General features: G+C 40.0%; 13 protein-coding genes across 16 annotated transcripts; 8 read left to right on the top strand and 5 right to left on the bottom strand.

Moving 5' to 3' along the window:
* Positions 1-356: 356 nt before the first annotated feature.
* LOC138610985 (monocarboxylate transporter 13) lies at positions 357-3,655 on the top strand. The gene is made up of 4 exons (XM_069683881.1): positions 357-558; positions 644-787; positions 1,410-2,189; positions 3,474-3,655. Exons 1-4 carry the CDS (start codon positions 357-359, stop codon positions 3,653-3,655), a joined length of 1,308 nt encoding a protein of 435 aa, XP_069539982.1.
* A 5,412-nt stretch (positions 3,656-9,067) lies between these two features.
* gldc (glycine dehydrogenase (decarboxylating)) lies at positions 9,068-25,428 on the bottom strand. The gene is made up of 25 exons (XM_069682875.1): positions 25,091-25,428; positions 24,842-24,920; positions 21,700-21,835; positions 21,145-21,309; positions 20,909-20,986; positions 20,581-20,728; positions 19,567-19,763; positions 19,376-19,472; positions 19,058-19,163; positions 18,699-18,838; positions 18,375-18,455; positions 18,141-18,238; positions 17,239-17,323; positions 17,104-17,145; positions 16,840-16,982; positions 16,044-16,119; positions 14,036-14,161; positions 13,649-13,798; positions 12,662-12,774; positions 12,297-12,438; positions 11,707-11,818; positions 11,499-11,594; positions 11,163-11,335; positions 10,986-11,066; positions 9,068-10,018 (listed from the first exon to the last, which is right to left on the bottom strand). The coding sequence occupies exons 1-25, from the start codon at positions 25,376-25,378 to the stop codon at positions 9,878-9,880; spliced, it is 3,093 nt and encodes a 1,030-aa protein (XP_069538976.1). The 5' UTR covers positions 25,379-25,428; the 3' UTR covers positions 9,068-9,877.
* Positions 25,429-26,034: 606 nt separating this feature from the next.
* Positions 26,035-31,446, bottom strand: coq2 (coenzyme Q2 4-hydroxybenzoate polyprenyltransferase). The gene is made up of 8 exons (XM_069683202.1): positions 31,384-31,446; positions 30,601-30,968; positions 29,894-30,060; positions 29,581-29,702; positions 29,243-29,328; positions 29,000-29,133; positions 28,664-28,852; positions 26,035-28,467 (listed from the first exon to the last, which is right to left on the bottom strand). The coding sequence occupies exons 2-8, from the start codon at positions 30,923-30,925 to the stop codon at positions 28,312-28,314; spliced, it is 1,179 nt and encodes a 392-aa protein (XP_069539303.1). The 5' UTR covers positions 30,926-30,968; positions 31,384-31,446; the 3' UTR covers positions 26,035-28,311.
* A 994-nt stretch (positions 31,447-32,440) lies between these two features.
* On the top strand, positions 32,441-45,165 carry LOC138610906 (zinc finger protein 462-like). 2 transcript variants are annotated; one of them, XM_069683777.1, is made up of 12 exons: positions 32,441-32,528; positions 32,832-32,892; positions 32,996-38,160; positions 38,238-38,554; positions 38,823-38,941; positions 39,284-39,412; positions 39,496-39,733; positions 40,860-41,002; positions 41,090-41,313; positions 42,950-43,072; positions 43,169-44,150; positions 44,314-45,165. In XM_069683777.1, the coding sequence occupies exons 2-12, from the start codon at positions 32,883-32,885 to the stop codon at positions 44,454-44,456; spliced, it is 7,593 nt and encodes a 2,530-aa protein (XP_069539878.1). In that variant the 5' UTR covers positions 32,441-32,528; positions 32,832-32,882; the 3' UTR covers positions 44,457-45,165. The 2 variants fall into 2 exon arrangements, with proteins under 2 accessions (XP_069539878.1, XP_069539877.1); XM_069683776.1 differs by having other exon boundaries at positions 42,950-44,150.
* Positions 45,166-45,550: 385 nt separating this feature from the next.
* Positions 45,551-51,887, top strand: mfsd10 (major facilitator superfamily domain containing 10). The gene is made up of 13 exons (XM_069683093.1): positions 45,551-45,627; positions 46,445-46,629; positions 47,193-47,289; positions 47,400-47,503; positions 47,636-47,794; positions 48,023-48,214; positions 49,697-49,799; positions 49,913-50,024; positions 50,122-50,230; positions 50,325-50,415; positions 51,049-51,096; positions 51,205-51,294; positions 51,442-51,887. The coding sequence occupies exons 2-13, from the start codon at positions 46,477-46,479 to the stop codon at positions 51,543-51,545; spliced, it is 1,362 nt and encodes a 453-aa protein (XP_069539194.1). The 5' UTR covers positions 45,551-45,627; positions 46,445-46,476; the 3' UTR covers positions 51,546-51,887.
* A 511-nt stretch (positions 51,888-52,398) lies between these two features.
* On the top strand, positions 52,399-60,979 carry secisbp2 (SECIS binding protein 2). Its single transcript, XM_069682548.1, has 18 exons — positions 52,399-52,538; positions 53,016-53,158; positions 53,583-53,757; positions 53,845-53,920; positions 54,020-54,213; positions 54,311-54,395; positions 54,503-54,597; positions 54,842-54,988; positions 55,104-55,193; positions 55,319-55,420; positions 55,516-55,651; positions 55,825-55,991; positions 56,095-56,224; positions 56,320-56,500; positions 56,622-56,842; positions 57,778-57,932; positions 58,215-58,410; positions 58,561-60,979. Exons 1-18 carry the CDS (start codon positions 52,530-52,532, stop codon positions 58,686-58,688), a joined length of 2,430 nt encoding a protein of 809 aa, XP_069538649.1. The 5' UTR covers positions 52,399-52,529; the 3' UTR covers positions 58,689-60,979.
* Positions 60,980-61,984: 1,005 nt separating this feature from the next.
* prlrb (prolactin receptor b) lies at positions 61,985-68,932 on the bottom strand. The gene is made up of 9 exons (XM_069682549.1): positions 68,813-68,932; positions 67,558-67,628; positions 67,225-67,357; positions 66,440-66,609; positions 64,976-65,142; positions 63,793-63,934; positions 63,621-63,717; positions 63,453-63,522; positions 61,985-63,355 (listed from the first exon to the last, which is right to left on the bottom strand). Exons 2-9 carry the CDS (start codon positions 67,616-67,618, stop codon positions 62,585-62,587), a joined length of 1,611 nt encoding a protein of 536 aa, XP_069538650.1. The 5' UTR covers positions 67,619-67,628; positions 68,813-68,932; the 3' UTR covers positions 61,985-62,584.
* A 1,295-nt stretch (positions 68,933-70,227) lies between these two features.
* malt1 (MALT paracaspase 1) lies at positions 70,228-82,181 on the top strand. Of its 2 annotated transcripts, XM_069682546.1 has the most exons (17): positions 70,228-70,448; positions 70,816-70,982; positions 71,283-71,404; positions 72,235-72,382; positions 72,576-72,754; positions 72,974-73,070; positions 73,168-73,215; positions 74,455-74,478; positions 74,569-74,613; positions 77,263-77,466; positions 77,552-77,729; positions 79,047-79,118; positions 79,204-79,331; positions 79,732-79,881; positions 80,623-80,780; positions 80,950-81,075; positions 81,577-82,181. In XM_069682546.1, exons 1-17 carry the CDS (start codon positions 70,300-70,302, stop codon positions 82,045-82,047), a joined length of 2,466 nt encoding a protein of 821 aa, XP_069538647.1. In that variant the 5' UTR covers positions 70,228-70,299; the 3' UTR covers positions 82,048-82,181. The 2 variants fall into 2 exon arrangements, with proteins under 2 accessions (XP_069538647.1, XP_069538648.1); XM_069682547.1 differs by lacking the exon at positions 73,168-73,215.
* A 3,324-nt stretch (positions 82,182-85,505) lies between these two features.
* On the top strand, positions 85,506-93,107 carry emb (embigin). The gene is made up of 9 exons (XM_069683412.1): positions 85,506-85,648; positions 88,964-89,035; positions 89,156-89,339; positions 89,555-89,637; positions 89,837-89,973; positions 90,186-90,347; positions 92,024-92,144; positions 92,230-92,260; positions 92,366-93,107. Exons 1-9 carry the CDS (start codon positions 85,576-85,578, stop codon positions 92,424-92,426), a joined length of 924 nt encoding a protein of 307 aa, XP_069539513.1. The 5' UTR covers positions 85,506-85,575; the 3' UTR covers positions 92,427-93,107.
* A 1,238-nt stretch (positions 93,108-94,345) lies between these two features.
* On the bottom strand, positions 94,346-98,441 carry mrps30 (mitochondrial ribosomal protein S30). The gene is made up of 5 exons (XM_069683422.1): positions 97,835-98,441; positions 97,410-97,555; positions 96,430-96,535; positions 95,036-95,212; positions 94,346-94,748 (listed from the first exon to the last, which is right to left on the bottom strand). The coding sequence occupies exons 1-5, from the start codon at positions 98,439-98,441 to the stop codon at positions 94,489-94,491; spliced, it is 1,296 nt and encodes a 431-aa protein (XP_069539523.1). The 3' UTR covers positions 94,346-94,488.
* Positions 98,442-99,157: 716 nt separating this feature from the next.
* Positions 99,158-102,057, top strand: hint2 (histidine triad nucleotide binding protein 2). Its single transcript, XM_069683423.1, has 5 exons — positions 99,158-99,350; positions 99,600-99,737; positions 99,871-99,975; positions 101,102-101,174; positions 101,295-102,057. Exons 1-5 carry the CDS (start codon positions 99,264-99,266, stop codon positions 101,384-101,386), a joined length of 495 nt encoding a protein of 164 aa, XP_069539524.1. The 5' UTR covers positions 99,158-99,263; the 3' UTR covers positions 101,387-102,057.
* A 1,582-nt stretch (positions 102,058-103,639) lies between these two features.
* LOC138610864 (long-chain-fatty-acid--CoA ligase ACSBG2-like) lies at positions 103,640-117,645 on the top strand. Of its 2 annotated transcripts, XM_069683710.1 has the most exons (15): positions 103,640-103,701; positions 105,023-105,097; positions 105,207-105,359; positions 107,278-107,521; positions 108,476-108,564; positions 109,594-109,714; positions 109,807-109,887; positions 110,088-110,237; positions 111,114-111,281; positions 111,364-111,545; positions 113,045-113,278; positions 113,571-113,788; positions 115,004-115,143; positions 115,232-115,475; positions 116,709-117,645. In XM_069683710.1, the coding sequence occupies exons 1-15, from the start codon at positions 103,673-103,675 to the stop codon at positions 116,792-116,794; spliced, it is 2,214 nt and encodes a 737-aa protein (XP_069539811.1). In that variant the 5' UTR covers positions 103,640-103,672; the 3' UTR covers positions 116,795-117,645. The 2 variants fall into 2 exon arrangements, with proteins under 2 accessions (XP_069539811.1, XP_069539810.1); XM_069683709.1 differs by lacking the exons at positions 103,640-103,701; positions 105,023-105,097; positions 105,207-105,359 and having other exon boundaries at positions 107,061-107,521.
* Positions 117,646-120,665: 3,020 nt separating this feature from the next.
* LOC138610326 (flavin reductase (NADPH)-like) lies at positions 120,666-127,700 on the bottom strand. The gene is made up of 5 exons (XM_069683064.1): positions 127,676-127,700; positions 124,452-124,595; positions 123,205-123,406; positions 122,373-122,537; positions 120,666-122,112 (listed from the first exon to the last, which is right to left on the bottom strand). Exons 1-5 carry the CDS (start codon positions 127,682-127,684, stop codon positions 121,955-121,957), a joined length of 678 nt encoding a protein of 225 aa, XP_069539165.1. The 5' UTR covers positions 127,685-127,700; the 3' UTR covers positions 120,666-121,954.
* Positions 127,701-128,298: the final 598 nt, after the last annotated feature.

Below are 128,298 nucleotides of genomic sequence, written 5' to 3'. Positions count from 1 at the left end.
GTTGGTGTCGTTTCTGGAGTAGTTTCTAAGCTTTAATTACCTGTACGAAGAGGCAAAAACCTTTGTAAATTCCACTAGGGGTTATACAGTATAATTGAGCTGGTGTGTTTGGTTTCATGTTGGTTAATCCCTGAAAAACCGTAGACATTTCATTTCTTTAGATATACTGCAAGACTTTTTTCCCTCCCTAGATTGGACCTATATGTTTAATTGTACTGACACAGTTTCCTACAGTTGCCAGTCCATGTATCTTTGTTCATTTTGCATGACAATTTCCATTTTGACGTTGAAGTGTATCTGTTAATTGCCTACATGATAACCTTTCAGCAGCACAGGCAGCAGAGCAGCTGCTGGAGATGAAGTCCAGGAGAGCCGGGCCTCCTGATGGAGGTTACGGCTGGGTGGTGGTCATGTCAGCCTTTTTCATCATGGGCCTCACTGCCGCCGTCCTCAAGAACTTCGGCCTCTTCTTCCTGGACATCCAGAGTCACTTTGGGGTCCCAACAAGCACCACCTCGTGGGTCACCTCCACCACGATTGCCACTTTTCACCTGGGAGGTAAAGATTCAGCTTCCTCTGTTTCAGTCCTCTGTTTTTCATGTAAAACGTTTTTTCATTGTGTTGTGTTTAATTTTCTTCTCAGCTCCATTGGCCAGTGTGTTGACCTTACAGTTTTCTCAGAGGGTGGTCATCATTGTTGGAGGCCTGCTGGCTGCCTCAGGGATGTTGCTGGCATCTCTGGACCTCAGTCTGCCCTGGCTCTACCTCACTATGGGCATCCTGCAAGGTATCACACTCAGGACATATTTTACTTTTTGTTTGGTCTGTTGTAATCTAAGGAATTCCAAATGAAATCTGCCACCAAATGAGAACTTTTTTGGTTACCATTTTTTAACCCTCAACTGCTGGGGAACAGAGCCTTGGGGTTTAGATCCCCAAAAGTCTGCCTTTTATCTTGCTTGCCTTTTTCCTCGTCCTCAAACTGTTATCCAATTGTAAATGTCTGAGAGCTTTAGTGGAGATTTCAAGCCTAATTTTAAGGGATCACAAAGGATTTGGAACCAAAGCTCTACCCCATGTCAAAATCCAAAGAAACGGCAAGTTTGTTGTGGGTTGTTTTTGGGTTTTTTTCAATGACTGATTGTCAAAAATTATGAATATTGAGGCTCTGATGTAGGTTTTTATCAGCTGACACGCAAAATGTACACATTCCCTGTCCTCATACTGATAATTCACCATTTCTTAAACAAAGAATGATCCATATTTGCCACTTATGTTGTGGAGTGTTTTGCAAAGAGTTGCCATACAAATAAGCTGAGTGCAGAAAATGTGACAGTCCAATTATACATTGTGTGTCTTTTTTTGTGGAAAAGATAAAACATTTAAAGTCTTCAACCTTCTGTTTCCAGGACTGGGCATTTCCTTCGCGTGGATCCCCGCCAACAGCATGGTGAGCCACTACTTTGTAAGATGGCGTCCCATCGTCTACGCCATCGCCAGCTCGGGGGAGTGCGTCTTCGCCGTCATGTTCAGCCCCTTCTTCCAGTGGCTGATTGAGATGTACACCTGGCAGGGCTCCTTGCTCATCATCGGAGGCCTTCAGCTCAACCTGTGTGTCTGCGGCGCTCTCATGAGACCCCTAGAGGTTCAGAGTTCGCTACAGGAAACCAAAGATGGACTAGAAAGCAATGCTGTGGCACCCCCACCAAAGAAGAAGGTTTTATTCCAGTGCTCGCTGATGAGGAAACCTGAACTTTTGCTCTACATTCTGTTTGCCATCTTTGCGGCGGCATGTTTTTTCATCCCTCCTCTGTTTTTAGTGCCCTTCGCCCACAGTTTAGGGATGGATGAGTACTGGCCGGCTTTGATCCTCTCCGCTCTGGCTTCAGCAGACCTGGCGGGGAGGTTGATCTGCGGGTGGATCGCCAACATGAAGCTGTGGAGGAACCTGCAGCTGCTCACCATGGTGGTCACTCTGCTGGGCGTGGTGCTCCTGCTGCTGCCCATCAGCCACAACTACTGGGCCCTCGTGGTGTTTGCTTTGCTCTACGGCTTCTTGTTCGGCTGCGTGGTGGCCATTCACGTCACCACCATTGTGGACATCGTATCGCTTGAGGGATTCGACAACGCACTCGGGCTCTTCATGCTTTTCAGAAGCATCGGCGGCTTCATAGGTCCACCTGCTGCAGGTGAGCAGTCTGTGATTAGATCTTGTTTTCTAGAACTTGTTTTGGGACTGTAAAGATGGAATATCGATGGAGAACAGAAGACACCCTACATAGATGAAGGGTGTCATTTAAAGAGAGAATTTTTTTTTCTCTGATTCCAAAACAATATTTTATTATTTGCCATAGTTTTGGGGTTATAAATATGATTGAACCCTTTATTTTTAAAGAAGATCACACTCTTGCAACATTCATCATACAAAGGAGAATAACGTATCTCAAGCACAAAACAAATTGACAACAACATGAATACATAGGACTATGCTAAAGTGCTAAATACGGCAGTACTCTTTGCGTCACTGACATGAATTTTATTACATTTCTTAATTAATGATTAAATGGATCTATCAGTTCCTCAGAGTGACAGTCAATATCTGTCAAAAAGAAGGTTTGGAGAGGAAAAGATTTAGGTTGTGCTGCATGAAGGGACAAAATAACCTCACTGGCCTCGACTTAACCTTTACATTTTTAACATAGTCATACAAGGCAGGTCTGTCAGTGTGCATAGCTTTGCTGCTCTAATGTGCAATTAGACAGACATTAGTGTTCATGAAGTGGCCCTGTGAGAGACGAACAACATGCTGAAGAAAGCTGAAATATCTCATCAGTGCTTGGATGGACTTTTTACTGAAATTTTGTACAGACATGTATGGCAGCCAGACACAAACTCATGATTCCCTAATCTCCAAAATAAAGTAGGCATTTCTGGTTTTGGGTGAAATGTTTCAACTGTTGGATGGGCTGTCGTCATATTTTGATGCAGAAAGTGATTAATTTTTTTCTTACGGTCAATAGACGAAAACAGATGTGCATTTATCTAACTCTAGAAACAGCCTATTGGCGCTCATCAAAAGGACTACTGTTGTAAAATAAGTTTGCTTCACCATACTTGAATTGCTTCTCTCCAGGCCGTAACAACTTCTTGGAGAGCCGTTCAGCTGATCGCGTGTGTAATCAATCCCCTCACTCCTCTCCGTGCTGCTCTCCGTTACAAAGAGTGTAGATAGCAGCAGAATAACGGCAAGAAAAGTTCCAAAATCGAAAGTAGCCATTACCACTTACTAGAGTGAATGAAAACTTGAAAAACACACACTAACAAAAATAATAAAGTTACAAAATTTAAGAAAAATAACACACACGTGCCACCTAGCATGGCGTCAGAAACAACGCTGTGATGAATGGATACATCTGTTAATTTATTCATCAGCTCTGCCTCACTGTGATCTTCTGTTTCTCCGTCTCGTGCAGGCTGGCTGGTGGACGAGACCAACGACTACAGCTCTGCCTTCTACCTCTCAGGCCTCTGCCTCATCTCCTCAGCAGTGTTCCTCGTCCTGGCCGACCGCCTGGTGGAGAGGAGGAAAGTTTTGGAGGTTGAAGTCCTTCAGACAATCAACGAGGAGGAGCGGGAGGCCGGAAATGTCAAGTGAGACTCTGTTACATAACGAATGAGGAGCCATAAATCCTCTCTGTTGGCTTGTTCAGTGTTTGACTCAGGCCAGCTGCTGGGGCTTTGACAGGGTTAATGGCTTTAACCTTTAAGTCAGTCTCATCCACTGTTAAAATGTCGCACGCAAACTGATCGGCGCAGGGCGAAACTGTCCAACACATCAAAGGTGCTTTTTCTTATAAGCTAAATGAGTTATGGTGCTCATCGACTCAGAGCTCCTCTTCTTAGTCAAAAGTGCAATAGGGTTTAAATTAATAGTCGTGTCTTTTATTTATTGTTTATGATGCTTTTGTGATTTATTCACATGTTTGTGGTGTACCCTAAATATTTTTTTGGGATACTAGTCAGCTTCAGACAGGAGTCACAGCTTTCTCAGCAGATGTTAAAAACTCTGTTTAAATATTTTCTAAATGGTAAATAACACTGTGTTTGACTGAGTTTTTAAGTGTTTTAAAAGGTACATGTTGTGGTTTCTTTATCTATATTTTATTGTCAAATAATCCCATAAAGACTGAAGCCAACAATGTGTTAGTCCATATCTATAATGCCTAACTTCCTCACTGTGTCTTTGCCTCTCTGTTTTGTCTTGGCTCATTGTCAAACTTCAAGCTCTCCAAAACAGAAGAATAAGCTATATCAAGTACAGTTTACATGGACGAACACTCTGTCAAACCCTTTGTTGGAGCAACTTGTGACCTTACTTTAAACAAGACTAGGTCAAAACCTAGTATGTGGCTGACCGCATCAGGTCAATGTGCACTTTTGTGGGCTATGTGTTACAAGGACTGTCCTTATGAGGCCGGTGACATGTTTGAAAGCAGGTGCGCGCTGCGGACGTAGGTGAGGGCAGCGGACGAGCAGTGGAGGAGCAGCCCCGCCTACTCCCCGAACAAAGTATCCAGAGCCATATAGACAGAGAGTCGCGACAACACAATGGCAATCATGGAGCATATTGGACCTCCACTGACGCAACTCTCTCTCTCTACGGCTCTGAAAGTACAGCCACTCAGTCACTCAGTCACATACAGACCCATCAAAAATGTACAGAAGTTGATGGCAAAAGACAAGTGATTTTTTTTATCCCGTTTTGAATTGTGTCTTAAATTCTACATGTGACGTTTGACAATTCAAAAAGATAATTATACAAGTCAAGAAAGAAGCTGCTTGTTGTAAATGTGCAGAAGTATAAGACTGTAAAAATGCATAAATTAGACTATAAACCAAAAAGTTGTTTCAGTGGCCTTAACACCACTGAGACCTTGTAAAGATTATCCAGCCTTACAAAACTGGACAGCTCTCCTTTTGCTGAGCTGCAGCTCTGATTATGGCCAAACATGATGTTTGTCAGTTATGACCACAGAAAGTCCCCTACATGTTATTAATGGAACAATTCAAAGAGGATCACAACATTATTTGTCTCTCATTACTGACTACTGAACATACTTCTTGTTAAAATCAAGTCACATGAGGTCCATCGGAAGAGGAGAGACCTGGTCTCTCTATAATTGTTAGTTTGGTCTTTTTGTTGGAATTGTTCACAGTAAAAAAAAAAAAAAACGTCACCAGACAAATCCTTTTATGCGTGTTGCTGCGTATGTAGTGTCACAACAGATCAAGTTTTGCAGAAGTCATTCAAGTGTACTACTCTCTTATCGGATTCTCTTGACTTTTCTGAAGGTTGTGAGCCGGACAAGAGGCTCCTTTTAGATTCTCCTGAACCAAATAAGAATATTTCTGATTTCATTTCAGTATTTAGAAAAAATCATTAATATTATAAATCTGTTCACTTTTCTGAAACTGTAAATCATCAGGGCTGTACACCACATGTGGGTCAGGCCGCAGTCGGGGGTCCCTGCTTTAACCTCCAAATAACTCAGGTGTCTGTAAAGTGTCTTCTTTCTGTTTTTACTGCTGTGTCATGCACTGTCTGACTTCTTAAAGTGTTGTTGTCCGTCATGCTGTAGCCTTGTGCAGTCATGCTGTAGCCTTGTACAATCAACTTGGTTCTTACTGTGCAATGCAGGCTAAAGATCGAGTCATAGAAGGAAAACAAGGTTTAACTTTGAATCACTCTGAATTTTGTAAATTGTTTTTTACTTCAGTACTGTAATATCAGTTCTCATAAGTTCCTTTTTACTACATTTACGTTTCCACGGATTCTGTCCAAGAAGCGTTAATAGCTTCTGGTTAATCTGGTGCCTTTTTAATGTTTTAACTTAAGTTTTGTCTCGAGTCTCAACATGAGGCTCAAAATGAATTGTTTATCAGATCACCTGTGTTTGAAGCAGTTAAAATTAAATTTTACCAATAAATCTCTGCATTCATCATTTTAAAAGCTTGACTCTCGTGTCTCTTGTCCTGTCATCTCTATTGTTTTGTCTAATCTGCCTTTGAACTTCTCCAGAGCTAAAGTGAGATCTCACACAGCCTGCTCAGGCTCTCAGGAGCTGCACACTGCCACAGGAAACTGATCCCAGGATGAGGACATTTGTAGTTTCTTCTAGGCATCTGCGGTATGTGCTCTACAAATTGCTCAGGAGTTAAAGTGCAATTATGTAACCAAATTTTCAGTTGCAGCCCTCACAAGCAGCATTTAGCCATGGGGAACAAGTGTTGTACATGTATCTCTGTTCTACCATGTTCATTACATAGACTGTATAAATAATGGACGTAGTCTCAGTGACGTCACTCATTGGTTTCTGAAGAAGCGTTTGGAAGCCCGAATTGCGCCGCCGCTGGGGGTCGCCATATTGGAAATGCCAGAGACGGCTAATCCAGAGGCAGGCAAAGAGGCGGAGCGCGACCGAGCTACAGCCTATGGCTGAGCTCTATGGGCGGGCCGCATGAATCAGCCAGCTACGGCTATGAAGCTAGGATATATGCTCCTCAGTGTAGCTAGCGGTTATTATCCATAGACTGTATAAATCATGAATGAGCTGGGTTGACTTTCCCAGGAGGAGATTCTGTCGCTGACTGACTGCAGGTGTTTAGTTATCAGACTAAATAAGTAGCGGACTCGCTGCTCGCTTGCCCGGTGAGAGAGCGGCGAGCCGACACGTAACGGGAAACTTAAAAGAACCGGTCTCTTCATCACTACGGTCCGCTGTAATCTCTCCGGGGAAACGCCAACAACTCCTGACTCCTATTTACTGACCGACGATTAAATAAATAAACACTGCACAGGCTAACAAGCAGCTAAAGGGAGCACAGTATACCTGCTAATTAGTGCTAAAAATATTTCAATACAATAACACTAGCATTTAACTCACCGAAAAGCTGGAGCTCAGACTTCTTGCACAGCCATAAAGTTCCATAAATCCCACAGAGAGATTATTTGTCCAAACTTTGAATGAAAAAATCCGCAAAAGTCTCCAACAACACAAACAGGTGAAGTTAAACTCAGTGTCTGTGTCTGTGTTGACGTCTAGCAGACAGCCAGCAGGATCCACCTGTCAATCAAGTGATCCGGCCCCTATGATTTAAGGCTTAATATAATTAAAATGGGTGTGTTATAAAAAAAATTCATCCCCCGTACAGTTATCCTGAACAATAAAATTAGCTATTTAAAACAAAACCGTTTTTTGTACCAGGCTGTAAACATGTTTATTTCTGCTGTAAAAATGGGCATTTTCCCACCTGCTGTAATGTTATTTCTTGTTTTGTGGAGCCAGCCTCAAGTGGCCACTCGAGGAACTGCAGTTTTTTGCACTTCCGCATTGGCTTCATTTTTCAACACCGGAGGTTGCCGCTTGGTTCATTACGGAAAATATGTTTTGGAGGTGATCCGGGGGGTGACGCATGCGCAGTTGGCAGTGCGGTGGGACTGGGAAAGGTAACGCTGTGTGTGAACCGTGAAATAAAAGTCTTTGAATTTTTAATCAAAAATGTTTCAGTTTTAGTCTCTCAAATGTGAATGTTGAATATGTCTGAGTTTCAGACCGGGGGTCCGTTTCAGAAAGCGGGTTTAGTGAAAACCCCGGGTTTGTTAAACCTGAAATGAGGGAAACCTCGGGTTTGCCGTTTCAGAAAGAGAGGTAACTTTAACTCTGAGTTGGTTACTATGGTAACTGTGTCTGTGAACCTAACCTAGTCGCGAGCAGGTTTTCTTCAGGAAACTCAGAGTTTCGCTCTGTCTCCTCCCTCTAGAATATAAAACCCTTATTCGACTTCCTCATTCATTTAGCCCGTCTCTCGCGTGTTTGAGCGGTTACCGAATTAAAAGAAGAAACGTTGCGTCTCTGTGCTGCTCTGACCCCTTTGCAAAAGTCTTTTATATTTATGATAAAATAAAATCGATTTTTTTTTTTAACTAACACAATTCAGTTTAATCAACACGAATTATAATGTATGTGAAGTCAGCATCATGTTAGGGATAAAGCTAATGCACGTTCAGCCATGAGCCTATTCTGCCTGAGCCGCACCTTTGAATGATGTTCTGGTATTTTATTTTTAACTGCTTCCATGTACGTTTGTCTCCCGCTGGATTGCTCCTAAATTAATATAAATTTTAGCTTAAATAGACCAGTTCAAACTTGCGCATTTACTCGAGCAGCCCCCCACGCCGCTTCTCTCTCTTTTGCAGCTGCAGCCGTGTTACTTTATGTTTCTAAAAACATGCTCGTATTCGCTGAACGTCCGCATGAGGATTTTGAGCTCCACTGGTATGACGTAGGAGGACCTCTTTTTGTGTACCGTTGCCATGGTGAATCATGGTATCGGGGCTCCATTAATGCTGGCCTTTTAACTCCGGCTGAACCTACTCAGAGTTGATTGAACTAACTCTGATCAGCTGTCCTGAAACCAAAAAGCCAGCGAATTTTAACTCTGAGCAAGTCAAACCACAGTCCGGGGTTAGACTGAGGGTTTGTTGAACCTCTTTTCTGAAAGGGACCCCGGATATTTTAATGAGCTAACGAGGGATTTAAGAAACGTTAAGTAGAATTATTTTAATAAAGGCATTTTTGGAGCGACTGATTAATCAAAAAGATACTTGGCTATAAAAAAAAGGAGTTGATTAGTTAAGCTGAAAGTGACAACTATTTTCATTAACAAATGATCTGTTTTCTTAATTTTTCTTAATGTTTGGTCTACAAAATGTCAGAAAATAAATAAAAATACTTGTCACAATTTACTACAAATAACTTGTTTTGTTAATGGTCCTAATTGAAATATATTTGTTTCATTATTATATTCAACAAGAAGCTGCAAATCTTCCAAATTGAGAAAGTATTTTGCGTTTTTGCTTAAAAATGACTTCACTTGTTAATAAAATCATACATTATGTTTCTGTAAATTTAACAAATCATTGAGCTCAAGCCACGACAAGAAAAAAATCTCATATTTGAGCAAAGGAGAACAAACAAAAAAGGCCGATTGAATTTGACCTGATGAGACCAGTTTATCAATGAGATTGTGTAATATTGAAGAGTCACCACCAGGTGGCAGCGTTGCCACCTTGTCTTCATAAAACATGAACACATTTAACAACAAATGTTTAATACAGACACATTTCTAAAGACAGTTTAGATTAGAAAATAATTAATTTAAAATTAACATTAAGACTATTCTTATCCACTGTCAACAAATGTCACAAATAACATTACACATTTTCGTACAACAGATATTAAAAAAGTAAACTACAGTAAACTACGTCCTATGTTTGTCAGGTTGCTGAAAAAAGAGGGAAAGTCAAAGCATCTATTTTACAAAACAGAGACTGAGGCACAGAGGGCTTTTTTTATAGATGCAGGAAGTCAAAGAATGAACCGTGCTCTGCTTGAAGCACAGTGTGTCAGAGGTGTTTTACGGAGCGGCCTCATGTCGGAGGGTGCACTTGTTTTGAATCTGGAAAAGTTGCACCTTTTGGTCCATTGAAAAAGTTCGAGCAGGGAGAAAACCCCACGACAACGCCCGGTCCCAAGGTCCACCTCACAGACTTGAACACCCTTTTGTGTCTATCAGCTGCAGAGGAATCAATCTCAATTCAGACGCTGCTAATATGAAAAACCATGAAATATCCATATCAGCATATAATTTCATGTTTTTGTGCTGTGGCGAGCCTGGGAATATTTGATTTTACAGTATTATTGAAAAAGTGAGCGAATGTGTCTCACTTCTACAAAGCTGTTGCATTTTCACTGAGCAAACAGGTGTCAGGTTTCAGAGCTAAGGTCGGACATTGGGACTGGAGCACGGGGAGCGTCTATGAGGAGGCTCTCTTCTCCTCGTACGGAGACTCGTAGGACTCCATGGGCGGGCAGGTGCACACGAGGTGCTGGTCACCGTAGATGTCGTCAATCCTGGAGATGCTCGGCCAGAATTTGGTCTCGGGCCTGATGAAGGGCTGGAAGAGAAAGAAAGGGAGGAGAAGTGTGAAAATAAATAAGGTAATGGCAAAAAAACTACGGAAGCCCTTAGCGGACATGCATCCATACACTTTATTTACTCTGTTTCCCGTGATAGTTATTTCTAGTCGTTTTCTCGAGATAATTTTCTGGTTATCTAGAAAACAGAACAACAGGCTGGTCACTGTGATATACAGACCATGACATACCATGCTGCCATTGCCCACACTAATAAGCATGTTTCTATGTTTGTTTTGTGCTTTTACAACTCTGGGGATACGAGTTTGATCATCTGACGTTACGGTGGTGCCGTGTCGTTATCTCATCATAACGTGTTAAAAGAGTCGAGATCTCAAGAAAACGTCCAGAATTAACTCGTTGGCACGGGAAAGACGGAGTTCATATAATGTATGGATGCATGTCCGCTCAGGGCTTCTGTAGCAAACACTATGGACACTTATACAAGTCATTTCACAAACAACTAACTAACTAACTTAAAAACTGTGAAATGACTTCATTTAAACATTTATAATTCTGATCATCCTTTTAGTGTCTTGGTTGCCCAACCTATATTTAAAAATGTAATGGTTTAATGTAAGACTAAAAATCATTGATTAGTCAAATATTTTCAACAGAAATTATTTTGTCTATAAAATGTTTGGTTGTAATAATCATTAAACTACCCAATATTTGTGAGGCTATAGAGGCTATTGTACAAAGACTGAATAAAATAAATCATTGATCAGAAAACTGGACACGGAGAGTGAGTCTTCAAATGTTTTTTATGCTGATCTCTGTTCAGGTTTCCCATAAACAATAAAACGAAGTGCAATTTTGTTGCAGGTCTAACTTCTCAACACTAGAGGGCGACACAGACAATGAATTCCTGACCTCAAGCCCCTTCAGTGATGCAGAAAAGTTAAAGCAGGGAGTTTGTGTTGGTATCAGAGAGTTGAGGACACTCACCAGGGGGAAAGCAGCGTGCTCCCTGGAGTAAGGTCTGTCCCAGGTGGAGGAGGAGATGCAGGCCAGAGAGTGAGGAGCCATCTGCCAACAAACACACACATGAACACCTCAGATATCAGCGACTGTAATTAATCTTTTCAACCTACACAAAAAGACAAAATCGAGTCAGTATCATACCTTTAGCGGGTTGATGCGAGAGTCCATCCTTCCCTCCTCGATGTCTGCGATCTCCTGCCGGATACCGAGCAGAGCGTCACAGAACCGGTCCATCTCTGCTTTGTCTTCAGACTCTGTGGGCTCGATCATGAGGGTGCCGGCTACGGGCCACGACATGGTGGGTGCATGGAAACCTGGACACAAGCACAACAACAACAAAGACATAAGAATCAACTTTTATTTGGCCAATGAGCACAGGCACAATCGTTCATACCAAATGTTCAGAACAAGGCATTTTCACTAGATACAGCATGTTTTGTATGAGATGAAAAGAGGAATGTATATTATTAAGCCGACCATAATCCTGCAGCCTCTTGGCCACATCGACAGCCTCAATGTTTGCCGTCTTCTTGAAAGGCCTCACATCCAGAATGAACTCGTGGGCTACAAAACCTGTTAAGATCAACAACGGAACATTTTACAACTTTAACATTAGCTGATTTTATTTGTCAGAAGCTTCCAGTCTTTGAAAATCCCTGGGAAGTAAATGCTTTCACAGCCGTACCTTTCCTGCCTCTGAAGAGCACCTTGTAGTGACCTTCCAGCCTCTTGGCCATGTAGTTTGCGTTGAGGATGGCCACTTCGGTAGCGTGAACGAGTCCTTTCGATCCCATCATCTAAACACAGAACAGAGAAGTGATGTTATTAGTGATTTTCACCCATAAAATGAGTTTTCCTAACAAAAAAGTGAGATTAAAGAGTCTCTTTAGGAGCCAGTAGATCTTTTCCCTTTCAGTGCTCTTTTCTGTGTTGCACCACAGGATGTTCAGCTAATCGATTATAAATATAAAATGTTATTCTTTTGCACTTTGTTTGCCAGGTGACTTATACTGCTCCCTCCTCCTCTCATGCATTGTCACTGTCTCACTTTCCCTCCTTCACAAATGTTGACAATTATTGGTGCTGGTCTAGTAGGCTGAGTGGATTAAATGAGATGCAGTTTATTGTTTGTTTCCTGTGAAAATCTGCAGTTAAAAGATCTAAAATCCTCCATCACTTCAGATTTAATACTTCTAGGTCCTTCACGCTCATATTTTGATAAGACACATTACATGGCGTTCTGTTGATATAAACAAGATGAAAATCTGCGCAGACCTTAATGTAAGCCCAGGAGATCGGCAGGATGGCGCTGGAGCCCCAGGGGGCGGCGCTGATGGTGCCCAGCGAGCTGCCGGTGTTGACTGACTGCATGGGGACCACCGGGTGGCACGGCAGGAAGGGCGCGAGGTGGGCCTTCCTGTGGAAGAGGACACGAATATCATGAGAAGATACAGTCAAGTCTCAAAGACAAAATAAGATAAAAAGTGGGGTGCTAAATAATTGTGTTGATCAGCATATATGGAATAAACATGCAACTGGATTAGATTAGTCACTGTTAGGATTACAGGACATTTAGCACCCAAGCAGAATGGCAAAATGTTCAGGTGCACCAGTTTAAGTGTGTCTTTATTCAGACTTACACTCCAATCGGCCCCATGCCGGGTCCTCCTCCACCGTGAGGGATGCAGAAGGTTTTGTGCAGGTTGAGATGAGACACGTCAGAGCCGTAATCTCCAGGACGACACAGACCCACCTGGAAAAAAACAGGTTATTTTAAACCAGATTACTGAATCTGTTACAAGAAAATGGAAATTATTTGATGGTTTAAACAAAGTAGTACTGTAGCCAACATTTGGCTAGTAGCAATTTCAAACCTTATAAACTGCTGGTAATTGGAGTAAAGAATATCTAATGTTGACATTACAGATGGAAGACGAATTGTATTAAAAGGTAATTCATGTGTTTTTAAACGTGTGCACTATTCTGACATATTTTTAGAGTCCAAATGACAAGATGGAACGAAAAAAAATTGGAATTGCTCCAGTAGATTTCTTTTAGTGTGTCTGTAAAATAATGGCTGCAACATAATCCTGTCGTCAGGAGAGTAAGATCCTTTATCCTCGCTTTAGGAGAAGTCTGGCTCTGACATCTTGCAGGATGTGAGATGTTGCAGGAAGACAGAGGCAATGTGAGTCAGGCTGGAGAGAGGAGTCAGACCGTACGTAAAATAATTAAATACACTGATATAACCCTTTTAGTTATTTAAGTTAAATCATTTTAAAAATAGATGTAATCTCAGATTCTGCCTTAATTTGATCTGCCAAATTATTATAGCGTCATGTGACTGGATACAACCAGTGAAAGAGGACTGAGTCTGCATCTTCAAAGTCAGCGGGGGCAGGACATGTAAGCCTGTCAGTGATTGGTGGAGGAAGTCGTGTTGTAAAAAACATCATCTGCATATTACAGGGACCAAAGGTTTCTATTTACAGCATGATAACAATCATCCATAAACCTCTATCCTATTAGCCTTCAGCTCTCACAGGTAATACTTTACACTTGACACAAGCAGGATTTAAACTAATGAAAAAGCACTATGTCGTTATGTTGAGGTGTTCTTGTCTCACCTGGGCGTTCATGTTGGCTCCATCCAGGTACACCTGGCCACCGTTCTCGTGGATCAGAGCACAAATATCTCCGATGTGCTCCTCGAACACACCAAAGGTGGAAGGGTAGGTGATCATCATGGCTGCCAGACTCGCCTTGTGTTTGTCCACCTAAAAGAGAGGGCAGAGTTTAGGATATAAAAACATCATTATTACTACATGGGATTATAGAGCGTTGTTGACTCCTTACTTCTATGATGAATAAAAGAAAACAAACCAGCTGTAGATGTCAAATTCCACCTTTAAATACATTCATATCAAAGACTTTCTGTAAAAGATTTTAAATCTCAAAGCAAACACCAGATAAACACCATGACATAGTAAATAGAACAATAGTCCTGCTCTTACCAGGGCCTTCAGGTGTGCCAGGTCGATGTTGCCGTCCTTGTCCACCTCCACCACCTGAACCTTCATGCCGGCCATCTGAGCGCTCGCTGGGTTGGTGCCGTGGGCTGATTTGGGGATCAGACAGACCTGGTAGTGAAAGAAAAACATCAATGAAGCAGCACAGAGAGTGGACAATAAATACCTTGATTAGCATAAAATGATAATATAAAGTATGAAGAAGATATATTTAAAGCCTTTTATGCAAATGTCCTCCTCCCTATTCCATATACATGGTGTCATATTGAGATAGGAAGGTGATATATTAAAGCCAAGGAATTTGTAGTAGTGAATATAATTACAGTTTAACTCATTGGGTAAGTTTGAATCTAAACTTCTGCTCCGGACAAACACTTTAAAGCAAAACTATATTATGATCAAAATCAAAACAGACAAGAGTCCAGGCTTGGCCTCTTTACTGTTAATGAATACCAGGTATACAGGTAGTGATACTGTAGAAATAAGAATAAGAATGAAACAAACATGTAGGTATAAATAGAGCAGGTTTATAGTAGAGTGCTCTTGGTTGATTTTTGATCAGCCAACACCCAACTCTGACACTAATATGTAACCTGCCTCCAGGTCATTAATTGATTTTATCCCTTATTAGGGCGACACTTCTGACATTTTGCAACTTAGTCACACATGAAATCTGGGCATTGCGTCCTGTGGGTTGGGCAACATTGACAAATGACTGACTGGGAAAACACAGAGAACTGCAAGTCACCGATGTGACGGGCTCAGCAAAGTCTTAAAAGCTCCAAATATGGAATCTTGAAAGCAGCGAGCCTATAGTGGGATCACAGCGTTTTCAGCCCCTCTGTTTGCACTAACGGCTGTTAGTTTGGACCTTGACTGTTTCAAGAGATCAGGCCACTATCTAAGATGTACCGACGAGAGAGCCATTAAAAACAAAGGCCACATTACAGTGAAGGAAAAAATACTTTAGTCAGCCAGTCTGTAATCTGCCTTATCTCACCGTGTGCTCAGGCTACTGCCAATCAGCATGTCAGGATACTGAAGGAATTTCTAACAAGAATACCTCAAACATGTTAATCTGTGATGTCAGGTTTATTGTTCCCAGGATACAACAGGTCACTCTTATTGTGAGGACCCCAGGCTGATAGGAAGCATGTACTTGTGCTCTTTATTAACCTCTGTCAGCACGCTGGCAGTCAGCATAATCAAACACACAACCGGTGATAAATCATTCTTGGATATCAGCCCTGTAACTGGGTTCATATCAATATACATGCATGTAAGAACAGCAGTTAAATAATTGCTTTATTGCCTTTAGAAGAACTTTAATCTTTTCTGAAGGTTCAATCAGGTTTTTGCAGCAGCTAAGCTTCGGATATTTAAACTTCAGTTGAGTTTGAGGATTATTTCGGCTTTGGGTCCTTTAATCCTTAATCCTTCCTTAAGGAAATTTCGATTCAAATTATGAGGAAAATCATTTGCTTTCTTTCCAAAAGTTAGGTTCACGTGATAGCACTCTCATGTCTATGCATCGGATGTGGAGCTGCACCCAGAGGAAGGTTAGCATTATGCTAAGCTTAGCATAAAGACTGGCTCTGCCCAAAAGAAACAATCTTCTTACCCGCCCCTTTAAAGCTCATTCATTCACAAGTTATTTCTAATTTGTTTAATCCATATAAGAAGAAAGAATAAGGGCGACAGGTTGTGGATTTACAGTGTGTTATGTGAGGGACTATTTTTTCATATGGAAACAGCGACTTCCTGGAGTTATGTCATCATAACTGTGAGGTTATCAAGCAAAAAGCAGAGACCCCAGGAGACCACATTCCTTTGTGTTGTTTTAGTGTAGATAATCTGGAGAAAATCAATTAATCCAATTTGTGTTGGGTAACAGTTTTTAGGTGTTCCTGATATCCTGATAACTTCCAAATAACATAAAGAACTGTGATTTTTTTGGTATAATTGGGGCCCAACTGGGTTCCAGTTCACTTACACTTCTTGCACTCTCTCCCTTTGAGTTCAGGTAGGCTTTTATGGCAGCCAGGCCGGCGTATTCTCCCTGAGCACCACTGCAACACAAGGCGAACACACACACACAGGTCATGTACTACACACGTACAAACATCCTTACCTCAGCACAGTTCAAAGAGCAGCCCGCACACATTACCAAAAGGGGACTGGTTACAGGTGGGATGGAAAGCTGGCAGCATGATAACTACTGGCCTATGTGCTATTCGTCTCTGCTGCTGATAAGTGGTGATAGACGGCAGAGGTGGGTGTGTGCGCTATCGGCTGCAACCTGAAATATGAAGCATGGAGTTCTTACCTACTACTGAGTACTTAATACTGACTGCAATGTGAAACAAACTACAGAGTCCAGGACACAAAGGGAAAATCAAAGAACGCATCCTGTTTTTTTAAGCAAATATCCCATATATAATGGCCAAAAAAGTTAACTATCTTCAGACAAAAGCAATTTCAAAAACATTGGTTTAATGGAGTTTTCTCTCCATCAGACATCTGGGGTTAAAAAGGAAAAAATTTACACCTTAAACCCAAAGTGAATGGCTTCTTCAGAGGTGACAGAGAGGAAAAGTTTAAAGAAACATTCATCATATTTTTTAGGGAATAAAAGTAAAAATGTTTCAAAGCCGCTAAAGACATCGGGGGTTTCTCAATGCTTTGTGATTCGGTACAGTAAGCACCCCTGCCTAAATGTGTCGCAGCATTCAGGTGCAGGTCTGGACTCAGAGAATGCAAATTTGTGGTGCAATAAAGGTGGTTCTTACCTGTTTGGCTGGAAGGAGATGTTGTCATAGCCCGTCACCTCACAGAGGTCCTTCTCCAGCTGTCTGAACAGCTTCTGGTAGCCATCGGCCTGATCCAGAGGCACGAAGGGGTGGATGTTGGCAAACTCCTTCCAGGTGATTGGCTGAAGAATGAGAGAATGGCTGTGAAAGCAACCTTTAAAACTGGCTTCAAAAAACTTTCCCAGCTGTCTCACACACATCTTGAAAGGTGTGTGTGTTAATCTGATCTACTGGATTACTCACCATGAGCTCTGAAGAACTGTTCAGCTTCATTGTGCAGGAGCCCTAAAGAAGAAAAATAACGTTTTACTACCACAAAACTCTCAAATATGTCATGATGTAAATATCAGTTGTTTGCAAATCATGTTTAGTACTGACCAGTGGGATCATGCTGTGCACTAGGGAGATGTCCTTGTTCTCAAGACGCTTCATGTATCGCACAATGTTGGTCTCTGAATGGTAACTGGAATCAAGGATTCATCAGAAAGACAGAAGTAGGATTAATTATAGCCGTTTATTCCCTGATTCCAGTATTTAATATGTCACTACATGAATGCAAAGTTAATACCAGTTGCCTCATTACTGAATTCATTAGTTGGACGTTGGATGAAGCCAAAAAAGTATGTTGCAATAATTATAGTCAGATAGTAGAGGACTTAAGACATGAGGAGCCCTGATACCAGACTGTCTTTATGGCACCAATAAAAGATAATATGTTCCACTATTAGGAGCCAAGAGAGATGCCTGGGTTTCTAAGTTAAAACACAACTATTGTTAATATATCCAGCAGGAAAAAAATCATTAGAATGCTTTAAAAAAAGTCTATTTTTCTTCCTCTGAAACAGCACAACTTTATTTATATATAATAACTTGACCCAGATCTTGTGGGATCATCAGTTAGCATAAATACTTATGCTTACCATGCTTATCAAGAGCAGTAGAGGTTTGTGGCACAAATATTGTGTGAAAATGTTTTAAGACTGAGTATTTGAAATGCTCTAAAGCCAACTAACATGTTTGTTTTGCCACAAACAAAACCAGTTTAACACCAGGAGGAAAATCAGCATGTTAGACGCTCAGTAGTGAACGACACATTGTGTCTGTTATGTAACGTGCTGATTACATAGTACAACGATATTAATATGGAACCTCATAATCTAATATTTGTAGCCAAACATGTCATAAAGTCATAAAAGTGGTATCATGTCTGAGTCCAGTTTATCATTGGAATAATGCTACGCTGCAAAAGTGTTGTGAGAGTTTTAACTGAAAATTCCCACCTGTTGAAGACCTGATGCGTGAGGTACTTGCTCGTCCTCTTGAAAGGACTTCCCACAATCCCCTTCACCCGCTCACCCATCTTCTCAGCGATCAGCTCCTGCAAGTGTAGCATTTAAGATTAATGACAGTTTTACTTAAAAGCTTCTTCTATAAATAATAATCCATTTGTCATCCTGAAGCAAAGACAAGTTTGAAGCTTATTACAAAGTCTAAATGACAACAGTGAAACTTACAGCTGAAGATTCACAACCAAAGACCCAGAGCAGGTCATCCAGGTCCCTCTCAGTCACCGTCTCATCCAGAGAGACACCCAACTGTGGACAGAGAGATTACAACCTTTTTAACAGCATGCTTCTGAAGCTCCTCAAGCCTTTCATCAAGCATTGTACATCATTTCAGAATGACTGACGTGGGTAAAGTACGGTAAAATATAGTTTTAACATTAGCTTGTTTTTAGTAAAAGCAATACATTGCTTGCAAATAAAAACTGATCCATCCCCAGTGTTTCATATCATTTTAAAATGTTGCTTTTTAAGGAACATGATTTTAGTTCTCACCACTCCCTCATTGTAGACTCTCAGGTTGATCTCTCTCTGCTTGGCTCTCTCAAAGATGTCTTTGGCTGCGACGCTACAGTTGATCTTCAGCGTGTCGAAGAACATTTCACTGTGAAGCCGGTGTCCTGCTCTCTTCAGACCTTCAGACACAAAGAGGGAACAGTTACATACAGTAGCAGGGCATTCTTTAAGTGGAGAAATAACTGAATGAGAGTCTGTTTGTATTGGTCTCTGTACAGTATGTTGACTAATCCTTCGTCCACAATGTGTCAGATGTAGTCATGGAAGGATATCAACAAAAAAAACGACACTTATGGTGCTACTTAAATAAAGTTTGATTGAATTTGAGTCAGATTTACCTTCAGCAAGGATGAGAGCAGCATTGTGTGTCCTCTCAGCGATGTGTTTGAGTCCTTGAGGACCGTGATACAGAGCAAACATAGCAGCCATGTTGGCCAGCAGAGCCTGAGAGTCAGATGTTAAAAAATAGAGATTAAAAAATTTGGCAATTTGGTCAAAAAACATACAATAACACAAAATCGACAATCACTTATTACTGAATTTAAAAAATCCAGGCCAGTTCATTGATTGACAACAACTACAAATTAAAACACATTTTCTCCAATAATTAATGATGCCACTTTACTTGTTGTATTTGTTTGTGAAAACTATCATACCTGTGCAGTGCAAATGTTGCTGGTAGCTTTGTCTCTACGAATGTGCTGCTCTCTGGTCTGCAAAGCGAGCCGATACACCTCCTTACCAGCTGCGTCTCTGAAACATAAAGACATAACTTTTTAGACTGCGCCTGGACAAAGCTTTTTGTTAATTGGTTTATATATGATGGCGACTTATTTCTGTGTCTCACCTGGTGACTCCGACCATTCTCCCAGGCATCATCCGGACCAGGTTGTCTTTTACAGCGAAGAAGGCAGCGTGGGGGCCACCGTAGCAGAGAGGAACCCCAAACCTCTGTGAGCTGCCCAGTGCGATGTCAACGCCAAACTCTCCGGGAGGACGCAGCACGCAGAGCGCCAACAGATCTGTGGCACAGCAAGCCAGCGCCTGGACAGGGACAGAACCATGGTTTATCATAAAAAGACAACTATTCTGACACATAAAGCACTTCCTTTGTCAAGTTCAACCTCAAAACAATCTTGAAACTTATTCATGTACATTCCAACCCCGATTTCAAGCAGCATATGGTCGATTCTTCCATGTAGATATACTACAGTGTCTTCGGCATAATGCTTTATGTGGAGGTGATGGGAATCGCGTCCCAACCGACAAGTTTAGTACAATGTTTGTAATCTATAAAATTTTTCTCATTCAAGTTTAATCATTTAAAGACGGGGTATTAAACTGTTTCACATTTTAAGACATGTATATAATGTTACAATATTGGATGTCCATAGTAAAAGTGGGTGAAGTTTCAAATCTGTAGGTTAAAGTATGTTGCAGTAATCCCCAGGCTTCTCAGCTCAGTCTGCAGGCTGCTGTGAACAACAGGTTTCACATCGTTTTTTCTACACGTTGCACTTTGTGACGTCACATAGCAGGCTTCGGAGAGCTGGCCAATCAGAAGAAAGTGGGCTTGTATGGCCAGGGTTTCTTAAAGGGACAGAGCTGACTGAGTCGTTCAGATAGAGACTGTATGAGGGCCTGCACAGAGCAGCAGCGTGAGAAAAATTAGGAGTTTTTTTTAACTGTAAATTATGCTAAGCTACCCCACAGGTATCACAGAGTGAAATATGAAGCTGGAAATTAGCATAATACCCCCCTTTAAATTCTGCTTTCCGGTCTCAACCACCTATTTGCACAGTATCCTGAAAGCATGTTTGTTATGCTTCTTCTTTTGTTTTTGCGGTTGTAGCGGTCTTACCCCTCCTTTGTGTGCTCGGTCCACAAGAGCTGTGAAGTCCTCCACCTTGCCGTCAGTGTCTGGATACTGGAAGAGCACGCCAGTCACATCCTTCCCACTGAAGTCCATCTCATGAGGCAGCTTCAGCACAGTTTTCACTCCAATGTAGCTGCAAAATCAGAGTTAATATAGTGTTTGTTTCTCTATAATACATGGTAGTGAGGCTGTATGAAGACACTTCTGTGTCCTGCTCAGTGGTAATTAATGCAATAAACCATATTTCCTGTGTGGCCCATTGATATTTTTAGGAAAGCTCATACATTGATTGTGTGCGAGTATACAAACATACTTGGCTCTGGTCTGCACCACAGCAATGGTCTGTGGATGGCAGCGAGGGTCAATGTAGAAGGTCCTTCTTTTGTTCTGTCTGTGAGGGTTAAACATGAAAACAGAGTTACCACTAGTTTCATCTTGTGGATACTTAATCACAAAGTTGCACTAGTTTCTTTTTGACCTGAGTAGCAAAGATTATTCCCCTCTTCATTGATTAAGTGTGTGATCTATAGTAGGTTAGCTTGTTAGCACCTGTGGCAGAGCTGCATAGCCTCAGCAGCGGCCGTCCCCTCATCCAGCAGGGAGGCGTTGGCCACAGGCAAGCCCGTGATGTCACAGATCATGGTCTGATAGTTGAGGAGCGACTCCAGGCGACCCTGAGAGACCTCTGGTTGGTAGGGTGTGTACTGAGTCACCCTGAGGACAAGACAGACACAATGAGTCAACAGAGCGAGTCTGGGCACGAAGACAATAGCACAAGTTGGTGGTATTCAAGGAACCGAGTCGGGGCAGTGGAATGCATTGTGCTACTCCCCCGACCTGGGATTTTGGAGAAATGGGGGGAATGGTGGGTGATTTGGATTCGGGGGAAGGAAAGTCTACTTCAGCAGAGAGCAGGAGAGAAGCACATCATCTGCTCTCATTTTAGTGAAGTCACAAGACTTCCTATGAGAGGCACGTTACTCTGTAGCACAGCAATTTATCTTTAAATAAGCAGCCACACTGATCATTAGAGGAGACAAGCTCACAGCACTTCCAATTTCAATAAGGTCCTCTCTATGGGGAGGGTCACCTGAGGGCACTCACCAGCCTGAATTCTCCAGGAGATTACGCTGGATGGGTGGAGGTACTGAGCAGTTGTAGTAGCCCATCCCGATGTAGGACCTCCATACTTTGTTCTGTGCTGCAATCTTCTGCAGGGACTCCAGGATCTCATTCTCACCTGGAAAAGAAAGTTTTTTTCTGATTATAATTTGGTCTTTTTCTAGTCTCCGCTTTATGACACGACTTGGTGGGGTAGGATGACTTTACTGGCAGACTTTCAATTTTTGGAATGATTTGTAGAGATATTTCTACCTCATTTTTACATGATCATTTGCTCTTTTAAAAGGAAGTAACTTGATTTTTTATTCCAAGTATTTCACACTTGTTTCCCTAAAGTCACTGGATTAAACCAAAAATAAACATTTCTGTTCTGTTATTTAATCCTTATTTACAAAATATATTGCAAAATCAGAAACATATATCCAGTGATACAATCACACTATTGATGCTCTGATCTGAGCCACCTCATATGGACAAAAACTGACCTAATCAAACAGAGTGGGTGTCACCTAGATATGATCAAACCCCGATTAAATAGTTTCTTTGTTGATTCAATTATAAACTTTAGATTTGACTGTTATCAGTTGTATTTATTAAGTCACACTGGGTTGATAATCATTCTTCCCAGACCTCATGTAATCATACAAAAAATTATAACAAGTGTAGCAAGATATAGAGAATTTGATGTGCGGAATAATATTGCTAATATCGGATCAGGAATCAACGTTTGGGGGATAGCCTGAGTTGAGGAATCAGAAAGAATAAAGCTAAAGTAGCATCACTAAACCCCTGACTATAATGCAGAATTAGTTTGCATTTCTGTCCGACCCAGAAAAATAAAACTGACATGTCAAACAAGACGCCAAAAAGTCCAATGAGCAGCATCTCGTCTCTCATGTGAGGAGCTGACTGGATAATTAACAAGATAACAAAGATCAGAGTGGCGTGCCTTCAGTTACAGTAAACATAAAGAAACCTCTCAGGACTCACAACAAACACTTCAGTCTCCAAAAGTAAAACTGAATTAATCAAATTATAACTATTTCCAGACTCTAAAGACTACCTCAATGGTTTCTTCTGCTATAGCCAGTTATTTAGCCTCATTCCCCACTGCTGTAAGGAAGCTCTGCCAGTACACAACCACTGTGAGATTCCTCTGGCCTTCCTGGCTGCCTAGCAACTCCAAGGAATGGACAATACGGCCCGTCTGAACCGAAAGCTCTGACTACTCCTGTTTTTGGAAAAGAAAGACACCTCCGAGTCCCCGGTGGTGAGAGAGACTGCAGCCAGTATACAAGAGGATATTTACAGCTTCTTCATCAGGCTTAACTTTGCAGAAGCGGGTGAATCAGCCAAACTCAGTCCGGGAAATGAAAACGCAGTGACTTGGGATTATCAGCAGGTTCAGGGTGAGCTGTTAGTGTGTATTTCTGTGTGTGTGTGTGTGAGAGTTTGTTTCAGTAGGGAGGACTGCTTTCCCATGGTCCCAGAGTTCTACAGGGCAGCTAAAAAAGCCTGATTCAGAAGCATCCAGGAGGTCTATTGTTGAAGAGAGAATCCCTCGCTGGCTTTGCAAACTGAAGCCCTCCAAAGCTGAACAAGCAGAAAACCAGCTCGGCCTCCAGTTTGTTCCTTCAGCATGGCTTGTCGCATTATGAAACCTGACAGAGTCAGAGAGATGGGGCTGACACGAGGGCGGAGCAGAGAAGAAAAAGTACCTGAGGATCTTCTTTCCTTAATGTTGGATTTTCCAGCAGATCTCTCTGGGGTTAAAGCTGAATGACTGTTTCTACTGTCAAATCAGTGACTAGAGTTTATGGCAGCAAAGTCATGCAAAAGTGCCATGTCAGCATTTACTTATCGTGCACAATTAGCACATGGTGTCTGAAGTCACCTTATATTAAATCGAATGTGAATGAAAGTCTATGCAAGTCTTTGTTTATCATCTTTCAGTGAACTGAAGACCTTTGGCTGTTTGGATATTAGTCAGTATTTAATCCCACTTGATTGATGAACTCCCAGCAATGACAACGATATTTCCAGATTAACTGATGATAGAAATAATGGTCAGATTCATTTTGATTATTTCAAGCACACTGTGATTAAAGTGAACTAACTTAAGTTACTGCTGGTTTTATCTCATGTTTCCTGTTACCAGTAAAAAATTCTAATGAACTTTGATTGTTGTTGTTGGATATGATATTGTATATATCTGACATTTCATGTGATGTTTTGTTACTAGAAAAGATATCAGTAGTTGTTACTAATATGTTGATTTCAACCATGCTGCACTCAAATAATGACAGCATTAACAGCCCCTGTACAACAAATTAGCATAAGCCTCACTCTAATTTGCATTTCAAAACGTATTATTTCAGTGGGCAGTCATAATTTATTCATATTTCACCATGGTTTACAGCTGACAGACATGAAACTGATTTTATATCTACTACTGTAGCTAATTGGCTAAATTCCCTGTCTTATCTCCGTCATTGTTTCACTGTAATCTCCTCATAAAACCGCCTCGAGCTTGTTTTTTCAAAGCAAAATAAACTCGTTTGACGGGAACACCGTGTTAATTCTGCTGATATGTACACACATTGCATAGGATTGAAAAAAACATCCATGCAAAAGACACTGAAGTCACCTTATTAGGAACCCCCTCGGCTGTGATGTAATGTGAACGCTGTAACCAGATTGAACTGGACTTGGGACCGGAGCTCAGGGCTAAACTTTACACTCCAGTTGCCATCCTATGAGCATCGGCTTCCCAACAGGAGATTGGTGCCGCTCGCCGAGTTTCGCAAAAACAACTCCTAATATGTTCAAAGGAAGACTTAACAGAGGCAGAGCGCTCCGCGGCACACAATAGAGGTGCAACCTACATTTCAGCCACTCACTTGTCTCCATTCAGCGCCCGATTCATGTGGGAAGAGCTCCAGAGCAGAATAGATGGAGCCGAGGTGCATGAATATCTTGTATTTTGATGATATTCTGCATTTTAAATTGGCACTATTTCATCGAGTTTGATCATGCAGCTTTTTATCATTAGGATGTAAATGTCCTATAATGAGGTTGTTATATTTAGGCTTGAATATATATATTTAGATATGAATAAACTTACAGACTGGATCATCCATTTTCATACTCCGCTGAATGCGAATGGATGACGGAACTGTGTTTTCGATCAACTGGTCGATCGTCTGTGTGAAGAAAAATAATTTTAATAGATAAAAGCAAACAAAGCATGGCAATAAATAACAAGTTATTGTACATTTAAGCTAAAAGCATGTTTTCTTCCTTAAAGGTAGTTTAATGACAAAGGAAAGCATGTTTAGCGCCTAATTTCAGCGGAATGATAAATAAATCTTACCTCGACTCCCAAAGCATCCAGCATTTCTCTCTTCTCCCTCTCACCTGGACCGATGTGCCTCTCTGCAAAATCATCATGTCTGGGTAAAATCCTCTCTATCTGCCTGGAGGACACGGCCGCAGACGTCCTCAGACCCCGGGCTGCTGTTGTGAGGGATGCCCCGCTGTTTCGGATCCTGCACTGAAGTTTCCAAACCACGCGGCTCTTGTCACTCAGATGCCTGCACGGTGCGCTGGGATTCACCGACTTGGCCAAGAAGATCCCCCAGGACTTGGCGCAGCTCTGCATCTCTAAATCACTTTGCAAGACAAGTCTGCAAAAACTAGTGACGCCTTGTCCTCCCCTCGCTCAGCAGAGTTTCCCCCCACTGAGACTGATGCGATCCCTGCAAGAGACTCTGCCAACTCCTTCAAACTGCAGAGTTTATACAACTGCACAGTTGCACAAGAGCGGACCAATCAGAGAGGAGATGGTGCGTGACGCGGCGAGGAGCCACGGTCAAACAGCTGCTGAACTTTCTCACGTGCCCACCCTCCACTTACCAGGAGGATGAAAGAAAAGAGAAGAGAAAGAACAAGTTTCACTCCTCAGGTTTATTACAGGAGCAAGGCTCAACTTCAAAGTCCACCTTGATCACTGAGTCAGACTCTAATCAACGTCAAGGTGTGCTCAGTGATAATGTGTGAGTCCAAGTGTGTGAAATGCTGCAGGAGGAACGGAAAAGCACATTGTAACTCCCAAACCCTCTGAGCTTTCAATGAACAGCTCATGTGTATAGTTTAATTATTTATAGTGCTTGTTGTGGCTACATGTTCAGCAAGACACAAAAGTCCCCTCTCATAAGCCCCCAATGGCAAATACAACTTAAATAATAATAATAATAATAACTTTATTTATATAGCACCTTTAAAAACAAGAGTTTACAAAGTGCTTTGACAGCCAAGCAAACAAAGAAAAGCAGAGAAGCAGATCATAAAACCAGCAACTCACTCAGGACCAGCAAATCACACAACAAGCAAAGCACAAAACCCAATACCCAATAGGCAACAGGAGATTAAGTGCCACCTATGTTTGCCCAATCTGCCGGTTTTTGTGAACTAAGGTGTCCTTCCAGTGGTGATGAAGGGCCATCTAGGATGTCTTCCAAGTGGAGAAAACATGATGAAAGTGCCATTAGTGTTCCCTTCCAGTGGAGAAAACATAGTTGTGCGTCTCCTAGGGTGCACTTCCAGTGAAAAGACATGATAAAGGGCCCTGTAAGGAGCCCGCCCAGCGGAGATGAAATATTATAAGTACCATCCAGAGTGCTCTTTCAGTGGAGACAATTCAGCAGAGTTCCCTTTAGATGCCATACATCCTTAATAATGTTCCCTTTATGATAGAAATATGTGCAAAGCATGATTAAGTGCCCTGTAGTGTGCCCTTAACATATCAGCTGCCCAATATTTCCATGCTCGGAAATAAGTTGGCCTCTAAATAGTTAAATGATTAATAGTTTGTGTGTTTCTATTTCAGAGATGTGGAAGTTACCCTTCAATATGAGCAAAATAAAACAATTTGTATCATAACCTTAATTCAATCATGAATTACACAATTACTGGGACATCATAATGCAAACTGTGATACTTGCTAATGAGTCATGCAACATTGTTTTGACATGTTCTCTCCCTCTCTTATCTCCATCTTATCTGTCCTAAATAAAAAAAGAGTGGTGAAAGTTTTCTGTTTTGTAATCTGGAGGGAAACTTACTCACTTTGGCAAACCTTATTTTATTTATGCTGTAGTTGTTCTACTTGTGACATCACTGATCTGATTTAAGGGCAGATTTCTTTCTTTCTTTCTTTCGTTTGTTTTTCATTGTTAGGGGACAGAATGTCACAGATCAGGGGGCTGTCACAATCTGTTTATCTTTGACCTTCGTAACTCTTGCTTTGTGCTGTTTTACCTTCTGTTGATTTATTACTATTGGCTGTGTGATGTTTGTCATTTAAGAACCAATGCCTTTTATTTTCTTCTTCAGTCAGGATTCAAATATAAGCATTGGATATGTAAAGCTAAAGATAGAGTAGCTGATAGAAATTGCAAACAGCGCTGCTCAATAAAAGTTTGTTTGTGAGAAAATGTGTTAAAGTTTTACCAAAGTGAACACAGAGTTCCTTGGTTGCTGTCTGCTAAAAAATAGACTTATTTTGGTGCTACAGTTGCTCAAATATAAACAAACAAACAAAAGGCTTCTGTTCTTACAGTGCTGATTTTAATTTGAGTTTATATTTTGGCAGGTTTATCAAATGTGCAAATATGCCCTTGTTTAAAAAAAAAAATACTTTAACAGCAGATTTTTGTCTTTAATAAGAGGAATCAGCCTTAGCCTCCACCTAATCCACTGTGTGTGGTCTTCCTGAAGATGATGCAGGTGTTACTGCTGAAGTGGGAAAGGTATTCTCTTGCCTATTCTTCGAAACAAAACACCTACGATCCCCCCAACTCTATTGCTGTCTATGGTGTCTGTGGGTCTGGGGTCTTTTGGTGGTTGTGGGGATCCTGTATTATTCTCAGTGGTGGATGAGGGAAGGCCTTTACAACACAGCTGGGTTTGTCTTATTGGAGAATTCATCAGGAGACTCCTGAGATTGGAGTGGACTATCCGATGGAGATTTCTCGACCATGGAGGGGCTGTGCTGTGTGTCAGAGATTGTGCCTAAACAGTTTCGTTAAGGCAAAGAATGATTTATAGGAGGTGAAAACATTTCCCATTTTTAAATACTTTTTTTTACTGTTGTTGCATGGTTTCAATTCCATAAATATAACCATAACACCATAAATGCCTCTTTTGATGGGTGCTGAGTTAGGGTATTTCTGCCCCCTGGTGGAGAAATTTGCTTGATGCAGCTTTGAGATGTTTTAACAACATTATAAATAATCTCATGATACAATTTCTTCCATTTGCAACATAATGTTGCTGATTTTTACGCGTAGGAGTGCAGCAATGAACGGTCAACTTAGCAGAACTTGAACAAGTAAATCACCAGATAGGAGGAATTTTATAATGTTATACAACAAAAATCAACAACTGTTAAAATTACAGTAACTTTTTAGGGGGTTAAAATCTGACTTTTTCTTGGCTCTCTTGTGGCATTTATTTTTAGAGAAAAACTCATTACAGTGCAGAATGTGGTGCACTGTGAATGTGATAAAATAACATTTGCACTGATTATCTCACTTATCTGGGTGCGTCCTCATTTTGCAGTAAAGTCTCCTGTCTTTCTTTCCACAAATTGCCAGCAACAATTCCTAAAAATAACAACAGTCCAAGGTTTCTGTTGGAGACAAACTTCTTCCAGCAGTCCTCTGGTTTGTTAACGTCCAGTGTGTAAATCTAAAAGAGAGGAAAAACATGAGGATGAATATGAAATTTTAAGGGGAAAAAGTTTGAGACCTGCTGCATGCTTCGTTAGGAAAATAGCTTGGAGTTGTTGATCATTTCACCATGACACTATAAAACTCTGTGCAATAATAATTAACCCTACAGCAGTGCGCCATCAGACTGCACAACACAACACAATGTTCCTCACCTGATGCGTTAGATGAATGGCCACAGCTGACAGAACAGCATAGTAAGGAAGAGTCTGTTCAGCGTTGACCCCAGCAGCAACGAGTCCTGACATCATAGCCACCGTGAAGCCGCTGAGCCAAGGTTTGGTTTGCTCCCGGAACCTCAGTGCAGTCGATTTGACTCCTACCTTAACATCATCCTCCTTATCCTGGTTTGCAAAGAAAGAACAGGCGAAGACCAGTGTCAATTAGTTTTCTTGAAAATGTGTGTGTGTGTTCATGTGAGTCTCAACAATGTTAAATAACTACTTTATAGGTAACAGAAATAAGGAGATCCATGGAGCCGCGTAATTCACCTGATGTGCATATATTGTGTCATATATCAGCGTCCACATCACTCCTGAGAAATACAGTGGGAGGCAAACGGACCAATCACAGGAGCCTTTGACAGCGGACCAGCCGAGCAACGCTCCCCAATTAAAAGTGAGGCCTAAACAGCAGCCATGGAAGGAACATGAAACCAACTTTAGCTTTATTGATGAAAAGAGATATTGGCTTTAGATGTAGCACAGCACATGAGTGTGTTATACACTACGTACCCAACACAAACTGTGGCCAGTAAGTGATCCTCTTCATCAGCGGGTAGGTGATGACAAGAGATAAAGAAGCAGCACCCAAAGCTATGCTGTGAGGAGCATTATGAAACTGTGAGTGTAGTCAGTATATTACAGTGTTTGTTAAAACTAAAGGTTAACATCATGAAAGCTGTCTTAACACAATAGTCAGGCTCACATACCAACAATGAACATGTTTTTTCTTGCTTTAATCATTCAAAGTAATTTAAGACAGACTCAAATACAACCTAAACTTTAGGTACTACAGTTGTTTCATCTTCTCTGTTTAAAACAAACACTATACCAATGTATTAAAATCATACCTGTAATAGTTGAGACACAAGAGAACCCCCAGAGCCAGAGAGAGCTGTCCTCCGAGGAAGACTAGAGCCTGCATCTGAGAAATCTCCCCTGATGCAATGGGTCGAGTGGCTGTCCTGGCGACCTGTACAAAAATATCATATGAGGAACGTATACTTCCTGCTGTAATATAGTAGCAGTGTGGGTGTTATTGACTGATTTTGTGTGACAGTACTGCTGTTAAGTTGTAGGCAAAGCTACAGATAATAACAGCATCCTATTAGGGATTATGAGTTTTTATCCCTAAAGTTATCAGAATGAATGAATTTCAGAGACCTTTTTGTCAAAGTCTTTGTCCCACATGTCATTGATGGTGCAGCCCGCTCCTCTCATCAGCAGGGCACCTGTACCAAACAGGGTGAGGATTCCCAGATGTGGGAGGCAGCCGGGGTCAGCAGCCAGAGCGATGCTCCATGTACACGGCAGGTACAGCAGCCATGTCCCTACAGACACACCATAACCATAAAAAACTCACAGTGTTAGTTTATGATTAAAAACAATGACTGACCTTACTGCAACACCCCAGTCTTTACAAATCACACTCTTATTCTTCAATATTCAAGCTTCAGACATTCAGACTTTTTTAGAAAGTTAGCAGTAGTGAGTGATAAAAGTACGGTTGATTTGATGTGGTCTTTTGAATCTGAGACAAAAATATTTGATAACAAAAACAACTTTTAACAATCACTTTTGGAAAACTCCTTTTGGAAATAGCTGCTGAAAATCAAATTGATATTCTGACTTTCTATCTTTAGGTCATTAAGTGTATTGAATATCTTAACGGAGTTTGATATTTAGGCTGGTTAATAGATAAATGTTAGATCCATAACTAAACAATAAATCCGAACATCTGCAGTAAAAATAATGCTTGACCAGTTCCCATAAAAAAAATGTTTATACAGTATAAGGCTTGCTATATAATCACTTTATAAACAGACAGAAAATGATTTGATTTGCAATACAAATGAAATGAGTCTACATACCAATAGGTTTGTCCAGCCTCATCAATCGGAGGTATGGCTGGACAGGCGCTGGTGCTGAATTCACAACTGAAGCAGCTGATAGACTGAATGATCTTCTCCCATAGTGCTGTGTTTCACAAAGTCTGAGCGATGCGCAGATTGCACTCTGTTTTTGAAACACTCTTCTTGACACACTGGAATCTGAGTGGAGATAATCTCTATTCCTTCCTCCTTCGGTGTAAATGAAGCAGTTGGACAGGGAGTGAAGACAGGGGTTATAAGTTCCATGTTGAATCCTCCTCAGGGCATTCAGAGTTAACCGGCTGGTCAGCTTGGAAGGGAGCATCGTGATGGTTGAGGTCAGATTAACATGATCTTTTTTTTCACTCCTGAACACGCAAATAAAAGACAAGCACAATGCAGACAAACACACACAATGGTTTGTCAGTAGCTTTTTTCACAAAGCAGTGATTTGCTGCAACAGGCATTTCTTTTGTCTATTAGTGAACCAGCAGCATATAGCCTGAGATGTCCATGTGTCAGAAAGCTGTTTGTGTGCGTGTGGCTGCAGCATTATTATTAGCTGTTGCTAGTAAACGTAGCATTTCTGTAGATAAAGTCATACTGAAAACGTCACCTACTAAAGTAATTGCCACACACTTAACACTTAATGGATCATTATTCTAACCCAGAAATGAACTTTGTATCTAACAATAGCTTAAGTTAGCTATTTCGAAGGATTTGTATCGAAGTTAACTTCTCTTTAACAGAAAACAGTTTGATTTAAATGTCAAACTAACTTACACTGTATCTTGCAGAAGAGAAAATATAACGTGTGAAGGTGCAAAGCCACTACTACTACATGGGTTGCTCTTAGGACAACTACTACGTTGTGATTTCCTGTTTTGGTACGCTCGATATGAGGCTCCGGGTGGCAAATGCCAGTACGCGGAACCAATTATAGCCGCGTGTTGAAACACAGCACGCTTGGACTTTAACTTTGAAAATATTGTTTATCATTCGATTTTTGTGAAACGTCATCAAGTATTTTGCCCACCAGATGAGCGCAAACCACTAATTTAGCCCCACTTTAAACCTTTGCACCCAATTCCTAATGTATGATTTTTAACGACCATAAATCAGGACAGGGTGTCGGTATTGTCTTACAAAACTAATACGTAGATATTTAATTAGCTCTCATTTATATCTTGGCAAATTGTCTGCTATCAAAGTTTTGCTGGCAAAGGTGCCCATGCTTTCCCCTTAGGAAGCTATAATCCTTTGCAGATTAGCGATTAAAAAAAAGGGGGGAGATGTTATTTGATAGCCCCGATTAAGGATACACGACTTGTTAATAAGTACTTTATGTCACTTGCAAAAATGTCATAATATCACAAATGATTGGAATTTAGTAAAGCTATTCAAAGGGGGTGTTTCAACTAGTAAATAGCTAATAAAGGGACTGCTTCCTGTCACAACTGTGTCTTATTTCACAATAAAAGCTCGGTGTTCGGTGTGTGTGTTTTTACCCCAAATACTCACTGACTATAGTGTGATACGCATTATTAATGAAATAGTAAAACCTAGCCTTATCTTATGGAACATTTTCTGGATTTTCTACAATGCGCGCATATATATTACGGGAGCATATGGTTAAAGCGGGATCGAGTGACTGCAAATTAATTAAATGTTTTATTAGTAACATTTCTGTGCGTGAAGCAACATTGATTCACGTTATTTAAGCCTTTTTATTTTGAAGGTAAAACGAGTTTCGACGGAAGTCAGAGTGTAGCTAAACAACGTTGATTTCGCTGTTGAAGCGGAAGCACAAGCCAGAGAGAGTTGTACTCGCGGGAAAAATGGCGGAAATGTGAGGGGCTCTTCACGCTATCAACAACAGCGATTCAAAACATTGCTTCTCAAGCCATATTCTGTATTCGTCGACATGCGTAAGTACATAATTGGTTTGCACTGAGTATTTTTGGAAGTTTCATTTAACCACTTTTGGTTTCCATTGTGTTTTTAAAAGAGTTCTTGGCAGTTTTGTCAGCCAAGGGACCGTTCGCGTTTTACGTCTCCCTGTTGAACTTAGCACACTGAGAGTTAAATACCGAGGTTATAATTTATTTCTTTTACGTTTAGTGCTGTTGAAGATCTCTTGCTGTCAGTACTAACAGTGTTAAGACATGCAACAAAATATGTGTCGCTTATGTTGTTCGTTGAGCAATTATATGATGTTTTCATTTCTCTAGGTTTGGCATACCTGTGTTCTGTAAGACTCTGGATTTAAAGAGAAATGCAAGATGCAAAAAGGTATTTAATTTTGTCAACTTTCTGTCCATATAGTATTGTTTTAATGTAGTTTATCAAGTTGGGTATTTTACATTTATCTTAATATGGTTATTTATCCCCTCAGATTCAGTGCACTTTTCCACCTCAGACCACATGACTCAAAGTCAAGCTGCCACCCAAGAGCCCCAGACCAAGTCTTTACAGTGTAATCACTGTTCTCTCATCTTCAAGTCGAAGGTTTACCTTTTTGAACACCTCAACAACGTGCATGGCTTTGATGTAGATGCTGCTCTCACAGATGCTGGTTTAAAGCAGCATGGGACTAACCAAACCAAAACTGACGACAACAGCAGCAGTTCAGAAGATCATCTTGCATGCCAGCACTGTGATTTTAAAGCTTTTAGTCAGGATCTTTTAAATGAGCATGAAAAACAATGTCAAAGAAAATCAGTGAATCAGAACGGGATAGGAAATCGACTTATTATTGAAAATCCGAAGACTCAAATAGTGGTTGTTCTGAAAAATCACAAGGAAGCTGAAGGAGCAAAAGAGATTTCCTCAGTTAATCCAGTAAAGTCTACCTCAAAATCTAAATGCACACTGAACTCATCAAAGGATCTGAAAACATACAAGAGGCCGTTGCAAGCCATCACCAAGTACTTGGTGTCATCATCTGGATTTAAACGGAAACCCCCAGTGGATTCAGAGGATAGCTTAATGTTTGTAGATGGCACCAAAGAAACCCTACTTTTGCAAGAATCTCCCTCAAACTCTAGCCCAAACAGTAGTGGTGTGTTTAAACTCACTGCAAAGCCCACAATTGATATCCTCAAAAATGATTCTACTCGTTTTCTGCTAAGTGACCATCTTCATGTTGCTAACCTGAAGTCCCCAAAACCTAAAGGACCATTCAATGTAACAATCCCCAAAAATGTGGACAAGAGACCCAATAATGAAAGCTCAGAAGGCCCTCCTGTCAAAAAAGCAAAATCAGACAAAGACAAGACAAAGCCTCCAGAGAAAGCTAATGATAGTAAACAGCAACCATCAAGCAACATGGAACTTTCATTTGAATTCAGCGAAGGAGAAGAAGAAAATAATCTTGAAGACGTTGATGTGGTAAACTCAAAAGTTTACATTTGTAAGCATTGTGACTTCAGTGCTGTGGGCATCAGACCTTTGTCCACTCATTATCAAAAAAATCATCCTCACATAAGATATAACGCTGACTACCTTCAGGATCCGACTGATTGGAGTGCAACCTTCCGTTGCCTTGAATGTCCGACTGAGTTTTCAGATGTAGCTGAACTCAAGAGACATTATACAGAAAATCATCGAGAGGCCCCGCATGTTTTCATGATGCAATCACATGACCTCAGTTTGGTTTTTAAATGTTTCCTGTGTCCATTTGACACAGATGCATTGAAGGCCTTGAAAGACCATCACAAGGAAAAGCACCCAACCCATAAAGTGGACAACTCCTTAATGTACTGCAGATATTCAGCTACTAAATGCCATGAGGGGTCATCACAGCTGAATGTATGTGGAAAATTGCCCATTCCAGAAAAAACAGAGATGTCTCCTGAGAGTGCCCATATGCCATGTAAGGAAGTCAAAAAAACACCATCGGCCCAACATCCCACCTCCATGGGAGCAGGCTTGGCCTTGTATCATTGCAAGAAGTGCAAGTTTAGTCATAAATCAGTTGTTGTCGTGCATGTCCACTACCAGAAAAGCCACCCTGATGAAGCTGTCACAATAGACAAAATCAAACAGTCAGCTTGTGACACGTCACATCAAAAATCGATGATGCCAGAAAGGTCTCCAAACCAAAGTCTACAAAGTCAAACAAATTCCACAACCATAAAGAACCACTCTGATGCTCAGAAACCCAGAAACAAAGAGAAGCTGTCAAAGAAAAGGATAAAATTGATTTTGAGAAAACCTAGCACCCCGGATGCTTCCAAAACTCATTCTGAGACTCCAAAAACCAAGAAAATGGAATCTGCAGAGGACGGAAGTAAAGGAAAAAAGTCATCTACCAAATGTAACCAGAAAATGTCACCTGATATGGACAGTTTATCCAGCAGTTCACCAAATACAATGTTTTACTGCCAGCTTTGCAGCTATTCAAGTACCAATATCAAAAGTGTTGTTGGACATCAAAACGCAAAACATTCTGGACATAAACCAACAGATATAGAAGCGATTGCATTGTATAGTGCTGAGATGCAGACAAAGAAACTTCAAAGCCAAGTTACTCCAAGGACTCAACCTTCGGATTCTAAAACCTACAATCAAGTTGAGATATGTAGTGGAAAACAACTTCAACATGAAAAGGATAAAGAAACAGGTGCTTCAGTGATGGAGGGCAATGCTTATGCATGTCCAGAAAACTTGTATTACTGCCACAAGTGCAACATGGGAGCTCTAACCATTAAAGGAGTATTGAACCATCAAAACAGAATTCATAAAGGCATAAATGCTAACAAAGAAGTCATTATTAAACACACCGCTTTGATTCGGGATGAAATTGAAAAATCAAAATCCCAAGAAAAGGACTTTGCTTCTCGTCTACCTCTTCCTTTCATAAAAAAGGAGGATAAGGATCTGCTTTTCTGCCACTATTGCCATTATAGACACAGTACTTTGCATGAGGTACTGCGGCATTACGTCAACAGACATCCTGGATTTGTGGTGCAGGGCGAACAAATTTGTCTGTATTCTTCTATGGTTTATGAAAAGATAAAGAAATCACATCCAAAAACCACTGCAAACCAAAAAGCTAAGCATGCATCTCTTGGGAAAGAGGAGGAAAAAAAGAAATTAACAAAGAAGTTTGGCAAAGTTTCAGAACCTCCATCAATAGGAACCTCACAAACTCAGAGGACCCTGAAGTGCCAGAGATGCCCATACAAAACTCAACATGTGTATCTTTTGAGGAGGCATATATGGCAAATCCACAAGGCAAACCGCACCGTCACCGAAGTTTTAAGAATGTGTTATAAACAAGGAATTATACAGACGGGGTATCACTGTGACATGTGTGTATTCTCTCACGAAATGGGCGAAGCAATGTATGATCACTACAGGGAAAGACACCCAAAACGTTCACTAAGCCTTGAGTACATAATTACTCGGTTACATGTCGGCCCAAAAACAACCAAATCTAAAAGGAAGAATCAAACTGAGGGTGTAAGTGATGGAGATGTCACTGATGACTGCTTACCATCTCAAATAGCTGGACAAAATGAAGCCAAGACGTATTCCTGCAAAGCATGTTCATTTAAGAGTGACTCAATGTCAAATATCACACAGCACTGCCGTGCTGTCCATCCTTGGTCAGTGAAAGAGGATGGCTCAGTCCTAGATGTCATCAACAGCAGGAAGTCCGGTGCAAACAGGCAGTTGGAAGACAATGAAGACATACCTGTGTCATTTGACACGTACCAAGTGCCTCTTGACATTGAGAACTCACCTAGTTCATCTAAAAAGGCGGCAACCTCTTCCAAAAACATCAAGTGCAATTACTGCCCTGCAAAATTTCTTACACAGCGCCGTCTCAACATTCATGTTGGACTCAAACACCAAGACGCTGTAAATGAAAGTTTTGATGAACATAGAGACAAGCAAGTGCAAATCCAGACACGGTTGCATGTCTTCAAGTGTCCATATTGTACCTACCTGAACACCAATTATCAAGGAGTTCTCACTCACTGCCAGATGAGACATGCTGGCCTTGAACCCAGGGCAGAGAGTCTTCACGTCGATAAAGAACATTTAAACAACGTGGAGGACTGTTTAAAAAGAAAAGGTCATGGTTTTAGACTAAGTGGCTACATCTGCAAATCCTGTCCACGAATCTTTGCAACCGTGAAGAAGCTGGCAAAGCATTGCGAGAAGAACCATAATGAGACTGTGGCAAACACAGTGCCAACCAAGCCCAAAGCACCTCCTAAACCATCAGGTGTTGTGAAAAATACTCAAGTTAAGATCCGCAGCAATCAGGGATCATTATCGAAAGCTTCCTTTTTAATGAAACAAAGATATGCAGTGATACAGTGCCAGCACTGTGCTTACAAGTGCACCACAAAAATTGGGCTTGGTCGACACTTGCTTGTGTACCACAATAATGCATCTGCAGCAAAGGCTCAGTATCCTCTATACAGGTGTGCCCTTTGTTCCAAGACCTATTTTTTAAAAAAGCGCCTTGGAAGTCATTATGCCAAGAAACACGGAAAAGAAAGCTTCCAAAAATACTTTATACCTCTACACAAAAAGGTGAATCCAACATCTCAGGACTGCCTTTTAGCTCAGCAACGAAAAACAAACTTGGAGGCTAGTAAATCAAGCACAGTGACGAAGGGGGGCAAAATTTTAGTCTTTAAGTGTCCAAATTGTCCCTATGTGAATACTAACCACCAAGGCACTCTCACTCACTGCCAAATGAGCCACCCAGGCTTCATAGCCAGGGCAGATGAACTTGAGACAGAAGAAATTCTTGTTACCGACATGATCAGTTGTACAAGGGGAGCAAATTCTAATCGGAGAGGGTTCAGGTGCAAAAAGTGTCCACAAATTCATGCATCAATGAAAAAACTGAGAACCCACTGCGCAGCTGACCATGGTCAGACCGAGGAAATGAATTCGGAACATTCAGTCGAAATGAAAACTGAAAAACACGAAACATTCAGCTTCCAGCAGTCAGTATTGGAGGCTTTCGCTTTAAAAAATGAAATATCAGATGTAAGTACCACAGACGGGGGCCTCAGTGGCCACTTGGACACACCTCAGAATCAATTAAACAAATCAAAGGAAGCGCCGTACAAGTGCACCATGTGTCCCTATACAGGGGTTTATCGAAGATACCTGCAGAGTCACTATAAGAAATTTCATAAATTGGATGCATTGGCAACATGCAAGCTGCTGGAGAAGTATAACAAAATTAGACCCAGCAAGCCCAGCAACCTGCTGGAAGCTCAATCTGAGGAAACTTCAACTGTCAGTTGTAAGTTTTGTCCAAACCTGATGTTCGACTCACCTGAGCTGCTGATTGCCCACTTTAGCACTGTTCATAATTCAGATCGCATACTGGACTTCATTGTATTATCAAGAGGATCAAAGAACACCACAGGGCTTTACACATGCGCCCACTGCAAAAAACAATTAAATGGAATTAGAAAGATGTGTTATCATCTGGACAAACACCGGGAGGCAGAGAATAAGAAGGCCAAGGCTGCAGAGACATTGGATGTCAACATGACCACAACAGAGGAGAAATCTGTCAAAGTAAGTTAAATCTTTCTCTATGGTTATTTACACTCTTGATCCTTTGCTTTATTCATAAGTTGTTTTTTTTGTGTCAGCCCTTTGAGCAAGGTGAACTGCCCGTGCTGGGAACTGTGGAGGAACTGGCCAAGGAGAGAGTGACAGAGGTAAAGACCATGACTTTAACACAAAGCCCAGTGTTGTCACCTTCAAAACCAACGGCTCTAGAGCAACCAGAGGAGGATTCAAGAGAGGCTCCAGAACAACCACGAGATTCAAGAGAGGACATACCCACTTGCAAACAGTGTGGGCGGACGTTCATGTCACTGAAAGGCTTGCGTTCGCATGAGCGCAGCCATGCAGCACTCGCAGCCATCAAGAAACACAATCTGCCTGCCTCAGTCCCAAAGCACAAGTAAGAAGAAAACTTGATTTGGTAGCATTTTCTCTAAATCACCAGGGTCGACAGGTATTTTGCTTACAGCTGTCCAGTTAGCTTTCATTGCAAACATTCAAATAGTTTCAAAACTTTTTTATTAAAGCATCATTAATACTCTATTCTAAAGTGTATTATGTTAAGGTAATAAAATAAAATGCATAGAAATTAGATGTCCTTTTACCCTCAATGTATAGGAATGTCCTTATATCTAACTTGATGTATTTTTGTCTCATTATTTTAACAGAATTAACAAATACATTATTTACAAATCTGGGACCACAAAGCCTTTCTTATGTAGTTTCTGTTCCTATCGGACCAACGTCATGGGCTTGTGGAGAAGACATTTTATGAAAAATCATAAAGGTGAGTAACCTTTTCTGTCACCCTTAAGAAAAAGCTAAAGACCCAGCTCTTTGTGAATACCTTCGCACTTAATGATATTGATGCTATTGATGATGATGACATTGAGGATGTTGTTGATGTTGATTAGGATATCCATGATGATGATGATGACTATATTGACCTTGTTGATGCTGCTGATGATTATTATACTCGAAGCTGTTTGTTGGCACTAACTGACTTTGTTCCCTCCTGTCTTGATCGTTGCTTGTGTTGTATTAACTCTCAGATGTACTTCGCTTTGGACAAAAGCGTCTGCTCAATGAAACTGTAACATTGTAACACATGTCTGTGCTCAATGCCCAGATGTCCTTACGGATCCTACTGAGAATGAAGACCAAGATGAGGAGAGCGCTCAGAGTGACATTGAGGCCCCTAATTCAGAAGAATGGAGCAACTTTCCTGAATGTGATGAAAAACCTGAGATAAATAAAAGCAAGTCATACCTGTTATGTTTCGTAAATCACAGAGTATTTAACTGTTGGAACAAAAACAAACTTTGTATTGTACTTTGACAGGATCGCTGTACTCGGAGCCCCAAGATGTGCAGCGGCAGTTGAACCTGTATAACTTAATGGCTGGAGCTTCTTCTAAGGGGACCGTTAAAGAAGCCAAGTTACCTGAGAACAGTCTGCTACACTGTGAGGTGTGCGACTTCAACACTGGACACCTGTCTAGCATGCGACGACACTACCTACATCGCCATGGAAAGAAGATCCTCAGGTGTAAGGACTGCACCTTTTTTACCTGTTCAAGGTAAGTTACAACCACCCTGAGTATTTTTCTCTATGATAAAAGTGTTGATGAATGTTGTTGTAGTGTACCATATATTTTATTCCTTTTTTTTTTTTTTTATAATAATTACATTATGATTATTGTTCAAATAAGAGGTGAAACATCTACAAGAACAACAGCCAAGTCCAATTGCCTTTTGGATTAAGCTTTAAATTACCATCACCTGGATGACTGACAATCTTCAGACACTATTATTACGATTACACACATAGTGTGTTACTGAAAATCTGTAATTTTTGTAGTGAATAACCTCAACATAAGGTACAAACTTTTACATATGCTCAGCATAAAATTAGGTTTAGCAGATATGGCCGGTCAAAAAATTCACCACAACAAAAAGGAACAATTGGCAAAATTGAGAACTATTTTTCCTACTCCAATTTTGGCCTATGCAATATTTAAGTACTTTGATTCTTATTGATTCTTTTATGGGTTTAAATACTGTAAAATGTTCTTCAACAAGTGAATGTAAAAAGCCAGGATTTTGGACACTTACAAATCATAATTTTGGTGTCATTACTGACAGGCGTACTGTCATTAAACTGACATTTTGCAAGGCAAATGTGACACATTTCATTTTTGGATTGTTTGCTAATTTCTTGAGTCATTTTATGGGCTTTAAAGGGCGCTATTTGGGGTATAATTTCTACTCAGCTGTTACAAGGTAATTGTGGTACACCATATTGACAACGGAGTGATTTTGGACACAGCCTGTGTGTTTTCCTTCAGTCCTTATATTTAATATCTAAGGTAAATGTTGAGGTGGCAATCTCAGAAAATCAATTTATAATTCAATTCTACTTTTATGTAGAGATAGTCATGTATTAGATACTCATAGCCATGTGTTGAGAACGTGGAGCTCACCTGTTACTAGTTCGATTAATTGCCAACAGTTGAATCTGAACTCAGTCTCATTCAGAGCTAACAGTAATTTCATTTCTGTGATGATGTCAGGGAAGAATTTACTGAGTGGGATATCTTTGTCATTCGTCACTAACCTTTCATTTGGGATATTTTGTCTCCTAACATTCATCACATTTTTAACTGACACATGTTGTCATCACTTGTTTCTCCTGTCTTTTATTAGGAAAACCCTGGACATGCACATAGAGATGGTTCACTCTACCTGCCAGTCAGAGCATAGTCATCTGAGAGACTTCAGCTGCCCTTTCTGCCTCTACCAAACCAAAAACAAGAACAGCATGATCGATCACATCATCTTGCATCGGGGTAGGTTAGACGCTCGGCAGGAATCAGCGTTCTCACCCACTCGTCCCCGCATAATATGTTCACTTATTTTGTTTCTTTGGTTCTCAGAGGAACGCTTAGTGCCAATAGAGGTGCGTCGCCCAAAGCTGTCACGTTACCTGCGAGGCATCGTCTTCCGCTGTCACAACTGCACTTTCACCAGCGGGAACGCTGAAAACCTGCGTATGCACATGATGAAGCACGATGACATCAAACCCTACAAGTGTCGGCTGTGCTTCTTCGACTGCACTCGGCTGAGCGACTTGGAGGCACACCTGAGTGATAAGCATCAGGTGAGGATTTGTAGCTAAACCCTTCAAGGCTTTGCTGGAATCCCTTTGTGTCTGAAGGAAAGTTAATAATCCACTTTGAGTGTACTGGAATTTGAGAAGTAAAGGGAACCATAGACAGGTTCTTTATTTAATATGTTCAGTAGCTGATAGAAATGCATTTCAGAAAATAAAGGTTATTCACCGAACCCACAGGGGCTTACAGGGTGCTGCTATGACACTGTAACCCCTTTCCACTAAAGACTTCCTGAAACTATAGCACTTTTTACACTGCGGTTCTGCCTCAGCGCCGTAAAGAAGCTCCGCCGTCATGCAGCCTTTGCCATTTTACACTGGACCAAACAACGCCGTTGTAAAGCCGCTCCAGTGCGTGTTTTTACAATGTGTTCTTGGGTTGCAGAGGCAAAACGTGTGCGAGGTGAACAAACACCTTCTTCGAACCAGTGTCTGCTCATAACCGTTGGTACTGGAAAAAGTAGTACTATAGATGGTCTGGGAGAGGGAGGAATCAAACCAGCAATCTTAGGTGCAAGGGACAGGTGCTCTGTCAATTGAGCTAAGTGGATACCCTTTCTGAAAGATAAAATCTCAAATATTTCAGTTTCGTTACCCACTGGCAATAATCTGTAATTATGGGAGCACACTTCTCAATTTAACCAGACGTCTACGGCTGGCTCATGATTTTCCTCGCTGACGGTCACTTTCCCTTTTAGACTGTTTGCCTTCATCTGAGCGTTTCTTTGTCTTTGGAATTTCACTTATTTTTGAAGTTGTATCTGTAGTCTTTTTTTTGTTTGTTCAGCCATAGTAGATTACCATTTCCTTGCAATTCTTACAGAAACCGGAAGTGCAGCCGCTTAGCTCCGCCTACCCTCTCTGGCAGACCAACCACTGCTGCGTGATGGAAAACATGTCACTAACTGGGCGCCACTTGTGATTTTTTCCGCGAATGTCGCCTCCGACACCCAGTCCATGAAAATATACTGCAAATGCAAAGGCTTTTATCAGTGGGCCATAGGCTCAATCACCATTGTGTTTCCTCTTTTGGCTTGATTTGAGAACAATAGGTCACATGACATGAAAGCTATTTAAAAATGAAACACATACACACACAAGGCACTCTTCCGCCCTGCCGGCTCCGCTGTTTACACAGACGCCGTTTTGCCTCTGTTACGCCTCTGTTACTACCTCCAGTGCCGGCTCAGAGGCTGAAAGACTTCACCCCACCATTCCGCAGTGTATAATGGGCTTATGCAGCCACAGGAACCAAACTCTTGACTTGTGTATAACTTAGGGGTCCATTGGGTTGGAAGTTGTAGTGTTGAACGTAGCTCATTGATACAAAACGTGTGGCTATAACTTTCTTCACATTTTTTTTACAATGTGAAGAAAATTGTACACAAGTTGTTACAGCCACAAGGTTTGTATTCATGAGCGATGTCCCTCACTGCACATTCCAACTCAATAGATCCTTCATCATTGAGGTATAACCTTCATAGCAGCGTGCTGTGTACTACATTTAGTCACTAAATTCATACCTTGTTTCCTCTGGTCGAAACAGTGTTTCTGAAAATAAAGTGTCCTGTGGTGGAAATGGTTCATATAAACTTTATTACTTTATTCTTCACCTTTTGTGCAGGTCTTGAGGAATCATGAGCTTGTGGGTCAGGTCAGCCTTGATCAACAGGCAAGAGTTGGGAGGATTCCAGAAGATGAAGAGGAGCCTTTGTCTGACTCTGAGCGTCACAACAGCCACAGCAAGGTCGTAAAAACAGAGCATTTTGTCAAGGACTGTGATGAAGTTCCACAAGAGACACATCATGCAGAAAGTGACACAAGTGATAAAATGACCCTACAGGTTGGGGGAGAATATCAGAAGCAAGGAAAGGACGTCAAGAACACGGATGAAGGAAGACCTCAGAGTTGGATATTGGACCATCAGTATGAAACCACGAAACCAAACGCTGCTGTCCAAGAGAGGCATGAGCAGGACGCACAACAAGAAAGGATTAGGTTTTTGCAAGACTCTGCGAGAGAACAGGGGGTAGAAAATACAGGTGAACGAAATGTTAGTGGAGTGAACAATGCAGATACAGAGATTGGGGATTGCAATGATCCAGAGACAGAGAAGCAGACAAAAGAGAACCAAGGCCAGATCAAACACGGAGATGATAAGGGCAGCAGTGTAACCTTCACTCAAGAGAAAGAGGAGGCAGAGTATAGGAGCTCATGTGATAAAATAGCACAAACACAGGATGAAACATTGAACATGGAGGCAAGGGTAGAAAAAGATATACTTGATAATGATGAAGGCACCATTCCCAAGATCCACAAACAGGCAGATCAGGATCGAGACATTAAGATCGAGGAGAACTTGGATGAAGAGGGTCGCTTTACGTTGACCCACAACCAAAACAATCCAGTAAATATGGAAGCAAAAACAAATAGACAAGAAAATGACATCAGCGCTGAAGACAGTTTTACATTTAAAAAGCATCTGCAAACTCTTGCAGCCAACAGTGCACAACTCAGGATAAACCATGTTGAGAGCTTAGATGTCTCAGTGACAAACAGCAAAGAGGAACAAATACATGCACAGAAAAACAGCAAGGAAGGAAGAGACCCTTATGGGGAAATGCCAGTGCTTGAGAATGAATATCTCAAAGAAGAAATTAACCCTTTAGGTTGTGGTGAGGAGGAAGATCAGAATGATCATCACGAGCGAGAGCAGGACAAAAAAGACAGGATGATAAGTGAAGATGACAAGGATGGATGCACAGATCAGACACATGAGGAAGGTGACGGGATAAAGGATGCAGATAAACCCCATGTGCCTAAAGGTAACACTTTTTTTTATTTGTTGAGTTTGGGGGAAAAGTACTATAAGTTGTACGATAATATTTGTAGATATTCAAAACAAGCAGTTTGAAGATGCCATCTTGGCTACCTGGAAATATTCACCATTTTCTGACATTTTACTTCCTTATTTTTCTTGTTGTTCAGGTCCTCTCACAGTCATGGATGAAGCTGCTAAAGACCTGTGCCCTGCCTCAACAGAGGAGAAACAGTTTAGCTGTGAGCTTTGTGGACGAAACCTCATGAACAGCTCTGAACTGAAGCGTCACGTCATGCGACATGGGTTATGAGATTTTTCTTTATGTTATGGACAACAGAAAGGGCTTCCACTTGATGATTTTTGTGTGGAAAGCTCTTATAATAAACCGTCCGCTACATTTTTACTGTACTGTGTATTTTTGAGCAACTTGATTTCAAATTATTTTTTGCTTTGTTTTTTTTATTTTAAACCTTTTCTATTGAAATATTTTAATGTACCGCTGTTGTGCGTAGGACTTAATTTTGGTGATTCAAGTACTGAAACTTACCAATACATGGAGACTGTTTAATGTGTGACACATTGTCATTAAAATCTTATTTAGATTCATTTTATTTCAAGACACTAATGTATGTCCATGTATAATCTTGATGCAAAGATTGTCATTTTTACGCCTTTAGTTTAATTAAAAAGAGATATTAATCAGTGTTACTGCTGTTGAACATGCAAAAATCTTTACACTGTGAATTACTGTTACATAGAAAGTGTTCAATACCAAGAACTGAAGCAACCTCAGTACCACAGATTGTGGAAGTCCTTGTGTTGCCTTCAGGGGCTGTTGTGTATTTGAATATTAGATGTTTTGTACCTTGCCAGTGATGGTAATTGTTTTGGCTAGTACAACAATAACAGTATTTAGTATGATACTCATTGTAAATAATGTACTTTTGTTAACTTTTTAACCTTTTTCATCGTTTGATATAATTTACTTTTCTTGCAAGTAAACTTAAAGTGTTACTGTTGCCAATGTGTCGTCATTCAGCTGCTAATGAGCTCCCGGTTTGCTATTAAACTCAAGGAAAAATAATCAGTCAGTTCTGGACAGACACAAGACATCTGTTGGACCACAAAGGTACAAGTGAAAATACAACCACCTGCTGGATAGTAATACCATATAATTTAGCATTTCTTAGCACAAGGTTTAGGCTGGGAAAGCTATCTGACCAAACCACTGGAACAGTAACGGGCAGAGAGAGCTGAGAGGTCAGCGAAGGGTCCAAGAAATGATGCAGGAGTGTGGAACGCGGAAATACGAGCTTACGCGAATCACCCGAAAGCAGCATTTTCGCCTGTGCGCGTTGGTTTTACAGTCTATGGTTGGTTACGACACATTCTTGTCATCCAAATGTAAGAGGACACCGCTTCCTGGTATGGACTAATAATGGGCTGATGAGAGAGACAGAAGGTAGAACTGCTCGAGTCGGGTAAGTCCGCGGTGTGTTCGCATGTTAATTTTACATTCAATAGAGAGTTCGTGCAGACTTGAATCAAGATGTTTGTTGTGATTATTTTTTACATCTGTTATTTCCTCCTTCCTGTAGTTACAACTTTTTATATCTTTCCTGATGACTTACTGTAAGAAGTACTTTACTGTAGTTGATTTAACGTTACTGGCATACAAATGCCTTTATTTGGCATGTGGTGGATTCTTTCATCCACCGTTTTATTTCATTAAGCTGCAGATAACTAACTTAACATCTGTAATAGTGCTTTATTTTATTTTTTTACAGGTCCCAGAGATTCCTTTAATGCTCTTGAGAGCAACTCCCATGAGTCACAGGAATGTCTTGTAAAGAACCATGCAATGTCATACTAATCATAGAGAAAATGAAGCATAACCTATAGTGCACAGCAGATTAGTTGAACATGCTAAAGTGTATGGATATTTCCATCACTAAATAAATAAGGAATATAACATTTACCAGAGAAAAACAGAGCTGCTTTAAATTAAGAGGAAATTAAAGAATAATGGCTTAAGTCTACGATTTTGTCCTTAAATTAACCATAATCAGTTCCATATAACACATTTCTTGCTTTCCAGGAAATACTTTCAGGGACAAGAACTGTTTGTCATAAGTGTGGTGCTTTCCTTAGGGCTTACTTGTTCCTATTCCTTGAGATTAAAAGTCCCGTTTATTGGCACATTTATTGCACTGTAAATGTAATGTAGTCAGATATTTTACTTTCTAATTTCAATGCAGCTCTTCTAACCTGCACTGTGTGTGTTTTACTGATGTGCAGAAACCAAAGAGGCACCGTATTCATTTGGAGGAATGTCAGCCGTAAACAAATCTGCAAAGGATGACGGCTCCTTCTCCTCGAAGGTCATCAACATTGTATTTATCATTCTGCTGCTGGACCTGCTGGGATTCACTCTGATTTTACCGCTGCTGCCCTCCATTTTGGACCATTATGCACAAACAGGGGTTAGTGGTATTTTTTTAGATTATTAGATCTGTACGGTGCACGTAGTGAGAGCACAATCAGACATAGATGTCAGATATCAATCTTTGTATAGTGCATTTTGAAATCAAAAAAAGAGAGAAAGAGCTTTACTTCCTCATTTGAGTTGCATTTTATTGCCTTTAAAGAGAGATATTACCATTATCATTTGTGTTTTTATTTCATCATTTTGAATCTCCAAACTTGGCTGGAAAATGTTGGTGCCAGACATTAAACTCTCATAGCAAAACAGTCGTACATCAGTGTCACAAGTGGAACTATTGTTTATTGTTTCTGACAGTAGAAACTAATTTTATTTTGGGGTTAGGAAATGTTTTAATTGGGATGTATTGGGCTGATGATGTACAGAATTTGATGCTCTGTTGAACAAAGGAGACTTTGTGTGACGACTGTTCCATAAAAACCAAACTCATGCATGATTAGATTAGACTGTGACTGAGTGTAGGTTTGCATGCTGACTCATGCTGAATTGACCTTGTTACTCCTGTTTGATGTTGTATTTTCTGTGTGTTTCTTTGTGGGACAGGATGCCGTGTATGAGTCTCTGCAGGGTGTTGTGGACTGGTTCAGGGAGGCTGTGGGGATTCCTATGGAAAAGAAATACAACACAGTCCTGTTTGGAGGTAAAGTTGATTGATTGCTTGTGTGGAGCTTTATTTTTCGTGAGCATTTAAACATTTTAATATTGCAAAGAAACTGCACTCATTTGCATGCTCCTGTATTTGTCTTATAGGTCTGATCGGGTCACTGTTTTCACTGCTGCAGTTCTTGTCGTCGCCTTTAACCGGGGCTCTATCAGACCACCACGGCAGACGTCCCCTGCTCCTTCTCACCACAGTCAGTAAAATGTCATAGGACAAGGCAACAGTGTTATATCATTGTAGAGTCATTCACTCGGCACTGTTCATACTCATGCTGCTGCCATTTGCACTGATTTTTTGGGGTCTAATTGGGTGCCTTATTTTGCAGTTAGGGCTGTTGTCCTCCTACGCGGTCTGGGCAGTTTCCCGGAGCTTCAGCATGTTCCTTTTGTTTCGAGTAATTGGGGGCATTTGTAAGGGCAACGTCAGCCTCTGCACTGCCATCATGGCTGACTTGCCTTGCCCGAAAGCACGGAACAGAGGAATGGTAGGCACAAACCTTTTCGGGCCATAACAGTTACTGTGTTCTTTAAATATGACATCTGAGACACCATAATGTGATTGGATACATGCAGATATTACTCTAAGGTCACACTGACATTATTTATAATCTTTTGTCAGGCCTCTCACTTGACCCTCAAATTGTTTAAGTTCCACATAATGGTACTGATAAGCCTCAATGTAAATAAATCTAACTTAACTTTAACATCTCCAGGCTATGATCGGCATTGCCTTCTCCCTGGGCTTCACCGTAGGACCTCTGATGGGGGCCTATTTTGCCATCAGCTCCAGAACAACAGGAAGCGTCTTCTACCAAACTCCCGCTCTGCTCGCCTTGGCCTTCAGTGCTGCTGATCTGCTCTTCATTTGGCTCATGCTGCCAGAGACACTCACAAATGATGTCAAGGTTGATATGGAAACATTCAAACTGCCAGTTGATATGTGTTTGTGCAGCATGTGCTCTTGAAAACATATAGTGTCTTGCTAAATAACAGATAATCCATTTTTTTTAGCAGTTACCAGGACAAGGTGACTGGTCTCTAAGGAATATTTTGACATTATGGAATATGCGTTTTTCCCACTTCTCCCCTAGAGTCAGATGAGAAGATTGATACCCCTCTGTACATATGTATAGTAAACATGAGGCTAATGCTAGCAGCCAGTTAGCTTAGCATATAGACTTAATACAGGGGGACACAGTTACATAAGACTGTGTTAATATTAAACGGTTTTAACTCCAACTTTGGAGATTTTTACTTTTTAATCTACAAATATTTCATCCTGTCTTTTACAGTAACCTTATTTTGCTTGGCTTGACTCACTCATGAAGCACAATTTCAAACATTGCCTATTGTTTCAACACAGACTTTTACACACACAGGTGCTTTTAATTAATCTGGCTAATTAGACCTCTTGTTGGGCTGAAGTTGGGTTGGGCTTTTCTGGGCGTTACCATGAGCCGATAACAATGATGATGGTGTAAATAGTGCTGCCCTAACCAGTAGTACGAAGTTAAGAGAAGCATAAAGGAGCTGTCAATCAAGTCAGGTCTGTACACACCCACTCAGAAGAGGTGTTATCAGGAAACTTGATGACAATGGTATGGGTGGATTGTGGGGTTGTTAAGGCTTAAGAACGTTTGAGACATGCTCACATGAAACAGGATACAGATCAGGTGACTCTTTAGCTAGGTATCGGTACTCAATACTACTTATTATCCCAGTACCGAGTAGTAGCAAAACTACTCCAGATAAAAGACACCTGCATTCAATCCTTTTTTTAATCCAGAATCCAGATCTTCAAAATAAGGACATTTGGGATTTTCACAATAAGGGATTTGTATGGTTTTGGTAACAGCCAATGTCTGCAAGTGTTAGGCGTTGATTTGGAGCAGTGTGAGTGACTGAATTTCTCACTTACACAAAATGGAATCAAATGAAGTAAATTTAAAAAAGGTACTACATTAAGGACTCAATTGGTATTGGTATTACTTAGGTAGGTAGGTAGGTCGGTCGGTCGGTCGGTAGGTGGATGTATGTTATTGATCCCAAACTGGAAAATTGTGGCGTTACAGCAGCAGGTTATCAAAGCGAATACAGCACAGGAGAAATAAATATAAACTATATAACGCTTACACAAGAAGAAACAAAGGAATATATAGTACATCCAGGAATTCTATCAGCAATAACAGATAAAACCTCAACTATATTAATCTAAAATAAAGGGTACTGGTTTAATGTACATTAATGTAAATATCATAAGTCCCTAACTGTTAAGTGTAAAGCTGGTTTGGATTTGTTTGTTTCCTTGAGTTGCTGAATGCTTTTATTTCTGAAAGCACCATTACTCTGTTTGACAGATACAGATTATTATTTTTGTTTCTTCATAGGCCTCATCTTCAGGGTTTGGGGACTCCAGGGACCTTCTGAGTCCTTTATCTCTGTTCCATTTTTCAGCTGTAACCAGGACAAAAGAGCCGCCTTCAAAAGAAAGTGAGTACATAACACACACAGAGATTCCTGGCAGGAGCCTACACCCATTTGACCCATTTATAAGGTGTGATTGAACTTTGGCACGATGATAGAAGGTGGCAATGTCTTTACAGGAATGCAGAAACTTCAAGTGTTGGGACTGGTTTATTTCTGCTACCTCTTCCTGTTCTCTGGTTTGGAGTTCACGCTGAGTTTTCTGACTCACCAACGCTTCCAATTTACAAGGTGTGAACTCAGACATAGAGCTGTGCACTCTATCATAAAAAGTGAACCAGCTGAACAGCAACCATGTCATTCTTACAAGCATTTTTCCTCTCACTAGTATGCAGCAGGGAAAGATGTTCTTCTTCATTGGTGTCATCATGGCTTTGATCCAGGGGGGTTACGCTCGCAGAATCAAGCCTGGGCAACATATCAAGGCTGTTCGTATGGTAGGAGTTCATTCTGTTTACATGATACTTAGCCGTAAAGCCATAAAAAAACACTCTTTATACTACTTTTCATTCATTCGTTTCTTATTTTTAGGCAATCATAACACTAATCCCAGCATTCATTCTCATTGGACTCTCATGGAATATGACGATGCTTTACAGCGGCTTGGCTCTTTACGCATTTGGTGAGCACACTCCTCTCTGAATGTCATGTTAACATAAGTTTAACCCTTTTCTTTACACAGGAATGCAAAATTTGTTCTACAATCCATAAAAGTAGAGTCACACCAGGGAATAAGACTTTGAATACTGCAAGTGAAGAAGAGGCCTTGACGATAGAAGTGTTTTAAATAATCCACCTCTTTCTCTCTGTCATGCCCATTGTTACCATGCTTTATGTAAAGTCAGTTTTATTTAGATATCCCAATATCACAACAACGTATTAGCATCAATCTGTAGGAATACAGTTCTCAATTTCTGCTCAGCTTGGATAAGAATAAACTCTTTTTATTTTAACTAGCAACAGAGGAGGGATCCCTCTTCCAAGAAGTTTACAGGTTGTTTGTACAAAGACAATGATTGCAAAAGACAGAAATAGCAAATAATGATTTAATCTACTCGTTATATAAACATTATGCCGTCATTTTGTCAGCCATAACTTATAAACAGGCATTTTCTGGTTGAATACATGTCAACTAAAAATAAAATATAAAACTCTAATATCATCGACAGGCAATGCATGGTATGACAATTCTGTTTATAGATGTATTTTTTTATTTATGGTTAATAAAGTGTTTCTGTGTTTACATTGTTTACAGCTGCTGCAATAGTAGTTCCATGCCTGTCGACACTAGTTTCTGACCACGGTGAGCTCCTTGATGATTCTTATTTGTGAAAACTCACAAACTACTGTATTTTGAATACAATATAATGTGCACAATGTTGCTGATTATCCACTGTGGAAACTCCTTTAGGCTCTGCCAGTCAGAAGGGCACAGTGATGGGGATCCTGCGTAGTTTGGGAGCTCTGGCCAGAGCACTGGGACCAGTGGTGTCCTCCTCTGGTAAGGCAAAAGATGGCAGTAAAGGCTCCAAATGGTGCCAAAAATCTCAAATTTGTACATGTTTTACAGACTGATGTTTTGTGTATTATTACATTTTCTTGGTAAAAAACTGCCCTTTAGAGTGTAACTCTTGTGTTTTCTTCACAGTTTACTGGATAGCTGGAGCTCAGATCTGTTTCCTCCTCACATCAGCGTCTTTCATTATCCCCCTGGCTCTCTTGAGAACAGCTGGGAGGCTAAAGGACGAGTGAGAGGCACAAAGACTGGAATGGGACATTTTAGTGTTTTATAGTTTCAATGAATGTTATGATGTTTACATCTGCCGGAAAAGAAAAGCACTGACTTATTACTTTGACACATGCATAAAAAATATGAAGAGATATACTGTTAGCGCTGTTTTTGCCAACACATCAAAACATGAAACTAAATTTTGCAAGAAGACGATGCCAAAAATAATAATAATAATGTATGTAAAACATGTATGTTTGTGGAGCAAATATATCATTTTATAATGCAGTATTTTATCAATCACTCAGATTTTCTATTTTACAAAGTAGCGTTTTATTTAAAGCTTACTTTAAACAATGTAAATACTCTATTTTCTAAATAGAATAAACAAGAATTTGAATACCTGTCTCTGGAAATGTGTTATTATCTTAAACATTGTATAAAAATATGTTCAGTAAACCTTATTGCAGTGGTGGAAAATAAATAAGTACATTTACTAATTTACTAAAGTACTTGTATTTAAATTTGGTAGCCTGTTTCTATTTGAAATTACAAAATACTTTATTACAATATGCACATTTTGATTCAATTGTACTTTAAAAATTAAAGACCTTCTACACTAAAGCTGCACAAAATTAACTGAAATACAGGCCTACTTGTCATTTGAGTTTTCTTTTCTAAGGTAGATAAATTGTGACCTGTTTAAAATGAAAAGAAAAGCAATCACCGTACATTTAGTATTGTTGATTTGTAAAGTAGGTTTATTCCGCTGTGCGCAGAAAGATGTCGCTGTTGGCTCCTCTCAGCAGTAAACATCAGCTGTTTCAATCACGTTCGGCTAGCTAGCTGCTAACTGCTGCTATGCTATCAAACAGGTTGCTCAGCATTGGTAGCCAACACACTGTTGCGGCTAATAAATGTAGCATTGTTGGAACTAGGACGTTGACAACTGCTGAAATATCGAGGGAACATGCGGATACGAGACTGCATATAGGAAAACCCTGAAAATGGACAAGGTAGTCGACGAAAAGTAACATAACGGTTGTTTTGAGCTAGCTAACACGCTAGCCAGTGACGCTAACGTAAGCTGGTGCATGTAGCTGAACGTAAGCTAACTTTGAGCAAACTTAAGCTGTTGCAACCGTGCAGTAAACACCTGTTTTGACCTCACTAACAAGCTGATAGTTATGAGGTTTTACAAAATTAAAATATGGAGTATTGACGGGTTAAAGGAGAGTTACAACTATGCAAAGTTAGGAAGATAGATGTAGGTTTGAGTTCTATATCTATCTTTAACACAACACAAATCATAAGTTGAGCTCAAAACACTTTGTATAACTTAAACAAGAGTCTAAAACTAGCTTAAAGTGATTAGACATTATTGAACTGTCTGTAGAAATACACGACTTTACTTGAAATGCAGCCAGCAACGTGACTGTCAAAGGTCGTATTCCAGCAGACTGCTGATGATAGACCATCTTTACTTTGCACAGGAGAGCAAACTGTCATCTGCTGTCCAGTCTGCTGACTACAAACATCAGAGGAGACAGAGGAAGGAGCCTGCTGAGCCACACACAGCCTCATCGCCACCTCTGGTTTTACCAAATCCTCATGTGTTCGACCAGAGTTTGAGAGGGTAGGAGGAAAATCGCAGTTCATAGGAGTTTTTTGTCCTGATCTAAGTAAACTAGTTTGCTTTAATGGCGTGTTCCCAAGGTCCCGTTTTTTAATTATCCCGTGTAGATTAGCTTGGAGTATTGTTCAAAGGCATTTTTACAAATGTAAATGGTAAAAACCTTTGTGGAGATATCGATGTCTAAATACAGCAGTTTGTCTGCAAATGTGATCTGTACTTCTCTATTAGTATATCAGTAGCTTATAAGCTAAAGGTTTGTGGAAAATCTTGTGTCTAATGTCTAATTTATGTGATATATTAAGATAATTTTGATCTGGGAAACCTAGAACCCTGGGAGTAAACATGGGACAAAGATATGTTCTCTTCTTATACACCCATGTAAAGCCTCTTAATTGTGGAGGTTTATGAATATATCTTTGTTAAGGAGCCGGCACGGAGTGAGCGCAAAGCAGAGTCCATCAAATACAAACGGAGGGCCAGCAGAAAAACAGGGAGATGTGTCGAGGAGCCATGGGTACAGCAGCAACCGTCGTGCTGCAAGAGAGACCAGTGATGGTTACCTGCAGAGAGACAGGCCTTTACGGGATCCACAAGCAAAGGTTGGTTTTGATTTGAGTAGCAGAAAATAAAGAAATTGACCTTTTATTTATGAAATGAATGTCTAATTTCCATTCATCACATCACAGACATCAAAAAGCAACAATGACTTTGTTGCTCAAGGCAGAGCTATGGGCAAGAGCTCACTGGATGCACATAGGAAAGGTACATGTTACATATTAATTTGATGATTTTTGACTTACCTGCATACACCTGATTTCCCTCACTTTAACTTTTGCACTTTTACTGGGCTTTGGACCACAGGTTTTAGAAGTGCCAGATCTGCCCCGAACTCTGCAGAGAAGTCAAAACCAGCACAGGCAGCCTCTGCCCCATTTGAGGTGAAGATGACTGATTTCCCTGAGTTAGCTGGTGTTTTGCCGGGTAAAGCTGGACCTCCTCTTGTCCAGAAGGAGTGTTGGGGTCCATCTTCTCAAAGATCTGCATCTTCCTGGAAAGTGAGTTTACTGAAATATCAGATATGATAGTGTGCAGTTTGTGGTGAAACAGATTAAACTCATACATTTGGTGCTTTTGTAATTTTCTATTCAATAGTCTGTCAAGAAGGGATCCCCGACACGACCTGACCCCGTGCAAACTGCCACTAATGTTCGTCCAGACCCCCCTGCTGCTTCACCAGGTAGGTGAAAGTCCTTGTAATGATCCTATAAATGATTGAAAGGTAGTGTTAATAACGCATTAGATATTGATCATCTTGTGTATTTGCTTGTTTATTTTTTTGAACAGATCAGCCCGTGGTGACTTCCTGGGCTAATGTCGCCTCTCAGCCTCCAAAGAAACCTGTCCCATTAGAGAAGACAAACAGCAGCAACCAGATGCAGGTTAGATGACGTGTTTGATTTCAATGCTCAGCATAGAAGCTTTATTTTTATAGGGCACCTGCAGGTCTTGAAAAGTCTTAAAAATACACTTTTAAAAAATGTCCATCAAATAAAATGTTGGTAAGTTAAATGTGTGGCTAATTAGTATCAGTTACTTTTGTAGGTAATAAAATGCAGCATGTCATTACTGCGCTGCCATCTGTTTAAACATTGTTTTCTGTTCCTTCATTTTGCTTCTTGTCAGACAGAGGAAATTGCTGCAGAGCAGGAAGACGAGGCCCCAGGGAGGAAAAAACGAAAGAAAAAGAAGAAGAAGGCAAAAGATGCTGCTGAAGATACAGAAGCTGCATCAGAATGGCCGGCTGTTTATCAGGAGCCTCCAAAATTTGAGGTAAATAAAACTTTTTATAGATTTTTTTTTCCAATAAAAAAACAAATGCCATATATATGTTTTTTTTTATTTGAAAATGTTTAATGGAATATGTTTGTTGCTGTGTTTTTGTCAGGATGAAGAGGAGTTTCCAGGCTTGGGTCTCACTTTAACTGGGACTGATAGACTGATAACAAGCAGTTACGCAGCGAAACTATGCAATGAGGTACATAGTACCTTTTGTTTCTTCTGCCAGATGTTTGAACATAATGATGCAAATCCCTTGTCTTTAAAATGAGCTTGAATGCATATTATTTCTTTGTAGTTTTAAAAATAAGTTACATTTTTCAGGAAAACCAAAGAGAAGGTGTTCAGCATCAATCTGCTGACCAAAACAAGGAAAAATTACCTGCAGCAAAAACTGCACCCACAGAGACAGCTAAAAAAGGACAGGTTGGTAATTGTGATGGCATTTAAAAAGATCATCCTTTAGAGTACGGTACAGCTAAAGCTCGATTTGTACCCCTGTTCTTGGTCTCCTGATCTAGAAAGCTGAAAAGGTGTCTGGGAAGAAGAGCAAAGTTCCTGTTCAGCTTGACATCGGAAACATGCTGGCCGCCCTGGAGAAGAAGAAGCAACAATCTCATAAAGCCAAGCAGGACGCCAAGCCTGTCATTCTCTCAGGTGTGTTAGTGTCGGCATTTTTTCCTCTGCTACAATGGCTTCTTAATTTCTCTCTCTCTCTTTGCTGAGGGTTATTTTAAAGTACATTTTGGTTAATTGCACTAATTTCAAAAATCCTGTTTCAATTGATGTTTCGCCTATTCTGGTCCCTTTTTAAATAATATTCTTTGTAGTTGGTGGAGGACTACCTGTTGCCCAGAAGCAGCCACTAGCTCAGAAGAAACCCCCATGGCAGCAGGATAAATTTGCACACAACCCCCTGGACTCAACCAGCCCTTTGGTGAAGAAAGGCAAGCAGAGAGAGGTGCCCAAAGCCAAGAAACCCACTCCCCTCAAGAAGGTAATTCCACTGGCTTACTCTGGAACACAAAAGGATTCACTCCTTTTTTATAGGATACTTTAAGCTACACTGCCTTGTAATTTTATTTCTCTCTGATCCTCAGATCATTTTAAAAGAAAGAGAGGAGAGGAAGCAAAGACGCTTGCTGGAGGAGAGAGGCCTGCTGCCTGAAAATGAGTTCAAACCTGCAGACGGCACTGCAGAAGAAGAGCAGTGTGACACTTATGCCACAGGTCAGAGCAAGAACTTGAAATAATTGTATAAAATTGCATCTTCCATTTTTTTATAGCTAATATTTGATTTATATTTTGTGCTCCTGAAACCTCAGATGAGGCTGGGAGTCCTACAGAGGAGCTTGATGATGACCAGTCAGAGTTAAACGGCACAAACCAGATGGTGCAAGAGGGCGAGGAAGAGACAGACAAAGAAGAGTCCTCAGAGCAACAAACCACCTCACCTGTGATTCTCTCATCCAGTCGACCCAAAATCCACAGCAGAAAGTTCAGAGAGTAAGACCATTATTAAGACAGTTAAACCATCATCCTCAGTACATGTCCTCTCTTTGTAGGTTATTTTTCTTACTGTATTAAATCTTTGTTAATTTGAGACGTGGTTTGTTGCACATGTTAGCTATTGCAGCCAGATGCTGAGCAAAGACGTGGACGAGTGTGTGACGAATCTGCTCAAGGAGCTGGTTCGTTTCCAGGATCGCCTGTACCAGAAGGACCCCATGAAGGCGCGCATGAAGAGACGCATTGTTATGGGCCTCAGAGAGGTCCTGAAGCACCTCAAACTCAGAAAGGTCAAGTGTGTCGTCATCTCACCCAACTGTGAACGCATCCAGTCCAAAGGTACTGACGATGTGCCTGTGAGCGCTGTGCTGTCAGGGCCATTTAGAGGCTTTCAGCAGTGTATTTAATGGAGGCTTAGAAATGTGTCCGCATTTTGTTTTTTGTTGTGCCAAACTTCACCTTAAAAATCTGAATTTTACTTAAAACAGGTTTTGCATAATCTGACTTTGTGTTGTTTTTCCAAAAATGCAATAACGGTTGCAACAAATGATTTTTATTTACTTAAAGCTCCTGTGAGAAGTTTTTCGCTGGTTATGAAACAAACTGAAATTAATTCTGATGACTCTATATGAGCTACAAAAGCAAACCAGACCATCAGCGACAGGATTGATTGTTTCTATATAGTTGTTTTAAAATGCCTGAAACCGCTGGCGGGGGGTAGTTGTAAGACGAAGCGATTAACTGCATGTTACCTTTTGTTTACATTTTCTAGGGCAGAAATTTTAAGTGATTAATACATAAGACTATTAACGAAAGCAGGATGAGATTTGTTGTTGAAAAACCACTAAAGTATGTACAGGACAAAATCAGCAAAGCGATAAGAGGTACAGCTTTGTCCACAGGAGGCGCCAAAATCAACACAAACCAAAAGTTCCTCACAGGAGCTTTACGTTTATTTTTGAGGCTATATGACAAAAATGTATTCTGAAATCCAGGGCTGCAGCTAAGGGTTATTTTTGTGACTTCCTATAATTGTTGTTTTGATTTTTCAAAACTTAAAATGGTCAATATACTTTCATGAATGACAAAGAAAAGCAGAGAATCGTCACATTTCACACTACTGAAATGGTAAAGGTTTGTTATTTTTGCTCAACAAATAACAAATTGATGTTTAGAAAAGATGCCATGATTATGTTTTTGTTATTTTACTAATTGTCACAATTGTACTAAAAAAAAACTGATACTGCCACTCAGACAAATATAACTCTTCACAGGAGGCCTGGATGAGGCTCTTTACACTATTATCGACACTTGTCGTGAACAGGGGGTGCCATTCGTGTTCGCCCTCTCCAGGAAAGCTTTGGGTCGCTGCGTCAACAAGGCCGTGCCTGTGAGCCTGGTGGGCATCTTCAACTATGATGGCGCACAGGTCAGGTTCATGTTCAGCAACAGTACAAACTATTCACTAAAAATCTGTTTTACTTTAGCTCTCAAGCTCTAAAATGGGGCGCCGGTTTAGCTCAGCGGTAGGATCGGCGTCCCATGTACGGAGGCTGCAGCGGCCCGGGGTTCCTCTGTCCTTTGCCGCTCTCTCTTCCCTTGTTTCTGACACTATCCACTGTCCTCTCTATAGATGGAGGCATTAAAGGCCAAAAAAAAGCTCTTAACAGTATTACAATAATCATATCAATAAATGTGTTTCTTACTGCAGGACTTCTACCATAAGATGATTGAGCTGTCGTCTGAGGCCAGGACAGCGTATGAGGTGATGGTTTCGAGCCTGGAGGAGACAGGTCAGGCAGAGGCGGAGCAGGAGGTGAACATAGACGAAGAGCTGCAGGCCAGCTACCTGGCTGATGAGGCGGAGCCCTCTCCTGACACCACACAGCCAGAGGAACCAGAATACAGTAAGTTATTTTCCAGAGCCTACATTTTTGCAATACCTGCTGTTACATTCCTTCCTCTATATGAAGTTTAAAACAAGTGAAATCTGTAAATTCATGACTTGAGCAATTAAATCCATGCAAATAATTATCTTTTCATGTTTCTTCTTCTAGTGAAAATTTGGAGGAAAATGTTGGAAAAGGATCACAACCACAGATTTCTTAACTTTGAGGAGCAGTTGAGCTCCATGCACTTGGACAGTGAAGGCACTGAAAACATTGATGAAGATGAGAAGAGTTGACAGTGGAGCCATATGTGCCTGAAAAAAATGATCACCAGCTTAGAAGAAAATAGGAAGGACTTTGTCACAATCTGGAGGTTTTGTCAGGAAATGAATCATGTTGCGAATGTTTTGCAATGAATTAGGAATTATTTGATTTTTGTGTTTTGTTCAAGATAATCAGTCAGAGATGTGAATTTTAAGGGAGTGTGTGTGCTTGGGTTATAAACTGGAGAGGTTAAACACTGACTAATTGGACCAAACCAGTTACTTGAAGAGATCCCACAATATGAAATTTCAACCATGTTGATTGTGGAAATGTGTAGAAGAGACATTTACGTACTGAATGTGTGCAGAATTATACAGTACTTAGAAACAATCAACAATGTGTTGATACAGGTTTTGGACTGTGGAGCCATTATGGTACATTTAGTTTTTCTCTTACCAATTAGCTTCTGTATTGTTATGGCATTTTTTGCTTTTATTTTGACTTCACATTGTAGAGATGCCTGCGTATGAAAGGAGACAGGTGACAGCGGGCATTGCAATTATAGGGTCAGTGTCTTAAATGGGCTTAGATAAGGGCCAATGAAATTGTAAGTTTGTGAAATGATGGTTGTATATCACCCTTTGCAAAACACATGCACAAAACATAGTGCTCATAGTAAATTCAAGGCCAACATTTGTATTATAATTATATAATTATAATGTTTTTGTTTTTTGCTAAAAAATAAATAAATACACAACCGATTTTTCTAATAAGAAATCACGCATTACTGGTGCTGTCACAGGTCAAACTTTGACCTAAAAAGTGCCACTATTTCTAGGCTTAGATTTCCTGCATTCCATCGCATTGTGGGAGAATTGTGTACATCAACAGAACGCTGAAAACCTGCTTTGAATTGGTATGAAGTATGGATTTGTAATTTCAGTGGTACACTGAATTTCTCTCTTTTTTTGCTTTGAGTCCATTATCAGATCTTAGCTTCAGCATTTTTTCAGTTTGTGTGACCTTACAGTTGATATGTGTGCACTGTTTTCACTGGTTTACAAAGGGTGGTACACAACCAGAGATGTATGAATTATATCTGAACATAATTTCATGAACTCTTAATCTATCTTACTCTCATTAAGACCCCAATGTCTGAAACCCCTCAGCTACATTCAATCACCAAGGTTCCTTTTAGGGTTTAAACTTAAGCAGTGCTGCTCCTTCACATAGGACATGAAATCCTTTTTTATTTGATAAGTTAGAATGTTTTGTGTTTTTTATTTGCCTGAGACTACCACAGTACTTCACCTGGTTTGATGTACTTCCTGTGATTAGGTTTAAACGGTAGCAATAGATTTTCTTATAACAAGAGAAACAGCAAAATAATGTTGAGAAAGATCACCTGTTGTAAACTTGTCTCTGATAAAAAGTTGTGAATAATTTTTCTGCTTGCTTTCTGGTTGAAATTTTGAGTGGCCCTCACTGTGGCAGTCCTGTGAGCTACTTTTTAACTCCAGGAATTAAGCATAGAGTTAAGGGCGTTTTTGATATTCCCCATAAATAGTACATCACATAACCCTTAAAAATGCCAATTTGTTGTTTTTACTGTTTAGTCTGGGATGGATTGAATGAACAAGATTCAACGTGTTAAATAGTGAACTGAAGGAGCGTTGTGTCACCCACAGACAAAGCCAGACTAGTTTCTCCAATTTTCCAGTCTTTGTGCTAAGCTAAGCTAACAAGCTACTGGCTATAGCCAAACATCAACTGTACACAAATGTGATTGGTCACATTATTCTTATCTAACTTTCCACCAGAAAGTAAGTGCATTTCCAGAAACACCAAACTAATCCTTTGCTCTACTATAAATAAGTTCTGTGGTAGTGAGAAACCAAACTGTCATACAATAGGAAACTTTGAACTGAATGATATAAAGGCTTAATGTTTTTGTAAAGATATATTTTTTGATTCAGATCTTTAATAAATCCATAAATGTAAGTTGTATGTAAGATGGAGTACTGACAAACTTCCTGGGAGGATGGGGAAACATACAACACATTTTTTTCCATGCATAAATAGTCAAATGTTTCAGTTTTCGAATGTTTGATGGGAATTGAAAATTAGAGAAATGGTTAAATTTCGTTCTAAAAATTAAAAATCAATGTTAAGTGTAACTTGCATAAAGAGGACAAATGCAGTGTTTACTGAAAGAGAGTGTGGGTCATTAATAAAAGAGGGCATGTAGTGGACCGAGTATGCTTCCCTGAGGAATCCCAATATCACAGTCAAAAAGTCTAACCACCTGGAATCATTTTAGACAAAGAAGAAAACTTGATGTTTGTGTCAATTTCAATTTTTTGCATTTTTTTAGTAAATATTGCATTAAGTGATAGAATTTTAAAACATTTGGGTAAGAAAAAAAGAAAGAACGGGACGCTGGTTTAGCTCAGTTGGTAGATTAGGCGCCCCCTGTACAGAGGCAAAGTCCTCGATGCACTCATCGCAGGCTCCACTCCCGATCATTTAGTGCATGTCCTCCCACATTTCCTGTCTCTCTTCAGCTGTCCTATGAAAGGCAAAAAGCCACAAAATAATCTTTAAAAAAAGGGACCTCCAAGAATTAAGTAGCATTTTTCGGGTGGCAGTTAAAAGGGACCCTGGCCTTTTTATTCTTGCCCTTCCCTCTAAAAATCGGACTCTGACACACTTACAACACAAACTTTGCGACAAGCTACTGTTACTGGCAAGAAAGTGTATTTTGATTAACTGGATAAAAGATAAACCCCCTACTGCCACCTTGTGGTATAGGGAAATCTTCAAAGTTCTTCCTCGTGAAAGAATTAGTGCAATATTGAAAGGTAATGAAATGTATTTCACAGAGTTGTGGTCTGACCTGTTCAACTACCTGCCTGAAGAACTGACCCAGCTGGTTATGAGGGGCCAAAGCTCTACAAAATGGCCAGCAACAATTGGACTGAGCTCATAGGAATCTCTCTGTGCCTTAGTTACAATTTTGAATGGCATACTATTGTGCCTTCATGATAATATTGTACAGTTGAAAGGGTTAATGTGGGGTCAGTGTATATGGTGAACAATGTGTGTGGCGATACGGCTGGGACGTTTGGGAGAGAGACTGTAGGCAACTGAAAAGAATATTTTATGTATTTAATTTTCTGTATGGATGGCAGTTCTTTGTTTCTGTTTTCTTTTCATTTATGAAAATTCAATAAAACTTGTTTAAAAAAAAAATAAAAAAAAGGGACCTCTTCGATGAGAAATAAATTGACATAAAATAATTCCCAAATGTATATTCTTCAACCTTCCTGGGATTGCACTATGCAAAGTGGGATACATTACAATAAGATAATACAATAAGATACTCTCCTTCAATAAATATAACAAGATTCATTTTTAAATCCCTTGCAAATCAGATAAGTCACCTCCATAGACTCTGTTTCATTAAAGCTGTAGAATGTATATATAGACATTTCAAACACTTATAAATAAAAACAATAATTTATGATTTAAAATAACAGTCAAGAAAATAAATAACATTTTTGAGGCGCTAGAGGAAATTGTGCCAATCCGTCAGGCAGATGTCAAGCTATTTCACTGACAAACTGGAAATTAAACTGTAATTAAAAGCCAGAGAATGACCAATGTCATGAGATTTTATCCTGAAGAGATGTTGAATATCTACAGCAAATTTCTTAGCAATCTGTGAAATAGCTTCAGATATTTAACTGTGAACCACAAGTTTCAACCTCATGATGGTGCTAGATTAAAGGTCAGGGGATCTGCAAACTTAGTAGGCCTCATCTTCTCATTATCCACCCCATAATACAATATTGTTTTATATTTTTCTTACAATGGGGACATTTGTAATTTGTACTATTTGCACATTGTATGTCAAACAAACTTTACATTAATGTAGTGCAGGGATGGTATCTACATATCCACCAGCAATGAGTTCTGTGCAAACTCCTGCTTTATTGGCTCCAGTCACATGAGGCTTCTGAGGGGCACAGTTTGTGTAGTGGTTGCCCTTCTCTTTACTGTTAGTGTCTGCTGACACATTTTGTTTCTGCAGGAAGACCATACTGTTACTGTCCTCCTCTTTTACCCTGCTGTAGTCCTCCAAAAGGTTCTCCTCTCGTCTCTGAACATCCTTGTGGCCAGGAATGTTTTCTTTCTGGAGGATGAGAATATTATCACCGTTCACCTCTTTCAGTCTGCTGTACTGCAGCTGATTCACAGCCACATGCTGAGTGTCTTCCTCATGTCTCTGAATATCCACATAACCGCTGTTTGTGAACAGTTTGACAGACTGACTCTCTTCAGTTGCTTCTGTGCTTACAAACTTTATGCATGGGTCCTGCTGTTTCTGAGTTGGCTCCATGTCAGATAAACTCTCTCCTAGAGACTTATTGCTTTTTACACAGTTAGCTATTTCATTACTTCTTTTCCCGGCTGTGTTGTTTTCGCTGGGTGTTGACTCCTTACACTGGATTTCAGAGGCTAAGCCGAAGCCATTCATTATGAAGCTTTTCTTCCTTTTTTGAGAAATGTAGAGATCTTGCAGAAGTCCGTTGTCATCTTCAGTAACAATTAAGCTGTCCTCCATCTGATCCTTCCAGGCCGCCATAAGAGGGAAGTTCTGGTTCAGGGCACTGATGACGTCTTCAAGTCGCCCACTCTGGAAGGGATAATTAGGATACATTATCACGTCACTGTAATCATCATGTCCAAAGCAACATTTGGATATGTTGGAAACAGTGTAGAAGCAGCGTTACCTTAAGAAGCTGAAAATCAACTCCTCTTATCTTTGGACCTGGAACAGGCGGCAGAACATATTGCTTCACACTGGGGAAGAAAAGGAGGTGAGCCTTGATTCACTTTATCCTTAATATCTTGACTTTATATTACAGAGTCCTTATTTCATTTTTGCAGAAGTTACTCACTATTTTCTCTTCATGACCAAGATACACATTGCTGCTATGAATGGGATGAGGGAAAGGGTGGAAACCAAAATCCAAAAGGGCCTCTCTGTCTGAAGATCTATCAAAAAAATAATAATTTAATTAGTATCTCGTCATGAAGGAGACGATGCAGCAAAAAGCTTCTTAGACTTACATTCTGGGATTTTCACATAAGTAGTGTTGCTCCACTCACTCCAGGAGCCGTGATCCAACCTACAGCGCACCTGAACCGTGTACTCCACCCCAGGACTGACGCTGTACAGGCTGAAATGGGTTTGTGTACCTGACGTGTACTCCTAGAGAAGAAGGAAAACTACACGGTTACACTAACTCTCTGCATGAGTCTGATAAAAAGAAATACACTGTAGAAAAAATAGCATAACCACTTTGTTACTAGCCAGTTCCTTGTTTCACTTCAGTGTGTGTTATGTTTTACAAGATGAAAATGAAATAAAAGAGCATTCTTTTACTTTCAATTTAAAGCGTCTTTGGGAATGTGTGTTTACTAAATTACAATTGTGCTTTCGCAAGGCTGTAACTAACAACTATTTAATTATCCATTAACCCAACCAACATGATGATCACAACTTCCCTTGTTCTGTCCTACCAACCCTGCAAACTTGAAAGATATTTAGTTTACTTTGAGAGAGGACTAAGATGGAGCACATATATTTATTAATTTATTATAGAAGAGATTACTTCTCAAAAAGTTTACACTTAACTGTTTTTGTCATAATCAGTCAGTCATCAAAATTGTCTTGTATTGGTCCTTAAATTGAAGACCTGTTAGTTCAATTTGAGTGATAACAGGCCGCACCCCAGGTGACATTTTGACTATGAGGCTGTTTTGTATGCTGAACATAGACTGAACCCTTTAATGGCACTTTCTGTTCTGTCCTGCACAGCAAACACAATGTTTTGCAGTCATCCAGGGAGAACTTTTGTTTTGGGAACAGAAAAGTACGGTGGCCCTGAAGTGCAAATCACAACAGCAAATCAGAAAACACAACGGCATTAACCAAACCAGAAAAGGTAGGTACCCTCGGGCGTCATGAATCGTCGCTGATTGGTCCCTCCTTTGAACCGGAAGAACATGGTTTACATGTTATGAAAATATGAGCGCCGCCAGTGACAACGTACTCACTGCTATGTCACCAGTCCAATCAGCGACGATTCATGTCGCTCGAGGGTACCTACCTTTTCCGGTTTGGTTAATGCCGTTGTGTTTTCTCTTTTGCCATTGTGATTTGCACTTCAGGGCCACCGTAGAAAAGAGCCGTAATATGTGGAAATACTGTTTATGTGTATGAGATTTGAGATTTCAGTTTCAAACTCACCTTCCACTTGTTGCTGTTTCCTTGCTTGACTCTTAGTTTATATTTAATAGTGACCCAGCCGGACTTGGTGTCCGTGTTATGGGGACGCTCCCAACTGACATGAAGATGTGGACTGTGCTCTCTCTCCTCCACCTGCAGCGTCACATTTTCAGGAGGGTTGGGCTTCACTGTCGAGCACCGAAAGATTAAGATTAACTAAGACCACACTGGCCTGGCTCCGAGACTGTAAATCAAATGCTAATATCAGCACGTTATTATGCTCACAATGACAACCATAACAATGACTATAATGCTGACATTTTGCAGGTTTAATGTGTGTACCATCTTTGTTTAGCAAATATGATTGGATTTTAATATTATGTTATGCATAAGCAATACCCAGCCATTAAACAGGCTTACAAGACACTGTTATTAAAAAAAAGATACCAGAAACCAATAGCACACACATAGATTACAATAATAATATAAAGAATTAAACCACCCTGACGTTACTTACAAGCTCTAGAAAAACTGTGCTTAATGTGGACATATGTTATAATTCTGCTCCCTCAAAAACAGCAAATAAGCATGCTTATAGTGCACTGCAAGCACAATAAGTTGACAGAAATGTGTTTGCAGGCGTCTGTTTGTAAACCAATATATTGGAAAAAACTTAATTTTGACCCAAGGATCAATATTTAAAAAAGACTGAGAATCACAAAAAATGTAACAGCTTATCAAAACAATGAATGTCTGTAATTTTTTTGCATTCTGTCCTATATTTGTTAAGATATTTGAGTGGGTAACTAAAAACGCTCCTGTTAGTAGTAATAGAGGAAAGTTTAGGGGTCACAGAAGCCATGGATATCTTATCTGGGGATCATTTTAAAGTCAATCCATTCAATAGGTGTTGAAATATTTTAGTCTAGACCAATGTATTGAACTGAGCAACAGACCAACATTGACATCCCTGAAACCGTACCGTTAGCATGGATTCACAGCAGTTAACTGAATCTGTGCTCAGTCTCACACACCATCAAATAACCTCAGTCACTTAGTCTTTAATACTTGTTCTTACGTAAATATGTATCTCAGGGCCATTTGATCTAATGCAAATAGTGTTACTATTTTCTTCAATGGGACAAAATGCTGCACAAGTGCATTGCACCACTGTGCATGCACAGATAGTTGTCAGTAGTTCAAAAGGGTGTCAGTGTTTTTCAGTGACACAAAAACACTGTTGAGATAAGATTAAGCTGTTTAAACTTTTCTTTATTAAAAATAGAATTGTGGTCTTTGTCATTCTGCATTTTTGTTTCCTTCTTTTGTTCCTGTCTTTACTTAAATACTAGGGAAAGTCTATGTGTATAAATATATTTTTTTCATGTCTTGTGCAGATAGGGATCACATCGTACTCAAACTAAACTGTGATTTGATTCATTCATCTCTTCTGAATCCTGTTGATTTTTGAAGGTAACAACTTACTGATGTCCATCACGTCTATCTTAAGGAGGTCTGAAGTGGCATTCCCGAGGGCATTGGAGGCCACCACTGTCAGGTAGTAGTCGACCCAGATGGAGGTGTGGTTCTTGTCAAAGAAACAGGAGTTTCTGCCTGCTGAGCGATAGTCCGGACACTCGTGTGTTCCCTCTAATCTGTACGAAGACAAAACAAGATCTTTACTGACCAGGATATGATTTTAAACTGCGCTGAGCATTTGTATTATTGTGGTAGCTTTTTCTATATAAACACTAAAACTGTGAACCATTTGGTCAACATTTTGATTTTGATTTTCATTGTCTGGAGACCTACAGTGTTTTAACATGTGAAACATCCAGTGGTCGTCCGGGTATTTCATTCTGGAGCAAAGCGGTGGGCAATCGATGCCATCCTTGAAATGTTGTAAATTCATAGTATTTGCATTTTATTGTCAGGCCGGGGCAAGAGAAGTTCACACAGGTGAAACATTTGAGGTTGGCACGTTTACCTGCATGGCAACAAAGATTTGGGCGTTTTTCACTGACTTCACAACAGCTTTACTTTCACTTGCTCTCAGGGTGTTTGATTAACTAAAATTTAAGGGGGAACCTGGTGGCCTAGTGGGTAAGAAATATATACAGTGTACAATTACTATAACCCTGGTTTGTATCCAGCTGTATGTCTCTCCCGTGTTCCCTAACTTACCTGTAACTCTATTGTGATCTGGCGAATAAAAGCAAAATTAAAAAAAATGAATTCCATCAACAAACAAGACCAAACATAGGACTGACCTTTCTCTCTCATAATAGAGGCGGTGTGTTGTCGGCAGACCTCCGTCGGAGCCTGGCTCCCACCAGCAGGTAAACGTTTCCTTCTCAGGGGACCTGCAGCTCAGCAGGACTGGTTTGCCTGGTGGAGACATGCCTGACAACACATGTGACAAAAACAAGCATCAGCTCCCAATTCCCAATTTACCACTAACACACACACTTAAACACACACAGACACACACACACACACACACACACACACACACACACACAGACACACACACCCTTTAAACCAACCCTTTAAATACCATATTACAGGACAAAGATCATGTCATACAAGCCTTTTTAACTTACCGTTGGACTCTACAGCTGCAGACAGCAGCAGGAGCAGGGCTAACCACAGACCTCCCCTCATCCTGTGTGTCCTAAAGAAGGAAGTGACATCACCAGTATGTGCTTAATGAGGTGATAGAAACCTGTGACTTTGCAGCATGCCTTGTTTTTACTAAAAACAAGGGAGATATGAAGGGAAAACAACAAGAACAACCAATATTTGCATGGTGTAGCCGAGGACATATGCAGGACATATGCGGGCATCCCAGAGTGATGAAACATGTTCTGAACTATTAAAATGATTAACAGGTAGGATTTTACTGCCCGTAACAATATGCAAGAATCTTTTCTCATCTGTAAAATCACCACTTACGATGCTTTGTGAATGAACTTATTTGGACTTGAGACAATTCTTATGTACTTCCTAATACCTAAAGGTTCATCTACATTCAGACCCACTGAGAGACTCACACTGAGATCAAACAGTGCACAGACTTCTTAACTTCTCAACAAGTTTACTAATCAGCTCATAGTGAGCACGCAGCAGATTGTTTGCTCCCTAAATCTGAAGAACAGGTGTGTCAAAGCTTCTTTCAGAGGCTGCCAACTGTGATTAAAAGGATGCTATAAAGTTGTGACCCATTCACGATCATTTTGGTATTACTTTGCAATTGACAACAAGCTCAGTTTCATTCTGTTCGGACAAGTTTGAACTGGAGCAAGAGAGGATCTGCATGAGTCTTATTTCAAGTCAGAAATAATACATCATGCTAAATATTCAGCGTTAGACTCAGCAAACTAAGCAGAATGTCTGGGGTAATATAATTTTCTGCTATCATATTTATTTATTTACTTTTGCATTATTTGACATGTTATTCTCATAGGAAACCATAACTTTCAGTGAATGTAATATAATTTATAATTTATATAGTAATACACTAAATTACATTTCTAAATGAGTGACGCTGGATAAACTTCAAATGTAATACAGAGAAAAATAAATTCAGCCCTACATCACGAAACAAAAAAGTACTGATTTTGTAAATTGTTGCTTGAAGGGTAAGTCTTTACTGTACAATACAATGTCATATACGATTTGTACCAAAATGAAACTGCGTTTGTATTGCGTCTTGTGCTTTTCATTTTACACCAAAAGTACCTGTGCCACACATTACTAAATATAACTCATTTGAAACGAAAAGCTGCAAGGATAGCAAAGTCATGAAACAAATCTATGTGACACAAATAAAGGTTATTAGCTCCGGTGTTCACTCACCTCACTCACCAGTTGAGGGTGGTTTTCGACCTTCTCTTATAAATGAACTGTATTTAACCAATGTTGACACAACAACATGGGGAAAGAAGACCCTCTCCGTCATGAGCTTGCAGACCTTCTTCTCACACCTTGCAACCGGTGTGTCCGACACCGCAGGTGAGATCGTGTGCTAAGATTCATGAAGGGGAGGGTTTTTCATCAGAGAGTGCAACAGGAGCAAGATGTCTCACTTCTGCTTCGTAATACCGCGAAATCAAATCAAACAGCTTGACTAATTGCTCCTTATTCAAAAAGAATAACAACGCTTTAGTTTGAATACCATTTTTTAGTATTATGTAAACATAAAGTTATTATATTGCACATTTTATAGCATTAAAAAATACAAAAATGAGGAAACACCAGCTAGCATAAGCGTCTAATGTTTGGATCAGTTGTTTGTTGTGCACTTCGCCAATATTTATCAGTGGCTAATTTACCTATGCTAACTTGCATCAACCTATGCTAACTAGCTATCTAAAAGTTTTTACCAGCAAATGCTCCTTACAACAATTTTAAAGCCTGTGAGGAACTTTCTGACTGTGTTGATTTTGGCGGCCCCTGTGGACAAAGCCGCACCTCTTATCTCTTTGCTGATTTTGCCCTGTACTCTTATCCTGCTTTCTCTAAGAGTCATATGTATCACTCTGTAAAATGTAAACAAAGGCAGCGTGCAGTAAATCGCTTCGTCTGACACCTACCCCCACCAGTGGCTTCAGACATTAAAATTATCTGTATAGAAATAATCAATCTTGTTGCTGATGGTCTTGTTTGCTTTTGTAGGTCATATAGAGTCATCAAAATAAATATCAGTCTGTTTCATAACCAGCTCTCAGGAGCTTTAACAGCGAAAAATCTAAATCAAACAGATTGACTAATTGTACACCGCTCCTGATTCAAAGAGAATAAAAATGCTTTAATTAAAAAAAAAAAATGTATTTTATAAACATAAAGTCACATGTTATAGCATTTATAAAATACAGAAATAAGGAAACACCAGCTAGCATAGGCGTCTACAGTTGGTACAGTGTTTGTTGCGCACTTAGCCATTGGCTAATATCTAACAGTGACTAATTTAGCCATGCTAACTTAGATCAACTTATGCTAACTACCTAGCTAATTTTTTCACATTCTCTTATGGATTTGGAATTTAATTTACATTTAAGCCAACCGGAAAATTATTATAAAGTTTCATTTCTTTCTTCATGGAAAAAAAAAAAACGTTTACCTGCAGAGAATCATCTTGATTGACACACAATCTTTGGCACAGGCAGCTCGAAGCAGCGTGGGGGGAAAACCACTACGGTGAAGTAGGTGTGTCTCTAACACTTTTGCACTTCTTCCAGGAAGTGGCCTTCTTGTTGTCTCGAGGAGAATTGTTGACAAGTACAATACCAGCTTCTTCAGTGTAATAGAAACGAGTCGATGGTAAACTTTTCTTGCGGGCTGCCATGTCGGATTCTCTGGACCGATCCACGAAGATCAACCTGTTGAAGGAGCCGGTTGTGAAGAGACTTTCTGAGGTTTTGGACAAATCCACCAATAAAGGATGGCGAAAACTTGGAGAGATAATCGTCAATGAGAGAAGATTCAAAGTCAGGTACCCTGAAATGCACTTAGCCTGTTAAATGTAGAAAATATGATTTAACTTGTTGTTGAAACTGTCTTTGACTGTCTTTACTGACACTAACACCGTTTTATGTTATTATGTTACGTTATCTCACGTGAAATGATACTTTGCCTAAATTTATAAATGCACTGTGTGGCAAGGTGCTGGATAGTTACTGCACCTTTGACAGCAACAGAAATTAAGGGCTCAATTACAGGTTTATTATCACATATGTATAATTGACGAATGAGAGAGAGAAGGTTTATACAATAAACAATAAATAGTAATCTACGTTTAGTCATTTTCATGTTTTACTCTTGTTTTTACGAATCCATTAATCTCCTGTCTCATCCTGCAGCTCAGACGACATGGAGATGTGCTCACTGAAGGTGTTGGAGCTGGAGGGCAGCCCGAGCCGCATGCTGCTGAGGCTGATGGGAGAGCGAGGCTGCACGACAGGTCACCTGTTCGACTACCTCCAAACTCTGGGAAACTCAGAGGCCCTGCAGTGCCTCAAACAATCAGGTAGAGATAAATGCACCCCAGCCCATTACAAAAACTTCAAGTTTGGTCGATATTTTGTGTCTTTGTTCTATTTTAAGCTTAAAGGGGAATTTATGACTCACTTCAAAGTGGGAAGAAATTTACAAAACTTGTTCGTGCAAGCGGGGTTGAATCATTGTATTTTTGAATAAGGAAATATATGACAATGTGTTCACTACAGGAAAACTGCAGTCAAACAAAACATCCTACTCCCATCAAAAACCAGTCTAACAATGTAAAGATAAAGTGTGAATTCAAAGTGAAAGTGTTCCTCATGTACAGCCTTACAGATCCTCATTCAGCCCCAGTCCGTGGCTGTCATATCTGGACACAACCTGCGCCTGAGCTGCAATGCTGTAGGCAAATCTCCAGTACAGTACCAGTGGTTCAAGGCCAAGGACGAGGTGAGATATCAGATCTTCTATTTTGAAATCTTCTTTTCTTTTAATGACACCTTTTTGCATCTATAATACAGCAGCTCTATCAACTTAATTGTCCTTCATTGTGTTTCCTGGCAGATATGCAGTCCTAGATTGATAAATGGATCTATATATATATTTTTTTATGATTATATTCTTACATAAATATTATTGGTTTTGCATTTAATCAGCTTGTGCAAACTTTTCATTCCCTTTCAGACATTCAGCTTAACCACCTAAACATTAGAGAGGTTGTTTACTTGCATGTAACTGCAGTGTAATGTGTGCATTAAATGCATTAGCTATTGGCTAGTTGTTTAGCACATTAAAGACTCAAACCTGACCAAAACTGCACGATACTCACATTACAACCTTCATGTGCTGAATATTGTTTATAAATGTTGGTCCACTGAAAGTGAACTGGACACTGTAAAACTCCTCACTGTTCCCCATTTCAACTTACATCTGAAACCACTTTCACTTTTTACTCCATTGTGGGTTGTCCAAAATTTAAAAAGCGAAAGTATTTATTTACAAAGTCACTCTTTTTGCTCACGTGAAACTAGAGTTTGGCTGTCATGTGTTCTGAAAGATGGCATGATTATGTTACTCACAGCATGAAAACAACTCAGACTGCATTTTGGCAACAATACTGTGACCCTTCGACCCTAAAAGTTCTCTAAAGTATTCAAAGAGATACACAGACTCGGACAAAATTCTTACGAAAGAAGTTTCCTCTGTTTCTCTTCTGGGCTGTGTATGATGTTACAACTTGCCCTTTGGTAAATGTGATTAAACATTTTTCACAACCTCAGGTGCCAAACAGCTTCTCTCCAGACCTGGTGATAAGTCCAGTCCATCTGAAAGACGCTGGATTTTACATCTGCAGGGTCAACTGTGGAGAAGCCTTTGAATTCAGCCAGTGGGCTCAGGTGGACGTCCTGAATGTTGCCGTTTCTAGCGGTAAGAAATTTAAGGTCTCACTTGTGACTACTGCTTTCTTGCAATTTGCTCTGGAAGGTCAATGTTTATTGCTTTAGAGACTCCTCTGGGACTTGAACCCCTAACATGAGTACTTTTCCCAATGAAGCAGGATTCTTTTGACTTCAACTAATATGTAATATACTGATGGTATCTCCTCTCCTCCTGTGAGCAGGGCAGAGTTATCAGTCCTTAGGAGGCCGGCTGAAGCTGGTGATCCAGCCTCAGGCACAGCGGCTTCATGTCCAGGAAAACCTGCAGCTGGAGTGTGGAGCTGTTGGACGACCCATCCCTCGATACCAGTGGCACAGAAATGGAGTCCCTATTCCCAACGCAACAAAGAGGAGACTCATGGTGAGGAGAGGGTTTTACAGGGATTTGGGAACTTATTTGTGAACAAAAATCCTACTTGTTACTTATTGTTTGAAAACTAGTTTATCTGTTTCTTTTAGTATGAGGCATGAATTGGCAGCTTTTTATTGACAACACATTTGAATTAACCTTTGAGGTGCACTAAATTGTTCCTATCTGATGACCTTAAGGTTTAATAAAAACATTTTCTGTACCTTTCAGATCCCTAATGTGGCGCAGGATCAGCACGGCAGGTATCGCTGTGAGATCAGCAGCAGCACTGAGAGGATGTGGACCAATGAAGTTGACATTGTGATAGGTAAGTCACACTGTTTGACTTTAAAATAACAGTCCAGTTAAACCGACTTTATTGTCAGAACATCTGACTGAATTTTTGCTTTGTTCTCGACTGAAAGTACCGAGGATATCCGTCCAGATTTCAGGGGCAATGGAGTGCTCTGAAGGTAGAGTTGAAAGGACTGGTGCATGGTGAAAAGAAGTGCAGTAAAATGGGGTTACAATTAGCTGCATGAAGCATTAATCATAACTCTAAATTGTTCCTGTAAATGCATGTGGGTCATGAATAATTTCTTTAACATAACCAGCACTAACCTGCACGAGGTTCACAGGGTTTGATCTCCAGGTTTTAACTGATTTCACTAATGACATTTCTTTAACTAAAATGCACGCTAGAGGATCTCTGTGTTCTGTATTTGTCTTATTGCCAACAAATCCCCAAACTAACATTTAATTGATCCTAATCAAATCTTGATATATTATCAATGTATCAAAGCCAAATGTAGCTTAGTCTTATGTGATGCACCTTAACTATCAACTTAAAGACCAGCTCGAGTCATGTTTTAAGACATATAAAATGCTCTGCTTGAAATAATAATGTTTTTTTCTACAAAATATTAATAACCTTGTAAAAATCCTCCCAGCCTTCTCCCTCATTAAAAATACCTGAATCTACATAGTCCCTGCCCACTATGCAAATTTTCAACTGCCCCCCTCCATCACGAAAACAAAACACGTCTCTGCCATCGTTTAGTGGCAACTTGTTGAAACTTAGCTAGCTGGAAATGTAGTAATTAGCAGTAGTAACGTTAATGTTAGTAGTCAGTAGTGAGTTTGCAAAAATTACGATGACGGTTACAGCTGGCTCGCACATCCCTGAAGTGGTTGCCGTAGGTTGCACATAATGATATGCATAGCGTCACCCCGTCCATTAACGGGACTGTTGATCCATTAACTTTGATGTGCAGCCAAAAATAGTCCCCAACAAAAGCACAAATAACTCTTGTTTCATTAAGGTTTACTTAGAACTACAGTGCCAGGTGGTTTAAAGGTAGTTATTGTACCTTTTTATTGTTTTAAATTGAAACCATATATTAGTGAGTTAAGACTCGTATCTTCAGTAGGAAACAGTTTACTGAAGGCCAAAGACAGGATAGGGAAAGTATTGTTGGCTTTGGTCTTTCGTGGGATTTGTCGACAATAAGAAGATTATCTTAATCTCTAAATCTCAGTGTAATTGTTCAAAGTGATTGCATGAAAATGAGAAATCTTTTCTACTGTTAATAAAAGGCTTAGCTTACCGTTGATTAATCTTCTTTTCCTGAATCAAAAGAACATTTTTCTAACACTGACGTTAAAATGCTCAGCTCAGATGATTGTAAAATGTTTGTATTTTTGACTCCTAGATGATATTTACGCCATTGGAGGAGGTAAGTCTTCACACTCCTCACGTATCTGTACATTAAAGCTATATTCCTCACACAGACTCTCTTTTATGATACTCTGACTTTGTTTTTCAGTTTCCAGTGAACTTTATCTGAATAGTCTTCCAGAGCAACTTTATGGTAAGTGTCCTGCAACACATTTCTTAATGGAAGTGTTGGTATATTATTCAAATCTGTGTTCTCTATTGTCTGTGTTCATAGCCAGTCTTAGTGGTTAATATGATGAACAGTTGCTCTATAAGTTGTCTGAGTTGTGTCTGCTACTTTAACCACCATTGTCCTGACCTAACCGCCAGTCCAACATGACCACCAAAATAAAGACGTGAAACTTGTACCTTCCACGTAACTTATGATATCAGCAGCTCTACAGGTGGACAAAAAATGCGTAACAAAGTCCAACAACGCCAGAGAATATTACGAAAACAGGCTACACAGCAGTTAGTTTACGTTGACAGGCTGGTGTATACCGTGGCTTGTGTTTGGGTTCCTCCCTTATACATGAGGCCACTTCCTTCCTGCCTGCATTTCTTTTTGATGAGACTTTGTAGCGTTAATGCTTCAAGGACACCACGCGTGTATCAATCACATGTGTGTATTTTAAGTTAAATTTTTTACAGATCTTTAATGTCTCGAAGAGGACTTTTTTCTTGCGTTATGCATGTCTGTCATTAAAACTTGGATAAAGATAAAAACAAGACAACAAAGACCACAAAAAAGGCACAGATGTATCAGGGTCTTAACAAACTGCAGTGGTATAAAGGAACAATTAGTGTACACAATTAAATCTTCTCCAACATTAAGTGTGTTAAAGATTGTGTGGAGTTTAATCAATATTTTTGACAGCAGATGCAAAAACAATCGTCAATGAGCCTCTGCAGATGTACAGGGCGGCTGTCTTCTACTGTATTGCATTTCTGTTGATGTTCTTTTATCGCAGACATATAATGTCTTGGCACATACAGTATGTTAGCCAATGTGCAGCAAGAAAAAAACCCAAACATTGTTATGATTTTATTTTATGTCCTTAAGAGGGCACTTACACGTCACAAGTCTCTTGCCCAGCACATATCTTGGTCAAAAGTTGTTAATAACTCAATTTTATGGATCCTTATGGAAAATTCTGTTTTTACATGTTACGCCCCAGCTCATGAGGGGAGACCAGAAGAAACACAAAAACCAGTTGGTTATGGTTAAAGGACCAGTTTGCTGATTTTCAACCTCAGTCCTATCACGCTATTATGGGGAGTAATGCCATTATGGTAGGAAAAAAAAGAAAGCTATTTCATTTTGTGCCTTTGGAGGACGCTATCCGCTTCTCCAATGGGTCCTGGAAAACCTCCGCCAGACTACGTAAAACGCGTCCTCTGGTGGAGGCCAGGGAGCTCGCTAAACTACACTTCCTCAATCTAGGACGCCCGCCTCCGATGTCTGCCGTGTTTAGTTGAAAAAACCACATACCATAAAATGTAATCATTTGTTCCGTGAAGTGCCTTGAAACGATGCCTGCTCTGCTGTTTTCCCTCCCAGACATTATACATTTATAACTGAGTCATGTCTCGTTCAAAATCGTCAGGTTTGAAATGTTTTGAAGTTTTTTTAGACAATCCATATTCTCATCGTATTTCGATTCTGTACCGCTCTGAGCCATTGCCTGCAGCGATCAATGTCCTTGACTGGAAAACGGGAGGGGCCCAATGCACGCTAGGTGTTGTAGGAATGTAGAATGGGCAAAACTACGAGCTGTTTGTACAACTTTCTCCACAGCTGTGGCGCCAATTTCAAATATTATTAATTTTATCGATTACAGAGAACACCAGCTTTGACTGACACTGGCTTTTCCCAGGAGCGAATCGCTCCTTTAATCAAAGTTATTTATTTGCAAAAGAGGAAAATTGGTAACGTTAACAAAAAGTGAGGCCAACTGAAAGGGCCTGTGGGTGCTGATCTAATCAGCAAATAAATACAACAAAAGGAGGACTCTAACTTAGAACTGAAAGTGCTATCTATATTGTTAAAGAGAAAACAAATAAATGAAAATAAACCTAACTTACTACTCTGACTATCCAAACCAAACAAGTGCACAGCATCCCTAAACCTATTGTGTCTAACAGAATGATTTATTCTGTGTGAGCGTGTGTGAATCCTAACCGTTACTATACCTGGCCCAATCTGGTCAAAACGAGTGCCTCTTTACAATCTTTATTCACTAATTAACAACGAAGTCTGCTCATACAATAGGCACAGAAACGGTCAGGTTTCGGTTAAAAAGCCCTCCCTCATGACGAGCTACACAGGTTCTTAAAAGGAGTGTGTCGGTAGGTGCTCTCGGATTGGTGGATCGTCTCTGTGCCACACCAATCAATCTGCTCCAGCCGGCAACACAGGTGGATGAGATAACTGGCCTAGAGGACACCCCACACACGCTCACACACACACACACACACACACACACACACACACACACACACACTCAAGAGGTATTAGTCACACACATAGGGAAGGGGATGTGGCAGAGGCCGTAACGTTATGCTATTTTTAAATTGTGTCCACCACTTGTACCTGTACTGCAGAAGGTAAAATCTTGGTTAAACAGGCAGTGAGACCCTGATATGTGTTGTATGAGGCTTTGGCTTTTGTAGCACTACTTCTATTTCTATTTTATTCTCTTGAATGTATTCCATGGGAAAATGTCGGTGTGGATCATTGTATTAAAGCCAGACGTTTTTTTTCCCTCCCATAGTTTAACAGTATGGTTTTCTCCCCTCTCAGCGACAGACAAAGTGGCCCTGCTGATCGGTAATCTATCCTACCAGAACCACCCGCAGCTCAAAGCTCCCATGGTGGACGTGTACGACCTCACCAACCTCCTGCGGCAGCTAAACTTCCAGGTGGTTTCCCTGCTGGACCTCACAGAGTCAGAGATGAGAAACGCTGTGGATGAGTTCCTGTCGCTGCTTCACAAAGGAGTCTATGGTATGTTAGGATTAAACAAATCTCTAATGGACAGATCTCCAGATTTTACCAACCTCTTGATTTAAATGCACACTTCCCTCTTTAGGTCTGCTGTACTACGCCGGTCATGGGTATGAGAACTACGGCAACAGTTTCATGGTGCCGGTAGACGCACCAAACCCGTACCGCTCAGCCAACTGTTTATGTGTGCAGAGCATCCTTAAGCTGATGCAGGAGAGGGAGACGGGTCTCAATGTTTTCCTGCTGGACATGTGCAGGAAGAGGTGGGTCTTTATGTCTCATTTCTGCTGGTTTTTAAAGCTTAAGTGGGATTTACAAAGTACCATAGACTGTATAAAAAGATGGACGACATGACAGCTCCTTTAAAGTGAAGCCAAAACCTCTCTGTCGCCCCCTGCTGGCTGGCTGCAATAAAGGTCATAAAGCCTGCCTCCTCCATGTTAAAGTCAAGGTGAACTGAAAAATGTCATTTTAACCCTTTTAGATCACATCCCCGGTAATATTGGGCATCTATTTGACAATATAGGCCAAAAAAAGTCCTGAAAATCCATTTCTTTGTATTCTTATATCAAAATCCGATAATTTTTTCTTCCGGTAAAACTAAATTTCACGTGTGCTTACGTAAGTTAGCACCAAACAATTTCAACCAATCAATCTGCAACATTTAGCCACAGAGCACCAAGAACGCTCGGTCAGTTAGCTAGCTACTGCGCTGTGGAGAACGTCTGCCTACGCCCACTTCTCAACGATCAAATCAAATCCCTCTAATGATGTGTCCCACCTGCACGTCCTGTTTCACTCGGAAATACGTCACGATACGGAAGCTAGATACTCTCAAAATGCAGTTTCAGCTCGACTTCAACAGATGGGACATGAGTCAAACAATAAAATCAAAATACATTTTTCTCAAACATGGTTTCTGTCATTATAGTTAGTTCTTATCATGCTGATTTACGTCCAAGTGTTAATTTTTCCGACAAGTTTAGTTTAAATTAGTTATTTGATGCTGTAAAAATGATGATTGACAGCTACGTTGACAAAAACGGCTCCTGCAGCCGATCTGTTCTGGATTAGCAGAGTAGAGGAGGAACGGCGAGAGGAGACGTAACTAAAACAATCACTACAGTCACTGAAGTTTCCATATCTGTGAATGTTAACCTCAGACCAACACAAAAATCTGTTCTGCTGTTAAACACGCCAGTGTGCGGGATCCTTGTTGTTTTTTTCGCTAATTTAAGTGTGTGTTTTGGTTCGCGGAAGTGGCTCCTCCCGCCGATCTTTACTGCGCAGATCTGGCTCCAATGACGTCACCATTGCAAGTTGGCGCGTCGTCCATCTATATAAACATCGTTGCAAAATACATGTGGGTAATCAACCATGAATAGAGAGTGGCAGGTTCAGGTTCACACTACCCTGCAAATAATTACAAAATATTAATATTACTACTGCAAAGGTAAAGCTGGGTAACAACTCCTAGAGAAGTGAGTTTTATTTTAACATAAGATAGGTATATTAGTTCTATTCAGATTTATTACTTTGTTTTTTTATCTAAGAAGTGTTAAGATGTTTTAATTTTCCAGGAATATTCACGATGACAGCACTCCAAACGTTGTCCTTAGAGTTACGGCCAACATTGTCTTTGGATACGCCACGTGAGTTCAAATATATCCAATATCATTCTAAACTTCATGAATACACTATATTGAATAAATGTTACGTGTTGTGTTCTGTGTTCAGGTGCCAGGATGCCGAGGCCTTCGAGCTGAGCTCCAGTGGCATCACTAACGGTGTGTTTGTCAAGTTTCTGAAGAAGCGACTGCTGGACGATGAGAAGATCACCGTGGTGCTGGACAGAGTCGCTGAGGGTGAGAGAGGAACAGAAACACAGTATTTAATAAGGAGAACTGAGATAAATAACATCAGAAATATCAAATACTATATCATTTATGCAAACAGAAGATTAAAATATTGTGTGTTTTATCTGTATGAGATATTAAAATGATTCTAATGTTCTGAAGGATTAGGATATAAGAATAATAATAATGTGTTTTATAATGAAATAGGATGCATTTTACAGTTGCTGCATTCCCCACAGGATGCGTTTTACTCTATTTAATTTAAAGGCTAACAAAGTTAATTAAATAGAGCTTGTTTTGTTACAGTTATTAACTATCAAACGCCTTCGGGGAACGTAACAGATGGTTACAGTTAAGACGGACTTTTGTTGAAATTGTGACATGTGCTTTTATCTTTTTTTGTGTGCAGACATGGGTCAGTTTGATGCCACGAAGGGTAAGCAGGCTCTGGAGATCCGCAGCAGTCTTTCAGAGAGGAGAGCTCTGACTGATCCTATTCTGCCCGGCGACAGCGCTGATCTCGCCCGCACTCTCAGCCGCCAGTGGGCAAAGGCTCACGGTGAGTTCAAAACACTATCAGGTCATTTCTCGTAGAAAAAGGACAGCGAGGGAAATAACATCACTTCAGGAATTATGTTGTGTTTAAATCAGCACAGTGGACTACCGGACTATCTTGTGACTCCACAAAAAAGGACAGTATCGACTTTTTGTGACCCTCTATACAACTCAACATTATTGATCTTGCAAATTAAGACAAGACAACATTAGTCACTAAATGTTATTTAGTGAATGAATGGATAGCATTTTTTGTTTAAAAATAATCCTCCTGGATGCACACGCAAATACATAGGAAAACAGGAATGGAGCATTAAAGAGGGGGTATTTTTTCTGTTCCACATTTTAAGACATAAATATAACGTTACAATGTTGGATGTCCAGACTAAACGTGGGTGGAGTTTCAAATCTGTAGGTAAAAGTATGTTGCAGTAATCCCCAGGCCTCTCAGCTCAGTCTGCTGTGAACGCCAGGTTTCACACAGTTTTTTCTGTATGCAGCCTCAGCAGGCTTCAGAGAGCTGGCCAATCAAAAGAAAGGGGGCTTGTTGAGGCAGGGTTTCTTAAAGGGACAGATCTGACTGGGTCGTTTCAGGCAGAGGCTGTATGAGGACCTGTACAGGGCACCAGTTTTTTTAACTGTAACTTATGCTAAGCTACTCCACAGGTATCACAGACTGAAATATGAAGCTTGAAATTAGCATAATACCCCCCTTAAAAATGTTTTTTTTTGTATATTACTGCAGAGCTTCCTGAGAGTATGTGTCTCGACTTTGACTGCGGGGCTCAGATCAAGTTGGGCTTTGCTGCAGAGTTCTCCAACGTCCTCGTCATTTACACTCACATCGTGAAGAAGCCCGAGGACATGTCCTTCTGCCAGGCTCACGTCACCGACTTCTCACAGGTCAGCATGCTGTCATAAACACTCATTAAGAAAGAGCAGAGATTTTTCTCACCTTGTAAGCTAGGAACTTTGAAGATAAATTGAATATAAAATCAAAGTAAATAAACTAAGCAAAGACTGGGTACTTGCAGATGTGTTCACTGCCACCTGCTGCATTTCTGTTCTGCAGGAGCTTGATGTGGATCCTAAAGAGATGAACAAAGAGACTCCAGAGGAGACGGGGATCTACTTTCTGTCCAGAAGTCTGCCGCAGCACTGCCTGTACACCAGAGTCAGCTCACTGCAGAAGCTCAGGGTAAAATACTCAAACTTCTCACAAGACATATCAATACCATGTGAAATCTTTGCCTCTTTCAAACAAAACAACAGGTATGTGTTTGTCCTTTGAACCAGCTTAATATGTTTCTCTAAAAAAGTTCAGATAGTTCTTCTATCCTGTAAATGAAGCATGTCGTCCTAAAATAAATAACAACACTCTGATGACAGAGTTGAATGTTAACGTCCTTACACTGACAATGCTCATATGTTGATGTTAGCAGGAGGAATCAACCATTTTCATTATTTACGTTTAACTTTGACCTGCAGGTGGTGCTAGATGTAAAGTCACAGGATCACCTTAGTTGGTTAGAGTGATCCTTTGGACTCTATGAATGTCTGTCGTAAATTTCATGCCGATTTTTTCAATATTTTTCTACATAAATTTAGCTCAGAAAAAAACAAATCTGGGCCTTTAAAACACAGATTGATCCGACTGTGTTTCCTTATACTACTTCTCCTCTATCCTGCCATGCAACAGGAGGAGCTGGAGTTCACTGTGTGCCTGCAGGGCACCTTCCCCTCCATGGATGACGATCCTGTCCACTGGACCAAAAGCATCAACATCGGCAAGCCACTGATCGCCCGATTGGATCTGCACCGGGCCGTGCGACGGAACAGCTGCCTGCAGACCTGCATGATGCCCCACAGCCCATCCCACAGCCCCTGTCACAGCCCCGGGCCTGAAAACCACCTCCACCTCCATCACGGGATGCACCAGGCCCAGGACCACAGCAGGCTGTCCCCCCAACACCACTACCTGGGTGCTGTGGGAGGCTGTGGGGATTCCTACTGCGACAATCTCGGCCAGTCTCGCTATGAACCTGCGTACGACTCAGCTGCTGGACTTTCAAGCTCATCGGGCAGGATGAGCATCCCGATAGAGGCCAGCGACGACATCAACGAGCTGCAGACTGTATTCATCAACAGCCTGCAGCTTCAGCAGCAGTGAAAACAATATATATATAGCACCTGGAATAATGCTGCTCTTGTTGTGACTATAGGCTTTTTAAGAAAATTGTGTTTTTCAATTTATAAAGATTTTTTGCCTCAACAAGCACTCATGTATACTGACTTTTAGAGTTTTTAAAATAAATTTATGGTAGAATGAAAAAGATTCAGTGAACTTTATCTAGCAAGAAAGTTCTTTAACAATACACTCTGCAGCTTGTTGTAATGTGAAACTCATGCTTGAATGAGGAAACCATGTGCAGGGAACAGATAAATCGAGTAATCTGTCCCAGTTACATGATTTTATTAAGATATGCTTTATGCAAAAAACAGTAACAATTTGTACATGTAACTGCAGTATTTAAAGTTATAATCACGAAGATCGCAGTTTCGTTCTCTTTGGCGGCACCTGTGGCGATAAACGGTAATTGCGGAAGCACACTTCCCAGATATCCAGACAGTGTTGCATGTGTGACGTCCACGGTTGTAACTCTTACTGTGATTTCACTTATTTATGAAGTTGTATCTGTAGTCATCGATCTTTTCTTTGTTTGTTCAGCCATAGTAGATTACTGTTTACTCGCAACACTTGCAGACACTGGAAAAGCAGCCGCTTAGCTCCGCCCACCCTCTCTGGCAGACCAACCACTGATGAGTGATGGAAAACACGTCACTAACTGGGCGCCGCTCGTGATTTTTTCTGTGAAAGTCACCACAGACTTCCAGTCTGTAATTCTGCAAATGCAAAGGCTTTCATTAGTGGACCATAGGCTCAATCACCTTTGTGTTACCTCATTCGGCGATAGACAGTGACTTAACAGACATTTATTTAAATTAACATCTTTGAGATTATTACTTTAAAAACAAAAGTCTACACTGAAAGGAAAGGGAGACTGGAAGAGCTCCCTCTGCTGTTCAGTCAGGGTAGGCACAACAGGCTGTCAGCAGACATATTAACATGAATCAATAATAATAACTAGAGGAGAGAAATTGATGGTTAAAACTCTGGCATAAAAGATTAAAAGCCTACACATCATTCTTTTGTTTTTCTGTGTGGTACAAAGCTGCTCTGTCAGGACTAACTGTTCCCTCCTGCCTCTGCTCCTCCTCTCCCAGCACTCTGGACCTGCCTGCAGCATCCAGTAAGATCTAATATCCTTCTTTAGCTCCTCAGTGGGCCGTGAAACTTTCCAAAAGCTTTATTAACCCCCAGGTGTTTATATTGCTACTTTTGGATTGACCTGATATTGAGAGGTCACAGGCTGACGGCTGGCTGGCAGAGTCCACTGCGCTCTTGATTTACATTTTCCCTGTGGTTTGAAGTCTCCTATCTCATTCAATGCAGTCATACAAGAACACAATGGGTCGTTAAGCGCAGACATCATGTGCTGCTCCACAGTCCTTAAGTATACTCAACTTCTACATGTGACATTGTAGCACATGCAGAATTAATCTCCTCCTCCTTACATAAGAAGACATGAGCTCCACACACAGTCGGTTTGAGCAGAAACTATTTAAAACCTATTTTTTTATTGTGCTGTCACTTAAAGATTATTTGTAAGAGGAACAACTCGTGAAGAAACACTGAAGGGAAGAGACAGAAAGGAAATTGACAAATTATTGTAAAGACAGAACTGAATTTGGTAACAAAATGAACTAATTTAGGAATAAACAGTATGAGTACGTCTACTCCGGTGGGGAAAGTGATTGCAGATAAGGAATGTTTTTAGCCTGTGCATCCACAATCCAAGACATGAGGGTGTTTCAGTCAGTGTTGTTATAAATATTAGGGCAGGGGGATGTTTCTAGGGGTGGAAAAAGAAGAAGAATTACTCTTGAGTTACACAAGTGCAGTGACAGGATGTAACTACCTGATGTGGAAATCCACTCCTCAGTGACAAACTAAAACATTAAAATGCTATTGTCTGTATTTGTAAGTGATTTAAACAGAACAATATAATATTCTATAAGAATATCACACTTCGGAAGGCACCATTTTGCATAATACTGTACTTTTACCTTAACCTTTGCTATACTGATACTGTGCTTTTACTTCTTTCAGTACGTTTTGCTGATAAAGCCTCTGCTCAGGCTCACCCACAGAAACGTCTGGGCCCCTGAAAGGTCCTGTGAACGGGCCGTCCCCAAATCTGATTCAGTCAGATCAACACAGACGCTTACTCAGTGACCAGTATAGACACAGGTACAGTCATCACATCATTATTATCCACAGAAGTTGCAGTGCGTTGGGGTTATATTATGAAAGTCTTCACTTTTTTTGTGATCCTTCTTCTCATAGGTGGAAGTGATAGTAGCGGTGCCTTTACTGGCGCTATCTGCTGGTTACTAACCAGTAACGTTAGCCTCTTGGCTGTTGCTTGTCTCTTCAGTCTGGCTCGGTTAAAAAAGATATTTTCTTGTATTGTTCTCCTTCCTTCTTTGGCACAACAATTTCTGCACAGCTCCTGGTGTGGTGTGTTTACTCCAACATAGCTAGCCTGGCAGCCAAGGTCATGTGTGGCCCGTCTAAGGTCCGGAGATTTTGACATTACTTTCTGAAATGACGCATGAAACAGACAAAATATTAAAAGACAAAACACAGTTTCTGTTGTTTTAATGAACGGTGAGTATTTATAGTCAAATTAAAATATTGTTATCACTGCTTAGATTTAGGATGAACAAGGTTATTGCTGTCCTCCATGGGAGCCCCAAAAGGGGTCTTCCCCCCTCATGGTCGGCCCTGCCTCTGCTATTTTACTTGATTTTGATTCAGGACTATGGGGAGTACGCTTTCAGTGTTGAATTTCTACATTTACTTGACAAAAGCATCTGATTACTTCTGTGACTGCTTAAAGTAGAAGTATGATTTCTTCCGATGAAATCTGCTCAGGTGACACTTGAAAAGTGTCTCTTTGATTTTTGCCTTTATGAAGCACGCAGCTTTATAATAAACTATTTCTATCTTTATGTCTAAATTAATTTTAGCCAGGGCTACATTTATAAAAGTTGATAATGTTAGCTCAAATGTGCTTATAATAGATGTGTCTGCATTTAGAATATGTTCTAAAGATTGTAAGAAAAAGTGTAGTAACATTAACCTTTTACGTGGTGTGTTTCCTCTCTTGGCTGTTTTCATGAGGGCAGGAAGGTCATGTGACCTTCAGCTGCAAGGTTTCACACTAAACAGGACAGGGCACCTTGAAGACAGCTCCACAGCAGCAACATAATAGCACTCAGTTCTGACACACACAGAGCATCATTTTTCTTCATGGCACAGAAGTGTTTATCCCAGCATGTTCTGTGCATGCAGGGCAAAACACTGCAGCACAGCACCGAGGAGAAACCCTGTCTGTCTGACTGAATTATGGATGGAGTAAGCCACCCACTGGCTGCAGGGTGATACCAAAGCTGCGTCATTTCTGCAGCTGAGGGAGGGGGGTTGGGGCTGCTGCACGATGCAGCAGGCAGAGAGAGTCGAGAGAGAAGCAGTGAGAAACCTGCACGCAGAGAGGACAGAAGGATAATAATCATGTCAGCGTCGTGGAAGCAGCTCTTTTTTCAGATCCTCCTGCTTCTCATCTCCTGCAGTGACATCAATACAAGTAAATGATCATTTGGGTTTAATTCTTACTGTGTAGTTATGTTAACACCTCGTTCTGCCTTCTCACACTAAATGATCTTGTGAGGATTTAGAGAAAATGTCACAGGATTTCCACACCATCAGGTACTGATGTATTTGCGTATTATAGTTTAAGGGGGCCAGGAGGAAATGTGTCTTTAATTCTTTTTAATGTTCCCCCATTTACATCAGGAAAAGAATAATACTCATTAAAGGATTAAAAAATGAATAAGAGTATGTGAATGAAAATCAAAGAGAGATTTTTAAATACTTTTTCAGTGATCAGGAAGAGCACAGAGATCATCCATGCGATAACTCAGTTTAATGTATCTGATGCAATCGTGCCCAGTCACCTCTGATGTAATAAGAGGAGTTTTTGTTCTTTTGTATGACTGCAATACTGGAATTTTCTTTCTTCCTTTCTACAAAGGATTGATTATTAGATCTATTATAAGATCATGTTCACTTTCCATAGGCTTCAGTAGCCTGGCTCTATTTTTAATTGGTTATTTATTTTATTGGAAAGCGAACAGGACCTTTTTCCTGTTGTTATACATTTAAAATCTGTTGGGTTATACGTTATTTATCAAGTTGGGTTGTATGTTTTATCTTCATCATTTCTCTGGGTCTTAAGGGATTAAGATTATAAACACATACAAAAAGTACATAAAATGACAATAGCAACCACCTAGTGTGATCTATACCCTGGTAGCCACCCTGAACAACCACCTAAGAAACAACTCTTCACACTCTTACAACCCTGTCACATCCTAGTTACCACATAAAATATCCAAACCTTTAAGCAACAGCTTTGTAACCACCAAGAACATCCTGGCAACAACCCAGTTGTGCCACAAATAACCACATAGAAACCGCCTTAAAACTTGAACAAAACTTGTAGCAGCAACCGGAAGAAGCCTGAGCTGAGGGGAAATGAAATGATCTTCAGGGAGTTTAGTTGTGTTTAACACAGCACTTCTTAAAGTTCCCATGAATTTAAAATAGATGTATTAGAATAAATTAAAATAGTATTTTTATCAGATATCTATTGTGCTGTTTGTCACATTTACCCAATATCTGGCCCAGCAATAACACACGAAAAAACCTGTGGGTGGTATTCTTAATTATGCCATTTCCTGGTAAACACAACAAACATGTTGATGACTTATTACTCATTCCCGTCCAATGAAAAGGCCAACTTGAATTGATAGTCTCCTACCCCACGCTGTACAGGACCTATGATCTAGCGAGCAATTATGGATCAACATTTTCTCAGCAGCCAAAAAGGCAGTTCACAGAGAAAATCTGGAGTGAAATCTGGCCATATTTGAAGTTAAAGTAACAATCTATCTATCGCTGAATGAGGTAACACAATGGTGATTGAGCCTATAGCCCACTGATTAAAGCCTTTGCATTTGCAGTAAATCATATTTTTATGGACTGGGTGTCTGTGGTGATATTCACGAAAAAATCAGAAGCGCCGCCCAGTTAGTGTCACGTTTTCCATCGCCCAGCAGTGGTTGGTCTGTCAGAGAGGGTAGGCGGAGCTAAGCGGCTGCACTTCCAGTTTCTGTAAGCATTGTGAGGAAATGGTAATCGACTATGGCTGAACAAACAAAGAAAAGATGGATGACTACAGATGCAACTTCAAAAATAAGTGAAAATCCGGACTGGATCCGAATTCGGACTTCTGTCACAACTCAGAGCTGTGTCACATACAGAAGTACGCCGATGACACAGCCATCGTTGGATGCATCAGGGACGACAGAGAGGAGGAGTATCGGAGTCTGGTGGGGGACTTTGCTGCTTGGTGCCGCACAAACCACCTAGAGCTCAACACCTCTAAGACAAAGGAGCTGGTCATAGACTTTGGGAGGTCCAGACCGAAGCCGAGACCAGTCCTACTAGAGGGAGCTGAGGTGGAGAGTGTGGACTCCTACAAATACCTCGGGCTGTGTCTGGACAACAAACTGGACTGGTCAACACACACCAGCCACCTGTACGGGAAGACACAAGGCAGGATGTACTTCCTAAGGAGACTGCGGTCTTTTAACATCTGCAGCAAACTGCTGCGGATGTTTTACCAGTCTGTGGTTGCCAGTGTCCTCTTTTACACTGTAGTGTGCTGGGGAGGCAGCACATCCAAGAAGGACACATCCAGACTGGATAAACTGATCAGGCGAGCCGGCTCTGTGATCGGCATGAAGCTGGACCCTCTGGTGACGGTGGCAGAGACAAGGACACTAAACAAACTGTTGGACATTATGGACAATGCCAGCCACCCTCTGCACACCGTCATCAGCAACCAGAGGAGCCTGTTCAGTGAGAGACTGCTCCTTCCAAAGTGCAGGACTAACCGACTGAAGAACTCCTTTGTCCCTCATGCCATCAGGCTGTACAACTCCTCACTTAGGGGGAGGAGGTAACAGGGACAGACTCTCTCACAAGCGGTAGCCACTAATTCAGCTCACAAAGTTAATAGTAGTTAACTTCTTCTATTCAATAGTAATATTTATTTATTTCTCAAAGGGTCATATGTGCAATAAAAATCTGTCAATGTGCAATAATCTCTCACCACAGTGCAATAACCTAATACCACAGTGCAATAACCTAATTTAGTTTAATTGAACTATTACCCACTGTTTACTTGTACATTTTCTAAGAGTGTATATTTTATATATTTTGTTATCTAATTTTGTACTTTTTTTATATATATATATATATATCGATAGATATATATATTTTGATCTTTATTTTTTACCCTCTGTGTGCTGATTCTTTCCTATTGTATTGTACTGTATAAGCTGCTGGAGACTGAATTTCCCAGAGGGAGTCATCCCAAAGGGATCAATAAAGTTGAGTCTAAGTCTAAGTCTAGTCTAAATCCAAAGAAAATTAAACAAATTTGACGCTCAGATGAAGCAAACAGTCTAAAAAGGAAAGCGACCGTCAGCGAGGAAAATCAAACTTTAGAACCATGAAAAAAGGAACCAGCTATATACACCTGGTTAAATTAACAGTGAGAGGCTGGGAAATGAACAAAAGTTGATACACCTAAAGCTATGATAAGCACCAGCTGATAATAGCACCTACTTACTAATATTACTGTTAGCTAGGAAGTAGCTGGATGCACAATGTTGGTAGAGAGGCATAATACTACAAATAAGGTGTAAATTCCCTCTAATATGCTAATATTAGCTGTAGCAAATGTAGCCTACTCTTACTCTAAATACTTTCAGCTAGTGCACCATTAGCAGTTTGTCCGTACGTTTTATACAATTATTTGTTTTCCTTTCAGAGACACCTGGCCCAACGCCCCAACCGCTTCCCATTGGCCCCCAAACAGTTGAAAAGAGCCATGTGCTAAAAGGTAACTGTCAAATATCAGACCATCTTATTTATCTTCTTTTTTTTTTACAGATTTTTATTTTAGCTGTTAAACACACTGCAAGTACTCTTTTCTGGTGTTTTAAATCCTTTTACAACACAGGTGAAAGTCACACTGAGAAAGTGGAAGTGTTAAACCCGGTCAACCTGGTGCTGCAGTGTACCTGGGCTGGTAATCAGAACAAAGCCCCAAACATAACCGGCTTCTGGAAGTATGATGGGAAAGAAATTGAGAACAGCCAGGTCACAGTGCAGTTGGAGAATGAGCAATACAACCTCAAAAGAATGTACGTCGTTCATTTTTACATCCATTTGATTCAAGAAATTCATTTTTATCCCAATTTGTCTGTCTTGTTTGGTATATGCCACAATCCACTGTTATGTTAAGTTGTCTCAGTATTCAAATGTATGCATGTGTCCATTATGAATAAAATACTTTTTTTCAGCTGCCTCTACGGCACACAAACTTAATTAAAAATAACAAATCTATTTTGTTGTGCAGGTTCAGTATTGCCGGTGAAGAAAACCTCGGAAGTTATTCGTGTGTTTTTGGAAATGAAGCAGAGATAAAGTTTGTTGTGGCAGGTACAGGTCACATCCTTTTATTGGTCATATTTATAAAATTTTACATTTTAAAGCCAGAATTTGTACTACTGTCATCTTACTAATTCTAATTTTTGTTCATAATGAAGATGGAAAATAATATTTACTCTGTTTGAAGGGTGCAAAATGGAATGAATAAAGTGCTATTTTCTCATTATCGTGCTTCTTCCTTGTCCTTCAGCTCCACAGCTTGGTGATGTGCGAGATAAGCCTATAGTCAGCTACGTGGGGGACACTGTGGTGATCGCATGTAAAATGGAGGAAACCAAACCAAAACCAAACACCTGGAACTGGTATAAAGCAAATGATACAGGCAAGGTGAGTGAGCAGTTCTGAGCCTTCTTCGGTGTGATTTTAAGTGAGATAGCTTCATAAAACCATCCATTTTGGAGGACTTCATTCATGATCAAAATATCCAGGAGAAAGCACTTCAAAACAAATCTATGATGATTCCATTTAAATTCTTAATGTTCAACCTCAGTGTTTTTACTGTTCACGACTTCTGACTTTTGGACTGATATTTGTCCCAGGAGCAAATCTTCCCAGCTGCAGAGCCCCAAAAGTATGAAATCAAAAACGACGATAGGAAGACCAAACTGCTGGTTCACAACCTGACAGAGGCCGACTCCGGCTTGTATTACTGCGGAGCTGTGTACGCCATCAGCACCACGATGGGCCACGTGGAGCTAAAGGTCAGTGTGGAAAGTCACTAACATACCGTAAAATGACTCAGATTATACAACAGTTAGTTCCGAACAAGCAATCTGATTGGACAAGAGGCATTCCATGAGTGGTGATATGGAGATCAACATCGCTGGGACTTTTCACTCTGTGTATCACTCCGCCTCAGCCAGGTGTTCTGAATTAAGCAGACCGTGTATGTCAACATTAATCAAGCTGGTGCCTCTGAATCACACAGCAGACTGTCATTTCACTAGTTGATGATAAATTAAAACAAACAGATAAATGTACATGATAAAAACAGCTGATCTGTGGTAACCTGTAGACACAGGGTGCAGCAGAATGTTTGGGTTGCTTGGCAACAGAAGTCCAGTTTCAGCTAAGTTGGGGTCCTGTGTCAATTACATCAATTTCAGAGCGCTTCTCGCCGGCGCTTACTGTTGCTAGGTTACGAAAGTTGTCTGACGGCACTTCCCTCAGTAGTGACCGTTAAGTCGGGAAAATTTCCTTGAATAAAAGCCATTATTTAGCATACAGAACAGAAAACAATCTGTTGTTGATTGTTACTTTTTACTGCTATTTGCCGCCGTATTGTTTCAAAGCAATATCACACTCGAAATTATCTGCGACCGAATCACAGCCGTGATGATATTCAGTACAACATCATTCCCTCTCGTTGTTGCACACATATATGAGCATGTTTATTTATACTTCTACTCCTCTACTTTCAGACCCTAAGCGTTTATATTAAAGCTGCATTCACGTGTTACTTTTCAAGACACACTAGATGCTGTGTTCAAATGGTACAACATGGGAACTCCTGTACATCATAAGCTTATTGTCAAGTGGTTAGGTCGGTAGGCAACATCAAATTGGATGTTAAACGAGTCTCTAGTGAACATGTAATGTGCTGCTGGGGATGTGTAGGCATAATGACAGAGAAAATGTTGAGTGATAATGTTAACATTTTCCTCAGCTATAGGCCTGTTGTAAACTTGACTATAGTTACCCTAAGAGCCAAATTTGGGGTTTCTTATGCAATCATTTAACTGTAGTTTTTGTGTTCATACTGTGTGTGTCCCTTTGCTGCTCCAGCTGAAGTATAAATGAGAGGAAGATCACTGTCTAGGTCAGGTGCCTGTTGCTGGAAGGGCATATGGTTTTTGACCACTATACCGCAAAGTCACTTTGGAGTTTGATTGTTTGCCATGGACTTTATTCACTTGGATGTTTGTTCTTTTGGCCTTTAATTTATAGAGAGGACGGTGATTAGTGTTGGAAACGGGGGAGGAGAGAGTGGCGGATAACACACAGCAAAGGGCCGAGGATGAGAGTTGAACCCAGGGCTGCCACATTGAGGACTGTAGCCTCTGTACATGGGCTGCTGATTTAACCGCTGAGCTAAACCAGCACTATTTTACTGCAATCTGATTCTGGCTGTCTGTGTTTCTGTAAAACCTAAACACAGCATCTTTTATAGTTGACGGCAAAACATGATGAAGCTCGACAGCAAGGTCACTCCTGGATCAACCATCTAAGTAGCCTCAGTATTAGACTGAGCTCCCCAATATTTTCTTTAGTACATTTTGCCGACAATACCAATGCAGGACTTTTACTATTAATGGAATATTTTTACATTGTTTTAGTGTCAATAACTTAGTGATAAATCTAAACACATTCTCTGAAGGTCATCAGTTTCTACGAGCCTCTGAAGCCCTTCATAGCCATCGTGGTCGAAGTGATCGTGCTGGTCGCTGCCATTCTGCTGTACGAGAGGAGTCAGTCTAAGAAAGACTACACAGCAGCAGGTATTCAGAAAGCTTCAGATGCACTTGTTTAAACCAGTGTGTGTATTTCAGTATGTCTTGTAACTTATACCTGCCTTGTTCTCAGGAAATGGGACGACTGATCAAACAAACACACTGTGAGTACGCTGGCAATGGTGCTACTATCTCCTGATATGTTTAACGTTTGATGTGTGATGTATACCTGTAGTCTTTTCTGATGTGCATTTGTGTTCCCTCATCAGGGCATCGAGTGAAAATAATGGACCTGAGGAAAGCTCTTCAATGAGACAGCGGAAAGTTTAAAGACTGCAACAACAGATCCAAAAACCTTTAAAACTGTGGACACAAATGTGAACTATATAGAGCTTTAAAGCAATATCTCATTTACTTTTTTGTGACTGTGTAATCAAAATATGTTCACCCAACAAAGTGCAAATACCACCACTTCATAATCGTTCCTTAAATTTGTGCCCAGGTAGCTCCTTGTATGTACAGTTGAACCTTGTCACCGTGTGTCACAGGATGTGGGTTTCATCGACAGTGGTTTTAGAATGACTCAAAGAGAGCAAAGCATTTACCTGTTTACCTTCTCACTTCCTGTGGAAAAAAACTCTTTGACTTCTCTCTCAGAAACGAAGTCCTCTTTTTCTTTTTGGCAACAACCTTAACCTCAACTTTTCACTTCTATTATGCATCATGATTTGTGAGCAGTGCCTTACACTCCTAAAAAGCACTTCCTTCCCATTGATTCTGTCCTCACAAGAACTTTTCAGCACTTTTTTTCATTTCTTGCAGTTATGTGTGGATAACGTGATATATCATCGTATATGCAAATGCTTGTGTATGTGTTTCATGTATCAGAGAGGTCATCCTTCCACCTAATCAGGATTTCAACTGTGAAATCTTTGGTTGTCAACCTGCACTTAGCTAAAAGGTGCCACTGTGTGTGTAAACAAGTTAATTAAAATATATGACTCACTGTCATTCTGCTTGTTTCATTAAGTTGTAATAACTATCAACTGTATTTGACAATTTTTAAGTTAGACTCAAAGGCACGCTGCCTTTGTTTACATCTACAAACATTTCAATTGAGTGATACATATGACTGTTAAAGAAAGCAGGATACGATTTATTGATTTTTTTTTGTTAAACACCACTTAAAGGGCCAGTTCACCGATTTTCAAACTCAGTCCTATCATGCTATTATGGGGAGCTAATGCCAGTATGGTAGAAAATAAATGCAATTCTGCTCGGTGCCTTTGGAGGACGCTATCCGCTTCTCCAATGGGCCCTGGAAAACCTCCGCCAGACTACGTAAAACGCGTCATCTGTCGTCATGTTGCGTTCACAATCGTCAGGTTTGAAATGTAGACAGCAGACATGAAGATTTTTTAGACAATCCGCAGGTATATTCTTGTGTATTTCAGATTTTGTACCGCTCTGAGCCATCGCCTGCAGCGAAACGGTAGTATTTCTTTCCAGCGTCTCTCCAGGGGCGAGTTGCTCCTTTAAGCATGTACAGGACAAAATCAGCAAAGAGATTAGAGGTACGGTTTTGTCCACAGGGGGCGCCAAAATCAACACAAACCAAAAGTTCCTCACAGGAGCTTTAAAGGGACTTTGCAGATTACAGATAAAAACCATCGGCCTCTTGCAGCATAACAAACTGTTGAAGACTGAATTGCATTATGGGTAACGTAGGCTGCAGGATTATGTCAAATTAGAGACGTTGGCTGGCATAGTATGTCAGAAAAAGATTTTGAATGTCCCAGTAAATGCATTTCAAATGCAGTACAGCAAAAAAAAACCAACAGGAAGTCCAACCACGTCTGGTCATGTTTTGCAGAATGAAAGCCGGCTGAGAGTTGGTGTTTGGTGACTGTGGCAATTCACTTCGAATAATATTCAAATTTCAGGTTACAGGCTAAAATTCAAGGCCCAACTCTATAACAAAATATGTTTTTTGTAAGGGGAACCACAGGTGAATGAAATTTGGACAGTAGTGAACATCTCTTGCTCTGCTGCATTGATTTTGAGCTCTATTTTCTACTCTATCCATCATGAGTCTAATGTTAAAGGAGTATAATTTAAAATCTGTGCTAAATCAGTGTCTACTACTTTACTGCTAATCTAATCTTAAATGAATGTGATTAAAAACATTTCTTTTCAATGTTCTACTTTTAGGAGTAAACACTGAAACAGCGTTCATTTGAAAAGCGTCATTTTATTTTTGCATAAATACAGTCTGCACAATAAGCATATAGGTACAGTACATTTTCAGTACTTTGTTCAGTTTAACACAGGTTCTTCTGTTTTTTTTTAACATTACATTTATACAATCTGACAAGAAGAAACCTGAAGAGCTCTACGGCTGGTTCAAGAGGAACTGAACCAGAAGCTTTATGACGCCGTCATTCAGACCCACCACCTCTCCGTCCTGCACGCTCTCGTACAGTCGCAGGCTCTCGGTGCCCCACAGGAGGTTTTTCCTGGGGTTGTTGGCATCGGTCTCCACAGAGAGGGCCACTGTGTTGAGCTGGTAGCAGAAGAAGGAGAAGAACTGTCCGTCTGTGATCACGGCCTGGGACACGAAGGGCCTGGTGACGTCCTGGTTGCACCAGAAACCTGCAGGTAGACAGAGGGAAGAATGACGACAAGCTTCTTCTTCTCTTAAAGTATAGGTCCATTGTTCAAACAAAATCTCTTCTGGAGTAAGTCTATTGTGAAACCGATGCTACTACAGTGTATGTAGGGCTACGGTGGATAAAACAAAAAAACAATTGTGAAATCAAAAGCAAAACCTTATTTGTTGGTCCTATTTTACTCTAAATGTTTTCTTCTGGTCAAACTGGATTTCAGATACATGTTGAATAGGTTTGATTTCAGTCAGAGCATCTTTGTTGACGACTCACCCTGGTACATGGCCTGAGCTCCCGTCCAGGCGAACAGGCTGGCGAGTCCGTTGGCTCTGAGGAAGACCTCCACCTGATCCGACTGCTCCATCCGAGCCATCCGTTCCCTGTGGTATCGGTCAGGTACCAGGTGGAACTGGGTGTGACCGAAGCGTGCCGGATCCGGTAGCTTGGAACCTGTTAATGAGACCAAGAGGACGGGGTTAAAGAAAGGGGAGCAGAGCTGTGAGAATATGGATTCATAAAGGGATAAAGATGAATCACAGTTTATACAGGTAATCTATATCTTTTATTTTATTGTCTTTCTTTGATCAATCAAATAATCAAAACTGTTCAATGTAACCAACTATGACGGACTGTTTTTGACAATAAAAGGTTAAGGCTGTGATATTTCAATAACTATTATTGAACTGTTTATATGTTTAAGCAAAAATCCAGAATATTTGATGTCTTCAGCTTCTCAAATGTTAGATTTTCCTGTTTTTTCTTGCCTTTCTTTTAAATTGAATATAAACATATTCCAGTCTGGGAAAATGTGAAAGGCATATCTCACATTTTTCTAATGTTTTATTGACCAAACAATAAATTGGCAGCTTTGGGAAAGGTTTAATGCTGCTGCTGCTGCTGCTGCATATTAAAAGGAGCAACTCGCCCCTGGAAAAAGCCACTGTCAGTCAAAGCTGGTGTTCTCTGTAATCGATAGAAGCAATAATATATGAAATTGGCGCCATAGCTGTGGAGAAAGTTGTACAAACAGCTCGTGGTTTCGCTCATTCTACATTCCTACAACACCCAGCGTGCATTGCGCCCCTCCCTCTGAAAGGAACGGTCCAGCGAGAGACGCTGGAGTGAAACAGTACCGTTTTCCAGTCAAAGACATTGATCACTGCAGGCAATGGCTCAGGTACAGAATTGAAATACGATGAGAATATACCGGTGGATCGTCTAAAAAATCTTCAGGTCTGCAGTCTACATTTCAAACCTGACAAGTTTTTGTCCTAGACTGAGGAGGTGTAGTCCTCCAAAGACACAGAGCGAAATGGCATGTTTTTCCTAACATAATGGCATTAGCTCCCCATAATAGCATGATAGGACTGAGGCTGAAACTCAGCAAAGTGGCCCTTTGAAGAAGGTGTTTTTAATCTATAAACACGTAAAAGTATTTAACTTGTATTGCACAATGGTTATAGCAAAACACCAAACCAGTGTCTTTTTATTTGTAATTGTGTCTTCAAAAACAGAAAAAAGCATCTCATTAACTATGAAATGGGAAAAACTACAGTACTAGAAGTTAGCCTTTCAGACTGACTGAACAGTTGCATGTTGGCTCCCCCTAGTGGCAGCATGAGGTTACTGAATAATAAGAATTCAACCTACAAGTCCACAACATGTACCTGTAAATATGTGGTTGTCATACTGTCTTTTGAACAGAGGCATCAGGTTGGGAGCCACTGTGATCTCTGGGACTTCAGCTGTGTAGGACGCCTCCATCGGGACAAACTGAGAGAAATAAGATGATAGAAAGAGATTAGAACAAAATCACGTGATTGCTTGATATTAATCTGACATTAGTTATTACATTAGTTTTTAACAGATCTTACATCCTTTTCTGTGGTGGTTTAAAGGATTTTGTCAATCAGTGATTGGTTTTAAGATACCATTGATACTTTTGTATGGAGACTGAATTTAAAAATTAAATATACAAAAAATAAGCAGGACAAGATTCACAATGAGGATGTATCCCTCAAAACTTTAAGTTGACAGTGACATGAGATTTGTTTGTGTATTGCTTTTCATACATAAATTAGGAATGCATTGATCTGACTTTACAGACCTGATACCAACACCTAGGCTTTGGGTTTCAGCCGACACCAACCCCAATACCAGTATTTAAGTGATATGCCTCACTGTGTTGAAGATGCTGGGATCGTTCTTACATTTGAAAGGCAAAATCAACTTGACTTAAACATCGCTCCATGCAGACAGTATCACACCTGCCTTATTCCTTCATGCATAATGGCAACCTAACATAAACAATGCTTTGAAACACAGTCCTAGTCCTACACTAGGTCCTTTCTTATTAACTGTAAAACTGTATATCAATCTTAGAATAATCTAGATTGCAACCCATTTTTTATTTCATTATAATACAGTTAATAAAGGTGAAACATCAAAAGACTGCAACTTCAAAAACTCTACTCCTAGGCTAGAAGAACACTAAAAGAAGCAAACACATCACACCTATCCTTGCTGCCCTTCATAGATTATGTGGTTGTTTGACAACACATTTTAAGACGCGAGTGCTTTTTTCAAGGCTTCATGGAAGTCTAATGGTTTAACCAATCTCAACATGCCACTGAAAGCTTATTATTACCTGTGGCAGTTGCTGAGTTATCCTAATCTGACTGTCCGGTTGGTCATCAATCTGGAACCTGGTTGGCTCTTGCTGTCCCCTCCTGTGCCCCCTTGGGATGATTCTCTGTCCTCTCCTCCAGTAAAAGTGCACTTTAGGTTTGATATCTGATAGAGAAAAACATAACATAACAACATCAATCATAGCTTTTAACCAAGTTTCATTATTGCAATTGATGCTTGTGTCTCACCAATAACTATCAGTTAGGATAAAAACATTCTTTAATTGTCCGTATAACTAACTAACAAGCGACATTTACTACATTACTTCAAATGTAGTGTTAATGAGAACCCATGCCTGGATATTATGTTATCAAAATGCAAAACTGATTTGCCATGCAGCCTTATTTCTCAAAGTTTGAATGGTGCCATATAAATCGTGCATACCCAGACTGGAGAGGAGAAGTAAGGGGTTGTATTTTGCCACACTGTAGGTAAGTCCAGTCACCAGGTTTCTCAGAACAGGTCCAACCATCTGCTCCTGCTTTCTGTATAGAAAAGGTTTACGTTTCTTTATGTGCCAATGCTCCTGTAAAATCACACGAGTGACCAAGGAGCGGATCTCCGCGAACGCATCATCCCCAATCCCCTGTACTGCGGTTTGAGCTGCGGCTGGTGGCGAGCTGTCCTCCCCCCCGGTTTCCTCCAGATCCAGGGTGAATTTCTCGGGCAGCCCCGGGATATATGCGGTCTTGGTAAAGTGCTGGTACCATTTGTCTGCGTTCCGTGCGAAAGTCTGAGGGTAAATGACAAATTTCTTCCTCTGGATACGAGTGATGAGGGAGAGCTTCTCCTCCACGGGAGAGGCACATATCTTTTTCACCTGTTCCTCAGCCTGTCGCCGGCGAGCAGATTTGCTTTTAGCCGTGATAGAGGGGACGATAGGGGGATAAGCAGGCTCCTTGACCGCAGCCTCCGTGTGGACAAGGTTTTTGCTTCTAAACGGAGGCAGGTTTTTAGGGAACAGCAAGGACAGCCGTGTGCGGGCCGCCATGTTTCTCCTATGACTTCAAATTGTTCTTCCGTTCCGTTGACATATGACCTAACAGTCTCCCACTACAGCGCCTCCTACTGCACAAGAACGCATAATAAAACTTTCCATATTCGGTGGTATTTCCGTTGCCCAGAGATCTCGCGCTATATAGACAACTGACTAACATAAAAATGAAGCGAAATTATATAAGTTTAAAGGCATATTCTATGATTTGTTTTTAATATTGGCGATGTTGGCAATAAACTATTAGCATCGGAGAACGTTGAGGCTCTTGAAGCCACCCTTGTACCAGATAAGTCATGTCATCTTCGTAAACACTTATAAATGTCGTAAAATTGAAATGCACACAGAGTCATCATTAAAATAAGTACACTTAGGAAACTAAAATGTATACTCTCATATTTAAACACGAATACAATGAGCAACGAAGTCATGTGTGAAAATAGATCTTGGGGACAGTCAACATTTAGACCAGTATCACGCTGTATAGTTGAGTTTTCTATGTAGTTTAGTTTGGCTTTTATGTCTGATAGAAAATTAAATCAATATACACCCTTTTAAATAGCTTTCTGACAAAACAACAACTTCATATGTCTCTATTGGCATGTTATTTCTCTGCAGCCTACTGTAAACAGAGACATGTTGGAGAAATAATTTAAGATAAAAAAAACCCAATGGTTCATGAAGGCAACATCAACATTCAGTGCAGAGTTTTCGGCTGTAAGACAGCTTGTTGTACTGTGCTGTGGTGTTGTTATGAACCGAAATAAACTCTGATTTAATAACGTTTATGAATTATAAAAGCTGGTTATCGTCCTAGCTATGTATTTCCGTCAGATTTTGCGGACGCAGTTCATCGGGACTAGAGTGGCTCACCTCCACCGTTTACACCGTGTTTGTCGAGCAGAGGTAGCTTCTCTAAGAATATACTGTCTAATTCTCCTTAACATTTTCTTTTCGTTAACGACTGCAGCAGAAAATTTTGACAACAACTGTCTTGCAAGCCCTGGTGGCTGTGGGAAACCTGCTCGGCCCCACCACCGAGAGGTTTGGTTTATTGTGCCCCTCATAAGTTTACTATGTGTAATATTTGTATGCTAACAGCATTTATGAGCTCAGAGTTTTTATTGACCTGTGTCGTGTGTGACTGACGCGCAGAGACCCCTGTGCACCAAAAGTGACGAGGTGAGGCTGGCAGAGGAGGCCAGCAAAAAGTATGGATCCCCAGCTCCAACCATCTTCTCCAAAGTGATTGACAAAAGCATCCCTGCAGATATCATTTATGAAGATGAAAAGGTAAACAAACCACCGTCTTCAAAACATGTTAAGGTTATCTCACTTGGTCCTATTCCACGTGGAGTCCAGAGATAACGTATGCTTGTTGAGGTGTAAAAAAAGGAATTTAAAGTTGTTTTTGTATTTTTATCAGTGTCTGGCATTCAGGGATATCAGCCCACAGGCTCCGGTTCATTTCCTGGTTATTCCGAGGATCCCCATTCCCAGAATCAGTGAGGCCAAAGATGATGATGCTGAGGTAAGATATTTGCTCAAAAACAATAGCCAAAACTGCCTCCTTGGTCCTGTGTAGGTTTTTCTACAAGTTTTTTAACCTGGCTTTAGGTATCTGCTTCTATTCAGAGACAAGATTATTAGTAAGGCCACACATCAATTTAGGGCTACAAGTTGGCCAACTAGTCCCAAAGGTGTTGGATGGGGTTAGTCATGGTAATATATGAAAATATAATGTCCAAATGTGTGGCCAAAATACTATCAATTTATTATAATATCATGATTATAATCGAAATAGGTTTAATGCTCTTAATATGGCACCAAAATATCTTTATTCCATCACATTTAGAATACACATATTGTTTGACCAAACATCTTTTGAGTAAAAAACAAACAATCTCGAGGTTACTGTGAGGAACTTTCATCTTGTGTCGATTTTGGCGGCCCCTGTCGACAAAGCTATACGTCTAATCTCTTTGCTGATCCTGTCCTGCACATGTGTAAGTCGTACATGTGTAAACTCTGCTGAGTGTAAATATGTCCTTAAGGCTGCACGCAGTGAATGTGACAGCAAACAGACTTTCTGCATACAACAACTGGTCCTGCAGGGGTCTGAACCTCGGGGGAAGCTGGGAGGGGTTAGCATGTCCCACCAGTGTTTGTTTGAGGATTTTTAAGTTTGCAGGTACACATCACTATATGGCCAGAAGTACATTGACATACCTGTCCACATACTGTGTGTTTGTCTATGTCTGGTTTTGGGCTATATTCTTTTTGGTTTCTGCTAAGCCCCTTAGTTAAAGGGAAAAATAAGAAAGTTTGTTTTTTAGGATATTTGAAACTAAATTATGTAACTAATTTTGTTTAGTGATAGGAGAAAAAACCCTTTTCTGAAAATGTAAACACACCCTCGGATTTCTCAGTTAGGTGTGAGGACTTGACTGGCCTGACATGTACACCATCTAGGAATAGGACGATACATCATTTTGTCCTGGAGCTCAACTAAAATCCAAAGTAATCACTTGTTAGGTCATCAAATTTAAAACAATTGCACTTGATGTTGCTTAGTTTTCACCGTGGTTCTGATTTTGTAGTGCATATAAACAGTGTATATCCTGAGGTGTGTAATATTACTTTTTTAAAACTTTCAGCTTTTAGGACATTTGTTGGTTGTCGCCAAAAATGTGGCAAAGCAAGAGTCTCTAAATGAAGGCTACAGAGTGGGTAAGTTACTTTATTTAGTTGATAACAGTAATGCACATATATGGTAGTCTTGTATATGTGATAAAACAGGCTGTATTTTTCTTGCACATTGAATTCTACTTACATTTCTGCCATCTGCAGTGATAAACGATGGGAAACACGGTGCTCAGTCAGTCTACCATCTTCACATCCACGTCCTGGGAGGAAGACAGATGTCTTGGCCACCAGGATAATGCTTTCATCTGTCTGTTAGTGTTTTCTGTCTGTCCAGTCTACAATCATGTGTGAAATCCAATGAAATATGAAGAGTGTAGTTCATCCATAGATTCAGAATCTCATCCTATTTTCTGTGCAAAAGCTCACTTCACCACCCAGAAAATGACATGTAAATATGTTGATCTTGACATGTAAAAATTATGGAGAGTAAAGACATTATGTTTGACACGGCTGCAAATAAAGAAACTATTTCTATTATGGAAAGCTGACAACTCAGCTCAGTTTGTTAACCTGGTATTGTCTACCGACAGGAAGTGATTGCTGTCGTACAGGTAAAAACAACAGGTTCTTATCAGCAGATAGCACAGACAATACGACCAGTTACAAAATTATTTTAAAATATTATTACACAGTATTTTAAAGGTGTATCCTCAAAACTACTTTTTTTTGTTTATTTAGATTTTTCACAATTGTAACACATAAAATACCACATACAACATGGGGGGATTATCCCATACAGGAGGTTATACATGTATGCATATGGGGTATAACATTATAATTACAATGAAACATTCAAAAAAAATTCACCCAGAAATCCCATGTACAGTAATAGATTCCCATATAAGCACATGCATGTTACTTAACGTGATTGCATAATATAAACTATTGTAGTCAGTGGAAGAGGAGCATCTTTGAGCATCAGTTTGTTGCTTATAGAGTTATTACTATTTGTAAAAAACACAAACCGAAAACATCTTTATTTTCTTTACATAAAGTAAACAGATTCTCAGACTTGTTTCCTGATCTCTTCATGTTTGAGACTAATTTAAAGTCTGCCTTTACGTGCATGGACACTTGTTATCACAGGCCTGGTGATTGCTTAAGTCTTACTGTGAAACCATCACTGACTTCCTCCAGGTAGTGCAACATAATCATTATGTGCAGTTAAAAGGTTGAGAGTTCAAGACCCCGAAGACACATGATTTTAAGGTTTAATAACAATCTTTGTTTGAACCCTTCTGCTCAAGATGCTCGCTCTGAATCACTGATGCGCAGCAGAAAAATGTGTTCTCCTTAAAGATACATGTTTTTATCCTGCTCGTCTCAGTATGAAAGTATTGTAGCAGAAAATTGGTTGTTTTTCCGATCATCATTTTTACATTCAGAACCCTGTTTTAAGACACACAGCATCATATTTATTGTTTCTTGTGTGTATTTTAGTTTAATTTTATTGCTGGCAATGATAAATCCCTGCGCTAATCATTCCCTCACCCCCTGCAGAGAGCATGTGCCAAGACGTTAGCAGTGAGGGTCGGAGTCAGGGCAGACGTGGTGTGAAGGGGTGGTACGATTCATTGACCGAGGTGCCCGTGAGTAAAGGTGACATTGTGTCATTTGAGAACAGGAGGGGGGACTTGAACTTTCTCCTGTATTTACTTAAAAAAAACTACATTTGCAGCTCTGCAGGAAAGACCTAATGACGCGTAAAGAGAATACAGAGTTTGATTTTCGCTCAACTGCTTTCATGAGATGCAACAGCAAAATGATCCAAGTAAAAATGTATCTTGATCTGCACTTTTTAGCTATTAAAAATGAATTGATGTAAAAAGAGAAAAAGAATAAATAAAGGAGAGAAAGAAAATTTCAGGAACAATGTCAGGAAAATATCCCTTACATTTTCTTGCATTTCAGCTGCATCTTGACACTTCTTTCTTGATGTGTCAATCTGGTGGAAAAGTCAAAGTTGCACAATTTTTGTCCAACTATTGAATAACTTTTTTATGGGTCAAAGTCTGATCCTCGTGAACCTGAAGACCTTATCTGGTTTTAGCTCTCTGACAGGCCTTGTCTTGCATATCTGATATTGACATAATCCTGTTTGTGATAATATACATATCAATAACACCTACTCAAGCTTTATCACATCTCTTTATTGGTTCCTTCAGTCATTTATCCTGTTAAATATGTTGGCCTGGCACCAATAGTAATATTATTAATATAAACAAAGCAGCTGCAGACTGTTTATGTGTCGGGTTTCAGGTCGTCTTCACCTCAAGGAGCCTTAACCTTTGATCGAGATTTGTTGGTGGCTCTTTATCGGGTCGACTCAGCCTCAGCAGGAGGTGTTCGGAGGATTGTGCAAGTCTCCGTAGCTCTGGACAAGACGTGAGTGCAGGGGGAAGCACACATGTTCACATACAAGTCCCCTATAGGCTGATATCTTCTTCGGAGGGGGCGACAGTGGAGCACCTGCGCCGGGCAAAGGTTGATCCAGGTTTGTCCTGCACCTGTCTGTGAAGTGGATGCTGATCAGATCTGCAGCGCAGAGAAGGTAGCTATCTTTTTAGCATATCTGTTTATATGCTTTTTGATGTTTCAGTTTGTGAATTTGAGGAAAATTCTGCTTTTGTCGTCATAGCTCTCTATGTGGACTGCATGTTTCGTATGAGGATTTGCACACAGAAGAACTGACTTTATCGACATATTACAGCTCCTTTTGTCTGTTTTGAAATTGCAAAACACTTTAAATGAATTCCAAAGTTTAATTTAAGCTTTTAAGGCAAAGAAATATCCATCTTTATGCACACTTTTGCCGTCTTTGACATGTTGACAGAAGCAAACAGCCTTGGGGATTGTTTGGTAAATATGTTTGAGACAAACACATGACGAAGAGATGCATATAGTCCCCGTTTTATGTGAGCAGGCTCCTCGACTTTTACTGTTTGGTCAACAGGGTTGGTATCTGTCTTGAAGCCCCCCCTTAGCAGGGATTGGCTCTAGTTAAAAGCTAAACAAACAGCTGTAAGCACGAGTCGTCTTCTGCTGGACCTCATCATTACACACCGAGACTAAACATCTGTAACCACTCTGGATTTTCAGCTTTTACTTATGGGACTGTAGGACTTCTGCTCATTATTCACAAGATTATTCAACTTTACATGCAGTTTGTTTCAAAGGTAACTACTTTTTGCTTAAATCCACATATTTAATGAGACTGAAAAATACTTTTTGTGCATTTTAATTGATAATTGCAGAATCCAGATCAAAGACTTTGTGTGATCCAGAGATATCTTTACCAAAGTTATCTTTAAAAGTTTGTGTCATGAAAGTGTCAATGAATGTGCCATTAATTACTTGTGGTAGTTAATATGTGGTTAATATGAAGGTACAACTTGTGAATATAAGTCACAGTATGTCAATAATTCCCACTGTTGCAAAATATACACACTAGATGGCATTATTTCTCTGTCTGCTGTACACTCAAGAAAGAAAGATGAAGTTGAGTCTCATACTGTGAGTTACTAAACGTGACTTAGATGCTTACACTCTGCTTTTATGTGTTATTACTTGCCTCTGATTCTCTCACAATTTGGGCCAAAGAGTATCAGCAGTGTGTGCATGCAGATGTCCCAATCCTCTCTGGCCCCATATTCAAAGTTTCAACATTTAGGCCGCTGCTGTTTGTCATTATGAGCCATGGCGTGGTTGACTCTGACCTGTTGCAGTGACCTTTGTGAATGTCAGTGTCGTATAAACGGTTGGTTTCGTAATAGATAGCTGTATCAGTGCAGAGGGTCCTCACTGGATGACATCAGTAGTGTTTAAACGGTAGTTTAACTTCACGACCATTTAGGTTTTCTCTGTCCTTCCAGCTCAAACAAGATGAGTGTCAGTGAAGATTCAGTGAAGAGCAATGGTGTTGCAGTCATGAATGGCAGTGCTGGGAGGTATGTCAAATTATTTTATGCCCTAAATTTGATCAACATTTGACCATTTTATTTTTATAGCTTAATGAACAAATGTCTGAATTCCCTCTGTACTTGATGGTGTTCACAGCATGCACACATCCACGAAGGACAGCACCACTTGCATCCTCAATGGAAAAGCCACCAAAGTTGAGCTCAGCGCAATATCAGCCTCAGAGGACAATGAGACTCATTCTCCCAGTCACACTGAAACTCCTGAGGTGGATGGAGCCATTGATGGACAATCAGGTAAGAGTCTGAGAGTATCTGTGAAAACCTGCAACAGAAGCCAAACTTTCTGGTTTTTTAAAAGCTTTCCAACAACTCCTGGGTTAGCAAGACAAATTAGGTGGTTTGTGAGATTCAAGCGACGTGAATAAATATAATAAAAATAAAGCTTTCTTCTGATTTAAAAGTTCTTGATAGTTTTACCTCTTTAATCAAAATAAAACAACCTGACAAGGCATCATCACTCTTTAGCTTAATGTGAGGTAGGAACATATGCAACCTGTAAAGAAGAGTCTTGAATAAACATTACAGTACGTCCCTTTAAGAGGTTAAAAAAAAGCCCCTGAAAGCTGTTTTATTAGCAGCTGTATGAAAGGCAGAGTTTGGAAGAGACTTCCTCTTTATTTAATCTGCAGGCTTGTACAAAAGAGCATTTATAAAGCTCTCAAAAAAAGACACAATAAGACCATTTAAATGTGCTGATAAGGTCATGCAAATTGGATGATACCAAATATTTGAAGGGCTGAACTGATTAATTAGCATAAGCTCCTCCAGCAGGTTTTTCCACAGTATTGAGTTTCACTTGAATCTTCTTGGGGGATTTTCTTTTCGACAGGTTTTAAAGGACAAATGTTCAAATGTTTGTCACGATGCAGAGCCTTTAAAAACAGTCTAGACATTTTGCAAAACCAGTCCTTAAACTAATACTGTGCTATCACCTGCACACACATGATCTCTGCAGCAGCATTGCAGGGAAGATGAAGGCGAGGAATAACCTCAGATGACGGCAGCAGATGCCGTGCAGTCATTTGAGCCTGTGAAAACAAATGTGGAGATACAACATGGCTAAACAACACTGCGTTAATCTTTCTGTCCTTAAACAGGGATCACAGACCTCGTGTCTTTTAGTTGGAGAAAACTCATTAGTCAGTTATTAAAGTATTAAAGGGAAATATTTCTGTGTCATGCAACAACCAAGGAAAATGGAACAGAGCAAATAGAATTACACAGTTTTGTGCAGAAGAGATAACGACTGATAACATTTCAAGTGATGATCTGAACCGGTCCGAGTGCATCAGAAAATCTTTGAGGGCATTTTTAGATGCAGTAAAGAGATCACACGATTCACTGTATCAAATGATGCACCGAGATCTAAAGGACATTGTGCATCACAGAAATGTTTGACCTCTATAAAAAATAGTCCCTGTTCTGTTGTAAAAAAGTTGTAAAAAACAAAACAAAACACTGACTTAACTTGTGTTATTAGACTATTAGATCTTAACACTGAGCACTTATTTCTCACTGAGGAGAAAAATTCACCTGAGGTGTAACAGGAGATACAAAGCTCAAGTGCTGAAGTGCTGAGAGCTTTTTTAGGAGCTTTGTCGGACAGCTTAAAAGAATCCTAACCATCCTTTAGTTTTTATAAGACTCAGAATGAAGAGGAACAGAGAGGAGCGTTAAACAATGTAAACATAACAATAGAAGAAGTGGGGAGTTTTGCAGCATGTGCATTGTTGGAGAACAAAGTGAAGCATTATTCTGCATGTGTTCCTTCAATCAATCCAGTAGCTTAACTCTACTGTACTCAATCTAACCTGAATTCCTTCTTCTGGCTAAACCGGATTGGTAGGTAGGCATGGATTTTCTATTGCTTCCTGTTTAGTCTCAGGTATCAGCTGTCCTTCCCCTCTTCATGCACAACCTGCAAATCATACTGCTCTGAGACAGCGGGTGTGACAAACTCCCAGAGGGTAGTCCAGATATGTCTGCTGTCCTCTCACACTCCTGACTCTTCTTCTTAAGGGACAACTTGCTTCGTTTTTAGTGTAGTGCAGGTTTATTTTGAAGTTGTCACTAATGGCGGGTAAATGTGGCTGCCCCTGTTGTCCAGAGGAACCCCGAGCAGTTCCCCTGTGGCCCATGAAGGGGACGTCAACTCTGGCTCCGGCTGACGAACTGTGGAGCATCAGCAGAGACAAGGCGGTCAAGCTGAGGATAGAGGGCTCGGGACCGGGCTCGGAGATTCCCATCACCATCCATCAGATGTTCCAGACGACGGTGGAAGCGTACCCCGATCATCCAGCGTTGGTTTTCAAAAAGGAGGGCCAGTGGGTGAACGTGACATGGAGGCAGTACTACGAGCAGTGTCGGGCAGCTGCTAAAAGTTTCCTCAAGGTTTGTTTGTTTGTTTGAATTTAATCTGCAGATATTGTACAAAAAAATATAACTTTAATGCAATCAGGAAATATTTAGGCATTGGTTTGGTGTGTTGACTCCTTTCTTCAGCACATTGGAATTTGAATCAAACATTAACTTTGAGAAAAAAGTGCTGAGTTGCAAATTAAGGGTGTTTACATCTGTTTTCGGGCTTCATTGTAGGAATTGTAGTCTTTTTTATAAAACAGAAACTAGGCAATATATAGGCCAATGTATGGCACAGTTCTAACACAGAGGCAGTTTAATTGGTTTACATACCCTGTAGCTTTAAAAGGTTAAATTGTTAGCATAAGATCATCTTGTAAAGTAATAGAAATCTTGGGGGCTTTTTTCAGGCTGTTCTTCAGCAAATACAAAACCTGTTGGCCACTTAAGAGCAAAACATAAAAAGGTAAAACTGGTCAACAAGGGATAAAAACTGTGCTGTACCGTGAACACCCTTAGAGTTAAGAGAAAGTACTGTTATGTTTGGACACTTTTTCATTCAAATTCAGTGTTGCTAAATTTGAGCCAAAACTATCATAAGTTATTGCTTTCTGCCCACACTGTATGCAATGTTATATTTTATTGTAAACTAGAATAGCAGTAGATTTTGATTTAATAAAGATTTTCCTCTGACATGCACACAAGGCTCACATCACCTTTACATTCCTGGCACCCGTTTTGCAAACAGTCCCTCAGAATTTTCTCCCTCTCTGGCTGTAAATCTCCTCGGCTGCTGAAAACCAACACTTGGGTGTGTGAAATTCACAGCTTGTGTTACGTCTCCTGTTTCACGGGCATGTTCGTGTCCCATGAGGTGGAGTGGCTTTTGAAGCGAGATGTAGGTCAAGAGTAATGGAGGCACTGTAGCGCTGTGTCATTAAAGATGCATGTTCTTTTAAAAAGCACACTCATCTTTTGTCCTTGTAGTTGGGGCTGGAGCGGTACCGTGGTGTGGGGATTCTGGGATTCAACTCCCCTGAGTGGTTCATCGCAGACATCGGCTGCATCCTGGCCGGGTAAGGACACGTTTAAAGAAGTGATGAAGATAACACACACTTTATCTCAAAGTCAATCTCTGTGTCTCTGCCCACGCCTGTTTGGTCGGTCTCAGGAAACCTGATGAGGGTGTTGGACTCGCCAATTCTTCTCTGCTCTCTGCGGACACTGTAAAATAGATTTAGATTATCAGAACATCCAGCAATATAAAGAGGGGGCATTGAACTTTTGTTGTTTATTCACCTACCTAAAGAGTATCGGTAGAAGGAGTCATTTACAAAATTTAAGCTTTTGTTTCTGCACACAAAACAAATGTATCAGTTCATATCGTTAGACCAGCAGTTTTTCCATCATTCTACTGACAAGCAGACAAGTAGCTTCAGAAACCTCCTTGATCAAGGTAAAATGAAATTATGTAAGACAGACTTTATTCATTGCAGTTTTAAGACAGTGTTTTTTACTTCATTAATGCTCCGTCAAAAGAAATTCCATATAAAAGTTGTGTGTCCTGGTGCCTTCCATTTACTTTGGAAGTCGGAACTAGGAATGACGTCACACCCGAGTTGACTGCGTTCCAGTACAACAAGTCGGAAAACCAAGATATGGATCCCTCCAGTAAAACAGTTGTTGTGCATTCTCTCTTGGAATACAGACAGCTACAGAACAAATATATACATTTTATAAATGTTGATCTATATATAAATATAGATATAGAGGACCAAAACATGTCCACAGATAGAAATTGGACAGTACTGTGTGTACGACTGATTTAATGAGACACAAGACAGAAGTAATAATAAACAGAGAATATTACAGCTTTCATTTACTGTTGATGCACAGAGCAGCCATCTTTGATTATGAGGTTAGGGTTGGTGAGGTTCCTCTGACTTTCAGAGTCCGAAATCCGACCACAGGGGACATTCCTGTTGGAATTTCCGAGTACATACATAATTATTTGCCTGTTTTTAATTCAAAAAAGAAGAGAAATAAGCAAATTCCATTGAGTACCAGTCATGCAATCTGTCTTCTGCATCTGGTTTGTGCTGTAGGGGTCTGGCAACTGGAATCTACACCACCAACTCGCCTGAAGCCTGTCAGTATGTTGCCAACAGCTGTGAGGCCAACATCCTGGTTGTGGAGAACCAGAAACAGCTCGACAAAATCCTGCAGGTCAGGAGCTTTGTTACAGCACCTGTGATGTCATTATTTGCAGAAAAAAATCAGACCTCATGTGACTGACTTTAATGTTTCTTTTCTGCCAGGTTAAAGATCAACTACCTCATCTGAAAGCCATTGTCCAGTATAAAGGCGAGCTGCAGCAGAAAGCACCAAACCTGTATTCAGTACGTTCGTTTGTGTACTGTATGTGATAACAACAGTTGCACCACTGACCCTTTAATACAACATTATTACCTTTCTTTGTTATTATGGTATAAAATTGCAATTAGATAAATGTCACCTAATTCACGTTAACCTGTTGCAGTCAATACAAGTCAGGCTGGATTTGGAACACTTTCGTAACGTAACTTTTTATTTTCTGTAGTGGGAAGAGTTTATGAAGCTGGGAGAGGACGTGCCCGAATCAAAGCTGGATGAAATTATCAACAGTCTTCGGGCCAACCAGTGCTGTTCTCTCATCTACACCTCTGGAACCACTGGCAACCCAAAAGGAGTCATGTTGAGCCATGACAATGTGAGTAATCCACACAAGACACTTTTCTTCAATTTTCTTAGCTTTTATAGTTTTTACTGAACTGAATTACTTTAAAACGTTAAATCGCTGAAAGACTGAAATGTTTAACTATTTTAACCATGTGACAAATTTTACAGATTAGTTGTTTAGTTGACTAAAAAGTCAAAAAGCCACTTATCGCAACTCAGCATATCCTGAGATGACTTCAAATGTCTTGCTTTGTTCGAGTCCAAGTCAATAAAATCTGTTTACAATCTATTTACAATGATAAATGACAAAGAAAAGCAGCAAATCTCATCACTTAAGAAGCTGGAGCAAGAGAATGTGTAATAATGTTCACAATTTTTGCTTGAAAAATAATTAAAACAGTAAATCTACCGTCGAGATAGTTTCAGCTCTATTCCTTCCTCTATTTTCTTCTTTTACATTTGGATGGGCCAGGCAGGTATTCAGTAGAATGTTCTGGAGCTATAGCAGCATTTTAACAGCACCTTTGATTTATGTAAAAGAAAAACACAAGAGGACCCAGTGTAGAGCCTTGGGGAACTCCAGAAAATGCTTATGCATTAAATACTATAAGGTAACAGCTGGGCCAAATACTTTTAACGCAAACATTACTGATGACCTATTACGATTTATCTGCCTCCCTCGTCACATCAGCTCTCCATCTATGGGTTAACAATTGGCCTCATTCCATACCGATATGCATCAGACAGTTTAGCGTCACATCATCTGACCAGCTGAAAATTGACAAAGCTCCTCTCAAGAGTAGTAAGATCTAAGAGAGCATAAGTTTGTTTGCTGACGTAAAAATTAAGAAAAATATATGAATAAAACATTTCCCTGATTTCTACTCTCCCACTTCTTAATGTGCAGCTGACATGGACATGCAATGCAGCAGCTGCCAGAGTAGAAATTAACTACGCTGAAGAGGTTATGGTCAGCTACCTGCCGCTCAGCCACGTGGCAGCCCAGATAATTGACATGTGGCTGGGTATTAGTTACGCAACAACCACCTACTTTGCTGACCCGGATGCCCTCAAGGTAAGGATGCTTCTGTATTTTAAACATGGAATCAATAACAAAGCTTTCCCTCTTTAACTATAATCATGATTCATATTTCCAGGGCTCCTTAGTAAACACGCTGAAAGAGGCTCGTCCAACTTGTTTCCTTGGGGTTCCTCGTGTGTGGGAGAAGATGCAGGAGAAGCTGAAAGCTGTGGGGGCCAAGGCATCGCCACTGAGGAGGAGTGTGGCGAGCTGGGCCAAGTCCATAGGCCTGCAGTACAACTACAGTGTCATGAACGGGTGAGAAACACTATAGTACCTACAGTACCTGTTTTTAATCTGGTGGTGATATGTGAAAAGACACATTCCTCTGTATGATGATCGATGTTTAAATCAACTTAATCCTATTTATTCAGTCCTGAATAACAAATGACAACTTCGCCTCAAGGGGCTTTCTTAATCGTACAGCATACAACATCTTCTGTCCTTAGTCTCTTAATTCTGAAACTCCCCAAAAAACTTTTTAACCAGAAAACTGAGAGAAAATAGTTTTGATCTCACTTACTGGTATCATGACTGGACCATTAGAGAGCTGTCCGGACTGATACAAGAATTCCTCAGACAGTGGCATGCCAATCTCATTAGCAATCTTATCAACAACGGCGCCATCGATTCGTTTTTGCATGCCTAAAATGACAATGCCAACATGCTAATGTTTAGCAGGTTTAATGTTTACCAAGTTCACCATTTAAGGGTAGACGGTAGCTCAGTCTTTAGGGACTTGGCTCGGGAACCAGATTCAAGTCCCAGTAGGGACAAAGAGTGGAATTGTGGCTTGTGGCTGGAGAGGTGTCGGTTTTCTTCCTGGGCCATGTCGAGCTGTCCTTGAGCAAGGCACACAATCCCCAACTGCTCGGGGCGAGTGTCCATGTGCAGCCCCCTCATTCTGACATCTCTCCATTATTGCATGTTTATAGGAGCCTTTGTGTGTGTAGCATGCTTGTAAAAAAAAAATAATTTCCTCTCACGGATTGATACACCTGTGGAACTTGTGCATTCAAGAAAAACAAATGTTTTTCTTAATTTACAGTTATGACTTCTTTATTTCAAAGTTATCACTTACTATCTTACAAGAGGTTGGTGCTGATGGCTCTTCATGGCTTCATTTGTTTTTGTTTCCTCCTTATTTTGTGTCACTGAATAAATTTGATAATGGTATTATTATTAGTACTTATACACAGGGCAAGCATCTACAGTCCTTGTATTTGTTGCCATGTAAAACCAATGCTTTCCTGCTGTAAGTCTGCCATGCTTTAAGAAACAGCCACTAAATGTTGCATCATTGACACAACGTCATGTTTTATACTATATTTCATTAGGTTGCTCTGCTAAAAATGGTGCCCCCATTGTGTTGAGAAAATTACAAATTGTGACAAACCTTTATAGCTATGATGACACAAGCTTTAGTGTATAGGTCCGTCAGAGCGCTGAAGCCTCTCCTGATAATATCTGGTGGATTCTTTGGTCTGTGTCATGTTGTTGATCTGACAGGTCCCAGAGTTCAGTTCACAAAAATCAAAGCAACCAAATTTGTGACGCTGTCAAAATATTGCTATCCTGGTGTTTGGTAATAGCTATGAATAGTACCAGCTAATAGTTAAACTGAAATATGATTTGCAGTCTCAATATAGCTGACATTTCTAATCAGGTCGCAGAATACCCTGTAACAACTCTTTTCTTTTAATGCTGAGATGTCAAATCCTGGCTTGTTGTAAAATGTCTTGTCTTATGTTTTACAGGGAGAATCTGGTGCCGTGGGGCTACATGCTGGCAAATAATATCGTCTTTAAGAAGGTGCGTGCTGCGCTGGGCTTAGACCGCTGCAGGTTCTGCATCACAGGCGCTGCCCCCATCACCAAAGAAACCTTGGAGTACTTCATGAGCCTGAACATCCCTGTGTTGGAGCTTTACGGCATGAGCGAAAGCACCGGCCCACACTCCATGTCTTTGAACGAACAATATCGCATCACAAGGTCAGCAGCAAAGCATCATGGAACAAGTCAAATGCATTAAGTCTAATCCTTTTTTTTGTCCAAGCGCTGTGGGGTGACGCTTCCCATTAGAGCTACTCACAAGATACTCACAAGCTTATAAGGTCATCAGATGTATAATTTTACCTACAAATGTTCTCCATGGTCAGCTGACTTTTTCTACTTTCTTGGTACTAAACTTAGTAGAGGTGAAGTTGAAGTGAAAATTATAATCAGAATCAGTTTTCATCAGGTCTGAATGAGCTTGTTTTGAACACATGATTTCTCTCTCCAGCTGTGGACAGGTGTTGCCAGGCTGCAAGACGAAGCTGGAGAACCCAGACAAGGAAGGGAACGGAGAGATCTGTTTCTGGGGCCGGCACGTCTTCATGGGCTACCTGGACCAGCCTGACAAAACAGCAGAGGCCATCGACCAGGACGGCTGGCTGCACTCTGGAGATCTGGGAAGACACGACCAGAACGACTTCCTGTACATCACAGGAAGGATCAAAGGTGAGCGGTAGAGAAGAAAACCTTGTATGCATGTTTTTAGTTTGGAAAAAAAGGCACAAAAAGAATCAGTTTTGAGCATTTCAAGTCTGACATGACAACATAGACTCGGAAAGGGCTAATCATCATCACAAAGGTGTAAAGACCAAATAAGGAACTGAGTGAATGGAAATTCACTTAACTCTGATTCAAGGCATCAGTTGGCAATATTAATGTTTAATATTGCACATGGTCCCTTTATAAATAATATAAATTAATAAACAAATGTGAGCACTTGGAACATAACAATTGTATTGATTGGTTTGTAACCATCCTGGCATTAAAAGTCATAGAGAGTATTTGGTATTATCTATGGTGTTATTTATCTGTTGTACTGTACTTGAATACAATATCAAGGTTCTTGTAATTTACTTGAATATTTCTGTTTCAAGTAACTTTACAGTATTATAGTACAACTAGATTTACCCTATAGAATAGGATTTCACATAAAAAACATGTGGGAAACTACAAGAATAAACTGCCTATATATATAGTACTTTAAACTATCATGACAACAGTGAAATGCTACTTACAGTACACATTTATGCATCAACATTAAATATATATATATATTATACAGTATGTTACAACATATTAGTTTCAGGGGCAAAATTTTGCTGAAAATACTTGTGTACGTGTACTTTTACTTATTAAGATGACTGCAGGACTCTCTAACATGTGCTACAGAACATTGGCTTTGTTTTATTTGTACTTTTTAAGGTAATTAAATTATAGTAAGTCCAAAACGACATGAATGCAGAATAAATTGCTTCAGTTCAATGAAAAAGAAAAACAATTAATCCTCACATTTGAGCAGGTCTAACCATCAAATCCTTTTTGTTTTATAAACAAATTTACAATGCATATAGTTTGCTTAGTAATGTTTATTTTTTACTATCTATCTATCTGTTGTTGTCGTTGTTGTTGTTGTTGTTGTTTTTTACATAACTAGGATTTTTTTTTTCTTTTAATATTATTTGTATAATAGAAAGTTGGTCTCAGGAGTTGGGGGTGCTGACTTGAGAATAACTGAATATTTTTCCACTGTTAAGCGATTTAAAAGACTAAATTTGTACATATGATCAAGGAAAACAACACAATGCATCAATTAGTCTAAAGGTTAATAAGTTGGACTGTGAACCTTGGCAAATAGCTGACTTGTGTCTTTTTTTTGCACAGAGCTGATCATCACAGCCGGCGGAGAGAACATCCCTCCTGTTCCCATCGAGGACGCACTGAAGGCCGAGGTGCCGATCATCAGCAATGCCATGCTGCTGGGAGACAAGCTCAAGTTCCTCTCCATGCTGCTCACGCTCAAAGTAAACCTACACTCCACCCCTTCAGACAGCCACAGCTGATAAATAAATAAAACAAACACAATAGTGACCCTTCTCTCTGTTTCCACAGTGCGTCGTGGACGACAACGGCGATCCCACAGACGAGCTGAGCCCCGAGGCTTTGGACTTCTGCAGGCTGAATGGTGTCACTGCGACCAAGGTGTCAGAGATCATAGCCAATAAGGAGCCAGCGATCTTCACAGCCATCCAGGAGGGGATTGAGCGCATCAACGCCAGAGCAACGTCAAACGCCCAGAGGGTCCAGAAGTGGGTCATACTGGAGCGAGACTTCTCCATCGGTGGAGGAGAACTGGGTGAGTTACAAGTTTGAAGTACTCTGATTGTAGTATTTTAATGTTATGATACTTTTTATTTCTACTCCCCTTTATTTCTGAGGCTAATATTACACTTACATTATTTTACAGCTTTTGTTACTTTGGAAAAATGTGAACACTGAAAAACAAAATTAAATCAACCTATAAATTATGATGTTTTATCATTAAAGTTGTAATCTCGAAAATCTCAGTTTCGTTCTCTTTGGCGGCACCTACGATGATAAACGGTAATAGCGGGAGCACACTTCCCAGATATCCAGACAGTGTTTCATGTGTGACGTCCACGGTTGGCTCCGGTTGTAACTCTTGATTTTCCTTGCTGACGGTCGCTTTCCTTTTCAGACAGTTTGCTTCATCTGAGTGTCGAGTTTGTTTCTTTTTCTTTGGATTTTCACTTATTGTTGAAGTTGTATCTGTAGTCATCCATCTTTTCTTTCTTTGTTCAGTCATAGTAGATTACTGTTTACTCGCAACACTTGCAGAGAGCGGAAAAGCAGCCGCTTAGCTCCGCCTACCCTCTCTGGCAGACCTCTGCTTGCTGATGGAAAACGTGTCACTAACTGGGCGCCGCTTGTGATTTTTTACCGCAAAAGTTTATTTTAATATAAAATAAAGCAACTTGGAAGTATATAAAATTGTTAAAATCAGCTCTTCTTTTACAAGCTGCAACATTAAAACACAAAAAATTCTAATCCAATAATATAATACTAATTATTCTGAAATGGGCCATTTTGCCTAATAAATACTTTAATTTCAGTATATCACAAATGTTTTTGAGTGCAGGAGTTTAGCTTGTAACAGAGTATTTCTAAACTGTGGTATTTGACACTTTACTTTAGAGCATATTCATTTACAACAGTATAAAAAAACTGAGCGTAAACATGCAAGAAATTCCTCCACCACTGTTGTTATGACTGTACCTTTTGGCATTAAAACTAGAGCAAAGGTCCGCAAACAATGTTATTAAAATAGGAGGAAGTATTCACTACTGCTGTCACTTTTAACAAACTGTTTCTGTTACGGTTGTGTAATCACTGTTTAATCTAGGTCATGTCATGATCAGTCAGGTCATTCAAATGCCAGACAACATTCTTGTTTGATTGAATCGCTCCCTTTGAAATGTTTTTAAAGCGACAGCGGATCAAATGTTAATCTATAGTATGAAACTTGAATTAACAGGCCTTTTCTATTCCTCTTCTTTTGTGTGTGTAGGACCCACGATGAAACTGAGGAGGCCCATTGTTGTGAAGATGTACCAGGAGAAAATAGAGGAAATCTATGCCGTGGCGAAACAGTAGACTGTACTGCATTAAAGAAACGGAACTTGAGGACAGGTTTATGAACAGATGTTATTTTGAGAAGTGTATAAACTTCTTGTCACCGGGATGTTTAAAGTGCAAACTGGAAAAGAAAAAATCTTGATTCCTATGTGTTGTATTTAATAGAAGAAAGGTTTGTGCTGCTATATTTTAATATGTCATGTTTCTGTTGTCTGTTCCAAATCCATATTTAAGCTGTGAAATGTACAGACAGTTTCACAGCAGCTGTGTACATTTTGTAAATAAAACATGCAAATCAGAGCCAAAATCTTGCCATTTTACTGTATGGCATAACCAGGTGAATTGTCCTCTACATGCAGGGTGGAAAACACTGGATGGCGTCAGTCACGGTTATTTACAGAAGCACATTTTTACAGTTTTTAGAGGAAGTCCGGGGATCCATAATTCACTGCGGCCAGAACGATAGAACTCTTTTCCTGGTCATAAGCAGATGAATTTTCTTTTTTAAGCAGCAGTCTGTATTTGTTTTTCTTTTCACTGCACATCCTCCATGTGCATGTGACAAATGAAGTTCCTTAATATTATATTTAACATATATATATTAATATTATATAATAAGATTTGTACATAATTCATTGCTCGTGTACGGACTATATTCCCCGTCTGGCAAAGTTTCAGATGTTGCCTCTCAGAACTGGCTGTAATGTTTGAATAAGTGTTTTTATAATGTTTTAATTAAATGAATTAATGTTGTCACAAGTATGTGCAAATTGTAAAGCACAATGTGTGCTTCTCCATGTACAGCTGACAAATATTGAAATGTTTATTTTGTGACAGATATTCCATGATTGTCAATAAAAGAGATTGATTTGGACAAATTAAAACAATAGCATTTTCATTTTAAAATACGATACAGCGCGGTACAAAGAACAAATCTTCACCTTAGAGAATCAACATATTTTTTCTCATTAAATAAGATAAAATACAAACCGATTGTTTAAATCCATGTACAAATAATTAACTGAATGTTTAAGCGTTGAAAGGATAACAACATGGAATGCTGTTTGCTGAAGTTACAAGCCTTTAGCATTTAGCTCAAAGCACCACATAGTTTCGAAAATGGCTGCAGACTGGTTTCTTCACAGATGACTTGAATATTTAGTTAATGCCAATTTTTAAAATACTTGCTATTTCAAATATCTCCATCTTACATATGTTAAAAGGATAAATAATGTACTTGTATGTCATTGAAATCTCCACAGCTGTTACCTTTGGTCTAGCTAGCTATTAGGTTTAGCTAAGTTATGATTTGTTTTTACTCTCAGATTAAATTTAAAAGTCTGTATTACTTTAGGTTTATAATTATATTCCCTCAAAACGAATGACATTCCCACATTGTTAAGTGCTTATTATGTATTTTGACCATACTACAAAGCTTTACTAAGATAAGCATGCAAAGCAATATGCCTGCTAAGCAGCTTGATAGCATGCTAATGTTAGCTTATTTTCTATGGTTAGCTTTTAGCTTAAAGAAAAGACCGAAAGAAGTGTACTCCACTGGCAATGGGAAAAGAGACAATCAGCATTTATAAGCGGGTAAATTTGGTGGGAAAGGGGTATCATGTGGCTGCTAGCATAGATGCAGCCTGTTAGTGTTATGTACAACATATAACGAGAAAACAGTTGTTAAAATTCTTTGTGATTATTTAATTGTCAATCATTATATTAGGATTTCAAAGGTTAGCATTTCATTCTCAACTTTCACATAATCGAATCCAAACTTCTTTTTGGAGTTAGGGTGGGGAGGATATTGAACTTGGCACATAAAATGCAGGAGTAGTAAACAATGTAAATTAAGATTAAATGTGTTTTAATTATTAAATTCAACAGTCAGAAAATGTTGAGCTAAATGCTTCGTGTGCCCTCAAAAAATGATTATTTAGCGAGGCGCTCATCACCAATTTCTTTGTATTTGGACAAAACTCGGTGTTCAAAAATAAAACCTGCAGGCTTTAGTTTAACACATTAATTATTGACACCCTCATTACCATAAAACATCCAGTTAGACAAGGGTTAATTAAGAAAATGGATAGCCAGCGGGACAATGCATAATTACAGGCAGTATGTGTAACAAGCCAGAGGCAACAGCTAAAAGCAAACATGGAGAAAACAAGTAAACTTCATTGACAAGTGCCTAAATGCATGTATTTGCAGTGTGTCTTGGCCTGAGAAAGCTCTTTACCATTATTAATTATTATTTCAGATGAATTTACTGTGTGTGTCGTTTTGCCCCACATCACTGCAGATTTTGCCAATTTGTTTGGCATGTGTTTCTGCTCTAGTCCTGTATTCCTCATTTACACTGACATAATCAGATGCATTCTTGGACAACTGGTTGTGTTGCTCCTCATTTCAGAGCAGCAGCGTCACCAATGGCCCTGATGCGAATCCCTTTGAGTTCAGCCTGAGGTAATCAAAATATATCTAACACATCTTATCCTGCAGCATTGTTTGAATATTTAACATGTTTGTACAGGCTTAGGCTATTTGTTGTTAACTCACTACGGGCTTCCTGATATCAGAGTGTGTTGATGATAAGAAATCTGCTCATATTCATCTGGTACATCATGTCATCACGGATCTTAACCTTTCCACTGGTTGGAAGGAAACCTGTCTGACATGACCTCTGACACACATTTCAGTTTCCCTTCTTTTTCTGTGATTAATTAAAAATTTTCTGTAGCTCTAAAAGCAGCAACTTAAGGACTGAAAATTATTAGATTTACAAAGAAAGGCTGCTTTCTCTCTCTCTCTATGTTTTCAGTCAATTCAATAACCTATATTATCTCGTCCCATGCCCCAGATGTTACGTGCATCCATCACATTACATCCATAAGTTGCCAAATTACAAGTACTAATTCAGATTTACTCACTAATTTATTAGAGTTACTTCTGAGTTTTCTTCAACACTTTCAAACAATACCAGGCTCAATTCAGATTATGACTTGCTAACACAACTCTTTTCATTAATAATAACAGACTTTATCGTCTAGTTTAGTAACACCAGCACGGCCAAATTGATCCAAGATGGTTATGATTTGATACAGAACTATCTGTATATAAAGATAGACTTGCGTCTATAAAAAGCCATTATATAGAATATAAATATAAGGCTTTACTTCACATTAGATTTATAATGTTTGAAAGGCTAATAAAAGGCTGCTTTTAGAAAATCACCCTTCTGATTGCAAAAATGATTATCAACCAGTGAATGACGACAATAATCACCCTTACGTCCTCATTTTATTCACAATAAAGACACAATTCAGTCTGGATTTTTCTCTGGTCTGTTCACATACCTCTAAACATGTTGCACTCGCGATTACTGGAATAAAAACAAGCCAGACATGATACCTGTCACGGATGAAACCAAACACCTGTTTTTATGTTGCAGTTTTTGGGTGTGGCCTGAAGTGCTGCAGACATGAAAAACTAACTTATCATAGGAAAAGTGTGCCAATTTGCTTTTCTTTTTTTTTTTTAAAGATTATTTTTGGGGCTTTTTGCCTTTAATTGACAGGACAGCAGAAGATAGACAGGAAATGTTGGGAGTAGAGAGTGTGGGACGACCTGCACCAAATGATTGACAGACTGGTAGTCCAACCTGCGATCAATGCGACGAGGACTGTCGCCTCTGTATATGGGGCACATGCTCTAACAACTGAGCTAAACCAGCGCCCGCCAATTTGCTTTTTAAACACTGGACAATTCTGCAATGGGAATAAAAATGGTAGTTTAGTAACTGTTATTTAAAATCTTCTTGTGTGCACAAATAACCAGATGCAAAATAGTTCGACATGTAAGGTAAATTACACTTTTCACAATCCACTGATTTCATTCAATGTTTATTTCACAGGACTGATACAGTGCATTGAGGAATATAAAGTGCTCATGAGAATATATGGTGCAACATATTTTTTTCTTTTATTATTCATTATTATTTAATTATTCTTTCTCAGATATTAAATTGGAAGTTAGTATAAAAGTACAAGGACTATTCATCCAGTTGACTTTTCTTACAGTTCTCAGATATGGCTCAACACTGCCCCCATGTGGCTGAAATCATGCACTACAACCACAAGTGTAAATGCACTGTGCATTCATGTTTCACAAACATAATTAGATGGTATACTTGAATGAACGACATGTTAAACAATAAAAAGACATTCATTACACAGATTAGTTTATATAAGGCAGGTACATCATTATTTGTCATTATATCCGGCAGTAGAGTTTTAAAGGGCCAGTTCACTCAAATTAAAAAGAGCACTTTTTTATTCTTAGCTCTTGTTATATCTTTCCATGAAGATAGTTTTGGCTTTATTTGTCTCAGGTTCAACATATCCACTCATGTTATTTCTGCTGTCGCCCTAATATAACTGGGGTTAGCTAAATGTTGTTTGTGGTGTTAACAGCAATTTAAAAACATATTTTTCACAAGCGATGTACCTGAGAGGCTTCATAACTTACAGAACACACAACCAAGCAGCTTTCCTAGCGACTCTTTCTTTAAGTGAAAGCAGTTTGATGGTGGGAATATCCAGAGTTATGGAAACACGGTGACAGAAAGGAGATTTTACAGTTTTTTGCCCACTTAAGCTGTAAACTTTGACATATTACCAACACCAGTTTTAAACTGCTTTGGCAGATACATTGATAGCAGATATATAGCGACCTAAGCATCCATCAAAGCATCACGTTTTGTTGTGTTTCTGGAAAAATAAATCTGATATGAACCAACCCCTGAGGGAAATAAGTGGCTCATTAGCGGCTAAATGCTAACTGTGTCTGCTCTTTAGTGCTTTATATGTAGTGTACAGTGTATTTATCAGACTTTTGTCAATGAAACAGCAGCTATAGCAGTAAGAGTGAATAACAATGATGAGCTTAATGAGCTTAAAGACACTGAAAAGCTCTGTAGAACAAGGCAGCTGCAGAGATAGTTCTCTATGTGATGGCCACTATATTAGACCTCTTTCATGTTACCTTTCATCCTTCATTTAAAAAAAACATAGATCTGAAATCTAAAAATATCTAAACCTTGAAAATGTCTGCCTGATTGGTGAGTGGATGTAGTTTTTCTGTACTGTGAACTGGCCCTTTCTCTCCTCTTCTTCCTCATTTGGTGGTGATGGCGACTCCCTTCTTGACCCAGGCGTTGCTGTTGAGCAGAGAGAGCATGAAGCGAGCCACGTCTCCTCTCCCAACCGCGGTGCCCACAGCATTACCGCTGTTGTCAGGCACGAAGTATCCCTCGTGCGTCAGAAACTCTTGAGCTTGAGAGAACACAAAGAGAACGAGTCAGAGGCATTGACGGCCATTTCCATTGCTCATTAAACTCAAACTTCTAGGGAAGGAACAGCATTAACGAAAAAATGAGACTCATTCATTCTGTGCGTGAAGTGATGAGAGCACATGCTGATAACCGTGAACTATGTAAAAATGGATCCTGAGGCAAGAGGAGTTCTGCAGCTAAACTTAACTGACGTTTGTTTCTCCTTCTGGCTGACTGATGCGTGTCTTTGCGTGCTTTTACCTGAGGCGGACAGGTTCTTGAGACCAGGTGGGCGAACCACAGTCCAGTTGATGTCCTCGACCTTCTGCAGAAACTGCTCCATCTCATGCATGTTGGTGAGGATGCTTCGGATCATCGGCAGCAGGAGGAAACGGATGAGATAAGATGACTGCGCTCCAGAGTTAGCTAAGAAAAAGATGAATAGGAAAAAATTCAATAAGATTTAGACACTTAACTTACACAGCCGGTAAAGTAAAGTGATGTTTTCAGGAATTTGAAGCGAAGAAGAAACAAGCTTGTAAGTTTCTTTTCAATCTCGAAATAACAGAGCTTGTTTTGTCGTGATGAGAAGTTAATTTATCTCAATATTTAAACAAAAAAGGCAGATTTCTTAACCAGATCATTTATCAATGGGAAAGAGTTTTTGTTTTCTAAAGATCACAGGATTACTTTGGAGAACTTAAAAATGAGTCGTCTCTGTTCATTTGAAGACAGAAGATTTTGTCTTTCAAGATAACTTTGATGTCTATCAGGGAGGATTTATAACTGGGAAGTAAGTCAAGGACCTATGAGATGTAACATTATTTCTTTTCAAAGTCTATCAAACTATAGAGAACAGGATAAAACTTAAAAACAAGAAAACTGAAGGTTTCTTTCTATACATTTGATCGACTTCTGAGCCATGTTCACAAATGATTTGGATAAGCAGTATAAAAGTTATTTTGAGAAGGTGAATTATTACATTACAGTATACTGACACAAAACTACCTGCAGATCATCCCAAATATAAGAGAGTTTCACAACAACCAGGTGGATATTTTTACCATCAAATTGTCCTGTGAGCTGCACTTACGGTCAGTGTACCAGGAGGTCATGGTGATGATCCTGTTAACCCGAACCTCTCTCATGGCGCTGATCATACTGTTCATGGACAGGGAGTAGCCCGTCACCGCCGAGAAGATGGAGGCCGGGAAGCCGAGGCAGGACATGATCACATCCTGTCCTTTGAAGTGAGGCTTCAGGCTGTCTGCTGAGAAAATGTCAGCCTCGACAACCTGAAGAGGCAAGACGGGCAAAAAATTAAATGCATTCATTTAAAGAACTACAATTTCCTCCACAAGTAAAGTCGTGTTTTGCCCTTTTTGTGCCTTTTTTTCTAGAGGACAGTGGGTAGTGTCAGAAACAGGGGAAGAGAGAGCAGGGATGACACCCAGCAATGGGCTGAGGTAGGGAGTCGAGCCTGGGGCCACCACAGAGGACTGTAGCCTCTATTTATCGGAGATGCGATCAAACCGCTGAGCTAAACCGCCGCCCCAAGTAAAGTAGTGTGAAAGGAGTCCACTGGTTTTCTTCTATTTTTCTGTTGTTGTAAACAAAACTCATGATTACACCAAAATAAACTACGCGTCAGTCTGTCTGTCAATGCACAGACACTCAGCCCTAATGTCTCGCTTTCTGTTTAAGTCTTTCAAACCTTTGGACATTAATATCAATCTTTTTAAAGGCTACGTCATTTTCATAAAAAACTCTGGGCACTTCATTCTCAATTGAACAGATATACAGTATATATATATATATATATAACATACACTCAGCGGCCACTTCATTAGGTACACCTGTACAATCTCTGCAGTTCAATACAACAGCACTGCAAAAAGACATTTTTCGAGACAGTGAAGCGGCAGGATTTTATATGGGGTATTGACTTGAAGCTGCACAGAGCCACTGTTTATTGTACTTTTTAATATCTTTAACTACAATGGAGCTCTATGGCACAGAGGAATAGGATAAATCAGGTCATACATGTTAGTAACATTCATTGTTGGTTTTGGTCTTTCATCAGATCTTTCCACAGAAACACAAACATGGAACAACATCGGGCTTATTGATGCAGCGTTTTAGTCTTCATTATCAGCACTGCTGTGAGCACAGTTTTACACCCAGATGCTAAACTCACAATTTTATTTGAAGCTAGTGTTCAGAAACATGTCCGCCACTTAAAGTTTCACCCCTCAGCACACACATTAAAAACATTTACCATGTGATCTGACTGAACTTTGAGCCCACCCCACAGCAAACACAAACTCGGTGTTGTTTTACCTTGAGGTTCTCGTGATGCACGGTGAGCTTCCCCGGGTTCCTGACGATGGCGGTGACCGTGTGTCCCTGCTGCAGCGCCTGGTTAACCAGATACTGTCCAGTCTGCCCAGTGGCTCCCAGCACGGCGATCTTCATCCTCAGAATCTGACACACACGCACACACACACTGATCTCAGTGAGGGCAGATAAACGAAAGTGTGCTGAATGAACTGACAAACGAAACGCTGGAAAGTTCTCCTTCCTGTTTCACAAGTCCAAGTGTATAAAATGATTATTACGGTGCAATAAAGAGGTCTTATCTGTGATATTTAGGTTCATCATCTGACAGACTGCTGTAGATGAACACCACACTGAATCCTTGTTCAAACATTAGTCACAGATCCAACAGAAATGCTTAGAGAGACTTAAGCGTGTGCAAGTAGCAACACATGATTAAAGCAGTGGCTGCTTTAAAAGCTATTTTTAATATCCAGTAATGTTCTCATTAGGTTTTATTTTAATAAAATCAGTTGCTCGGAGGAAAATGCTCTGTATAAGTTGACAATGATGTCTTTAAATAACTTTAACAGTCCACACTTAAAGGATAATTAATTTGAAATTAAATAAAACATTTAAGAGCCTGAAAACATACTTTTTTTCTGCTCTCTCAAAAAGATCGAAAGGTTTTTATTACCTGTATGTTTCATTACACAAAGCTTAAAACTGTCCATAACTAAATGATTTTAAATGCTAAATTAAGGGAAGAAAAAGCTCTCACAAGAATAAAAAACATGGCGGCTCTTTGTGGTGTCCAAACTGAGCCGAAGGGATTATTTCTGCATCAGTGGAGGATAATCGGCTCATTCACCAGACGCTCTCTGAAGATGTTCAACAGATACTGTTGACTGATTACAGATACTGACTTTTAAATGATGTTGTTTAAGACTTTTGTAATTTTTCTAATACGCATTTCTTGGAAGTTGTTACAGCATAGAAGAAGCTCTGAATCCAAGAGAGAAATATATGTTTTGATACATTTTTTAAATCTGATTTGACCTTTTTCTCCTCGTTATTTATCTTTAATACGGTCGGGAAGTGACTTTTTACTGTGATAAAACAGGTTAATAAGTCAAAGAAGTAAAAACATTTCTTCAGGATCATTTTTTAAGTGTTTGTTGTTTGTAGTTTCGGCCATAAGAGACTGAAGTCCACTACTATCATGCATTTAAACAGTACTATAGGCATTCATATTTTCTTCCAGGTGAGTTTTAATTTCCCCATGCACATGACACCAAGGTGCATACTGTATAGTAAGTATTATATTTAGGCTAGAATACAAAGTAAACTCACTAAACATAATGTGTTTAATACCATTCGGGACATGATGGGACAGTGATCCCCCTCAGCCCCTCAGGCAAACATGAATATGTCAACATCCAACACACTATTTTAATACAATAGAAATGTTTAAAGGTTCTCTAAAATGTTTAAATGGTCAACGACAAAGATAATTTTCATCACAATTCTTAAACACCTGTCAAACACATTAACATAGAGAAATAATTTTGCTATATATAGGTATTATAAAAGGTTCAGGAACAGGATCACGCCTCCCGCACTAACTCCATCACCTGTGTCTCGTTAGCTCTCACACCTGTGCCTCCCTAATGCAATTAACTGTGCGTACACATATAAGGCTGCCTTCTCTCCTGTTTGTCTCAGCTCTGAAAACCCTTCCCCTCAAACCCCAGTCCTCTCCTCTCTCCTACGTCAACACAGGAACCACTGGGGAAGCTAAATCAGAAAGCACGTCGAGAGGTGCCCCCACCCTGACTCTCACCCTGGCTCCTGGGTTCCTGGCGGCTCCAGCTAACTCGCCCCGATTCAACCCCCTTTCATCCCACACTACTTCGACCCCCTCTCATCCCACTTTACCATTTAGCATATTTCAAATAAACTACTTTTATACCGTACCATAGCATGGTCTTGTTAAATGAGTGAAATGGTTATATAGTTAGGATTAAGGATAAATACTACACTGAACCTTACTAACATCTAATTTAACAAAGGGTCAACAGTCACCTCGTACTAAACTACAACCTGGTGCTTTTGCTCTTGTGCTTAATGGACAAGTTTTCAGAAAAAGGGAGGAAAACACATATGAGACCTTCAACTGGTTCAAGGAATATTCCTATTTTGTGTTTTACTGTTGTTTTAATGAGTCCCTGAGGCACGGCCTGTACTGTGAAGTCCTTCAAATTAATATGAAGGCTTGGCAGCATGGAATAAAAGGTTGTCACACTGTATAAATATGTCTATTTTGTCTTTTAAAAACCCTGGACACAAGGTTCAAGCTCTTTTCTAACTCTATCTCTGATTGTGCAGTAAATTACAAAAGTGTTCTTACATATATTTTTAATAATAGTTCAAGAGTCATCAAAATAAAGAGAACTCAAACACGACCCGCTGATACTTTTGGTTATATAAACCAACAGTGTGGAAAGTAAGTTAGCAGTGTTTGAAAAGAGCATACAAGGTCTTTCATTCAGTGAATACGACTTTCTGTCATTTAATGAGCTTTACTGTTAACAACTGACAGTCACACTACCAAACATTACAGATTGGAAGATTAAATCACTTGTTCTTACAGTTTTCAAGAGTCCTATAATATGAGGACCAACATACACATTCGTCTCTTAAGATGACATACAATCTCTGTTTCCTTATCAGATCAGAAACTCAGGAAGTACAGTTTCTTTCCAACTAGTGTTGCATAATTATATGGTCTGTTGATAACAAGAGCCCACAGTTGTTCCTACAGGATGATCAACATGAAAATAAGACAAAATACAGGCTCCATTAAGATTATAAACTCAAATTAAAAGCTTCCTTTAACTGTTTCATCTTTCAATATTCTAATCCTCCTAAAAATAGGATTTATTTCCGGACTGTTGCATTAGAAAGGATCGGTTTAAATAGGGTAATTAGCAGATGAGATGAGTGTACAAGTCGCATATTGACATTTAAGGGCCCTAACTAACCAGGTAGCTGTGTTTTGTGTTTGCCCCCTTTTAAAAGGTATTCAAGTCATAATATAGCACGACAAAGGTGGCGACTGGTTTGTTCCACATTACTTAAAAACATCACAGCAAGCGTTAAATATTGCCCACATACAAGACAGCATGGCTCGCTTTACCTGTCAGATGTCGCTAGCTAAACTTGTGGCCAAACATTAGATAACTCACCTCCGCCATCTGTGTTCGCCATACGTTTGAATGATCAGTGAGGGGGTGTTCAAGAGCGGTATAGTTCAGGTGCGTTTGTAATGCAACGGTTTTCAAAAGTTATGAGTTCAGCATATTTTTACGGATTTAAAATTATTGTTGATCTTACACAGTGGGAGAACTCACATCCCTTACAGGTAAAAGCGGTATAGTTACAAAAACTACTTCTTAAAACGTATATTTTAATGTAAATAAGTACCTCGCTAATGTAAGCATTTAGCTAGCTAACTATAAATGATAAGGCAGACATTAAAAATTAGCTAGCTTAATAAGTATTTGCGGCTTACAGCTACTCGTATGCATTTTTTCCCCCACTTCTCGATGTTTCACATAAATGTCCTAGTTTTTGATACAATAACAAACTTTACTCGAAATAACTGATTTCTTTCTTCTTCTTTTTTTTTACGGGATATCTCTCTACTACTACCGTTCAAAGGTATGGGCCTACTGTGTTTCATACGTCACCTGTACGGGTCATATATGTAATGTTATTTTGTTTAGCTTGTTGGACTAATCAAAAAAGATAATATTTTTTTATAGCTGTTACACTAAAGGAAATATATTTTAAGGGGCCATGATATATA

Source organism: Semicossyphus pulcher, unplaced genomic scaffold, assembly GCF_022749685.1.
Source record: "Semicossyphus pulcher isolate SPU_LCO1_2020_fin unplaced genomic scaffold, fSemPul1.0.p SCAF_6, whole genome shotgun sequence".
Classification (NCBI taxonomy): Eukaryota; Metazoa; Chordata; class Actinopteri; order Labriformes; family Labridae; genus Semicossyphus; species Semicossyphus pulcher.
The sequence above is the reverse complement of the archived record's forward strand: the minus strand, read 5'-3'. Positions and strand labels throughout refer to the sequence as shown.

Bases quoted from the DNA above. Each gene is read 5' to 3' on its own strand.
- LOC138610985 (XM_069683881.1), top strand. From the start codon at position 357: ATGAAGTCCAGGAGAGCCGGGCCTCCTGATGGAGGTTACGGCTGGGTG. The intron at 559-643 runs GTAAAGATTCAG...TTTTCTTCTCAG, and splicing joins TGCCACTTTTCACCTGGGAG to CTCCATTGGCCAGTGTGTTG. The intron at 788-1,409 runs GTATCACACTCA...TTCTGTTTCCAG, and splicing joins CACTATGGGCATCCTGCAAG to GACTGGGCATTTCCTTCGCG.
- gldc (XM_069682875.1), bottom strand. From the start codon at position 25,378: ATGCAGAGCTGCGCCAAGTCCTGGGGGATCTTCTTGGCCAAGTCGGTG. The intron at 20,729-20,908 runs GTATGTTTGTAT...CTGATTTTGCAG, and splicing joins GTGGTGCAGACCAGAGCCAA to CTACATTGGAGTGAAAACTG. The intron at 11,819-12,296 runs GTCTGCGCAGAT...TTCTGTGTTTAG, and splicing joins TCTCCTGGGCTTACATTAAG to ATGATGGGATCGAAAGGACT.
- coq2 (XM_069683202.1), bottom strand. From the start codon at position 30,925: ATGCTCCCTTCCAAGCTGACCAGCCGGTTAACTCTGAATGCCCTGAGG. The intron at 30,061-30,600 runs GTATGTAGACTC...GTGTGTCTGTAG, and splicing joins GAGGCTGGACAAACCTATTG to GGACATGGCTGCTGTACCTG. The intron at 28,853-28,999 runs GTGAATTACGCG...TTTGCAAACCAG, and splicing joins ACACAATATATGCACATCAG to GATAAGGAGGATGATGTTAA.
- LOC138610906 (XM_069683776.1), top strand. The intron at 39,413-39,495 runs GCAAGTCATACC...GTACTTTGACAG, and splicing joins AAAACCTGAGATAAATAAAA to GATCGCTGTACTCGGAGCCC. The intron at 44,151-44,313 runs GTAACACTTTTT...CTTGTTGTTCAG, and splicing joins TAAACCCCATGTGCCTAAAG to GTCCTCTCACAGTCATGGAT.
- mfsd10 (XM_069683093.1), top strand. From the start codon at position 46,477: ATGTCAGCCGTAAACAAATCTGCAAAGGATGACGGCTCCTTCTCCTCG. The intron at 47,795-48,022 runs GTAGGCACAAAC...TAACATCTCCAG, and splicing joins AAGCACGGAACAGAGGAATG to GCTATGATCGGCATTGCCTT. The intron at 51,097-51,204 runs GTGAGCTCCTTG...AAACTCCTTTAG, and splicing joins GACACTAGTTTCTGACCACG to GCTCTGCCAGTCAGAAGGGC.
- secisbp2 (XM_069682548.1), top strand. The intron at 55,194-55,318 runs GTACATAGTACC...TACATTTTTCAG, and splicing joins CAGCGAAACTATGCAATGAG to GAAAACCAAAGAGAAGGTGT. The intron at 56,843-57,777 runs GTACTGACGATG...AACTCTTCACAG, and splicing joins TGAACGCATCCAGTCCAAAG to GAGGCCTGGATGAGGCTCTT.
- prlrb (XM_069682549.1), bottom strand. From the start codon at position 67,618: ATGAGGGGAGGTCTGTGGTTAGCCCTGCTCCTGCTGCTGTCTGCAGCT. The intron at 67,358-67,557 runs GTAAGTTAAAAA...ATGTGTTGTCAG, and splicing joins TGCAGCTGTAGAGTCCAACG to GCATGTCTCCACCAGGCAAA. The intron at 66,610-67,224 runs GTCAGTCCTATG...GTCTTCGTACAG, and splicing joins CTCTATTATGAGAGAGAAAG to ATTAGAGGGAACACACGAGT.
- malt1 (XM_069682546.1), top strand. From the start codon at position 70,300: ATGTCGGATTCTCTGGACCGATCCACGAAGATCAACCTGTTGAAGGAG. The intron at 79,119-79,203 runs GTGAGTTCAAAT...TTCTGTGTTCAG, and splicing joins ATTGTCTTTGGATACGCCAC to GTGCCAGGATGCCGAGGCCT. The intron at 79,332-79,731 runs GTGAGAGAGGAA...TTTTGTGTGCAG, and splicing joins GCTGGACAGAGTCGCTGAGG to ACATGGGTCAGTTTGATGCC.
- emb (XM_069683412.1), top strand. From the start codon at position 85,576: ATGTCAGCGTCGTGGAAGCAGCTCTTTTTTCAGATCCTCCTGCTTCTC. The intron at 89,974-90,185 runs GTGAGTGAGCAG...TATTTGTCCCAG, and splicing joins AAGCAAATGATACAGGCAAG to GAGCAAATCTTCCCAGCTGC. The intron at 92,261-92,365 runs GTGAGTACGCTG...TTCCCTCATCAG, and splicing joins ACTGATCAAACAAACACACT to GGCATCGAGTGAAAATAATG.
- mrps30 (XM_069683422.1), bottom strand. From the start codon at position 98,441: ATGGCGGCCCGCACACGGCTGTCCTTGCTGTTCCCTAAAAACCTGCCT. The intron at 97,556-97,834 runs GTATGCACGATT...TTTCTCTATCAG, and splicing joins ACTTCTCCTCTCCAGTCTGG to ATATCAAACCTAAAGTGCAC. The intron at 96,536-97,409 runs GTAATAATAAGC...TATTTCTCTCAG, and splicing joins TAACTCAGCAACTGCCACAG to TTTGTCCCGATGGAGGCGTC.
- hint2 (XM_069683423.1), top strand. From the start codon at position 99,264: ATGTATTTCCGTCAGATTTTGCGGACGCAGTTCATCGGGACTAGAGTG. The intron at 99,351-99,599 runs GTAGCTTCTCTA...ACTGACGCGCAG, and splicing joins ACCGTGTTTGTCGAGCAGAG to AGACCCCTGTGCACCAAAAG. The intron at 99,976-101,101 runs GTAAGATATTTG...TAAAACTTTCAG, and splicing joins CCAAAGATGATGATGCTGAG to CTTTTAGGACATTTGTTGGT.
- LOC138610864 (XM_069683710.1), top strand. From the start codon at position 103,673: ATGCTGATCAGATCTGCAGCGCAGAGAAG. The intron at 113,789-115,003 runs GTGAGCGGTAGA...TTTTTTGCACAG, and splicing joins CATCACAGGAAGGATCAAAG to AGCTGATCATCACAGCCGGC. The intron at 115,144-115,231 runs GTAAACCTACAC...CTGTTTCCACAG, and splicing joins CCATGCTGCTCACGCTCAAA to TGCGTCGTGGACGACAACGG.
- LOC138610326 (XM_069683064.1), bottom strand. The intron at 123,407-124,451 runs GTAAAACAACAC...TTGCCTCTTCAG, and splicing joins TGCATCACGAGAACCTCAAG to GTTGTCGAGGCTGACATTTT. The intron at 122,113-122,372 runs GTAAAAGCACGC...TGTTCTCTCAAG, and splicing joins CAAGAACCTGTCCGCCTCAG to CTCAAGAGTTTCTGACGCAC.